Source organism: Suncus etruscus, chromosome 1, assembly GCF_024139225.1.
Source record: "Suncus etruscus isolate mSunEtr1 chromosome 1, mSunEtr1.pri.cur, whole genome shotgun sequence".
Lineage (NCBI taxonomy): Eukaryota > Metazoa > Chordata > Mammalia > Eulipotyphla > Soricidae > Suncus > Suncus etruscus.
Window position 1 is genome coordinate 190694902 of NC_064848.1, and position 122500 is coordinate 190817401.

At 47.3% G+C, this 122500-nt stretch overlaps 2 protein-coding genes across 2 annotated transcripts; one reads left to right on the top strand and one right to left on the bottom strand.

Moving 5' to 3' along the window:
- The first annotated feature begins 33459 nt into the window (after positions 1 to 33459).
- On the top strand, positions 33460 to 77716 carry DHX8 (DEAH-box helicase 8). The gene is given in 27 exon segments (XM_049778960.1): positions 33460 to 33647; positions 36733 to 36818; positions 38690 to 38762; positions 39161 to 39246; positions 39698 to 39807; positions 40387 to 40752; positions 41634 to 41778; positions 41866 to 42069; positions 42635 to 42722; positions 42826 to 42923; positions 43128 to 43275; positions 45880 to 45917; positions 45919 to 46026; positions 46028 to 46063; positions 49119 to 49149; positions 49152 to 49247; positions 49250 to 49311; positions 51804 to 51989; positions 52111 to 52321; positions 53452 to 53633; positions 66219 to 66359; positions 67812 to 67967; positions 72007 to 72144; positions 73948 to 74076; positions 74216 to 74412; positions 74796 to 74975; positions 76638 to 77716. Coding segments are annotated over 27 exon segments (3663 nt in total). The 5' UTR covers positions 33460 to 33499; the 3' UTR covers positions 76858 to 77716.
- Positions 77717 to 80527: 2811 nt separating this feature from the next.
- ETV4 (ETS variant transcription factor 4) lies at positions 80528 to 97883 on the bottom strand. The gene is given in 13 exon segments (XM_049781778.1): positions 80528 to 81341; positions 81618 to 81719; positions 82546 to 82718; positions 82896 to 82964; positions 83107 to 83181; positions 86190 to 86458; positions 86957 to 87121; positions 87719 to 87795; positions 87797 to 87840; positions 89659 to 89712; positions 97195 to 97242; positions 97496 to 97589; positions 97773 to 97883. Coding segments are annotated over 13 exon segments (1455 nt in total). The 5' UTR covers positions 97833 to 97883; the 3' UTR covers positions 80528 to 81116.
- Positions 97884 to 122500: the final 24617 nt, after the last annotated feature.

A 122500-nucleotide genomic window follows, 5' to 3' on the forward strand; every position in this document is an offset into this window, starting at 1 on the left:
CTTCTTGAGTTACAGCTTTTTTTTATTTTTTTTGGTGGTGGGGTGGGGGCACACTCTGTGGTGCTCAGTGAGTTTATTCCTGGCTCTGCACTCAGAAATTTGGCTCCTGGCTAGGGGGACCATATGGGATGCTGGGGAATCCAACCAGTGTCCATCCTGGGTCAGCAGATGCAAGGTAAATACCCTACTGCTGTGCTACCACTCTTACCCCGTCATCTAGAGAGTGAAATGTTTCTCTTAGCTCTGTGAGTCACTCCAGCACATTAATGAGCTAGGAGGGAGTCGAGACAACCTTTGATCAGAAGCAAAGTTGACATCCTGGACTTGGAATTGGAGTGAGCTGTGTAGGTGTGTTTGGTGGAAGTGGGGATGGGGGTGTTGTGAGATCTGACAAGATCTCCAGGTAGGTGTCAGAATGAGGGTTTAATTCTAGGTCACTAGCTAGTGTGAGAGAATTGCTTGGTGATGTGGAAAAATCCCCTTGCCTCTTTTTGTTTTTGTTTTGGTGACAATACCCAGTGGCATTCAGGGATTACTCCTGACTCTGAACTTAGAATTCACTCCTGGAAGGCTGAGATGGGGGGACCATATAGGATACTGGGGGAATCAAACCAGGTTGGCTGCATGCAAGGCAAATGCCCAACCTACTTTGCTATCACTCTGCTCCCAACTTTGCATTTTAACTGGATTCAGAAACCTGGCTGTGAGATCTTTCAGGAGGACTTTGGTTGACCTATAAATATCTTTCTTTTTGTTTGTTTGGTTTTTGGATCCCATCAATTGTGCTGAGGGGCTTTACTTTTTAACTTTATTCATGGTTATTCTAAGGATCTACATCTATTTATTTTATTTTGGTGCCACACCCAGCAATACTCAGGGGTTACTCCTGGCTCTGTGCTCAGAACTTGGCTCCTGGCAGGCTCAGGGAACCATATGGGGATGCCAGGGGGGATTGAATCCGGGTCTGTCTCAGGTCAGCAGCGTGCAGGCAAATGCACTATCCTGCTGTGGCTCCTCAAGGAAATTTTGTTTGTTTGTTTATTTTGGTCACACCCAGCAGTGCTCATGGGTTACTCCCTAGCTCTACACTCAGAAATTGCTCCTGGCAGGCATGGGGAACCATATAGAAATTGCTCCTGGCAGGCTTGGGGGACCATATAGGATGCCAGGATTTTGAACCACCCGTCCTTCTACATGCAAAGAAAATTGCTTTACCTCCATGCTTTCTCGCCGGCCCCTCTAAGGAAAGTTTAAGAGAGCCTTTGTTAGAAACTCTTTGGTCAATGGAAGGGTGGGCCATGCTTGATAGTAAGGGGACCAACTATTAACCTCCGGGGACCACAAAAAGAAACAAAGTTGGGAGAGGGACACAGTTGTTAAACACAGTTGTTAAAGTACTAGGGAAGGGCTGGAGAGATAGCACAGCGGCAGAGCTTTTACCTTGCATGCAACAGATCCAGGAGAGATGTGTGTTCAAATACCAGCATCCCATATGGTCCCTGGTGCCTTCCAGGAGTGACTTCTGAGCACATAGCCAGGAGTAACCCCTGAGTACCACCAGGTGTGACCCCCCAAAAAAAAGTACTAGAGAAAAGAAATCTCAAAATTCAAGTATTTTGGATAAGGGAGAGTTGCATTATTCTATTATAAGTTTTAGATCTTGTAATAAAAAATGATTCAATGTTTTTTTAATTTTTAAGTTTAATTGTTTTCTTGAGAAAGGATAAAGAGGGCAGTGCCAGAGAGATAGTTCAGTGGTAGGGAGGGATGGTAGTTGGAATTCTGGCATCCCATATGGTCCCCTGAGCCTACCAGGGCGATTTCTGAGCGCAGAATCAGGAGTAACCCCTGAGTGTCGCCGGGTGTGACCCAAAGCCCCCCAATAGGGGGAGAGCTTGCCTTTTTTTTTTTTTTTTGACACACCCGATGGTGCTCAGGGTTTATGCCTGAATCTGTACTCAGGAATCATTCCTGGTAGGCTCAGGGGACCATATGAGATACTGGGGGGGAAGAACCCAGGTTGACTGCATGCACAGCATACAGTTGCTGTACTATTGCACTGTCCTCTAAAGGAGCTTTCTTGAGAATGGTTCTGCTCAGCATAATCAATGATAGGTCAGTGATAATATTCATGAATAGTGAAAGAATGTGGATGATTTGATAAAAACTGACTATAATACCAACACTTAGTCATGTAAACTGTGATATCGATAACTAACCTTGAATTTTTATATTTGCACTCAGAGATCACTCCTGACAGGCTTAGGAGACCATATGAGTTACCAGGTATCGAACCCGGGTTGGCTGTATGTAAGGCAAACATCCTACCCAACTGCAACTGTCACTCTGTGCACTTTTATTTTATGTTGGGTAGAATCAAACAATAGCTTTGATATTTCTATTAAAAGGAAAAGTATGTAAGCGAGTCAGCCCAATGGCTGGAGCACACGTAATGTATCCGGGAGCCCAGGTTTGATTCCTGTGTATCTTATAGTTCCCAGAGCACCAAGGTAGGACTAGCCCCAAACCACTCCTGGTGTGGCCTCCTTATCCTCATAAAAGGGGAAGTGTCAAAACAAAATTTTTCTTTAAGAATTCAGTTAGGAGGGGCTGGAGAGATAGCATGGAGGTAAGGCATTTGCCTTTCATGCAGAAGGTCATCTGTGTTGGAATCCCGGCATCCCATATGGTCTCCCAAGCCTGCCAGAGCGATTTTCTGAGCATGGAGTCAGAATAACCCCTGAGCACTGCTAGGTGAGACCCAAAAACCACAACAACAACAACAAAGAATTCAGTTACGGGGCCGGAGAGGTAAGGCATTTGCCTTTCATGCAGAAGGTCATTGGGCTCGAATCCGGCATCCCATATGGTCCCCCGAGCCTGCCAAGAGCAATTTCTGAGTGTGGAGCCAGGAGTAACCCCTGAGTGCTGCTGGGTGGTGACCCCCCCTCAAAAAAAATTCAGTTAGTGGGTTGGGAGAGATAGCATGGAGGTAAGGTGTTTGCCTTGCATGCAGAGAAGGTCGTGATTCGAATACTGGCATCCCATATGGTCCTGCAAGCCTGCCAGGAGCGATTTTCTGAGTGTAGAGCCAGGAGTAACCCCTGAGCACTGCCAGGTATGACCCAAAAACCAAAAACGGAAAAAAAAAAAAAAGAATTTAGTTAGAATGTGTCTTATTTGCAGAGGTCTTATTGTACATTTAGATTTATGCTTTTAAATCACTAATAATAGGTGACAGATGAGTCATGGAGTGACATTTCAGGCATTATTCTGAGTTGTTGACGTTTAGTAACTCATTTACTCTTTCTTTTCTTTGGCAGTTCAGGGACTTAAATCCATTAAGTCAAGTACTCTACCACTTGAGCCTTATCCTGGCCTTCATTACTTCATTATTCCTCCAAATAATGAGACTTTTATACTATTCCCATTCTAAATATGAATAAAAACTGAGGGTTTCAAGAGGTTAATGTGTTTTGTCCCAGTTAACACAGCTAAGTGGTAAGACCTGACCTTGAATTTAATCTCTAAGGATCGTTTACGCATGATGACCAACTTGTCCCGGGTCGTTCAGGACTAGGTGACTTTGGCAAAGAAACTCCCATATTTTGGGAATCTCTGGAGTCTCAGACAATCCTGGATAACTCTGGCCTCTCAAACAAGGTTTTCTGGGTCAGCTGTTTTAGAAATAAAGCTGTAATTACCTCTAGCCCATGTGGTATCCAGTTTGCTGATTGCAACCAAGATAAGGGGAATTGTGGAAATGACCTTGCCAGGTTCTTGCTAGAAAGCAAACTGGGTAACCCCATAGAAGAAAAATCTGTGGAGAGGACGAAAACTAGGAGCCAAGGAAAAGATTTCCAAATCAAAAAAAAAAAAAAAAAAAAAAAAAAGATTTCCAAATCAGTGATAATGGGATTGGTAAGGTGCTGGGCAGGACGCAGTTGGAAATACCAGAAATAATGAAGGTAACTAAGGCAGTGGTAGTTCCAAGCACCAGTATTCAGTGCTGTTTGGTCCTTGTATTAGTGTTAAACCCTGTTTGTTTAGTTTGTTTGTTTGTTGTTGTTTATTTTTGTGTTTTTGGGCCACACACCGGTGAAGCTCAGTGTGTTACTCCTGGGTTATGTGCTCAGAAATTGCTCCTAGCTTGGGGGACCATATGGGACGTGGGGGGATCGAACCTTGGTTCATTCCTAGGTTAGTGTGGGCAAAGGCAGATGCCTTACCTCTAGTGCCACCGCTCCGGCCCCGAGCCCTTTTTATGTTCCTTCCCTTGGAGCTTGTCACTACTTTCTTTGTTTTGGTTTTTGGGTCATACCTGGCAGTGCTCAGGGGTCACTCCTGGCTCTATGCTCAGAAATAGCTCCTGGCAGGCTCAGGGGGCCATATGGGATGCCCGGATTCGAACCACCGTCCTTCTGCATGCAAGGCAAACACCTTACCTCCATGCTATCTCTCCAGTCCTTGTCACTACTCTGTTGATGACAGGGCCATGCACATGTTTGGCTGTGGTGACCACACACTTGTGACTGGATGCTCAACAGAGGTAATATATTTTGGTAGTCATGGCTCTTGCACACAGGTTCGCTGTGGATTCTTGAATAGATGCTGGTAGTGGTGTTTGCTGGGGGTTATTTGGTGCGCAAACAGGACTCCCTGGTGCTTACACATCTCTTTTGCAGTGTCGCCAGCAGTGGCACACTTTAGTTGTGGTACTCACACCATTGGCTGTGCTGCACTGGGAGGTTGTCAACTTTGGCTTTAGGGTCACTCCTGGCAGTGCTTTGGAGTATACCTAGACTCTGCAGATTATGCAGCACTGAGATTTAAACCCAGCCTCCCTTCTACAAAAGAAGGGACACTGCACACTTTGCTGTGGCCCTGAGATTCTCAAACAGCAGAGATGTTGGATGCACTTGGTGCATGTTGGTGACACCAGAGATTAAGCTCAAGGCTGCATGCTTCAAGGGAAAATTCTTTTTGACATGCTTTCATATCTGGGGCCTAATGTTAATAACTCTAAACAAGACTACAAAAGGACGAAGGCTCGACTGTTCTCCAACTGTGGGTGTCAAGTGTTTTGTGTGTGAGTGTGTGTTTGGGACTACCTGGCAATGCTCAGGACTTTCCTTGCTCTGTACTCAGAGATCACTCCTGGTGATACTCAGGGGACCATATGGAGTGCTGGATATTGAACCCAGATTGATTAAATGCAAGTCAAGTGTCTTACCACTGTGTTATAACTTTGCCCCCCCCTCCCTTTTCTGTGCATCTTTGGGCCACACATGTGGGTGCTCAGGACCCAATGCAGTGGCTGGGGGATCAAACCAGGACATTCGGACTTTCCGACAGCATAAGTTCCAGCTGAGGCACTTCTCCCCCCACCCCTTTGCCCCTCTCCCTCTCCTTCCCACTCACCCCTTTCCCTCTGCCATCCTCCTTTTCTCTCCCCCACCCCATCCCTTCCTATCTCCCTCCCCCACTCTCCACACCCTCCCTGAGACATCCCAGTTGTGCTTAGGGGGCTCTTCCAGCACTGAGCACTGTGCTCAGGGAGTGACCCCTGCTGGTTCTTGGGGAACCACATGTTGGGATTTAAATAAACTGCATGAAGCAAGCATCTTACACTCCTTGCTCCACCTCTCAAAACGTTTATGTTTTAGGTTTTTGGGCCATACCTACAGTTGCCCAGTACTTACTCCTGCCTTTAAGTCCAGGGGATCTTTCCTAAGTAGGGTTTTGGGTACCATATTATGGTGCCAGGGACTGAGCCCGGGTCAGCCACATGCCAGACAAATAAATGCCTTACCTGCTGTACTACATGGCTCTGGCCTCTCAAAAGATTTTTTTTAAATGTTTATTATTGGGCTGGAGAGATAGCATGGAGGTAGAGCATTTGCCTTGCATGCAGGAGGACGGTAGTTCGAATCCCAGCATCCCATATGGTCGGTCCCCCGAGCCTGCAAGGAGCGATTCTGAGCGATTCCTGGCTCTATACCAGGAATAACCACTGAGTGCCACAGGGTTGGCTCAAAAACCAAACCAAATAAAGTTTCTTATTATAGGGCCAGAGCCATAGTATAGCAGGTAGGAAGAAGTCTTGTATATATTCAAGAGGAATATGATCCCTGGCATCTCATATTGTCCCTCAAGACTACCTGGTATGATTCCAGGAGTAATCCTTAAGCATTGTCCAAAACAAAAAAATAAATAAAGTTTCTTATTTCAGGGAAAGGGAGACTGTTCAAAGGCCTGGAGCACAGGCATTAAATGCTAGAGCTCTGGGTTTCAGTACACAGCATCACACAAAATTCCCTGAGCATCACGTGGAAGCAACCTTTGAGGCACTGCTGGATATGTCCTAACACAAACAGAAGACTATTTATACAAGTTTCCAGAATCTCTGTGGAAAGAACATTTTTATTGGGGGGGAGGGAGGGGCATACCTGGCTGTGTGCTCAGGGTTTATTCTCCACTCTGTGCTCAGGAATCACTGCTGGCTATGTGCTAAGTTCAGGGACCATCTAGGAGTCAGGTGATCCAAATTGTGTTGGCCACTTTGCAAAGCAAGTGCCCTACCCGCTGTACTGTCTCCCTGACCTCTGGACAGAAAAACTTTTGATCAGACTTGTATCTGCTCAAATTCCAACTAGAAATCGAGAGAGTGATTGATTTATCATTAATCAGTAAGTCATTAATAAGGGCTATTCTGTCCCTTTTATTCTTCCAACAGATTACTGTCCTGTAGAGTAGTCCCACTTGTAATCTGCACGACATTGCCAGAGTGGTTGTCTGAGTTGGCAAAGGTCAGGCATCTCCTCTGTGGCTTGGCCGGACAATAGAGGTTAATGAATGACTGATGAGAATCAGCGACCTGCTGACCGGCTGCTTGGCCGTCTGTGTGTCCTTCTCAGGCCGCACTAGGAAAGTCATTCTTTCCTTTTGCACCGTGGTGTGAGGTCCTCTGCTCCATTCACAGTTACACAGTTCATTTTATTTGTCTGGGTCCATTAGAAGAAGATTGTAAATGGGCTCCTTCCCACTGTTCTCTGCCTAAACCTTTCTTTCTAGAGTTCAGGGAAAGCTCAGTGGCAGAGTGGCTGCCTTGCAACTGTGAGCTGAGAGTTTGAGTTTGATCTTCGGATGCCACGTAGGCACTGAGCAGGATCTTAGTGACTCTATGGTGTGACCTCCACTAACTCCCCCCTTCAAGCAGAAGTATATGAGAGTAGCACGGCTGAAATATGTGACTTCAGAGAGCATTACAATCACATGTGAGCCCTGAAATCAAGTATGTGTGACCCTTGGTCACCACAACAACAGAAAGGGGAGGAGAATTTAAAGCATCCTTTTTAGGGGGGGGAAGAAGTGGTGATAGGTGGGTAACTGGGGAAATTGGCTGCAGAAAATGAACACGGCAGAAGGGATGGGTATTGGAACATTGTATGATTGAAAGTTAACTTCAACAACTTTTTAACTCTATATCTCATGGTGATTTTTTTTTGTTCTGTTCTGTTTTGTTTTTGGGTTACACCTGCGGCGCTCAGGAGTTACTTCTGGCTCTGTGCTCAGAAATCACTTCTGGCAGGCTCAGGGGACCATATGGGATGCCAGGATTCGAACTGCCTTCCATCCTGGATTGGCTGCATGCAAGGCAAACGCCCTACCACAGTGCTATCTCTCTGGCCCCTCTCATAGTAATTTTATAAAAAAAATTAAGTCCTTTTACTTTTTTAAATAAAAAGAGAGAAGGGACTAAAACAGTGGTACAGTGGTACAGTGGTAGGGTGGTTTGCCTTGTATGCAGCTGATCTAGGACAGACCGTGGTTTGATCCCTTGGCATCCCATATGGTCCCCCAAGCCAGGAGTAACCCCTGAGCATCACTGGGTGTGGCCCAAAACAAAACAAAACAAAACAAAACGAGAGAGAAAGAGAGAGGAAAATGTTGCTATAAGACTTTGGCAGAGACTTCAGCTCAAGTCTCCCACATGGGAAACATGTACTTTTTGAGGGGGAACATACCTGGCAGTGCTCAGGGCTTACTCCTCTTCTGTACTCAGGACTTATTTATGGCAGTGCTCGGGGAAATATATGGATGACAGGGGACCATGTGGAATGATCAGTGGTTGTGAGCAAGACAAGTTCTTTACCCACACACTGTACTATCTAACCCCTCCTCCAGTCCTTTGAGCCATTTCCCTGCCCCTGTCCCCCAATCTTTCCTTTTAAAAATAGTGCCCTGCTCTGGAAGAGGAGGTATTGCTGGAAGGAAATAAAATGTTATGCATGAAACCCCATCAATCATAGTATTATAAACAACAGTACCTAAAGGGAAAAAAAAAACATATGCTTGTCATAAAGGCAGGCTGGTGCGTGGGAGGTGAAACAGGACATTGGTGTACGGAATGGACACTTGGTGAAGGGGTTGGTGTTGGAAACACCGAGTGCCTGAAACTCAGTCATGAATAACTTTGCAAAATCTTGTGTGCCAGTCATTAAATTATTATTTAAATTATAAAAATGTAGCTTCATGTCCTAGGTGGTAGTAGACTGGGGCAGATGGTGCAAAAGAATGAAGGGCATGTTTGCAATATACCATGACCTAGTTAATCCCCACGGTCTCCTAACCCCATCATGGTGTGGCTCCGAAACTCTTCTTGGGCAAGGAACACCACTGGGCTGTTGCCTGTCCTAACACACACATACACACATATATAATACACATAATACACGAATGAAAAAAGGGGGTAGGTGACTTTTTGTTTTGCTTTGTTTGGGGGGCCACATCCCCGGTGCTCAGGTCCTACTCCTGGCTCTACACTCCGGGATCACCTTAGTGGGCTCAAGGAACCATGTTGGATGCTGGGGGTTGGGGCTGCAAGCCAGGCAATGCTTACTCACTGTATTATACTCTGGCCCCAAGAACTTTTGTTTTTCCTTCTTTTCTTATTATTAAATATCTCACTGAATTGATGACTGTATGAGTGTGTGATTTTAGCCGAATGAAGTTGATGGCACATAGCTATCTACTGCGCATTTAAAAAAACCTAAAAAATCAAGGACTTGAGAGATAGTACAGGAGATAAGGCACTTTGCTTTTGTAAGCAGCTGACCCAAGTTTCGAATCCCCAGGTGCCACATAGGATCCTCTGAGCACCACCAGGAACCAGAACCCTCCACATTTTGACAAAATGTCCCCAAATGTAGATGAGATCTGCTTAACAATTCTTTTTCTTGGTTTTCGTTTTAGGGTACTCAGGGGCAGGGGTTACTCCTGGCTCAGGGCTCTGCACTCACAAATTGCCCCTGGCAGGCTCAGGGGACCATATTGGGATGTCAGGAATCGAACTTGGTCTGTCCCAGGATGGCAGTGTGGCAAGGCAAATGCCCTACCACTGTGCTATTGCTCCGTCCCCAGCTTAACAATTGTTAAGTTACATTTCTATGACTGTGCATCCATTATTCATCTTTGTAAAATAGACTTTGTTTTCTTTTTTTTTTTTCCTTTTTTCTTTTTGGTTTTTGGGTCCACTACCTGGCTGTGCTCAGGGGTTCCTCTTAGCTCTATGCTCAGAAATCATTCCTGGCAGGCTCAAGGGACCATATGGGATGCAGGGGATTCCAACCACCATTCTTCTTGCATGCAAGGCAAACATCTTACCTCCATGCTATCTCTTCAGGCCCCTAGACTGTATTTTCATTTAACAATAATTTCCAGTTTTACCCACCATTTTTGGGGGCAGATTTGATGCTTTAGGATGGTTAAAAGATGCATGGAAAATGTGGGTGTGGGGGCCAGAGTGATAGTACATGTAAATAGAGTTTGCCTTGGACTCTGTTAACCTGAGTTTGATCCCCCAGCATCCTATATGGTCCCACAAGCACTGCTAAGGGTAATTTCTTTTTTTTTTTTTTTTTTGTTTTTGGGCCACACCCAGTGGTGCTCAGAGGGGTTACTCGTGCTGTCTGCTCAGAAATAGCTCCTGGCAGGGCACGGGGGACCATATGGGACACCGGGATTTCGAACCAACCACCTTTGGTCCTGGATCGGCTGCTTGCAAGGCAAACGCCGCTGTGCTATCTCTCCGGGCCCAAGGGGTAAGTTCCTTAGTGTTAGAGTCAGAAGTAATCCTTTAGTGTCACTGGGTGTTACTCTTACATAATTTTTCACATATTAAAATTTTGTTTTGATTTTTCCTTTTCATTCTCTTATGCTTCTTCCCAGATTAAACAGATATAAAATCACATGTATTCAGTATGTTTGTATCGATCTGATTTCGCTCTTGGTCTTTAAAAAACAATAACGGCCGGTGTGCTGGAGTGAGATAGCATGGAGGTAGGGCGTTTGCCTTGCATGCAGAAGGACATGGTTTGAATCTTGGCATCCATATAGTTCCCCGAGCCTGCAGGGATTTCTGAGCATAGAGCCAAGAGTAACCCCTGAGTGCTGCTGGGTGTGACCTAAAGACTGGGGCGGGGGAAAAAAAAACAAACAATAATGGATCAGAGAGATAATGCAGTGGTAGTGGGTAAGGCTCTTGCCTTATGGTCCCTTGAGCCTTGTCAGGAGTGACCCAGGAGCTCAGAACCAGGATTAAGTCCAGAACACTGTTGGATGTGGCCCCCAAACGAAATAAAACAAAGCAAACGGGGCCAGAGAGATAGCACAGTGATTTGGCGTTTGCCTTGCATGCAGCTGATCCAGGCCAGACAGTTGTTTGAATCCTGGCATCCCATATGGTCTCCGGAGCCAGGAGCTATTTCTTTTTTTTTAATATTTAAATTTTTATTAATTTTTTATTTTTAATTATGAGAACAAAGATACAAAGAAAGAGGACAAGGTAAAGTACACAGTGAAGGACAATCATCCATAAACAGAATTCTCAGTAGTCCCAATGCTGATATCTTAACTTTGAACTTCAGCCAAGGAACATTAAAGAAAAATAAAACAGAACCCATGTACAATTACTTTGTCCCCTCAAGTCCCCGATTGTAGTACATAATATTTCTTAGCAGGCACACAAAGGCAATCTAAAGATATAAAACTTATGTAATTCCGTTAAACATTGAAGGCAAAGTACTTTTTACATTTCCATGCACATGCATATTAGTTTTAAATTAACCCTCAAAAAGTTTAAGTGGGTTAGTTTTTTCTTAAGGATTAGGAGTCAAAAGGAGCACAGTAAAAATGGTGTTAGAGTGGCAATTATTGTTTTGCATAGGCCCACCAAAATATGAGTGGACATGGAAATGGAAAGAGCTTTGGCCTAAATACAAGGAGACCCTAACCCCTGAAGTTTCCTGGCATAAGACCAACTTAGCCTCCAGTCAAACTATTTTGTCCAATCCAGGTCATTGTCTGTAGTGCCAATACACTTTTATTTTTCACACAGTCTCTGTTGTTGGTATCATGTTTTTGCATTAAAGATCCTGGAATCTGCATATCCTACATTGCAGTCAGGATGGTGAGCGTCCTCTCATTTCACCTCACAATTAAAGGGTAGTACAGAGAACCCTGTCCTGTAAGCAGGTCGTTGTTGTTGTCAAGTCTTCTTAGTGTTAAGGGAAGTCTCTTTTGAGCAGGTCGATGTCAGAGCCATGGTAGGGTCTTCCCTGATAAAGGATTGCTTCCAGGTGTTGTTATAAAAAACCTTGGATGTTTCATAGATAGCTTCCCTGGTTCAGGGCTGAATGGAGGTTTCATTCTGAGGCCTGTGCCAGGTCATTTTATCAATGTTCAGGGTGTAAGGTCCCATTGCATTACGAGATTTGTATGTTCTAATCTCTGTTAGATAAGAACTTATTTGTATGTATAGTATTTTCCCATTTCAATGTGCCTATGCAAACAAGGAACAATGCCACGGCGCATATGGGGGCCATAAGAACAAGTCCAACAATCCCCATGACATGGTTCAATCATAAGCATTAAACTGAGGGATGGGGCTGGAGAGATAGCATGGAGATAAGGCATTTGCCTTTCATGCAGGAGGTCATCGGTTCGAATCCCTGCGCCCCATATGGTCCCCCGTGCCTGCCAGGAGCAATTTCTGAGCCTGGAGCCAGGAATAACCCCTGAGCACTGTCGGGTGTGACCCAAAAACCACAAAAAACAAACAAACAAACAAAAAAACCCCCAAAAACAACAACAAAAAAACTGAGGGATTTGTCCACCAATATTCCTTATTGAACAGCTCATAAAGAGAAGACAAGATAAAAAGTGGGTAGAATCATCACGGTAAAAAAATATTTAGAAAGAGTTATAAGGGGCCGGGCGGTGGCACTGGAGGTAAGGTGCCTGCCTTGCCTGCGCTAGCCTAGGACGGACCGTGGTTCGATCCCCCGGCGTCCCATGTGGTCCCCCAAGAAGCCAGGAGCAACTTCTGAGCGCATAGCCAGAAGTAACCCCTGAGCGTCACAGGGTGTGGCCCAAAAAACAAAAAACAAACAAACAAAAATAATAATTATTATGGGGCCGGGCGGTGGCGCTAAAGGTAAGGTGCCTGCCTTGCCTGCGCTAGCCTTGGACGGACCGCGGTTCGATCCCCGGTGTCCCATATGGTCCCCCAAGCCAGGAGCAACTTCTGAGCGCATAGCCAGGAGTAACCCCTGAGCATTACCAGGTGTGGCCCAAAAACCAAAAAAAAAAAAAAAAAAAAAGAAAGAGTTATAGCTGTTAAAGAAAATACACATAAAATATTCAAAAGACGTATGTGTCCATTTTATGTCTTTTGAAACAGTTGGGGGGTTGTTAAATCCAATGCACGACTTTGGTGTGTGATTAGAACTGTGTAGTACTAAAGTTAATGAGCTTTGTAGGGGTGTGCGAAAGGGCAGAATCTGTTGGGGCAACAGGTCGGTCTTGGTGCCTAATAAATTAAAAAAACTGAGGGTAAAGAGGGTTAATTAAGGGGAAGATAACGAATCTGGATTGGGAGATGAGGGAGTAGAAAGGGCTCTGGTGTGGAGGAGGGGAAATATATCAGAGGGGCTATATACATTGTATAGATGAATTGTTTATGGATTAGGCTTGGGTCAGAGAGGACCACTGTATAGGAAGTCACGTCTACATATACTGATTTTAGAGACCTATTTGAATATTATCTTTCAAATCTAGGAAATTCAATTTTTTTTTCTAGAAACAGTTGAGAATTAAGAATATTTTGGGGGGCCCGGAGAGATAGCAAGAGCGGCGTTTGCCTTGCAAGCAGCCGATCCAGGACCAAAAGTGGTTGGTTCGAATCCCAGTGTCCCATACGGTTCCCCATGCCTGCCAGGAGCTATTTCTGAGCAGACAGCCAGGAGTAACCCCTGAGCACCGCCGGGTGTGACCCAAAAACCAAAAAAAAAAAAAAAAAAAGAATATTTTTGGGTGTTGTTAAAAAGTATGTATGTCGGGCCCGGAGAGATAGCACAGCGGTGTTTGCCTTGCAAGCAGCCGATACAGGACTAAAGGTGATTGGTTCGAATCCCGATGTCCCATATTTCCCCCCCCCCCCCCCGTGCCTGCCAGGAGCTATTTCTGAGCAGACAGCCAGGAGTAACCCCTGAGCACCGCCGGGTGTGGCCCAAAAATGAAAAAGAAAGAAAAGAAAGAAAAAAAGAAAGAAAAAGAAAGAAGGAAGAAGGAAGGAAGGAAGGAAGGAAGGAAGGAAGGAAGGAAGGAAGGAAGGAAGGAAGGAAGGAAGGAAGGAAGGAAGGAAGGAAGGAAGAAGAAGAAGAAGAAGAAAGAAAGAAAGAAAGAAAGAAAGAAAGAAAGAAAGAAAAAAGAAAGAAAAAGAAGAAAGAAAGAAAGAAAGAAAGAAAGAAAGAAAGAAGTATATATGTCGCTGGGCAATGCGCCCGTGCTTTTGAAAATGATACTAGGAAGAAAAGAACGGACCGCGGTTCGATCCCCCGGCGTCCCATATGGTCCCCCAAGCCAGGAGCGACTTCTGAGCGCATAGCCAGGAGTAACCCCTGAGCGTTACCGGGTGTGGCCCAAAAACCAAAAAAAAAAAAAAAAAAAAAAAAAAAAAAAAAAAAAAAAAAAAGAAAGAAAGAAAGAAAGAAAGTATATATGTCGCGTGGGCGCAAATGCGCCCCGTGCTTTTGAAAATGAATACTAGGAAGAAAAGAACTCCTGAATGGGGTCCAGTATGCACAGGGGAGGAATTTCTCTCCCCCACCCTCCCCCCAGGCCTGGCATGCCAGATCACTCTGGCATGGGGGGATCTCAGTCCCATGGACTAATTGGTCAGCCCAGGGGGCTATGGCTAGCTGTCCTGCCCAGAGCCCCCAACATACCAGCTGAAGAGACACAGAAGAACTGGCATGTGGAATCTTCTGGGTGCAGCCGCCAGGAGCTATTTCTGAGCACAGAGCCAGGAGTAACCCCTGAGCGCTGCCGGTGTGACCCAAAAACCAAAACACCAACTAACCAAACAAACAAAGAAAAAAAAAACAAAACAAGAAAAACAAACTAAAATCACCACCAATAAAAACCAAAAATCTAAAACCAGGAACTGGAGTAATAGTACAGGAAGACCCTGTACTTTGAGTAATCTTTGAGCACTACTGAATGTGACACCCCCCCACCCCAAAAAACAAAGTACCATCACCACAATGAAATCTTATTATTCTGCCCATTTGCCACTTCCTGGCTGCCTTCTATTCAGTGCAAGGATGGATGGACCATAAACCATTTAAGCACTGCCCTGGTACTGGAGGTCATGTTGTTTGCAGTTACTTGCTGGATTCCGATGAACATCCTTGTGCATTTGAACATGTTTTGCTTGATTACGTACAAAGACTACAGGATAAATTTCTAGAAACAAGACGTGATAATTGGATGGATATTGAATGCTGAAAGATGAAAATTTTTTTTTTTTTTTTAGGTTTTTGGGCCACACCCGGTAACGCTCAGGGGTTACTCCTGGCTATGTGCTCAGAAGTTTGCTCCTGGCTTGGGGGACCATATGGGACACCGGGGGATCGAACCGCGGTCCGTCCAAGGTTAGCGCAGGCAAGGCAGGCACCTTACCTTTAGCGCCACCGCCCGGCCCCGAAAGATGAAAATTTCAGATAACCTTTAGTCCCTTGAGAAGCTGATAAAAGGTCTAGCCAGTGACTCTGGGGACTGGAGAGATTCTCACCAGCACATGGGTTGGTACCAACCAACGCAGGTAGTGTCCGGCGCCAGTGGGATTTCAGGCTGGAGTGCTCCTAGAAGTTTCATCTTCATTCTTTTTTTTTTTTTTTTTTTTTTGGTTTTTGGTTTTTGGGCCACACCCGGCGGTGCTCAGGGGTTACTCCTGGCTGTCTGCCCAGAAATAGCTCCTGGCAGGTACGGGGGACCATATGGGACACCGGGATTCGAACCAACCACCTTTGGTCCTGGATCGGCTGCTTACAAGGCAAACGCCGCTGTGCGTTGACTCTCTGGGCCCTCATCCTCATTCTAAACTGTCAGCAGTATCTTCTGATTTCTTTTTTGATTTCTTTTTTGATTTTTGGGCCACACATGGTAACACTCAGGGGTTACTCCTGGCTCGGCGCTCAGAAATCACTCCTGCTTGGGGATCATATGGGATGCTGGGGGATCGAACCATGGTCCTTCATAGGCTAGGGCGGGCAATGGAAGACGCCTTACCGCTTGCGCCACCGCTCCGGCCCCATCTTCTGATTTCTAAATCAGTTGCTTGATGACTCCGCTGCATATCATTGAATTTCCCAGTGACTGCAGCAATTTAGGGCACCAATATAATATAGACAACCCAGTTTCTCCCTTCACCCAATTCCTGTCCTTTTTCTTGTTGCAACTGTGTTTCATTGATGTGGTACTTGTGTATCCTTGACAATTCGGTTTCTTTCCTTTTCGTAAGGGTCTCAAACGTCCATATTTCTACCCAGGGAAAGTGCAAGGGTTGCTGCAGGAAATAATCCAAACAAAGCTGAGAGTGAAAAATTCATGGCCAAGTAGCAATCTATATCCTCCAGCTGAGAGAGTGAGCTACCCGCCAGACTGCAATTTTTTTTTTTTTTTTTTGGTTTTTGGGCCACACCCTGTGACGCTCAGGGGTTACTCCTGGCTATGCGCTCAGAAGTTGCTCCTGGCTTCTTGGGGGACCATATGGGACGCCGGGGGATCGAACCGCGGTCCGTCCTAGGCTAGCGCAGGCAAGGCAGGCACCTTACCTTCAGCGCCACCACCCGGCCCCCCAGACTGCAATTTTTATTAAGTACAGAGACACCCCCTAGGCAGAGGGATAAGGACAGAAGGCCTATCTTGAGCCAGTCCTGCCCACGTTTGCTTGATACATGCTAAGTAGGAAAATCTCTGTTTTGGATAAAACTAAATTGTAAACAAACAGATAACAGATAGGAAGAAATCAGAATCATTGTTTTGGGTGGAACCAAGTTGTAAATAAACAAAGAAACCAGAGATGATCTTTGTTTTGAGTGGAACCAACTTGTAAATTGTAACACTTTTTTGTTTTGTTTTTTAGGTCACACAAAATAGTGTGTATGGGGGCTGTTCCTACTGCTGTTGTTGGGGTCACTAGCATGCCTGGGGAATCATATGATGCTTGGGATTGAACTCAAAGCTCTTGCAGACAAAGCAAGTACAGCAACCCGCAGAACTCTCTTCACAGTCAAGAGCCTGTTTCTTTTTCACTTGGGATCTTAGGGCTTCATTTGGTGAGGACAGGGCTACTCCTGGGCTCTGTGCTCAGGGATTATTTCTCTTTTGTTTGTTTCTGTTTAGTTTTTTGTTTGTTTGTTTGTTTGTTCATTTTTGGGTCACACCCGGGGTGCCCAGGGGTTACTCCTGACTCTGCTCAGAAATCGCTCCTGGCGGGCTCGGGGGACCATATGGGATGCTGGGATTCGAACCACCATCCATCTGCATACAAGGCAAATGCCCTACTGCTGTGCTAACTCTCTGGCCCCTCTGTTTAGTTTTCTTTCTTTTTTTTCTTTTGCCACACCGACTAATTGCTCCTGGTTCTGTGCTCAGAAATCACTCCTGGCAGGCTGGGGAGACCATATAGGATGCTGGGGATTGAACCTGAGTTCATCCCTGATCAGCAGCATGCAGGGCAAATGCTTTACCACTGTGCTATCACTCTGGCCATCAGGGATCATTTCTGGCAAACTTTGGGGACCTTATAAGTGCTAGGAAACAAATTGGGTCAATCACATGTAAAGCAAATGCCTTACCCCTGTACTATCTCTCCAGCCTAAAATCATGTTTTGTTTTGTTTTTCTCATGATGGCTTACTAGAGATGTGTAAGATCTTTACCGTCATTAAATTAAGAAGCTTAAAATTTGCTTCTGCCTCTTTGAATTTGCTTCACATATCTTTGAGAGAAGCAGAAGAGGCTTAGACTGCATGTCTGGTCCATAAATCATTTACCAGATCTCTGGATAATCATTCTGTTCTTTTCCTTGAGAGCTTTTTGAATCGCCTCTTGCATGAGAAACAAGACCTTTCAAAGCTAGAAAATATTCATTTCTAGGGCTAGGAAGCAGCTGATTCTTTGAAGATCTTTCTGCGGGGAGGCCAGCAGGGCTGGGTCCCTCTCCTGGAGTTAAATAAGGCCTCTGAACTTGCAGTACAGGAAGAATTCCCACTGGGCTGAGAAAGGCTTGTTTTAGTTGCTGAGTTGAGGAAGGCAGAGAGCTCTCTGGCTAAAGGGGATTTTGTGTTAGGGCCCCCACTATGAGCTGTGTCACATTGGAAAAGCCACCACAAGGCTCTGAGCCACATAAGTTCACAGTCACTAAACGATCCCTGGACATCCATAGCATGGAATGAATTAAGGGCTTTATAGAAGATGTGTTTTGCTTCTGGCCCAGTGGTAGGTGTCTTCCAATTTCCTTGATGTAAAATAGAAAACAGCTGTTTTCAGTCACTTCATCGTTGTCATGGGATTCCTCAAAACAAGATAGCATGTGGGAAAGTGCTTAGAGTCAACAAAGCATATAACCATGTGGAGGTCTTTCGTTCAGATTTTTCCGCTTCCTCTGTTCTCACCTCTGAATCTGGAGGAGTCTGGGGTGGGGCTTCCTGAGGCTGATTTCTTACTATGCCACCCAAGTCTAGTGTAGATACATAACTGGGAGTGCAGCATTTCCTCTGAACTCATGCCCTTAAGGACACGTGTCATTTCACAATGGACCATATCAGTGATATCCAGCATCCCCCACACTGCATGAGACTGAGGCTAGTTATGTATGTGCGAATCATGGTTTGGGGGCCTCTGTGGGGCTCACTCCAACACTGTCAGAGACAAGATCTCAGAGATGAGGTGAGTGTGGGCTCTGGCAGTAAAGGGAGTGTATATCCCTGGGCTAGAGTTATAGCACAGGGGTAGGGTGTTCGCCTTGCATATGGCCCACCTGGGACAGGCTCGGGTTTGGTTCATTCCTGGCATCCCATATGGTCCCCTGAGCCTTCGAGGAGCGAGTTCTGAGCACAGAGCCAGGAGTAATCCCTGAGCACTGCTGGGTGTGGCCCAAAAACAAAACAAAAAAAGGGGAGCGTATATTCTGGAGTCAGTCCTACTATTCCAAGTCTCTTTGTTCTGCTACGAGCCCAATTATTCAGCTTGACCTAGTTTAGGTTAAAAGAGGAATCTAGGGGAGCCAGAGCAGTGCCGCAAGTGTTAGGGCATTTACCTAGCATACTCTAATCTAAGATGAACCACGGTTCGCTCTCCTGGTGTCCTATATGATCCCCCAAGCCAGGAGCGATTTCTGCACATAGCCAGGAGTAATCCCTGAGCGTCACTGGGTGTGGCTCAAAAACCAAAAATAAAATAAAATAAAATAAAATAAAATAAAATAAAGTGGGGCCGGAGAGATAGCATGAAGGTAAGGTGTTTGCCTTGCATGAAGAAGGTCAGTGGTTCAAATCCCGGCGTCCCATATGGTCCCCTGAGCCTGCCAGGAGCGATTTCTGAGCATAGAACCAGGAGGAACCCATGAGCACTGCCGGGTGTGACCCAAAAACCAAAAAAAAAAAAAAAAAAAAAAAAAAAACCAATAAAGTGATAGCACAGTGATAGGGAGTTTGCCTTGCATGTGGCTGACCTGGGATGGACCTTGCTATCTCTTCCCATGTTCTTGTACCTTCCTGCCTACTTCCTAAGGTTGTGATGATAATAACTAAAAGTATCCTGCCATGAACCTGAAGCTGGTATTTAACCATTCTCTCTGTTTTTCCTGTAATTAAAATAATCTTTTTTAAAAAGTTGGTTACAAAAACAAGGTTGACTCAAGTCATTCCATTGTAAAACCAGCCACAAGGCTCAGATGTTGACTCGTGGTCCTCTCTGATTTGTTTAAAACTGGCCCAGAGGCCAAAGTGATTTCCAGTTTGGTCTGAGTAAACTTAATTAGCAAACGCTTTCAGTATTCTAAATGCTTCCTGCCTTAGAAAACTATAGCATATTTCAAGATTCACATCTAGTGAATTAAAATATATAAGATGCTTATAGTTTATCTTGCATTACATAGGCACATGGATATAATTATAGCGTACAGTATGCCACAGGGTCAAAATAACAGGACACATTTAAATTGTAGTTTAGAATTTCTCAAATCACTACTTTCCCTCAGAAGTCCAGGTCTCATGACATTGAATTTTTAAAAGTCCAGTTAAAAAAGGCAAGAAATACTGTTTATTACCAGAATGTGCAGCCTCCAACAGAGGGATGACAACATCGAGTCAGCAGTCGTGTGGCTTTGGGCAAACCACTTGCTTGCTACCATTGGAAAAGCATTTTGTGCCTCCCATGCACAAGACTTTGCAATGGAATTTTGGGGATGGTTTCTGAACCATACCCAGAGATGCTCTGGCTCTATGCTCAGAAATTACTCCTGGCAGGTTATTATTATTATTTTTTGGCTTATGATATGCCAGGGATCAAATCTGGGTCATCTGCATGTAAGGCAAGTGCCCTACCCACTGTGCTATCACTCCAGCCCTGCAATGAATATTTTAAGGAATAGGTTCTTTGTTTTTTTTTTTTTTTTTTTTTTTTTTTTGTTTTTGGGCCACACCCAGCGGTGCTCAGGGGTTACTCCTGGCTGTCTGCTCAGAAATAGCTCCTGGCAGGCACGGGGGACCATATGGGACACCGGGATTCGAACCAACCACCTTAGGTCTTGGATTGGCTGCTTGCAAGGCAAACGCCGCTGTGCTATTTCTCCGGGCTCAGGAAGAACTAGATATTTAGATAGCAATGAACTGGATCCAGGTGTCTAAAGGAGAGAGGTGTCATAGCTTTGGAGCATGGGAGCCTTGGAGAAGGAGCTATTTTAAAAGAAGCATTAGGGAAGACAGCCTGTGAAAAAACAAATGAGAAGTCTGGTCTTAAATATACTAAGCTTAAGATCTTGGGCTGTAGCTATAATATAGCAAGTAAGGAGATTGCCTTGCACATGACCTATCTGAGTTTGATCCCTAGCACTTCATACGGTCCACTGAGCTCCACTAGGAGTGATCTGTGAGTACAAGAGTAAATCTTGAGTACTGCTGGTTATGTCCTCCTGTCCCCAAATAATCCTTGTTGTGTATTCAGCTGGGGCTTCCAATAAATAACTGAAACGTGAGATTAGAGCTTGAAATCATTACAGGAGCTGAAGATAACATCTGAGTCTTGCTAGCAAAGGTCCATTTGATTGAATCTGTATTAATTAGGGTGTACATTCAGCTGATACCCAATCACTGTAGATTAAATCAGATGGGAGTGTTCCTTTTTCTCTTACATAATAAGCCAGGGGTAAAGAGTTTGCTACTGGGCTGGTGGCTCTGAGAGGACAAACTTAAACAAAATCCTTCTATATTTGTGCTCCACTAACCCCTAGGCCATGGCTTGTTCATGTGCTCTAAGATGATGCAACACTACCTAATCTGTGTTTCTAGCTAGGAAGGGTGAAAGTGGGGAAAAAGATATGGCTCAAAGGTTTGTCTAGAGGAGGGTGGAAGTCCTAGTATCATGTGACCTCCCCAAGCACAGAAAATGATTTTTTTGTTTGTTTTTGGGTCACATCCGGCAACGCTCAGGGGTTACTCCTGGCTCTATGCTCAGAAATTGCTCCTGGCAGGCTCAGGGGATCATATGGGATGCCGGGATTTGAATCACCATCCTTCTGCATACAAGGCAAACTCCTTACCTCCATACTATCTCTCCGGCCCCAGAGAATGATTTCTAAGCACTCTGCTGGTAATCATCCCTGGGCACCACTGAGTATGACCAACTTCTCTGCAATAAAATGCACCCCAGAGGGGCTGGAGTGATAGCACAGTGGGTAGGGGCATTTGCCTTGCATGTGAACTACCCGGGTTTGATTCCCAGCATCCCATATGGTTCCCCAAGACTGCGAAGAGTGGTTTCTGAGTGCAGAGCCAGGAGTAACCTCTGAACACCACCAGGCCTGGTTCAAAAACAAACACACATAAATGTGCTCTAGGGGCTCAGTGACAAGAAGCATCTGCCTGGCTAGCCTGAGGCAAGTGCCAGCCATTCTACTGTTTGACATTGTGACATTCCATCATCAGGCACTGCAGCCAAGTGTGTACTAGCATCAGAACTAAGAATATGAAAACCAGGAGTGTGATGCCAGGTGACCCATGTGCGCCAGCACTATAGAACCTATGTTCATGTGCAAGCGCCACAATAAGAGAGCTCAACCCCTGGTGAGCCCATGAACAACACCATAACCAAGAGTATGCAACCTCCAGTCACTGCCACATAGCATAGAGAAGGAAAGTGAAACAATGAAAGAAAATTCCTAAGTTCTATAGAGCCAGAGTCTTAGTCTTGCTGCTTGATGGCATTTCTCATGTCCCCTCCAGATGGCCGGCAGGGCATGAGCATCTTCTAGGTCCTCTCTATAAACATGTTTTGATCAGCTTGCCTGGCTTACTGGGTCAGGGAACAGCAATCGTGGTGAAAGGGTATTTAAGGAGAGTCTTCTGCTCCATGACAGGTCAAGGAGGATGAGAACTAAAGTTATTAGGGTAGCACCCCTCAAATGGCCAATTTTCTTTTCTAGAAAACACTCAGAAATCTCCAGGAACATTTTTGGTTGTCAAAACTGGCAAGGGTGAGTCCATTTGGCGTCTAATAGGCATGGGCCAGGAATGCTACTCAGTGCCCTACAAATGCAGGAAAAATGCCTTCAATAGTAAAGGGGCCCAAGAAATGACTCAAATGGTTGAAGTATGTACTTTCATGTGGGAAATCCAGGTTTGATCCTTCACACTATATCAAGGGTCTCAAACTCGCGGCCTGTGGGCCGTTTGCAGCCCTCCGAACATTTTGTGGCCCGCGGTCGGCCTTCAAATATCGCAGTATTTGTGATTATTTGCTTACTGAATAATCACAATAAAAATCACATTAGTTAGAAAAAAATCTCATTAAACATTCGCATACCCCGAACAGTTCCATTCGGGGTATGCAAATGTTTAATGTGATTTTTTTGCGATTTTTTCCTTACTAATGCGATTTTTTATTGCAAATATTCGGTAAGCAAAATCCCTTATGCGGCCCTGCCTCACCCCGACTTTGCCTCCTGTGGCCCCCAGGTAAATTGAGTTTGAGACACCTGCACTATATGGTAACTACATATGGAGCAACCCTAACCACTGCCAGGCATGGACCAAAAACCAAAAAGCCATTCAAATAATATCCATGATTCCAGTTCAGTATGTTAACTGTACTGAGGTTGAGAAATCTTCATTAGGGGTTTAGAGTAGTGATTCCCAATTTTTTTCTATGCAATAGAACCATGGGGAATTTTGAAAGATCCAGACTAGTCACATCTGAGTAGTTCATTCAGAATCTCAGTGGGATCCAGATATCAGTATTAAAATTTTATTTTATTTTATTTATTTGTTTTTTTTTTTGGGGGGGTCACACCTGGCAGTGCTCAGGGGTTTCTCCTGGCTCTAGGCTCAGAAATTGCTCCTGGCAGGCTCGGGGGACCATATGGGATGCCGGGATTTGAACCACTGTCTTTCTGCATGCAAGGCAAACGCCTTACCTACATGCTATCTCTTCGGCCCCTAAACATTTTATTTTCATTGGTTTATTTTTTGTTTGTTTTATTTTTGGACCACACCTGTCAGTACGTAGAGATTACTTCTGGCTCTGTTCTCAGAAATCACTCCTGGCAGGCTCGAGGGATCATATGGGATGCTGGAGATTGAACCTGGGTTGGCTGTGCATAAGGCAAATGCCCTAACCATTGTGCTATAGCTCTAGCCCCTATTTAATTTTTTTTGTTTTTGTTTTGTTTTGGGCCACACCCATTTGATGCTCAGGGGTTACTACTGGCTAAACGCTCAGAAATTGCCCCTGGCTTGGGGGGACCATATGGGACGCCAGGGGATTGAACCGCAGTCCTTCCTTGGCTAGCACTTGCAAGGCAGACACCTTACCTCTAGCGCCACCTCTCCAGCCCCCCTATTTAATTTTTTAAAGGGCCCCCTAAGGCCACAGAGTATATTAAGGAGAAGGAAAGAAATTGAGTAGAGGAAGACAAATACAAATATGAAATGATGATAGATAGGGACCAAGGAGTCTCAGGTGCATTGATGGTGTTAAGAAAGGACAAAAGTGGGCCGGGCGGTGGCGCTGGAGGTAAGGTGCCTGCCTTGCCTGCGCTAACCTAGGACGGACCGCGGTTCGATCCCCCGGTGCCCCATATGGTCCCCCAAGAAGCCAGGAGCAACTTCTGAGCGCATAGCCAGGAGTAACCCCTGAGCGTCACAGGGTGTGGCCCAAAAACCAAAAAAAAAAAAAAAAAAAAGAAAGGACAAAAGTAAATATCTAAACCAGATTCAACAACAATGAAATCATGAGACCCAAACTTTAAAACCAAAAATAAAATGAGTCTGTTATGCTGGCAGACTGGGGCAGGGGGTGGTGGCATGGGAAATACTCTGGCAACACTGGTGGAGGACAGTTGACACTGGTGATGGAATTGGTCCTGAAACATTGTGTGTTTAAAATCCAACTATTAATAACTTTGTAAACAACAATGGTTTAAATAAAAACTAAAAAGAAACAGAAGGGGAGCCGAGAGATAGCATGGAGGTAGGGCATTTGCCTTGCATGCAGAAGGATGGTGGTTTGAATCCTGGCATTTTATATGGTTCCCTGAGCTTGCCAGGAGCGATTTTTTTTTTTTTTTTTTTTTTTTTTTGGTTTTTGGGTCATACCCGGCGGTGCTCAGGGGTGACTCCTGGCTGTCTGCTCAGAAATAGCTCCTGGCAGGCACGGGGGACCATATGGGACACCGGGATTCGAACCAACCACCTTTGGTCCTGGATCGGCTGCTAGCAAGGCAAACGCCACTGTGCTATCTCTGCGGGTCCTCAGGAGCGATTTTTGAATGTACAGCTAGGAGTAACCAATAAGCGCTGCCGGGTGTGACCCGAAACAAACAAACAAACAAACAAACAAAAACAGTAAAAAAAAAGACCCCCCCCAGGGTCAGACATATAGTTCAACCAGTAAGGCATTTGCTTTGCATATTATGTTCAATCCCCAGCATCCTTGATGGTTCTCCAAGCATTGCCATGAACAGTCTCTGAGTGCAGAGCCAGGAGTAAGCCCTGAGCACTGCTGGATGTAGCCCTAAAACCAAAGCAAGGGGTCTAAAAGATGGAATCTGAGTGATCATAAGGTTTGATGATATATAGGGAAATTGGAGAGAGAACTCTGCTCTGGAGCATGTATTTTGCATGTAAGAGGCCCGAGTTTTATCCCAGGTACTTCATGGTTCCCTGAGCACCCTGGGAGCAACTCAAAGCACCAAGTTGGGAGTAGCTTTGAGCACTGCTGAGTGTGACACATCAAATAAAATAAAGAAGTGTTGATGTATTGGAAGAGGAGAGGGTAGATGAAAAATTTAGAGCCAGCATAAAAATTACGAGGGATTATTTCTGAGAATGAATTTGGGAGAATAGAATCACCTCAATGATGATGGAATAACCTACTGCTTAGCTTAAATACCTCCCAACTCTAAAACATGAGATAGAAGAGCCATTGAATATTATGCATAAATCCAAATGTCCAAGTAGCAACAGCATGGCCCCTTTCAATCCATAATAGAAATTTCTTTTTTTTGTTTGTTTGTTTTTTGTTTTTGGGCCACACCCGGTGATGCTCAGGGGATACTCCTGGCTGTCTGCTCAGAAATAGCTCCTGGCAGGCATGGGGGACCATATGGGACACCGGGATTCGAACCAACCACCTTTGGTCCTGGATCGGCTGCTTGCAAGGCAAACGCCGCTGTGCTATCTCTCCAGGCCCAATAGAAATTTCTTGCCCATACTCAGTGAAAAGGTTTGATCATTCAATAATGGATCGCTGGTTGGTATTTGTAAGATTTTGTATATATTCTACTCACAAACATTCTCTGAGAGGAAGCATCAGAGTTGAAAAAATAGAATTAATAAATGTGGGATTCATAAATTGATTGCCTAACCATATATTTGGGTGATAAGAGGTCAACCCTAACCTCCCCTTTGTTCCCAACTAATTTGCAGTAATAGATGGTGAAAAGATGATGTCTTGGAACAAATGGCTTTAAAGGATGAAACCACAGACTGGTGTTAATGGGAGGATTCAGTAGTCAAAGGAGATAGATGCTTATTAGGATTTATAATCCTCACTGAACCAGACACTAGGCAGGAGGGCTCCAGGACCTCTGAACTTTGTCTCTTTCCCTGGACTCCGTGGTGTTTTAATTGCCCCATATGTTGGTTTTATTTGGTGGCTCAGCTGGGTGGAGTGGACTCTAGGAAGAGAGGCATTCATTTTTAGTTACCTCACCAGATTGCTAATTTTCACTCTGGAGGCATAAATCACCATAATTACTATAATTTCTAAACAGAGAGGCAGCTAATTCTGGCGCAAGGGCAGCAGCTACTGGTCCCAGCACCACCACTCTCCTGAGGCAGAGAACGGGATAGCCTCCTGCTCAGAGCAGCAAATTTAGGTTGCAGAGTTTGCTGGGAGTGCATACTTCCTGGGGGCAGAAGTAGAATTCCTGGAGGAACCATTCCTTTTAAATTAGTGGCAAGTGTTCACAGGAAAACAAACCTTTGACCCAACTAACTGGACAACTGTTTACATGCCTGGTTTGCCAACATGTCTGTTCTGTTCTCTCTTGTCCTCAACATAGTTGTTTTTGTTTGTTTGTTTGTTTGGTTTTTTTTTTAGTGTCTTCTAAGAAAAACCTGAAAAATGTCCCTAAAGATTTACCTCAGAGGGGCCCAGAACATACAGCAAGTTGGGCGTTTGCCTTGCATTTGGTTGACCTATGTTCAATTCCCAGCATTGCATTTCCCCAAGCCTGCTAGGAGTAATTTCTGAGCACAGAGCCAGGAGTAACCACTGAGAACCGCCCTCAAAAATATTTTACCTCAGAGTTAAACCAAAGACTATACAAATGGCCTATCCTCTCAGAGGCAGGGGCTAAATATAACCAGAGAAAATAGAAATCCAATGGTGCTTGTCATCTTGTCACCATTGGAATATCGTGGGGGAAAAAATCTTTTTTAGGTAAAATTATCTTAAACTCAGTCTAAGAGACATCAACTCCACTCACATGCTAGGTTACATAAAGCAATACAGCATAAGTAAATACGTGAAAATTCCTTCCTATTCACAGAAGGTGAGGAGGTGGAGAAGGAATACGTTTTCTTAATAAGTTCATATTAGAAGGCTGTCTGATATTTGATTATTTTTTCCCTCTAACATTTTAAAGACAGTTCTTAAAAGGGAGAGAAAAAGGAAGAGAATGGAAGTACAAAAAAGGGGAACAAAGCCTTTTAAGAAAACATATTCTTCTTTGATACTATGAAGGTGAAGGAAACACAAGCCCCATCTTTCCATTGTTACTGATGGTGGGAATAATTAGTCAGGGGCTTTTTGTCAAAAGCAGAGGCCAGGGGAGTGATGGTATAGCCAGTAGAGTTCTTGTTTTACATGTGGCCAACCCAAAAACACAAATCCCACAGATAGGGATAGAATACTGAAAGCATCAGGATCAAAAAGGGTGTTCAGTTTTTGACTCTGCTTCCTGCTTCCCCTCAGCCCCCAAGCTTTTACCCAGTAAAATCTTACCTGGGACAGAGCAGAAATACTGAGGAATTTGTGGTTAGGATTAAATACATATCAGTCTCAGAATCAGTATAAAATCAATGACCTTGATGGGACCAGAGAGACAGCATGGAGGTAAGGCATTTGTCTTGCATGCAGAAGGTCGGTGGTTTGAATCCCGGCATCCTATATGGTCCCCTGAGCCTGCCAGGAGCAATGTCTGAGCACATAGCCAGGAGTAACTCCTGAGCATTGCCGGGTGTAACCCAAAAAACAAAACAAAAAAAATCAATGACCTTGAGCTGGGGTGTGTGTGACAATACATAGGTTAAAGCATTCGCCTTGCACATAGCAGACCCTGCCATTACATATAATTCCCTGAGCATGTCATGAGTGTCAGCATGTCATGATTCCTGAGCACAGAGTGAGGAGTAATCCCTAAGCATTGCCAGCTGTAGTCTCAAAACCTAAACCAAACAGAAAGCATTGTTACAAGGAAGATGATAGGAAATCTTATTTTGTTTGTTTTTACTTTGGAACCACACCTGATGGTACACAAGGCTTACTCCAGGTCTCTCTCTGGGATCACTCCTTGAAGGGCTCAGAGGACTATATGGGGTGATGGGTGTTTATATGAAAATATTTCCATAAGATTATCCTTTGCCTGTTGTCCCACCTTGACCTTCCCGGTGGGGGCGCTGTTGAGAGCCAAATAAATAGCTTGGGTGTCAGGCGTTTAGGGTCTTTTGCCAGAGTTGGCTGGCTGGCTCTAAGTGTGTTTTGGAGCTAGCACCAGGCTGACAAAGGACCCTCTTCGCCCAACCTTTTACCCCTTAACCCTCCTGTCTGTGTGGATTATTTGCTGCGGATAAATATTACCAAGATCTCCCCCGGAAAGGGGACAAGGGGATGGGAATCAATTTCTCATTCTGGGAGCTCTTTGTGGATTCACAAACAACCCAGAAAAACGTAAACAGGACCCAACAAATGGTGCCTGAACAGGAACCTGAACCCTGGGATTGTTGCATTAAGCCCTTTGGATAGGCGTGGATGGAGGTGGATGGTGATGGAGGCCTTTCTCCTCCAGCCCAGGACCACGTGACTCCACCTTCTTCATCAGCTGGTGCGTCTGCAAGTTCAGGTGATCGCAGTGGGTAGAAAACTCATCCACAGACAGGCTTCAGCTTTATTTGCCCTGGCCAATATGTGTGGCCTATAATAACCATTTACTCTGGATTCTTATTCAGCCCTGCATTGTACCTTGGTCCTCAGCCATCTCCTCCTCTTGCTCCCTTCTCCATCCTGCATTCATGCAAATCTCTCTAGCCCCCTAAGGTCAAACCTTTTATAACCTCCCCAAGCCCCCTCCCAGAAGTGGGAAGGTCTTTTTTGTAGATAAGGTTACACAGGAATAATTAGGGGTGGGGTTACATTGGGGATTGAATTTGGATCTGCCATGTGCAAAGCAAGTGTTTTACACACTTCCTATTGCTGCAGCCTGGAAATAATTTCTTTTGGGGTGTGTGTATGTGTGCTTGTAGGTTCCAGAGGTCATTCTCAGTGACTCAGCCTGATCATACTGTGCCTGATGGTGGTAAGGGGGACACCAAGCTATGCCTGACTATCCTAAGGACGGAACTCAGAGTCTGATACGTGCAAGGCATGTATTCCAACCCTTTGAACTGTCCCCCTGGTCCTGGAAAATTTTTTCTTATTCATCATGGGTAGTGATGTAGAGAGTAACTAAGCATAGACCTTTTGGGGGCTATATCCAGTGTTTCTCAGGGGTTACTCCTGTCTCTATACTTAGGAATTATTCCTGGTGAATTTGGGTATCTACACAGGATACCAGGGATTAAATCTGGATCAGCTGTTTTTGCAAGACAAACACCCTAACCTCAGTAGCAGACTATTTTTTTTTTGTGAGTATAAATCATTTGCTGGGAGGATTTGAGAGATATTCCACTGGACCAGAGAACATGATTTACATCCAGGTGGCCTGGGTTCTATTTCTGGCATCACTTGGTCCCCTGGGAACATCCCTTAAGCACCTAACAGGGAGTAGCCTCTGAACATTCCAAATGGTTCCACAAGTCCTGCCAGAAGGGATCTCTGAGTGCAGAGCCAAGAGTAAGCCCTGAGCATCACCAAGTGTAGCCCCAAAATAAAATTAGTGAGGAGTCAGAGAGATAATACAGTGAAATAGGTGCTTGCCTTGCATACAACTGATCTGAGTTGGATCCCTGGTACTTCATATGGTTCTGTAAGCCTGCCAGGAGTGATTTCTGAATGCAGAACCATGATGAGTGTGGACTCCCACAAAAAATAACTTGGAAATATTAGCTATCTGTGCCAGAGATAAACCCAGGGTGCCTTACATGTGAAATATTTTTGGGGGGGTTTTGGGCCACACCCGTTGACGCTCAGGGGTTACTCCTGGCTATGCACTCAGAAGTCACTCCTGGCTTGGGGGACCATATGGGATGCTGGGGATTGAACCGCAGTTCGTTCTAGGTTAGCGCTGGCAAGGCAGACACCTTACCTCTAGCGCCACCATGCCGACCCATGAAACATTTTTTTAATTTTTAATTTTTTATTATTTTAATGCAACTATGCAAAAGAAACGGTGCCATAGGACACTATTTGGGCCTAAGGGGAAGATAATAAACCAAACAAACCCTATCCTGGTTCAATCAAAAGCGCAAAGACTTCATGGGTACTATCTCTACTATCTCCTAAGAATTTCTACTAGCAAATCTAAATCAAAGGGGAAAGCACGTTACATCATAGAGCATATACATGTTAAAGAGATACATGTCAGAAGTGTACAAAGAGGACCCGGAGAGATAGCACAGTGGCGTTTGCCTTGCAAGCAGCCAATCCAGGACCAAAGGTGGTTGGTTCAAATCCCGGTGTCCCATATGGTCCCCCGTGCCTGCCAGGAGCTATTTCTGAGCAGACAGCCAGGAGTAACCCCTGAGCACCACTGGGTGTGGCCCAAAAACCAAAAAAAAAAAAAAAAAAAAAAAAAAAAGAAGTGTAAAAAGTGTACATATCGCCTAAATTTTTTGAGATACTCTGAGGAGAGTAGATAAATCCTGGATCCCAACTTCAGTCTGCAACACAGTCTCTTTTTTTTTTAATTTTTTTTTATTTTTGGGTCACCCCCGGCAGCACTCAGGGGATACTTCTGGCTCTACACTCAGAAATCGCCCTGGCAGGCACAGGGGACCATATGGGATGCTGGGATTCGAACCACGGTCCTTCTGCATGAAAGGCAAACGCCTCACCTCCATGCTATCTCTCCAGCCCCAACAACACAAGTCTTGTGGAGTCTGAATAAATGGCTTGCAGCATAAACAGAGATCTGAGGATCTCTCAAAAGCTGAAACCAGTTGTGAGCAACAGTCTCTGGTGAAATAAAGTGGCAGAAATGGAACACGAAGAACACATCAGCAACAGCGGTGTGTGTGTGTGTGTGTGTGTGTGTGTGTGCCTTCTTTGAGGATGACTTACAGTTCAAAGACTTGAGTAACTCCGATACAGCAGTAGCTAGAGAAATGACTTGTAGGATGAGCCACTGGAGAGGACTATGAGCAGTTCACATGCCAATGGTGCTGCCCGATCCCCACTCTCCATGCAGTGGACTGTCCACAGCAAGTCCAGCTGGGCTGATTTATATTGATCCTTCAAATTTACACCAGAGCAGCCCCATCAGCACCAGTGTGACCTCTGCAGCAGCGATGGCTTCAACTTTTTCCAGTCTGGTGCAGAGTCCCGGTTTGGTTCCCTGTTACAGTTCCAGGTCGAAATCAGGTGATATCTATAGGTGGAGCCCGTGTCTCCAAAAAAAGGATCTTGTGAAACATTATTCTACCACTAATCTACATCACCAATGATTTTGCTAAAAAGACCACAAAGAAACTGCCCAAAGGAAGCCATATAATGATATTGGAAAATTAATTATATCTGCATAATATTAAAGTATCCATCTTTATCCAAAGGGCAATTAGATTGCACTTAATTTGAAAATGAATTTCTCATAAAGAAAGAGTAGAGTATTTGGGTTGAGATTGCCAAATTATCTCAAATTAAATTTTTTCCCTCGCTTCAAAAGATTTTCTTGGGAGGCAGAGTGTTAGCACAGCAGTAGGGCATTTGCCTTGCAAATGTGGCTGACCTAGGAAGGACCTGGGTTCAATCCCTGGTGTCCCATATGGTCCCTAAGCCTGCTGGGAGCAATTTCTGAGCACAGAGCCAGGAGTAATCCCTGAGTGCTGCTGGGTGTGGCCCCAAAAAAAACAAACAAAAAAAGATCTTCTTGGTGTTATAGGAAATATATGTATTGCACAAGCAATCATTATTGAGAATGCACAGCTAATAATGCACATAGATAAAACTTAGTTTTCTATTTATATTTTGGACTTGATACATCCTCAATAACTCCCAAACAATTCAAAAAGTTCCTAGAATATTCACTAGCTACTAACCTGTTATGGTTCCATAGCCCTTTCTGCCACAGAACAAAGTAACTACCTGTTTACTTCCCTTCTAGTTAAATATGGGAGGAAAGTGGAATATAAATAATAATTTTTTTTTAAAAAACAAAGAAGTACAAAGAAAGGAAGTCAAATGGTATCAGCCCTAGCACATAGGATCAAGTGCAGATTTTTCCATTTCGTTCAGGGGAAGAGGGGGAAGTGTGGTGGTGTGGGAAGAATTCAGAGCACAGTAGGGTGCCTTGGGGCCTGAAAACTGCAATTCTTGAGAAGTAGTGAGTATAACTTGAGCTGTCTCAGCCATTCTCTGTCGTGGGTGAGAGGTTGTAATCTCATGTGTAGCTGTGCAGATACCCAGAAAGTAAAGCAGACTCTTGACTTCTTGCCTTTGCATAGATTGCAAGGCCTGTTTTTTATTTATTACAATCATGTGGTAAAAGAAAAGCACCCCCTTAGGGCTGCCACAGAGCAGGAGCTGGGGGTCTTGAGCTCTAGCTATTTTTTTTGGGGGGGGTGATGCTCAGGGGTTACTCCTGGTGCTCAGAAATCGCTCCTGGCTCAGGGGACCATATGGGATGCCAAGAATCAAACCCAGGTCCATCCTGGGTCAGCTGTGTGCAAGGCAAACACCCTACCACTGCACTATCACTCTGGTAAGAGCTCTAATTACTCTATGTTGGAACAAGTTCTGAGAAACCTGAGAGCCTGCATATTGGGAAATTCAGGGGTTAAGAAGTGATTTTCAGGGCCCGGAGAGATAGCACAGCGGCGTTTGCCTTGCAAGCAGCCAATCCAGGACCAAAGGTGGTTGGTCCGAATCCCGGTGTCCCATATGGTCCCCCGTGCCTGCCAGGAGCTATTTCTGAGCAGACAGCCAGGAGTAACCCCTGAGCATCGCCGGGTGTGGCCCAAAAACCAAAAAAAAAAAAAGTGATTTTCAGGAGCCTGAACAATTGTACAACAGGTAGGTTCAATTTTTGGCATCTTATACGGCTCCCTGCACATTGCCAAGAATGATTCCAGAATGCAGAGCCAGGAGTAATTCCTGAGCAGCAGGGTGTGCCCCCTGCATAAACAAAAAAGTGATTTTCACATGAGAGGGTTGGCAAATGGGGCTCTTTAATCACTCAGGCTGAGATCTGTGCTCAGCCGACAGATTATGCAGTGCCTTTGGCCTTGGAATTGGCAATGCCAATTGCAGTGTGTTCGCTCCTTGTAGTAAGCTCCTTCAGTCCTCATTCAAAACCTGTTAGAGTAAAATTATCCCAATTTGAAGAGGAGAAAACCAAGGTCCCAGACGGTGGTTTTTGCTTAAGAAGTCAGTGTCTTCATCAGTAAAATGAATTCCTGACAAGAACAGGAGTCTCCAGGGCCTGCTGGCTTGCTTAAGATAGGACGCCCCTTGGGGCCAGAGAGATGTACAGTGGGTAGGGCATTTACCTTGCACTCAGCAGACAGGGTTCAATCCCCAGCAACCCATATGATCCGTGTCACCCCTCAACCCCCTCCAAGCACTGCCACTGAGCACAGAGCACTGCAGAAGCTTCCTAGGTGCAGGCTCAGAGAGCACCTTTTCCCCTTATAGGCTCCCGGGGCGCCTCTTCTACGAGCTACTATCGCCCTCTGCCGACAAAGCGAGGGATCGCACAGAGGAAACGTCCCGGGGTAGCGAGAGGAACAAGAACCTCCTAGTCCTGTAGAGGGCGCCCACTCACACTGTGGGGCCCTTCTCTAAATTCTTCCTCTCCGATCTCTATGGTTCATCCGGTTTACGTCATTGTCGTAAACAAGAAAAAAGAAAAGCGCGCCAACCCGGAAGTGAAACCCAGAGCAGGGTCCGGGGTAGCACATCTAGGGCTTGGAAGTTCCCGGGTGGGACGCCCCATCGCCATGGCTGTGGCCGTGGCGCTGGCGGCAGCTGGAATGGGGACAGAACTGGGCCCGGCGGAAGAACTCGCCAAACTCGAGTATCTGTCTTTGGTGTCGAAGGTTTGCACCGAGCTGGACAATCATTTGGGGATCAACGACAAAGATCTGGGTGAGCCTGGGGAGGTCCCCGAGGCCTTTGGGTATTGGGGGGGGTAGGAGGTCTTAGAGAAATGGAAGGAGAACAGGGGAGATGAGCCGAGGGTGTGTGTGTGTGTGTGTGTGTGTGTGTGTGTGTGTGTGTGTGTGTGTCTGTCTGTCTGTCTGTCTGTCTGTCTGTCTGTCTGTCAAGCTGTCACTGAAACTGGTCCCCCAAGGCCTGGAGAACTGTCAAATGAGGCCTCCAGATCTTTAAACTACCGTCACAGCAGCTGCTGCAGCTGCTGGAGGACAAATGCCATTTTTTTCTCAGTGACATCGTGCTCACAATGTGACAGAGAGCACTGACAGTTGCTAGATGAAGAAAAACATGTGTGGGCGAAGAGGGGGCAGACCTTGTCCCTGCACTCCCCTAAAAGTGGGGAGAAAAAAGTCGAAAACGAGAGACATCGACATCCCAGCCTACAGGTTCTCATGCATCGTTCCTTGCTTGTCATAAGTAGATGGTGAGAAAGCCTTGAGGTTGGTGCTTGTTCAAAGCTAGAGCTATTCAGTCTGGTATTCAGCCTGATGGTATTTCTATTTCACTTAGGAAAAGGCAGATGTCCATAGTGATTTTTGCCTGCTTTGTAAGAGTTTGTAATGTCACTGTTGCCCTTTTGTGTTTTCGGATGAGACTCCAGGCAGTTGGCAAAGTTGCCTTGTGGAACTCATGCTCAGCTTAGCAAAAAGTTGCTTGTCTTTTGAGTGAGACTTGCATAATAAGTAGTTCTAATATGGGAAACTTAGGAACTCAGTTAAAAATTGGAGGGGCAGCATTGAATGTGCCTTTTTTGTATAATATGTTCTCCTGCGTGTGTTTTGTGTGTGCATATGGATGTGGCCTATATGCTTGGACATTGTCACCTCTAGAGTTAAATGACAATATAGGTAATTAGTGGTGTTATGAGGAGATGAGAGTAAGATGTCAGGGGACTAGGTGATTTTTTTCTTAAATGTACTGAGCCATTTTGTAGTAATATATTTTTCTTTCTGAGATAAAGTTAAAAATTCACTAGCAGCCGTCAGGAAAAATGAAGTCATGAAATTTTCCTATACATGGATCTACATGGAATCTATTATGCTGAGTGAAATAAGTCAGAGGGAGAGAGATAGGCACAGAATAGTATCACTCATCTATGGGTTTTAAGAACAAGTAAAGACATTACTGTAATAAGGCCCAGAGACAATAGAATTAAGGGCTGGAAGGGTTCACAATTTTTTTTTTTTTTTTTTTGGTTTTTGAGTCACACCTGGTGGTGCTCAGGGGTTACTCCTGGCTGTCTGCTCAGAAATAGCTCCTGGCAGGCACGGGGGACCATATGGGACACCGGGATTCGAACCAACCACCTTAGATTCTGGATCGGTTGCTTGCAAGGCAAACACCGCTGTGCTATCTCTCTGGGCCCAGGGTTCACAATTTGAAGCTCACCACAAACAGTGGTGAATGCTGTTAGGGAAATAACTACACTAACAACTATCATGACAATGCTAAAGAATGAGAGAAGTATAATGACTGTTGCGATATTGGAAGGGGTGGGATAAGAGGGGGGCATTGATGGTGTTGCACTAGTGAAGAAGTGATATTCTGTTTAGGATGGAAACCCAACTACGAATATGATTGTAATCATGGTGCTTAAATAAAGATTTAAAAATTTAAAAAAAAGGGGGCCGGAGAGAGAGAGCATGGAGGTGGGGCATTTGCCTTGCATGCAGAAGGACGGTGGTTCGAATCCCGGCATCCCACATGGTCCCTTGAGCCTGCAAGGAGCAATTTCTGAGCATAGAGCCAGGAGTAACTCCTGAGCGCTGCCAGGTGTGACCCCCTCTGCCAAAAACATTCACTAGCACAGGGGCCGGAGCAATAGCACATTGAGTAGGGCAATTTACCTTGCACATGGCTGACCTGGGTTTGATTCTCGGCATCCCTGAGACTGCTAGGAGCAATTTCTGAGCAGAGCCATAAGTAACTTCTTTTTTTTTTTTTTTGGGTTTTTGGTTCACACCCAGCAGCGCTTAGGGGTTACTTCTGGCTCTACACTCAGAAATAGCTCCTGGTTGGGGCCGGGCGGTGGCGCTAAAGGTAAGGTGCCTGCCTTGCCTGCGCTAGCCTTGGACGGACCGTGGTTCGATCCCCCGGTGTCCCATATGGTCCCCCAAGCCAGGAGCAACTTCTGAGCACATAGCCAGGAGTAACCCCTGAGCGTTACCGGGTGTGGCCCAAAAACCAAAAAAAAAAAAAAAAAGAAATAGCTCCTGGCAGGCTTGGGGGCCCACATGGGACGCTGGGATTCAAACCACTGTCCTTCTACATGCAGGGCAAATGCCTTACCTCCATGCTATCTCTCAGGCCCCATAAGTAACTTCTGAGTACCACCGGATGTGGTCCAAAAGCCAAAAGAAAAAAAATTCACTAGCAGATAATGAATAATCTTAGTTGTCTAAATTATTGGGATTTCTTTGTTTGCTTGTTTTGTTTTTGAAGGGGGTGACCTGAGCTATACCACCAATACTCAGGGCTTACTCCTGACTTTGTATTCTGAGATCATTCCTGGACAGCTCATGGACTATATGAAGCACTGGGAATAGAGCTCCACTTTGCTGTATGCAAGACAAGCATCTTACCTACTTTACCATCTCTGCAACCCTAATGGTTTGTGGTTAACAGATTTGAGCCTGGGATGTGGATTGGTGGTAAAGCATGTCCTCACATGTTTCAGTCACAGGCACTGCAAAAACAGAACAAACCAACACATATTTGAAACTGATTTATCAATCGAATTTCTGTTCTTGGTTTGTGTGTTGAGGGTTTTTGGAAGGTTTTCCTTGTGAGCAAGGTTTTCCCAGCAGTGCTCTGATGTTGGGGATTGATTGAACTCAGAGCTTGTTGCATACAGGATGCAAGCCAGTGATGCTTGACTATCATCAGAGTTACACTTAGTGGTGCTAGACTGGCATGAGTGGCTATGCATTGCCAGGGATCAAATGTTAGGTGTATACTCTTAACAATTGACCTCCTTTTTTCCTCTCTGTTCTTTAACTCTTTTTCTGATTTGCAGCCGAATTTGTGATCAGTCTTGCTGAGAAAAACACCACCTTTGACACCTTTAAGTCTTCTCTGGTCAAAAATGGTGCAGAATTTACGGTATGTATATCTGGAGACCCTTTTTTTTTTTTTTTCTTTTTGGGCCATACCCAGTAGCACTCAGGGTTTACTTCTGGCTATGTGTTCAGAAATCGCTCCTGGCTTGGGGGTACCATATGGAATACTGGGATTTGAACCACCGTCTGTCTGCATGCAAGGCAAACGCTTTACCGCTGTGCTATCTCCTCGGCCTCTTGAACTTAAAATTTTGACAGAAATAACATAGGATCTTGATATAGAAAGGTGTACCTCTTGGCCCTTAAATGTGCAATGTTGGGGCCGGGCGGTGGTGCTGGAGGTAAGGTGCCTGCCTTGCCTGCGCTAGCCTAGGACGGACCGCGGTTCGATCCCCCGGCGTCCCATATGGTCCCCCAAGCCAGGAGTGACCTCTGAGCGCATAGCCAGGAGTAACCCCTGAGCGTCACCGGGTGTGGCCCAAAAACCAAAAAAAAAAAAAAAAAAAAAAAAAAGTGCAATGCTATTGTGTCATGAAGCAGTGGTAATACAACCAGGTGTGCCCTGGATAATGGAATAGAAGTTCCATGATTGCCTTAATGGGTCTTCATTTAAAAAAAAACAAAACATTTATTTATTTATTTAGGTTTTTGGACCACACTCAATAGGACTTGAGTTACTTCTGGTTCACTCCTGGCAGGCTTGGGGACCATGTGGGATGCCGAAAATCAAATCCAGGTCCATCCTGGGTCAGCCATGTGCAAAGCAAACACCCTACCACTGAGCTATCTCTCCAGACTCAAATCTTTAGATTCTTTTTTTCTTTTTTTGTTTCTGGGTCCCAGCCAGCAGTACTCAGGGATTATTTCTTTTTTTTTTTTTTTTTTTTTGGTTTTTGGGTCACACCCGGCAGTGCTCCGGGGTTACTCCTGGCTGTCTGCTCAGAAATAGCTCCTGGCAGGCACGGGGGACCATATGGGACACCGGGATTCGAACCAACCACCTTTGGTCCTGGATTGGCTGCTTGCAAGGCAAACACCACTGTGCTATCTCTCCGGGCCCAGGGATTATTTCTGACTGCATTCAGGAATGACTCCTGGAGGTGCTTGGGGGAACCATATAGGATGTAGGGATTGGACCCAGGTCATCTGTGTGCAAAGTTGACACCCTACCTTCTGTAGTATCTCTCCATTCCCTAGATTCTTTTTTTGTGAATCAGAAAGTAGAAAACAAAAACTAGGATTTAGAAACAGTTATAAATCATGGAGAATAAAATAGTTAAAGGGACCAAAATTACATTTGCACATCTCCTGCCCCCAGGGGACAAATATCAGCTTTCTCTGAAATCATGGTACTAGATTTGTTTCACATTGAGTTAGCTAAATCCAGAGCCTAGCCACTATTATTTTTAGGATATTCATTTTTGGCTTTTTTTTTTTTCCTGTGGGGAAGGCATACCCTATATGTAGGGTATATAGAGTAAGCTACCTTCATAGCTTACTTCCTTTTTTTTTTTTTTTTTTTTTTTTTGGTTTTTGGGCCACACCCAGCGGTGCTCAGGGGTTACTCCTGGCTATCTGCTCAGAAATAGCTCCTGGCAGGCACGGGGGACCATATGGGACACCGGGATTCGAACCAACCACCTTTGGTCCTGGATCAGCTGCTTGCGAGGCAAATGCCGCTGTGCTATCTCTCCGGGCCCCATAGCTTACTTCTGACTCTGTGCCTAGGGAATCACTCCTGGCAGGCTTGAGGGGACCATATAGGGTGCTAGGGATAAAACCCTGATTGTCCAGGGTGCAAGGCAAGTACCCTTCCCATTGTTTTATCTGTTTAGTCCCACGGATATCCCTGTTTTGAAGTGGATTTAAGCACTGAATGAGGACCTGATTATTTTCTTCTCTTTTTTTTCAAAGGATTCTCTCATTAGTAATTTATTACGTCTCATTCAAACCATGCGGCCTCCATCAAAGCCTTCCACAAGCAAAGGTGAGCTGAACATCAAGCCGAGCAGAGTCTCCAGAAGGGTTTCAGTCATGAGCATCCTGCAAATTGCAATTGTTTGCCTCTCACAGTTGCCGAGGTCAACATTTTAGTAATGGTATTTCCTCTAACTTATGGAAAAAATACAACTGACATAATGAAATAAATATTGATGCATTTATATGCATGAATATGCCTGGATAGTTTGATGAGGGTTTTGTAATCAGTGTTTTTAGAACATAAAATAGCACTTATAATGAATGGGTGATGGGTGTGTAGGGCTAATATGTAGCAAAACACCTGTTTTAGTTGGATACAAGTCTAATGTTGAAGTTGTTTTTGTAAGTCATTAGAAGTATTAACTATATTTTTCTTTTACTCCTTTATGTTTTCTATGAAACAAGACCCTGTTGTTAAGCCGAAATCTGAGAAAGAAAAGCTGAAGGAACTCTTCCCAGTCCTGTGCCAACCAGACAATCCTTCTGTTCGGGTACTTATAACCATTTTGAAACTGTCAACAATGAGTTGCATGTCTCCTACCCTGCACTTTTCTTTGTATCATAAGTTTGTTGTTTTTTTTTTTGTTTTGTTTTTTTGTTTTTTTTTTGGGTCACACCCGGCAGTGCTCAAGGGTTACTCCTGGCTCTATGCTCAGAAATGGCTCCTGGCAGGCACGGGGGACCATATGGGATGCCGGGATTTGAACCACGGACCTTCTGCCTGAAAGGCAAATGCCTTACCTCCATGCTATCTCTCCGGCCCTGTTTTGTTTATTTTTTTGTTTTGCGGCCACATCCAGTGATGAGTAAGGCTTCTTCCTGGTGGGGCTCGGGGAATCATATGTGATGCCAGGGATCGAACCTAGGTCACCATAGGCAAGGCAAATGTTTTGACATCCCTGAAATACACATTTTTAAATTGGTTGCCTTTTGTACTTGCAGACCATGTTGGATGAAGACGATGTGAAAGTAGCTGTGGATGTTCTGAAAGAACTGGAAGCTTTGATGCCCAGTGCAGCAGGCCAGGAGAAGCCAAGAGACACCGAGCACAGGTATGTCCTTCATGTCATTTGGAAGTTGAAGCGAATTGCTATAGTAGTTGAATCCATTCTCAATATTTTGGACAAGTTTACAGTCCTGGCTGGCCACATACCACATATTCTTGATCCGTCTTCATTGTGCCCTCACACTTGTATTTTGCAGTATAAACTTAAGATGTTATGAAGGGGCTGGAGAGATAGCATGGAGGTAAAGTGTTTGCCTTTCATGCAAGAGGTCATCGGTTCGAATCCCAGCGTCCCATATGGTCCCCTGTGCCTGCCAGGAGCAATTTCTGAGCATGGAGCCAGGAGTAACCCCTGAGCACTGCCGGGTGTGACCCAAAAACCACAAAAAAAAAAAAAAAAAAAAAAAAAAAAAGATGTTATGAAGCAAAAAATTTGGGCTCAGAGGCTGCATGTACACGTGGGTCCATCTGTGGCTGGTCTGCAGCAATATCATTGTGTTTGAAACTCAGTTCAACGCTGCAGGTTACTTCCTGTCGGTGCATAGCACCGTGATGGATGCTCAGGGATGCAAAGATGAAGGTGGGCTGGTTTCTTTTTCCAATCAAACGTCTGTTGCTTTGTTAGGGACAGGACCAAAAAGAAGAAACGGAGCCGGAGCCAAGACCGAGAGAGAGACAGAGAGCGAGATCGTGAGCGTGACCGAGACCGCAGTAGAGACCACAAACGGAGACACCGGTCCCGCTCTCGCTCCCGTTCCCGGACCCGGGAGAGGAATAAAGGAAAGTCTAGATACCGGTCCAGAAGCAGAAGTCAGAGTCCCCTGAAAGACCGGAAGGACCGAGACAAATATGGGGAGAGGAATCTGGACAGGTGGCGGGATAAACATGTGGATCGGCCTCCCCCCGAAGAACCGGCCATCGGGGACATTTACAATGGCAAAGTCACCAGCATTATGCAGTTTGGATGCTTTGTGCAGTTGGAGGGCCTGAGGTAATGACTGATTTCCTTCCTCTCTCCTCCATCGCTCTCTTTTCCTCCCACCCAGTTTGGCTACAAACAAGGCAAGTGCCTTGTCCTTTGTACTGTCTTTGGTCCAACTGATGTTCTTTTCATACCAGAAAAGGGCCATATTTCTTCTCTCTCTTGGAGTTTCGTGTTTGAAACGATATAATGCTGTAAGGGATTAATGATAACTTTCAATAAATGAGTCTTAACAGATTTTTAGAAATTGACTCTTTTTTTTTTTTTTTTTTTGGTTTTTGGGCCACACCCGTTTGACGCTCAGGGTCAAACTCCTGGCTATGCGCTCAGAAGTCGCTCCTGGCTTGGGGGACCATATGGGACACCGGGGGATCGAACCGCGGTCCGGTCCGTCCTAGGCTAGCGCTGGCAAGGCAGACACCTTACCTTTAGCGCCACCGCCCGGCCCCTAGAAATTGACTCTTTAAGGGCCGGAGTGGTAGCACAGCAGTAGGATGTTTGCCTTGCAAGTGACTTACCCAGGATAGACGTGGGTTTGATTCCCAGCATCCCATATCAGCCCCCAAGCCAGGAGTGATTTCTAAGCACAGAGCCAGGAGTAACTCCTGAGCACCACCAGGAAGAAAAGAAAATTGACTCTTTATTTGAGACATCATAGGGACATTTATTCCTTCTCACATTATTCCTCAGGAAATCTGTCCAGCTGAGAGCTTGTCTTCCCCTCTATTTCCCCCCCACCCCCACCCCAACCTCATGTCTTTTTACTGGGAAGTTAATACTCTCTTTTGGTGTTTTCTTGTGATCATTTCTGGGAGGGCAAACAAGAGTGGAAGTTGGGAGGGCACGAAATGTTTGTAGATGTGTTTCAGACATCTCTGGTTCTCCCTCAGGAAACGGTGGGAAGGCCTGGTGCACATCTCAGAGCTCCGGCGAGAGGGCCGCGTGGCCAATGTGGCTGATGTAGTGAGCAAAGGACAGAGAGTCAAGGTCAAAGTGCTGTCCTTCACCGGGACCAAGACCAGTCTGAGCATGAAGGTATAAATTCAGTGTATTTCCACATCTGAAGACCAAGGAGACTAAAGACAACATCAGATGACCTGACTCCCCGTTTTTGTACCTTAGGATGTAGATCAAGAGACTGGAGAAGATCTAAACCCGAACCGACGACGAAATCTTGTTGGGGAGACCAATGAGGAGACCTCGATGCGGAATCCAGACAGACCCACTCACCTCTCCCTTGTCAGCGCCCCAGAAGTAGAGGATGATTCGTTGGAGCGGAAGCGCCTTACCCGAATCTCTGACCCTGAGAAGTGGGAGATCAAACAGGTGGGGGTTGTGTGCTTTTATGAAGGCCCTGGAACATGACAGCCTGGGGTGACATCTGACCAGCTTGTGATCTTGAGCCAAGCAACTCTCCCTTTGTGCCTCAGTGCCTCCTCTATAAAATACGGCATGCGGTGATAAAGTAAGCTAACAGACACAGACCTGTGAAGGCCTGCATTTGGCAGGACTCTTGAGTGTTCATTCTTGCTTCCATCACCAGCATTAGCACCAGCTACTGTGTGCATGGATCTTGGGCTACGAATAGATGTATTCTGCCTCCCACTTTGAACTCAAGTGTAGTGGGATTAACTAATTGTGAGGTTTACATATTACATGGAAAGGAATGCATGGGGTATTGTGGGAATAAGGGAAGGAGAGGCTAATTCTTCCTGGGGTCATACGTACAAGGCCCATTGGCTTTAGGCATTAGGTTGTCAGTGACCTTCACAGATGGGCTGTAGGATCTTGGAGGGTCCACATTTCCTACATGAAACCATTGTCTTAACTCTTTCACCAGGAAGTTTAGGTCCTAGCAGGTTACATACATTCCTTTTTATTCTTTGCCTAGATGATTGCTGCCAATGTTCTTTCCAAAGAAGAGTTCCCAGACTTTGATGAAGAGACTGGCATTCTCCCGAAAGTAGATGATGAAGAAGGTAAGGAGCCTCTGAGATTGAGCAGGGTAATGGATTGGGAGGAAATTTGGCAGGTGGTCAGTTCTCTTGGTTTTATCTAACTCTCTTCTTGGGGGCATTTTAGATGAGGACCTTGAGATTGAACTGGTTGAGGAAGAGCCACCGTTCCTGAGGGGGCACACCAAGCAGAGCATGGACATGAGCCCTATTAAAATTGTTAAGGTAAGAAGTGTTGGGATTCAACCTGGGAAGCTCAGATGGTTTCCTTTCTTTAATGCTTTGGATGTTTAGAAGCTGTTTGATCTGCATAGCCTGGTTAAACTATGGAAGGCAGCTCTGACTGTCCATCAGAAACTAGAGTATTTTAGTTTTATTTTTGTGGTGCACGTGGAGATCCCATTCAGTTGCTTTACTCCATTATCCTAGAACCCTGATGGCTCTCTCTCCCAAGCGGCGATGATGCAGAGCGCCTTGGCCAAGGAGAGGCGGGAGCTCAAGCAGGCCCAGCGGGAAGCAGAGATGGATTCTATTCCCATGGGACTCAACAAGCACTGGGTTGATCCTTTGCCTGATGGTAGGTGCCTATGGGGATCGGTGATGGTGATGGTTATGTGCGCGCGAGCGTGTGTGTGTGTGTGTGTGTGTGTGGTGTGTGTGTGTGTGTGTTGTGTGTGTGTGTTGTGTGTGTAATGTGTGTGCGCTTACCAAAAAAAAAAAATATTCCCCCTTCAAGTACACAGGGAGGTGGCATTGCCAGAGCAGACTGAGGAGCTACCTTAGCTTTGGTTTAAGTATTCTGGGCCTGGGAGATGCACTAATATTATGAGCAATGCTTGGCATGCATAGGGCCTTGGATTTGACCTCTGATACCACCTGGCCTTCTCAGCACTGGTGGGTGTATTTCTGGTGACCCTAGCACTCTGGAGAGGCACCCCTGCCAAATAAGAAAAATATTTGAAGTATTTTGTTTGTTTTATTCTTTTTTTTGTTTGTTTGTTTGTTTGTTTTGGAGGGGGATCACACCTGGCAGCGCTCAGGGATTTCTCCTGGCTCTGTGCTCAGAAATCGCTCCTGGCATCCTCAGGGGACCATATGGGATGCTGGGATCTGAACCACCGTCCTTCTGTATGCAAGGCAAATGCCCTACCTCCATGCCATCTCTTCGGCCCCCTGTGTTATTCTTTCTTTTGACTTTTGAACCACACCCAATAATGCTCAGGGGTTACTCCTGATTCTGCACTCAGGAATCACTCCTGGTTGGGCACAGGAGACCACATGGGATGTCAGGGATTGAACCCTGATTGGTCATACCTGCTGTGCTATCACTTTAGCCCTGATATTTTTTCCCTTCTGAATAAATTAAATTTTTGCATTATAAATCTAACCCAGCTTTCAGGACCAGAACAATAGTAGTACAGTGGGCAGGGTGTTTGCCTTGCACACAGATGATTTGGGTTTTATCTCAGGCATCTCATATGGTTCCCTCAAGCCCACTAGGGGAGATTCCTGAATGCAGAGCCAAGAGTAAGTCCTAAGCACAGCTGGATATAGCTCAAAAACAATGCCAAAAAGATTACTCAGCTTTTAAACCTCCCCTTGCATGTAATTCTTTGTATAGTAAAAACCACTAGGACACTTATAACAAATAATAATAGTTAGGCAGCTGGGGATATGGAAAGAAATTAAGTAGACATTATTGCTACTTTAGGGGGTCTTCAATTAAAGTGGGAAAGGATAGTAATAAAACCATGACCTGAGGGGCCGTAGAGATAGCATGGAGGTAAGTGTTTGCCTTGCATGCAGAAGGACGGTGGTTCGAATCCCGGCGTCTCATATGGTCCCTGTACCTGCCAGGGGCGATTTCTGAGCATAGAGCCAGGAGTAATTCCTGTGCGCTGCTGGGTGTGACCCAAAAACCAAACCAAACCAAACCAAACCAAACCAACAAAAAAAATCATGACCTGGGGCCGGGCGGTGGCGCTAAAGGTAAGGTGCCTGCCTTGCCTGCGCTAGCCTCGGACGGACCGCGGTTCGATTCCCCCGGTGTCCCATATGGTCCCCCAAGCCAGGAGCGACTTCTGAGCGCATAGCCAGGAGTAACCCCTGAGCATTACCGGGTGTGGCCCAAAAACCAAAAAAAAAAAAAAAAAAAAAAAAAAAAAAAAAAAAAAAATCATGACCTGGGCCGGGCGGTGGCGCTAAAGGTAAGGTGCCTGCCTTGCCTGCGCTAGCCTTGGACGGACCGCGGTTCGATCCCCCGGCGTCCCATATGGTCCCCCAAGCCAGGAGTGACTTCTGAGCGCATAGCCAGGAGTAACCCCTGAGCGTCAATGGGTGTGGCCCAAAAAAACCAAAAAAAAAAAAAAAAAAAAAAAAAAAAATCATGACCTGATTAATGGTACACAATCCTAGCTATTATGACTTATTTTTCCAGGAATATTTAGATATAATGGATAATAGAAATTAGTCTGTTAAAGGAGGTAGCTGGGTATTGGGGACTGAGGAATGGGGAAGCAGACCTATGTGGTGGGGAAACAGCCACAGGCAGAGAGAGATGGGGAATAGGCTTTCATGCCAGGACTTTGAAGTGGAATTAAGAATTGGAGCGTACTTCTGAGTGCATCTGGAAACTGCTGAAAATTTTAACAGAGAAGTAGCATCATTGAAATTGCATTTCCTGGGTATACTGAGGATACCCTGCAGAATGGACTGGATAGGATGAGAATAAACATGTGGGATGAATTAGGATGCAATAGTACAGTGGATAGGGCATTTGCCTTGCATGCAGCTGATCTGGCTTCACTCCCATATGCCCCCCCCAACCACCCCCAGGAGTAATTCTTGAGCATCGCAGGTTATTGGGCCCCAAAAACTTAAAAAAACTTAAAAATATCTGAGTGGTGGTTTATTTCCGTAAGCATCACCATTATGTTTTAAATTGTTGTTTTTTTGTTTCTGAGTTCGATGCTCAGATTATTCCTGACTGTATGCCAGGAATCCATTCAGCAGGGTATTTTATAATAACAGTTTGGAGGTGAGCAGTTTGAAGATGGTGGCAGCAAGAGTGGAGGAAAGAGGCTGAAATTCACCAAATCTCAGAAAGGGGCAGAGAAAAGGGGAAAGGGGCAGAGACGTAGTAGTTTAAGTGCAGTTCTGAATTTCCTCTTTTTCCTCCAAGCGGAAGGCCGGCAGATAGCAGCCAACATGAGGGGTATCGGGGATGATGCCCAATGACATTCCGGAGTGGAAGAAGCATGCTTTTTGGGGGCACAAAGCTTCCTATGGAAAAAAGACCCAGATGTCAATCCTCGAGCAGAGAGAGAGCCCTGCCCATCTACAAACTGAAGGAGCAGCTGGTCCAGGTGAGAAGCCCCTTTGGTTTGGTTGTGCTAGGGGCAGGGATTTATCTCCTAAGAGAGAGATGGTGTTTGAAAATTAATGGTGGTGACAGGTATATGAATATTTGAAAGGGGTTTTTTCTGAAAGAGATTAAGAGAAAAAAACCACTGTTTTATATGCATTTTTTCATGATTGAGGGTTTTTTTCGGGGGGGGGGGCGTGGGGCACACCCGAGACGAGACGCTCAGGTGTTATTTCTGCTCTCTGCTCAGAAATTATTCCTGGTGCGGAGAGGTAGCACGGAGGTAAGGTGTTTGCCTTTCATATAGAAGGTCAGTTTGAATCCCGGCATCCCATATGGTCCCCTGAGCCTGCCAGGGAGCGATTTCTGAGCATAGAGCCAGGAGTAACCCCTGAGTGCTGCCGGGTGTGACCCAAAAACCGAAAAAAAAAAAAATTGGGGGCCTGAAAAAAAAAAAAAAGAGAATTGTTCCTGGCAGGTCACAGGGGACCATATGGGATGCCGAGATTTGAACCAACATAGGTCCCTGGTTGGCCCCTTGCAAAGCAAAGCCCTACCACTGTGCTATCTGTGCGGCCCAAAAGATATTTTTCTTTTCATTTTCTTTTTTTAGGCCACATCGTGGCGCTCAGGGGTTTTTCCTGGTCTGCACTCAGAAAATACGCTCCTGGCAGGCTCAGTTGACCATATGGGAAGCCGGGGATCGAACCCGGATTCGTCCCGGGTTGGTTGTATGATAGGCGAACACCTTACCTACTGTGCTATTACTCCAGCCCTGATGAGGGCTGTTTTTTTTTTTTTATATATACTATGAATAATGATTTTTCTTATTCTCCTCCTCTCTTCTCAGTGCCTTTGAATAAAACCATTTTTGCATAAAAAAGTACAGCAGTGGGGCTGGACCAATAGCACAGCAGTAAGGTGTTTGCCTTGCACATGCTGACCCAGATCACCTGGGTTCGATCCCTGGTATCCTATATGTCCCCCAAGCCAGGAGCGATTTCTGAGCGTATAGCCAGGAGAAACTCCTGAATGTCACTGGGTGTGGGCCCCCCCCCCCAAAAAAAAAGTAGCAGCGGGGCCAGAGAGATAGCATGAGGTAAAGCATTTGCCTTGCATGCAGAAGGTCGATGGGTTCGAATCCCAGCATCCCATATGATCCTCAGAGCCTGCCTGGAGCGACTTCTGAGCATAGAACCAGGAGTAACCCCTGAGTGCAGCTGGGTATGACCCAAAAAACCAAAAAAAAAAAAAAAAAAAAAAAAAAAAGGCAGCAACAAACCTTAATTTTTTTTAATCACGTGCATACAGGACTTGAAAAAATGCAAATTTCAATATATTAAACATCTTTGTTTTTGTTTTGGGACCACACCAAGTAGTGTCCAGGGATCACTCTTGGCAGGGCTTGAGGGATCTACTGTGTGCAAGGCAAGCTCCTTACCCAGTGTACTGTCTCTCTAGTCCCATGAACTCTTTTGTTGTTTATTTGTTTGGGGCCATACCTGTTATTGTTCAGGTATCACTCCTGCCTCTGCACTCAGGAATTATTCCTGAAGGTGCTTGGGGGACCAAATGGGACACGAGGAATTAAACCTGGGTCAGCTGTGTGCAAGGCACACAGATATGTTCTACCTGCTCTATTATCTCTCTAACCCCTTCAACTTTTTCTTTTTCTTTTTTTTTTCAACTTTTCTTAATGCTGGGAATGTAGTTCAGTAGTAGAGCACTTACAAAGGAAAGAAAATACAGGGCTAGACATGCTCCAAACTGGGTTCAGTCTCCAGCATTTCATATGGTCCCAAGCCCACCAGAAGTGATTCCCAAGTGCAGAGCCAGGAGTAAACCCTGAACACCACAGTATATAGCAGGGAGAGAGAGAAAGCTCACTAGGAGTAATCCCTGAGTGCACGGCCAGGGTTAAACTCTGAGCACTGCCATGTGTGGCTCCAAAACAACGACAACAAAAATACATAGGCCATGGAGATAATTAAAAGGATTAATCCACATGCTTTGTATGTAGATGGCCCAGGTTTTATCACTAACACCACATGGTCTCTGATCTATGCCTGCAGTAGCCCCTGAGCACTACTGGGTATGTCCTAAACACAACGCAAATAACATAATATATCTCTATATACTTAAAGATTTTTTTTGTTTTTGTTTTTTTGGCCACACCCGTTTTGATGCTCAGAGGTTAATCCTGGCTGAGTGCACAGAAATTGCCCCTGGCTTGGGGGGACCATATGGGACACCGGGGGATCAAACCGCGGTCCTTCCTTGGCTAGCGCTTGCAAGGCAGACACCTTATCTCTAGCGCCACCTCACCGGCCCCTACTTAAAGATTTTTTTTATATACTTAAAGATTTTATTTTATTACTCATGCAGTCAAAATAGGCTGGGCCAAAGAAAAAGTAGTGGAGAAGGCAACTAACTGCTTTGTACATGACTAACGCAAGTTTGATCCCTGGGTATCCCGTACAGTCTTCTGAGCATCAGCAGGTATAGCCCCTCAAACACAAAAAATAGTAAAATAAGAAAGGGCAGGGTCAGAGAGATTGGTGTAAGAGGGAGTGCTCTGGTAAATCACCAGTATCACATCTGGTCCCCTGAACCCTGCCAGGAGTGATCCCAGAGTATTAGTCTGGTCCATTCCCACCCTCTCTCAAACCCCAAAACAAAAGTCTCACCCAACAAAAACATCACCAACGTTTTTTCTTTACATGATAATAGATTGATTGTGGGTTTATTTTGTTTTGTTTTGGGGTTACTTGGGTTACTCCTGGCTCTCTACTCAGGAATCACTCCTGGCTGTGGTTCAGAACCATATAGAATGCTGGAGATCAAGTATGTGTCAGCTGTCTGCAGTGACAGTGCCCTACCCACTATACTATCTTTTCAGGCGCTTAGAAACAATTGTTTAGGTATACTGTCATGTTCCTTGTTTCTCCTTTGTTGACTGCATAAAACATTAATTTTACTGTTGAGTGACGGGAGACAGATAGATTCTAATGACTGTTTTTTTTGTTTGTTTGTTTGTTTTGCTTTGTGATTTTCAGGCTGTGCATGACAATCAGATCCTAATAGTTATCGAGAGACAGGATCTGGGAAGACAACACAGATCACTCAGTACCTGGCAGAAGCGGGCTATACTTCTAGAGGCAAGATTGGGTGTACCCAGCCCAGAAGAGTGCAGCCATGTCAGTGGCGAAAAGAGTGTCTGAAGAGTTTGGTTGTTGCTTAGGACAAGAGGTAAGCAGGAAGCGAAACTGCTTGGGAAATAATGCTCCTATATAATGGTTTTTTTGTTTTGTTTTGTTTTTGTTTTTGGGCCACACCCGGTGGTGCTCAGGGTTTACTCCTGGCCATCTGCTCAGAAATAGCTCCTGGCAGGCACGGGGGACCATATGGGACACCGGGATTCGAACCAACCACCTTAGGTCCTGGATCGGCTGCTTGCAAGGCAAAACACCCCTGTGCTATCTCTGGCCCCGTCTCCTATCTGTTTTAAGGTGTCTCCCAAAGAACTATTCTCATTGTCATAATTGACATCTTCAGAGTCAAGTCCAAGGTAGATTTTGTTATGAGATAATAACCCCCTTGGTGAAACTTTTAGCTATTAAGAATCTGAGTACTCTGAGAGCAGCTTGCATGGAGTTTTGTGCTGTTTCACAGCATTTTACTAGTGCAGCCTACCAAGAGGCCAGAAAGTAGAACTTAATGCTGGACTGTGAATCTGTGAATGAATGCATAGAAGGGTTTGTAAAAGTGTACGAAGAATGAGCATCAATAGCCCCCTCTCTCATGTGTGATATGAGTCAGCTTGATTTTACTGATGATCTGACCAACCTCAGTTGTCCTAATTTACCAAGCTGAGAGCCAGACATATCAGCCTTACAACAAAGACTGGATTAAAGAGATTTACACACTTTTTCTTTGGTAGGCCAAGCAGGCCATGAAATAATTGAGGTGGAAGCATTAGAGGGATAGGGGTTTTTAGGAATACAAGTGTGTACAGCAAACTATAGTGGGTATTTTGTATTCTAATAATCCTGGTTCTATTTGATCCACTCTAGTCTGGATTAAATGTATTGATGAAATATGAGGCTCTTGTTCAATCTAAAAACCTCATTGCCTCCTTCTGCCTTTCTTTCTCTCTCTCTCTCTTTTTTTTTTTTTTGGTTTTTGGGTCACATCTGGCAGCACTCAGGGGTTTGTTACTCCTGGCTCCACACTCAGAAATCGCTCCTGGCAGGCTCGGGGGACTATATGGTTGCCGGGATTTTGAACCAATGACTTTCTGCATGAAAGACAATTGCCTTGGGCCCGGAGAGATAGCACAGCGGTTTGCCTTGCAAACAGCTGATCCAGGACCAAAGGTGGTTGGTTCGAATCCCCGTGTCCCATATGGTCTCCTGTGCCTGTCAGGAGTTATTTCTGAGCAGACAGCCAGGAGTAACCCCTGAGCACTGCCAGGTGTGACCCAAAAACCAAAAACCAAAAAAAAAAAAAAAAAGAAAGACAATTGTCTTACCTCATACTATCTCTCCGCCCTCCCCCCTTTTTTTTTGTATTTTTGAGTTACACCTGGCATTGCTCAGGGATTACTCCTGGCTCTATGCTCAGAAATCGCTCCTGGCAGCCTGAGGGGACCATATGGGATTCAAACCACTATTCTTCTGCATGCAAGGCAAACACCTTACCTCCATGCTATCTCTCTGCCCCGCCCCCCACTTTTTTTTAACAATGTTTTAGACAGAGGTTGTTCTTTGTCAGTTCTTGTTGGTTTCATATCTTCAACTATTCACTTCTGCTCCAATAGTATTCACTATACTAACAATTCTTCAGGATGGTGTGGGGCTGGTCTATATCTCAGTTCAGTTATATCCTCAAGATGAAATCTTGAGACAAATAAAATGTTCTTTAGTTAACAAGAAAGAATATGGGTAATCTGGGCCTGAGTGATAGTATAGTGGGCAGGGTACTTGCCTTGTATACAGTAGACCTGGGTTCGATCCTCAGCATCACATATGCTTCCTCAAGCCCTGCCAGGAGTGGTTCCTGAGAGCAGAGCTAGGAGTAACCCCTGAATACTGTGGGGTGTGGTCCAAAAAAAGAATCACAGGTAATCTGACTAGGCTAAATTTTTTTTTTTAATAATTTTTATTGGGCCGGAGAGATAGCATGGAGGTAAGGTGTTTGCCTTTCATGCAGGAGGTCATCGGTTTGAATCCCGGCGTCCCATATGGTCCCCTGTGCCTGCCAGGAGCAATTTCTGAGCCTGGAGCCAGGAATAACCCCTGAGCACTGCCGGGTGTGACCCAAAAACCACAAAGAAAAAAAAAATTTTTTTATTGTGACCAAAAGTGAATAACAAATCTTTCACAGGAATAATATTTGAGGTACATAGTGACAATGGATCAGGGCCATTCCACCACCGGGGTTGTCCTCCCTCTATTCCTTTTCCCCAGCATGTGTCCCATATCTCCCTCCTTTGCCCCCTGGAGTGCTAGTGTAACTGTTTCCCTCTGTGTATAGCTTGTTGTAGATGGGGTATCGATTCTGTTGTTGTTGACTTTGGGTTTGGTGTTTAAATCTGATCATTTTTTATTTCCATATGAACTCAATGTTCATATGGCTGTTTGGTCCTGGTAGCATTCGTTTTTATTTTCCCCTTCAATTTAGGCTAAAATTTTACCCAGTGATTGCAGAATCATCAGATTTTCGCTTCCATTCTGCTGTAGGTAGGCTACACCATCCGGTTTGAGGACTGCACCAGCCCCGAAACAGTCATCAAATACATGACCGATGGGATGTTGCTCCGAGAGTGCCTGATCGACCCCGACCTCACTCAGTACGCCATCATCATGTTGGATGAGGCGCACGAGAGGACCATTCACACAGACGTGCTCTTTGGTTTGTTGAAAAAGGTGAGGAGTTCCTCTGGTCATCTCTTCTTGTTTGAAACTGAGTTCTGAGAATTGGGGTTTTCGCGCGGGTCCTTTGGTGACTTTTCTAGTAAGTAGTAAGCTACTTTGTGTTCCCTTGTAGACAGTTCAGAAGCGGCAGGACATGAAGCTGATCGTCACGTCAGCCACCTTGGACGCAGTGAAATTCTCCCAATACTTCTATGAGGCTCCCATCTTTACCATCCCAGGTCGAACATATCCAGTGGAAATACTGTACACAAAGGAACCCGAGACAGATTACTTGGATGCTAGCTTGATCACCGTCATGCAGATCCATTTAACAGAACCACCAGGTAAGGAGAAAGAGCACTTTTCCTCATAGGCAAAGTTCTGATATATGGCCCAAGTGATAGAACAGCGGTTAGATCCTTACATGCATCTAACCCGGGTTTCATCCCCAGCATTCCATTTGGTCCCACAAGCATCACCAGCTGTGGCCCCAAAACAAAAAGTTCTGATGCATTTGTCTCTTTTTTTGAGAGGGGAATTCTCCTGGCAGTATTTGGGACTTACTTCTCGCTCTTTCTTTAGGGATCACTCCTTACAAAGTTTAGGGGGTGCCCGGGGATTGAACTGAGGTCAGCCACATCAAGGCAAGCACTTTACTCACTGTATTACATGTCTGGCCCCTTTTTATAATTTTTTGCTCATCTTTTTTAAAAAATGCTTTTAGACGACTAGAGTGATGGTACAAGGGGTAGGTGCTTGCCTTACACATTGCCTTGATTCACTAGGGGTCAGAACATACTTTTTTTGTTTGTGTTTGTTTTGGGGCCAAATCATACAATGCAGGTCAAGCTCCTGGCTTTGTGCTCAGAGCTCACTCCTGAAGGGTCTCAGGAGGCAAATGTTGTGCTGGAGATAGAACTGGGGCCAGTCGCATACAAAACAAGTGCCTTACCTGCTGTACTATTGCTTCATCCCTACGTGTATTATTATTTTTTTTGAGTAGCTTTTATTTTATTTTATTTTATTTTACTTTATTTTATTTTATTTTATTTTTGGCTATTTGTTGCGTCAGTGGGTCACTATCAGCTGTGTTGGGGGTTTCTGCCAGCCCTGTCCTTGAGATTGAACCTGGGCCTCCAGCATGGAAAGCTTGTGCTTAGCCTGTTGAGCCCTAGAGTGTTATTCTGTCTCTCTGGCTTTTGTACAGGACACACGCAGCTAGAAAGTAAACAGATTCTTTTTTTTTTTTTTTTTTTTTTTTTTTTTTTTTTTTTTTTGGTTTTTGGGCCACACCCGTTTGACGCTCAGGGGTTACTCCTGGCTATGAGCTCAGAAATCGCCTCTGGCTTGGGGGGACCATATGGGACGCCGGGGGATCGAACCGCGGTCCGTCCTACGTTAGCGCTTGCAAGGCAGGCACCTTACCTCTAGCGCCACCTTCCCGGCCCCAGTAAACAGATTCTTGTACTTTTAGGTGACATCCTCGTCTTCCTGACTGGTCAAGAAGAGATTGATACTGCTTGTGAGATTCTGTACGAAAGAATGAAATCCCTGGGACCTGATGTGCCAGAGCTGATTATCCTCCCTGTGTACTCTGCTCTGCCCAGTGAGATGCAGACCCGGATCTTCGACCCTGCACCACCTGGCAGCAGAAAGGTAACACTGGGCAGAAATGGCGAGTGTGCTCTGAAGCCATGTACAGCCAGTTTGAGTGGGGATTACTTATGGGTGTGCAAGTCTCACCTTTTACTGTCTCGTTTTTGTTTGGGGGGGCCATCCCTGGTGATCAGCAGGGGTTACTCCTGGCTCTGCACTCAGCAATCACTCCTGGTGGCACTCAGGGAGCCATCTTAGATACTAGGACTCAAATCTGGGTTGGCTGCATGCAAAGCAAGTACCCTACCTTCTGTGCTATCACTCCAGCCTCACTTGTTACCTTTTGATAAGGAATGAAAGTCTTGCTTGTGGCTCCTGCTCCTTTCCCTCTCATCTCCTCCTTGACAGACATTTTGAGTGTCTGCCAGGCTTTGGGGTAGATATCAGCTTTGCAGTCTGAAGTGAGACCTATTTGCCATGGGGCATCCTCCAGTGATCAGTTTTTTGTTTTTTTTTGTTTTTTTTTTGGTTTTTGGGCCACACCCGGTAACGCTCAGGGGTTACTCCTGGCTATGTGCTCAGAAGTTGCTCCTGGCTTGGGGGACCATATGGGACACCGGGGGATCGAACCGCGGTCCGTCCAAGGCTAGCGCAGGCAAGGCAGGCACCTTACCTTTAGCACCACCGCCCGGCCCTGTGATCAGTTTTCTTTTTTTTTTGGTTTTTGGGTCACACCCAGCGGTGCTCAGAGGTTACTCCTGGCTGTCTGCTCAGAAATAGCTCCTGGGAGGCACAGGGGACCATATGGGACACCGGGATTCGAACCAACCACCTTTGGTCCTGGATCGGCTGCTTGCAAGGCAAACACCGCTGTGCTATCTCTCCGGGCCCGAGTGATCAGTTTTCTAACAGGTACTATGAACGTGCTTCTAGATGCTTTGAACGGGTGCTCCCCAGCTTAGTTCTCATAGGAAGTAAGGATCTAAGGTCCTGAGGCATTCAGGAAGGCAGGAAGACACATTCTGAGCTAACAGAACAGTCTAGAGGGGAGAGTTCATGACCGTTTCAAGAGTTGTGGACTTGCTGTAGCAAAAAGGAACATGTAAAGATATCTAAGACAAGGGCAAAGGAGACAGGGAGCTATTTTTCGATTCTGGGGATCAAATCTCAGACCTTATAACTAAGGTAGCCTGTGCTCTACCACCGAGCTATATTTCAGTCTACATTAGGTTTTTAAAAATAGCTTTTTTAGGGGCTGGAGAGATAGCGTGGAATGTAGAAGGACAGTGGTTCAAATCCCAGCATCCCTTATGGTCCCCCAGAGCCTGCCAGGATCGATTTCTGAGCATAGAGCCAGGAGTAACCCCTGAGTGCTGCTGGGTGTGACCCCCCCCCCCAAAAAAAAAACAAAAAAAAACAAAACAAAACAAAAAAATAGCTTTTTTAGAGACAATTCACTCCTTTCAAATATATCATTCAGCAAGTACAATGGGTAGGGCCCTTACCTTGCATGTAGCCAACCCATGTTTGATCCCTGATACCCTATATGGTTCCCCAAGCTCTCCAGGAATGATCCCTGAGTATAGAGCCAGAAGTAAGCCCTGAGCATTGTTAGGTATGACCCCCAAACCCAAAGAATAAATAAATAAAGCATATCACTCAGGACCAGAGAGGTGGGACAGAGGGAAGGGTCCTTAATTTACATGCAACCAACAAAGATTTTATCCCCAGCATCCTATCTGGCCTCTTGATCCTTGAGTGTGGAACCAAGAATAACCCTGAGCACTGTTCAGGTATGGCCCGAAAACCTAAATAAACAAGTGTACCATTCAGTAGTTTTGTATAGTCAGAGAATTTTAGTCATTACAGTTGGTTATTTTTTTGTTTGTTTGGGGTTTTTCTTGCACCATAACCAGCTGTGCTCAAGACATACTCTTTTTTTTTTTTTTTTTTTTATGTTTTTTGGTTTTTGGGTCACACCCGGCGGTGCTCAGGGGTTCCTCCTGGCTGTCTGCTCAGAAATAGCTCCTGGCAGGCACGGGGGACCATATGGGACACCGGGATCCGAACCAACCACCTTTGGTCCTGGATCGGCTGCTTGCAAGGCAAATGCCACTGTGCTATCTCTCCGGGCCCAGGACATACTCTTGTCTCTGCACACAGGGATCACTTCTGACAGATTTGGGTAATGATATAGGGTCTAGGGATTGAACCCAGTCTGCCATGTGCAAGACAAACATCAGTCATAATACTGTCCTGTCTACCAGCCCCCACCATTAATAATTGTTATCAATTCATTAATCACTACAGTTAATTTATTTATTTATTTATTTGTTTATTTATTTATTTATTTATTTGCTTTTTGGGCTACACCCTGTGATGCCCAGGCGTTACTCCTGGCTGTACGCTCAAAAATCGCTCCTGGCTCGGGGGACCATATGGGACACCCGGGATCGAACCAAGGTCCGTCCTGGATTGGCTACATGCAAGGCATACACCCCACCTCTGTGCTATCCCTCTGGTCCCAGTTAATTTTATTTTATTGTTGATATTTTGGTTTTTTGGGCCATACTCAGCAGTGTTCAGGGATACTCCTGGCTCTGCTTGGGGACTATTTGGGATACCAGGGATTGAACCTGTGTCAGCTGCATATAAGGCAAGCCAGTTATCTGCTATACTATTTCTCTGGCCCACTTCAGTTAACTTTAGACCATTGCTCCTAAAAGAAACCTTATATCTTTTTTTGTTGGTGGTGGTTTTTGTTCCACACCTGGCAGTACTCAGCTTATTCCTGGCTATGCACTCAGAAATCACTCCTGGCAGGCTCAGGGAACCATTTGGAATGCCAGGCATCAAACCCGGGTCAGCTAAGTGCAAGACAAACACCCATTTTTCTGTGATATCACTCTGACCCAGAAACCCCATATCTTTTTTTTTTTTTTAATTTTTTTTTTTTTTTTTTTTTGGTTTTTGGGCCACACCCTGTGAGGCTCAGGGGTTACTCCTGGCTATGTGCTCAGAAGTACCTCCTGGCTTCTTGGGGGACCATATGGGACGCCGGGGGATCGAACCGCGGTCCGTCCTAGGTTAGCGCAGGCAAGGCAGGCACCTTACCTCCAGCGCCACCGCCCGGCCCCCCCCATATCTTTTTATAATCACCTCCCTTTCACCCGTCTGCCCTATCCCCTGAAAAAATTTTTTTTTAGTTTTAGGGCCACAGCTGGCAGTGCTCAGGGGTACTCCTGGCTCAGTAATCAGCATTTAGAGATCACTTCTAGGGGGAGTGGGGACTTACTGGGATGCTGGGAATCGAACCTAGGTTGGCTGCATGCAAAGTAAGTGCCCTACCTACTGTATCATCACTCCAGCTCTAAAAACTCTACTTTCTGTATGGATTTGCATTTGAAATGTTCTCTCTCTCTCTCTCTCTCTCTCTCTCTCTCTCTCTCTCTCTCTCTCTCTCTCTCTCTCTCTCTCGGTTTTTGGGCCACACCCAGTGACACTCAGGGGTTACTCCTGGCTATGCCCTCTGAAATCTCTACTGGCTTGGGGGACCATATTGAACACTGGAGGATCAAACCGCAGTCCATTCTAGGTTAGAGCATGCAAGGCAGATGCCCTACCGCATGTGCCACCACTCCAGCCCTTGTTCTCCTTTTTCTTTTTGGTGCAATTTTTGGGAGATGTGCTGAAGGACACACCCAAAAAAGTTCTGTGCTCAGGGTTTACTAGTAGCTTGATGCTCAGGGATGACTCTTGGAGGTTTTCAGATCAAACCTGGGTTGGCTACACGCAAGGCATAACACCCTCTCTGTTGTACTACCGCTCCAGCCCCTTGTGGAGTTCCTTGCTTTGTGCTTGGGAATTGCTCCCTGGGGTGCTTAGGAAACCACATGGTCCTGGGTATTGAACCCAGGACTAAGCATGCAAAAAGCCTGCACTCTGCTTTGATAATCACCCATTGATCATATCTTTGATCTTCTTGTGGAATTTTTTTTTCTTTTTTTGGTCAGCGCCAGGAATTGAATTTAAGACATCACAAGCATAAGGCGTGTGCTCTGCCACTGAGCCACACCCATTACCTGTGGATGACATTCCGAGCATTCTTTGCAAATGGAATCCTGTAACATGTGGTGCTTAGTGATTCAACATTTTTCACTTATTTCCAAAACTTAGCCATGTTGTAACACATATAAAGACTACATTCCTTTTGATTGCTGAATAACAGTCTTTTGTAGAATAGTCCACACCCAAAATTTGAATGTTTCTGATCGTGAAGCATGAGACACTAAGAAAGGAGATGGATAGCTTTTGGGGATTTATTCATTTATCAATTGGTGGACTTTTACTTGGGTTGTCCCATATTTTATCTTTTTTATAATTTTGGGGTCATACCTGGCAGCACTCAGGGGTTACTCCTGGCTCTGCACTCAGAAATCACGCCTGGCAGGTTTGAGAACCATATGGGATGCCGGGAATCGAATCCAGGACCATCCTGAGTTGGCCACACGGAAGGCAAATGCCCTACCGCTGTGCTGTCTCTCCAACCCCTAGTTGTCCCATATTTTAATTCTTTTTTTTTTTTTTTTTTTTTTATCTTTATTTAAACACCGTGATTACAAACATGATTATAGTTGTATGATTACAGTCATGTAAAGAGCACCCCCCCTTCACCGGTGTAACATTCCCACCACCAATTTCCCAGATCTCCCTCCTCCCCACCCCCCTACACCTGTACTCGAGACAGGCTTTCTACTTCCCTCATTCATTCACATTTTATGATAGTTTTCAGTGTAGTCATCTCTGCAACTGCACTCATCACTCTATGTGATGAGCTGCATGTCCTGAGCTGCACCTACCAGCCCTCATCTCTCTTGTCTCTGAGATATTGTTAAAAATGTCCTTCATTTTTCTTAAAGCCCATAGATGAGTGAAACCATTCTGCGTCTTTCTCTCTCCCTCTGACTTACTTCACTCAGCATAATAGATTCCATGTACATCCATGTATTGGAAAATTTCATGACTTCATCTCTCCTGATGGCTGCATAGTATTCCATTGTGTATATGTACCACAGTTTCTTCAGCCACTCATCTGTTGAAGGGCATCTTGGTTGTTTCCAGAGTCTGGCTATTGTAAATAGCGCTGCAATGAATATAGGAGTAAGGAAGGGTTTTTTGTATTGTATTTTTGTGCTTCTTGGGTATATTCCTAGGAGTGGTATAGCTGGATCGTATGGAAGCTCAATTTCCAGTTTGTGAAGGAATCTCCATATCGCTTTCCATAAAGGTTGTACTAGACGGCATTCCCACCAGCAGTGAAAAAGAGTTCCTTTCTCTCCACATCCCCGCCAGCACTGCTTGTTTTCCTTTTTTGTGATGTGTGCCAATCTCAGTGGCGTGAGGTGGTACCTCATAGTAGTTTTGATTTGCATCTCCCTGACGATTAGTGATGTTGAACATCTTTTCATGTGCCTTTTGGCCATTTGCCTTTCTTCTTTTTCAAAGTGTCTGTTCATTTCTTCTCCCCATTTTTTGATGGGGTTAGTTGTTTTTTTCTTGTATAGTTCTGTCAGTACCTTGTAAATTTTGGATATTAGCCCTTTATCTGATGTGTATTGGGTGAATAATTTCTCCCACTCAGTGGGTGGCCTTTGTATTCTGGGCACTATTTCCTTTGAGATGCAGAAGCTTTTCAGCTTAATATAGTCCCATCTGTTTATCTCTGCTTCCACTTGCTTGGAAAGTGCTGTCTCCTCCTTAAAGATGCCTTTAGTCTCAATGTCCTGGAGTGTTTCACCTACATGTTGTTCTATATACCTTATAGTTTCAGTTCTGATATCAAGGTCTTTAATCCATTTGGATTTTACCTTTGTATATGGTGTTAGCTGGGGGTCTGAGTTCGCTTTTTTGCAAGTGGTTAACCAGTTGTGCCAACACCACTTGTTGAATAGGCTTTCCCTGCTCCATTTAGGATTTTTTGCTCCTTTATCAAAAACAAGGTGGTTATATGTCTGAGGAACCTTCTCTGAGTACTCAAGCCTATTCCACTGATCTGAGGGTCTGTTTTTATTCCAATACCATGCTGTTTTTATAACTGTTGCTTTGTAATACAACTTAAAATTGGGGAAAGTAATGCCTCCCATATTCCTTTTCCCAAGGAGTGCTTTAGCTATTCGAGGTTGTTTGTTGTTCCAGATGAATTTCAGAAGTATTTGATCCACTTCTTTGAAAAATGTCATGGGTATCTTTAGAGGAATCGCGTTAAATCTGTACAATGCTTTTGGAAGTATTGCCATTTTAATGATGTTGATCCTGCCAATCCATGAGCATGGTATGTGTTTCCATTTCCGCGTGTCCTCTCTTATTTCTTGGAGCAGTGTTTTGTAGTTTTCTTTGTATAGATCCTTCACATCTTTAGTCAGGTTGACTCCAAGATATTTGAGTTTGTGTGGAACTAATGTGAATGGGATTGTTCTCTTAATGTCCATTTCTTCCCTATCATTATTCGTGTATAAAAAGGCCATTGATTTTTGTGTGTTAATTTTGTATCCTGCCACTTTGCTATACCAATCTATTATTTCTAGAAGCTTTTTGGTAGAGTCTTTAGGGTTTTCTAAGTAGAGTATCATGTCATCTGCAAACAGTGAGAGCTTGACTTCTTCCTTTCCTATCTGAATTCCCTTGATATCTTTTTCTTGCCTAATCGCTATAGCAAGTACTTCCAGTGCTATGTTGAATAGGAGTGGTGAGAGAGGACAGCCTTGTCTTGTACCAGAATTTAGAGGAAAGGATTTTAGTTTTTCTCCATTGAGGATAATATTTGCCACTGGCTTCTGGTAGATGGCTTTGACTATATTGAGAAAGGTTCCTTTTATTCCTATCTTGCTGAGAGTTTTAATCAAGAATGGGTGTTGAACCTTATCAAATGCTTTTTCTGCATCTATTGATATGACCATGTGATTTTTATTTTTGTTGTTGTTTATGTTGTGTATTATATTAATAGATTTACGGATGTTAAACCATCCTTGCATTCCTGGGATGAAACCTACTTGATCAAAGTGAATGATCTTCTTGATGAGGCACTGGATCCTGTTCGCCAGGATTTTGTTGAGGATCTTTGCATCTGTGTTCATCAGGGATATTGGTCTGTAATTTTCTTTTTTGGCAGCATCTCTATCAGGTTTTGGTATTAAGGTGATGTTGGCTTCATAAAAGCTATTTGGAAGTATTCCTGTTTTTTCGATTTCATAAAAGAGCCTGGCCAGAATTGGTAGTAGTTCCTCTTGAAAGGTTTGAAAGAATTCATTCGTGAATCCATCAGGGCCTGGGCTTTTGTTTTTGGGTAAATTTTTGATTACAGTTTTAATTTCCTCAATAGTTATGGGGGTGTTTAGATATGCTACCTCTTCTTTATTCAACCGTGGAAGGTTATATGAGTTCAGAAATTTATCCATTTCTTCCAGGTTCTCATATTTAGTGGCATAGAGTTTCTCAAAGTATTCTCTGAATACCCTTTGAATCTCTGCAGTATCTGTAGTGATCTCCCCCTTCTCATTTCTAATACGCGTTATCAAGTTTCTCTCTTTCTTTTGCTTTGTGAGTTTTGCCAATGGTCTATCAATCTTGTTTATTTTTTCAAAGAACCAACTTCTGCTTTCGTTGATCTTTCGGATTGTTTTTTGGGTTTCCACTTCGTTGATTTCTGCTCTCAGCTTTGTTATTTCCTTCTGTCTCCCTATTTTTGGGTCCTTTTGTTGAGCACTTTCTAGTTCTATTAGCTGTGTCATTAAGCTACTCAGGTAAGCTCCTTCTTCCTTCCTGATGTGTGCTTGCAAAGCTATAAATTTTCCTCTCAGTACTGCTTTTGCTGTGTCCCATAAGTTCTGATAGTTTGTGTCTTTATTGTCATTTGTTTCCAGGAACCTTTTGATTTCCTCCTTGATTTCATCTCGGACCCACTGGTTATTGAGTATGAGGCTGTTTAACTTCCAGGTGTTAAATTTTTTCTTCTGTGTCCCTTTGCAGTTCACATCTAACTTCAGAGCCTTGTGGTCAGCAAAGGCAGCCTGCAAAATGTCTATCTTTTTTATTTTATGGAGGTATGTTTTATGTGCCAGCACATGATCTATCCTGGAGAATGATCCATGTACATTGGAAAAGAATGTGTATCCAGGTTTCTGAGGATAGAGTGCCCTATATATATCTACTAGGCCTCTTTCATCCATTTCTTTTTGCAGGTCTAGTATATTTTTGTTGGGTTTCCATTTGGTTGACCTATCAAGTGTTGACAAGCCTGTGTTGAGGTCTCCCACAATTATTGTGTTATTATTGATATCCTTCTTCAGATTTGTCAACAATTGTATTAAATACTTTGCTGGACCCTCATTCGGTGCGTATATGTTTAGGAGAGTGATTTCTTCTTGCTGTACAAATCCCTTGATTAGTACATAATATCCATCTTTGTCCCTTACAATTTTTCTGAGTATAAAGTTTGTGTCATCTGATATTAGTATGGCCACCCCCGCTTTTTTAAGGGTGTTGTTTGCTTGAATGATTTTCCTCCAGCCTTTGATTTTGAGTCTATGTTTATTCTGACTATTCAGGTGTGTTTCTTGTAGACAGCAGAAGGTTGGCTTCAGTTTTTTGATCCATTTCGCCACTCTGTGCCTCTTAACTGGTGCATTTAGTCCATTGACATTGAGAGAAATAATTGTCATGGGATTTATTGCCATCTTTGTGTAGAAGTTTGGTGTGTTTTTTGTTCTGTCTTGTTTTTAGAGTAGATCTTTCAGTTTTTCTTTTAAGGCTGGTTTTGAGTCTGCAAAGATTTTGAGCTGTTGTTTATCTGTGAAGCCGTGTATACATCCGTCAAACCTGAAACTTAGTTTTGCTGGGTGCAATATTCTTGGCGAAGCATTTATTTCATTGAGTTTTGCCACTACGTCCCACCACTGCCTTCTGGCCTTGAGTGTTTCTGGTGACAGGTCTGCTGTAAATTTCAAGGATGCTCCGTGGAATGTAATTTCCCTTTTCGATCTTGCTGCTTGCAGTATTCTATCTCTATCGGTGGGTTTCATCATGGTGACTAGGATGTGTCTTGGGGTGTTTCTACTGGGGTCTTTTTTAGCTGGTACTCTTCGGGCATGCAGGATTTGGTCACATGTTTTCTTTAGCTCTGGTAGTTTCTCTGTGATGATGTTCTTAACCATTGATTCTTCCTGAAGATTTTCTTCTTGGGTCTCTGGAACTCCAATGATTCTGAAGTTGTTTCTGTTGAGCTTATCAAAGACTTCTATTTTCATCTTCTCATATTCTTTGAGTAAATTTTCCATTGTCTGATCATTTGATTTGAGGTTTTTTTCTAATCTCTTCTGCTGTGTAAAGTTGTTATGCATCTCATCTTCTAAAGCACTAATTCTATCCTCAGCTGCTGTTAACCTGTTGGAAAACTCATCCATTATGTTCTTCAATTCGTCTATTGAGTTTTTCAGACCTGTTATCTGATCTGATATTTCAGTTTGGAGTTTTCTGATTTCTGTCTTCATATTCTCTTGATTTTTATTAGTGCTCTGATTTATACTTTCTTTGATATCTGATAGCAACCTCCATATTTCGTCTCTAAACTCCATTTCTGAAAGACTGCTTAGGTAGTTGGTCGTTGTTGGGTCATCAGAGTTTCCATCTTCATTCTCTATGGTTGAAGTTGGTCTGCGTAGTCTCCCCATTGTCTCGCTTACGCTGTGGGTTTTTCTACGTGTTGTGGTGGTACTCATTGGCGAGGTGGAGTGCGCGGCCGCGAAGCGCAGCGGAGCGGCCGCGCTCCGGCCCCCAAACACTCACCTCAGCCGAGGCAAGCCGTCAGGGGATGCCTGGGGAGGCCCCCAAGTGTCTGCCAAGCAAAGAAACCAGCACAATCCACAACTCCAACAGAAAACTCACAGCCCCAGCGAGACACGCCTTGAAGAGATTAATGCTGAATCAGGTCAAAGTTCCCAGGTTGATGCAGGCTGGGGGAGGTCCCAAAATGTCTGCCGGGCCTAGGGGTCCAGCAGTCAGCCTGATCTGCAACTCCGGCCCCCAAACACTCACCTCAGCCGAGGCAAGCCGTCAGGGGATGCCTGGGGAGGCCCCCAAGTGTCTGCCAAGCAAAGAAACCAGCACAATCCACAACTCCAACAGAAAACTCACAGCCCCAGCGAGACACGCCTTGAAGAGATTAATGCTGAATCAGGTCAAAGTTCCCAGGTTGATGCAGGCTGGGGGAGGTCCCAAAATGTCTGCCGGGCCTAGGGGTCCAGCAGTCAGCCTGATCTGCAACTCCGGCCCCCAAACACTCACCTCAGCCGAGGCAAGCCGTCAGGGGATGCCTGGGGAGGCCCCCAAGTGTCTGCCAAGCAAAGAAACCAGCACAATCCACAACTCCAACAGAAAACTCACAGCCCCAGCGAGACACGCCTTGAAGAGATTAATGCTGAATCAGGTCAAAGTTCCCAGGTTGATGCAGGCTGGGGGAGGTCCCAAAATGTCTGCCGGGCCTAGGGGTCCAGCAGTCAGCCTGATCTGCAACTCCGGCCCCCAAACACTCACCTCAGCCGAGGCAAGCCGTCAGGGGATGCCTGGGGAGGCCCCCAAGTGTCTGCCAAGCAAAGAAACCAGCACAATCCACAACTCCAACAGAAAACTCACAGCCCCAGCGAGACACGCCTTGAAGAGATTAATGCTGAATCAGGTCAAAGTTCCCAGGTTGATGCAGGCTGGGGGAGGTCCCAAAATGTCTGCCGGGCCTAGGGGTCCAGCAGTCAGCCTGATCTGCAACTCCGGCCCCCAAACACTCACCTCAGCCGAGGCAAGCCGTCAGGGGATGCCTGGGGAGGCCCCCAAGTGTCTGCCAAGCAAAGAAACCAGCACAATCCACAACTCCAACAGAAAACTCACAGCCCCAGCGAGACACGCCTTGAAGAGATTAATGCTGAATCAGGTCAAAGTTCCCAGGTTGATGCAGGCTGGGGGAGGTCCCAAAATGTCTGCCGGGCCTAGGGGTCCAGCAGTCAGCCTGATCTGCAACTCCGGCCCCCAAACACTCACCTCAGCCGAGGCAAGCCGTCAGGGGATGCCTGGGGAGGCCCCCAAGTGTCTCCATATTTTAATTCTTATGAATAATGCAGTTGCTTACAAGTTTTTGTGTGGACCTGTGCTTTTATTTTTCTTGTGTATATTCCTGCAAGTGGGAGATGACTTTGAAGGGCAGCTATAACTGTTAACAAGTTCAGATCAGGGGCCGGAGAGATAGCGTAGAGGTAGGGTATTTGCCTTACATGCAGAAGGATGGTGATTTGAATCTCGGCATCCCATATGGTCCCCCATGCCTGCCAGGGCCAACTTCTGAGTGCAGAGCCAGGAGTAACCCCATGAGCGCTCCCGGGTGTGACCCAAAAAACAAACAAACAAAAAAAAATACAAAAAGATAAAACAAGTTAGGATGGACAAGATGTAGTAGGTGGAGGTGGGGGAAGGGTTAGGAATGATTTCCAGGTGGCTGACTTGGGTAACTGGACAGAGGATGGTGTGAAAAGGGGATATGAAAGGGGAATAGGAGGGGGCAGAGATAGTGATTTCTCTTTTTTTTCTCTCTTTACTCTCTCTCTTCTCTCTCCTCTCTTTCCCCCACTCTTTTTCTCTCTCTTCCTCTCCATCTTTCTCTCTTTCCTCCTCTTTCTCCTTCCTTCCCTCCCTTCCTCTCTCTCTCTTTCCCCCCAAAATTCCCCCCTCAAGGTTGGGTTACACCCGGCAGTACTCAGGGCTTACTCCTGACTACGCATTCAGGACTCACTATTTCTGCAGTGCTTGGGTAACCATATGGGATGCCAAGGATTGAACCTGGGTTAGCCATATGTAAGGCCTTACTGCACCAGCCCCTCTTCTTGTTCTTTCTACTTAGCTCTCGGCACCACTACTGATGCTCTGTGGCATGTACAAGCCTTGTGGACCAGTAAGATGCTGGCCTGATGTGAGATGTTCTGGTGCCTTCTAGCAATAATTCTTCCTGGCAGTTGTGTTTTATTAGCTGAACCTCTGGGTAGAGGAACAGTGGCAGTGCCGAGTGGAGACCAATAATCTAGATCACATATCCTTGCTGCACGCACACAAACTGAAATTTCTCTGCCTCCTCCTGGTTCATTTTTACGAGCAGGGGGGAAAAAATCTCTCTCATTCCACATACACAAACAGCCCATTTTGTAATCCTGATGTCCCTGTGGGAGAAGAAAAATCTCATTTTGCACTGGTACATGTAATGCCAGGAAGTCTGCTTTCCCAGGGTGCTAGAAAATTAAAATTGTAACAATCAACATTGGATCTAGAGAATGAGCTATGTAGCTGTTTGTGCCAAATGAAGTTGGCTTTAATTGGCCGTAGCATTTCTCTATCTATTCCAGTCTTCTTCTAGGGAACCACTCACATCTCATTTAGGCCTTCAAATGAGGTCATACCCTACCCCATCCCCCCACCCCCCCATAACCCTTCTGGGACCAAATTGAGTCAAAGTAGTGCTCTCAGATTGTCTAAGGAAGGAGGGAAGAAGGTCTCATTTCATTCCTTAGAGCTGAGCCAGGCCACCCACTCACCCTGGCTCCCTCTTGTTTGCAGGTCGTGATTGCCACCAACATCGCCGAGACTTCGCTGACCATCGACGGCATCTACTACGTGGTGGACCCGGGCTTTGTGAAGCAGAAAGTTTACAATTCCAAAACGGGGATAGATCAGCTGGTGGTGACTCCCATTTCTCAGGTATAGTGGCTTCTGCCCAGAGCTTTCCTGGAAATCCAGCTTGTTACTTCCTCCATTCTCTCTTTGTATTCTGCCATAGTGGCATGTCTGTCCTTATAAATTTGGGGATGAGGAATATCTTCCAGACAGTACTTGGGGGATCTGGTGGTCATCTGGGCTGGATGGTTCAATGCTTGGCCCAAGTGATGCTGGGGACCTCCAGGGCAAACCCTCTGGTGCTCAGCAGGCCTTGTGGTATTGAGAATTGAACTTGGGGCTTCTCACAGTAAGACATTAGTGCTTTGCCTGTTGTTTTGTCTAGTATGTCATTTTATTCTTTTTTGTTCGCTGGTTTCTTCGGTTTTGGGTCATACCTGGCAGTACTCGGGAATCACTCCTGGCTTACTTGTGGAACTATATGGAATGCCGGCAATTGAACTCAGATCAGCCATATGCAAAGCTAGCATCCTATTGCTCTGATTCCCAGTACAATAGTTTTTTTTTTTTTTTTTTTTTTTGTGGTTTTTGGGTCACACCCGGCAGTGCTCAGGGGTTATTCCTGGCTCCAGGCTCAGAAATTGCTCCTGGCAGGCACGGGGGACCATATGGGGCACTGGGATTCGAACCGATGACCTCCTGCATGAAAGGCAAATGCCTTACCTCCATGCTATCTCTCCGGCCCCTACAATAGTTTTTTTGTTATTGTTTTTTGTTTTTGTTTTTTCTGGTCACACCCGGCAGACCTCAGGGGTTACCACTGGTTCTGCGCTCAGAAATTGTTCCTGGCAGGCCCGGAGAGATAGCACAGCGGCATTTGCCTTGCAAGCAGCCGATCCAGAACCAAAGGTGGATGGTTCGAATCCTGGTGTCCCATATGGTTCCCCGTGCCTGCCAGGAGCTATTTCTGAGCAGACAGCCAGGAGTAACCCCTGAGCACCGCTGGGTGTAACCCAAAAACCAAAAAAAGAAAAAAAAGAAATTGTTCCTGGCAGGCTCAGGGAACCGTATGGAATGCCAGGGATCAAACCTGGGTTGTTTGCGTACAAGGCAAACACCCTACATGCAATTCTGTCACTCGATCCTCAGTACCTAATTTTTAAAATTAGGTTTTTAAAACTACAGGGTTGCTATTGATGTGACTAACATCATGCTTATTTCAGGTAATATCAGTGGGGGTAATATTTTGTCTTCTTGTTCTGGGCTTTCTCTTACATTGTGCCACACTAATCTAAAGACATATCTGTGGACTTTATGAGTGGGCCTACTAAACAAACTTTGTTAAAATGCTATGGGTTTGATGGGGTAATGAGCACTGATAGTCTTAGAAATGGTCCTAAAGGAAGTGAAATAAACGACATTTCTGATTTTGATGGTTGCCAAATGTCTCCCTTTTAGCCGATTTCCTGGGCATAGCTGTTCAGCAGTGTTTAAGAGGGATGCAATATATATCCATATATGTACCTTCCCTTCCAGGCTCAGGCAAAGCAGCGTGCTGGCAGAGCTGGGCGAACAGGCCCAGGGAAGTGCTACAGGCTCTATACAGAACGTGCCTACCGGGATGAGATGCTCACCACCAACGTGCCGGAAATCCAGAGAACTAACTTAGCGAGCACGGTGCTCTCCCTCAAGGTAGAAATCACTGTCTTGTTAGAATGGGCTGGTGGGACGGGCCAATCCTCTAGCCTTTGCAAATGGCTCTGGTTTTATGAACCTTGTTAAATACTGCAGTAACCTAAAAACAGTCCCCTGGCAGCTGAGATAACAGCCTCTCCACGACAAGGCCAGGGCTGAGTGGGCATGTCTGCTGTGGACCCACATTTCTTCCCTTACCATAACAACCAGCAGGATATTTGGTTGTAAGAGATTTTAGTCTGGAGTCTTTTTTCTAATAGGATTTGAGAAAAGTCTACCCAGGGCCAAACTGTGGCCCAGATACACTTTCCCTCACCCCAGAACCGCCCCTCTCTTCTCTGAACAGAAGCAGAACTCGCACGCCAAAAACTTTTCAAGAGAGCCCTCAGTCTGGGTTTCAGATAGGCCCTCTGGGGGCCTGGCTCTCATTCTGAATTAGTGCTCTTCCTCTCTCGGTCCCACGAGGACCTTCATTCTCTCTTGGCAGGGGAGCTGCCTGAGTAATTTCCCAGATGAGGGGCCCTTCTCACACCCCGCCCCAATGCCCTGGCACTGAACGGGCATGGAGCACGCTGTTGTGGTTTATTCTTCATTTCCCCATAGGAGAGACTGACACAGAGCTTCAGAGAGAAGCCTGCGCAGGTCTCCGGAGCACAGATGGAAAGGCATCTGGGGCTCATTTCTGCTCAGAGCTGCCTATGCTTCATAGGGGGATCTTGCTCTGAGTCCTCTTCTTGCAAGATCTGTGTATATGTCTGTCTGTGTCTGTTGTGAAGAGGAAGGAGATATGGCAGGTATAGACATGAAGCACTGCACTTCCTGATTGCAAACATAATTCCTTCCAGTTATTATTCATATGACAAACATTTATGGAACTCATGCTGTGTTTATGGGCATGATAGCTTGTGGGAAAGAAGCAGAAAACTGAGGTTAGTCTAATACGTGGATAGTCATCGTTCAGTCATTTCATTTATTCATCAGATGAGCAAACAGATGCTGACAGCTCACTGTGTGCCAGGCGTGCAGATTGCCCTGGGTTGTGGTTTTATATGTTTTACCTTGGTGAACTTTTTTTTTTTTTTTTTTTTGGTTTTTGGGCCACACCCGGTGATGCTCAGGGGTTACTCCTGGCTGTCTGCTCAGAAATAGCTCCTGGCAGGCACAGGGGACCATATGGGACACTGAGATTCGAACCAACCACCTTTGGTCCTGGATTGGCTGCTTGCAAGGCAAACGCTGCTGTGCTATCTCTCCGGGCCCACCTTGGTGAACTCTTAGTCCAGGGGAGTCACCTTTGTCACTTTCGCAATCCTACCCTCTAAGTTAGTACCAAACATGGAAATGATGGACATAAGAGTCACATAAACTAGAACAGTCTCAGCAAATTGTAGTAAGACACAACGTATTGCAGTGATGGCATTAACGTCATTTATTGTGTTGTATAACCTTCATCACTTTCCATTTTCAGAACCTTTTTATCATCCCAAACAGAAACTACCCATCTGTTCATTTAATAACCCTTCCCTTTCTTTCCTATTCTTTTGTTGTTGTTGTTGTTTCTGTGTGCCAGGATTGAACCCAGGTCCTGTGCTCCATGCATGCAAGGCAGGTTCTCTACCAGTGGGCTTCTATGAGCTTCTACCACTGCTTCTATGAATTTTGCCTTTTTTTTTTTTTTCCATTTTGGATTACACCCAACAGTGCTTAGGACTTACTTCCGGCTCTTCACTCAGGAATCACTCCTACTGGGCTCAGAACCACATACGATGCCACAGATCAAACTCAGGTCTGGCATATGTAACTCAAGTACTGTCCATTGTACACTGTACTTACCCTCCTAGCCCCAGAATTTTGCCTGTTTTAAAGGTACTTCTCATCAATGAAATTCTGTGATAGTCTTTGTATCTGGCTTTTTTTTTTTTTTTTGGTTTTTGGGCCACACCCGGCATTGCTCAGGGGTTACTCCTGGCTGTCTGCTCAGAAATAGCTCCTGGCAGGCACGGGGGACCATATGGGACACTGGGATTCGAACCAACCACCTTTGGTCCTGGATTGGTTGCTTGCAAGGCAAACACCGCTGTGCTATCACTCCGGGCCATATCTGGCTTATTTTAAATACAATGTTTATGGTTCATCCATGTTGTAGCATAGGTCAGAATTTCATTTCTTTGGGGGGCTGGAGTGATAGTACAGCAGGTAGAAGGCTTGCTTTATACATGGCCAACCCAAGTTTGATCTTCAGCATGTCCTACAGTCTCCCAACCCCACCAAAAATGATCCCTGAGCACAAATCAGGAGTAAACCCTGAGCAGTGCTGGGTGTGGCAAAAATATTTTATTCCCTTTTAAGAGTGAGTGAGAGTCACTATATATTTCAGATTGTGTGTATCTTGTGTGTTGGTTGATTTATCTATTGATGGACTTTGGGATGGTTTCTACCTGTTGATTACTATGGGTGTGCCACTGTGAATGTTGTTAGCATGCAGTTATCTGTTGGAATTCCTGCTTCCAGTTCCTTGGGATACATACCTACAAGTGAAAATGCTGGATCATATGATAATTCTATGTTTAACATAGTGAAGAATGATAGTTGTTTTCCATCTTGGCTTCAGCATTTTATATTCCCTTCAGCAAATTATAGGGATTCCTTTTTCTCTACTTTCTTGCCAACACTTGTTCTTTCATTTATTTATTTTTTTTAATAGCCATTCCAGTGAGTGGCCCCTCCTGTGTCTTTGATTTGCCTTTCCCTAATTACTAGCAATGTTGAGCATTTTTTCATGTGCTGTTTGGCTATTTTCTTTGAAGAAGCGTCTATTCAAGTCCTTTGCCCATTTTTTTTTTAATTACTTGATTTAAACACTGTGATTACAAGGTTTCTCATAATACAGCTCATTTTGTTTTGTTTTGTTTTTACACTTACAAAGTTGTGATTGCGTTTCAGGCATACAGTGTATAACAATCTTCACTAGTGCACATTTCCCGCCACCATTGTCTCATTTTCCTCCTGCCCTTCCCCTGCCTGCCTCTGTGGCAGACATATTTCTCTCTCTCTCTCTCTCTCTCTCTCTCTCTCTCTCTCTCTCTCTCTCTCTCTCCCCCCTTCTCTTCTTTCCTGTCTCCCTCCCTTTTAGACACTGATTTGCAATTGTGTTACTGAAGGAAGGAGTATATGCATATCACTTTATCTCCTTTCAGCACCCAATTCTTGTCCAACTACCATTGTCATATGGTCCCTTCTCTTCCCTAACTGGTCTCCCACTTTGACCACTTTTTTTGGGGGGAAGGCACACCCGGTGGCACTCAGGGTCTACTGGCTCTGCACTCCGAAATCACTCCTGGCAGGCTCGGGGGACCATATGGGTGCCAGGGATTGAACCCGGGTCAGTCCCGGGTCATCCACATTATCTCTCCGGCCCCTTTGCCCACTTTTAAATGGAATTGTTAGGGGCCGGGCGGTGGTGCTAGAGATAAGGTGCCTGCCTTGCCTGCGCTAGCCTTGGATGGACCGCGGTTCGATCCCCCGGTTTCCCATATGGTCCCCCAAGCCAGGAGCGACTTCTGAGCGCATAGCCAGGAGTAACCCCTGAGCGTCACCGGGTGTGGCCCAAAAAACAAACAAACAAACAAAAAAAATGGAATTGTTGGGTTATTGGTTTTTTTGTTTTGTTTTGTTTTGGGGTCACACCCAGCAGCGCTCAGGGTTACTCCTGGCTCTACACTCAGAAATCGCTCCTGGCAGGCTCTGGGGACCATATGTGGTGCTGGAATTCAAACCACCATCCTTCTGCATGTAAGGCAAATGCCCTACCTCCATGCTATCTCTCTGGCCCAGTTGTTGGTCTTTTTGTTGTTAATTTTGACGCCCCCATTGAGGAAGGGTTTGTTCAAGCTTCTTGAGAAAGTAAATTCTTTCCAAGCTTTGTCCTTGCTCACCTTGCTGATTGTGTTTGAAGTAAGAAGGCCTAAGAAGTCGTCTCTCTCCACTCTAGCACTTGTGGAGCTGCCTCTTAGACACTTGCTCCCTTCTGTTGTAGGCCATGGGCATCAATGACCTGCTGTCCTTCGACTTCATGGATGCACCGCCAATGGAAACATTGATCACAGCCATGGAGCAGCTGTACACGCTGGGGGCCCTGGACGACGAGGGTCTGCTCACTCGCCTGGGCCGCAGGGTAGGAGCCACTCTCCATTCCTGGTACTTTAGGAAGAGTCCCTTTGTGCTGTGCAAAACCAAGCTCAGGGGCCCCTGATAAGCTTTAAGCAGAATTCTAGATGCCTATACTTAACTTCAGTTTGTTACTTTCACTAAAAATTGTTTGGAGTTTCAGCACATGCCTGGAAGTTTGCTCAGGGGCTATTCCCAGCTTTGTGCTTGGAGAGTTGTTCCTGGAAGTGAGTGGGGACCCATGTGCTAGGGGCCCAGACTTGGGCCTTTGGCATGCAAAGCATGTGTCCCAGCTCTTTTTGTTTTGTTTTGTTTTTGGGCCACACTCGGCGGTGCTCAGGGGTTACTCCTGGCTGTCCGCTCAGAAATAGCTCCTGGCAGGCACGGGGGACCATATGGGATACCAGGATTCCAACCAACCACCTTTGGTCCTGGATTGGCTGCTTGCAAGGCAAACACCACTGTGCTATCTCTCCAGGCCCATACTCCAGCTCTTTGAGCCATCTTCCTGACCCTTAATATTGTTTCTTTTTTACCTTAAGATATATCCTAAGGGGAAAAAAAAAAAGATATATCCTAAGGTAAATATATATATATATATATATATATATATATATATATATATATATATATATATATATATATATATATATATATATATATATATATAGGAGCAAGGGGTGTTTTTTTTTTAATTTTTTTATTTTGGGCCATACCTGGTAGTACACAAGGGGTCACTCCTGGCTCTGTACTCAGAAGTCACTTCTGGCAGGCTTGGGACCATATGGGATGCTGAGGATCTAACACAGGTTGGCTGCATGCAAGGCAAATGTGCTATTGCTACAACTCCCAGAATTTTTTCTTGAGACTTATTTTTTGTTGTTGTTCTCTTTTGAAGTCATACCCTGGCAGTGTTCAGGTTACTCCTGGCCTGCACTCAGGAATTACTCCTGGTGGTACATAGGGACCATATGGGTGCCAGGGTTCAAACCCGTGTTGGCCACATGCAGGGCAAGCGCTCCTACATACTGTACTATTACTACAGCCCTGCCTCTTATTTTAATTTAAAAATAAACCCCGCTAGGGCCAGAGAGAGAATACTGCAGAGAGGCAAAGCTTTGCATATGCTCCCACCATTATCATGAGGACCCACTCCTGAGCACAGAGCCAGGAATAACTCCTGAAAACCACTGAGTCTGGGCCCCCACTTCAAAAAAAAAAAAAAAAGAACGTAAACCCTAAGGGTGGTTGTGTTGTATTGTTGGTCACATTTATATGGTTGGGGTCTTTGTTTTGGGGCCACACTTGGTGGTCCTCAAGGTTTATTCCTGGCTCTGAGCTCAGAAGTCACTTCTCAGGCTTGTATCATATGGGATGCTGGGATCGAATGAATCATTTTATGGGATGCCGGGGTTAGCCGCATGGAAGGAAAGGGTCCCAACCACTATGCTATCACTCTAGTCTGGGAAATAACATTTTTAATTTTGGATCTGTTTGTTTTGGAGCCACATCTGGCAATGCTCAGGTTTAACTCCTGGCTCTGCTCTCAGGGAATCACACCTTAGTAGGGCTTGGGAACTATGTGGGACCCTAAGATTGAACCAGCCATGTGCAAAAAAGCAAGTGCCCTATCCACTGTACTATCACTTTAGCCTCTAGTCTAGGCAGCCTTCTTCTATAGAGGCAGCCCACATCGTTCCAGCTGGGGAAACTTCCTGAGGTCAGTTACCCGTTCTGGGAGTTTGGGGGGTGTCTCAAAAAGACCAGGCTTCCACAAAGAATAAGTTGCAATTCCTTCTTCTCCCTCTAGATGGCAGAATTCCCTCTGGAGCCAATGCTGTGCAAAATGCTCATCATGTCGGTGCATCTAGGCTGCAGCGAGGAGATGCTGACCATCGTGTCCATGCTGTCTGTGCAGAATGTCTTCTACAGGCCTAAGGTAAGGGGTTCAGACCCCCATTCAATGAAGGGCACAGTGATATCGCTGCAGCTCCAAAGTAGTCAGAGCCCTGGGTGGCCGCATATGAAGTTGGTAACTGCTGGGTGGAGCATGATCCTCCATCTTTTCTGCTTGGCAGGATAAACAAGCCCTTGCAGACCAGAAGAAGGCCAAATTCCACCAGACTGAAGGGGACCATCTTACTCTGCTGGCCGTGTACAACTCCTGGAAGAACAACAAGTTCTCCAACCCCTGGTGCTACGAGAACTTTATCCAGGCTCGTTCCCTGCGCCGAGCCCAGGACATTCGCAAGCAGATGTTAGGCATCATGGATAGGTAAATGGTGACTTTCTGGTGCTGGGGTTGAACCGCCTCAAATATCTTGTCTTCTCATCTCCTCCTCTATGCACTTGTGAAGCTGGAGGCTCCTTTTCGTTTACCCATTCTTTTACATTCTTCCCTAAGTTAAGTATGGCTGAGAGCCACTTCAGAAAGATCCCCAGGATTAAGGTGGTTTATTAATTATTGGAAAATATCCTTGGTCTATAAGCATCGCGTTGAATCAAGTACCCAGTATTTAGGCCTCCATCTGGATCTCTCTGTACTGCTCTGCTCCAGGCTGTTCTGAGGTCCAGAGACCCCTTCCCCTATGGGCATTCTGGAAGAGAGAACTTTGGGAAGTGTACACATTGTTCCCTCTTTCTTTATTTGCTTGCTAGGCACAAGCTAGACGTGGTCTCCTGTGGCAAGTCCACTGTCCGAGTGCAGAAAGCCATCTGCAGTGGCTTCTTCCGTAACGCCGCCAAGAAGGACCCACAGGAGGGTTACCGGACTCTGATCGACCAGCAGGTGGTCTACATCCACCCTTCCAGTGCACTCTTTAACAGACAGCCTGAGTGGTAGGTGGGCAAGGGGGTTGGGGGCACTCTGGGCAGGGAAGACATGGATTCTTCACCCAACCCAGCATGTCTGTTGTAACTAATTGCCTGTGTTGTTAGAGAGCAGAAGTCTGAGTTAGGTTCAGTATCATGGGCTGTTAAAAAAAAAAAAAAAAATAGCTGGGCCCGGAGAGATAGCACAGCGGTGTCTGCCTTGCAAGCAGCCGATCCAGGACCTAAGGTGGTTGGTTCAAATCCCGGTGTCCCATATGGTCCCCCGTGCCTGCCAGGAGCTATTTCTGAGCAGACAGCCAGGAGTAACCCCTGAGCACCGCCGGGTGTGGCCCAATAACCAAAAAAAAAAAAAAAGCAGTAAGTGTTGAGAAGATGCTTAGAGCTCCTCTAGTGAGCTGATTTAATAGATTTTTGTTTGTTTGGTTTGGGTTTTGGGGGCATACCCAGTGATGCTCAGGGGTTATTCCTGGCTCTGCACTCAGGAGTCACTCCTAGGAGACTTGGTGGCCTGCATGGGATACTGGGGATTGAAACCAGGTCTACTGCATACAAGGCAAGCTCCATAACCGCTGTACTATCACTCTAGCCCCAAGAAGTTTATTTTTTTCAATGCAGTGCTATAGATCAAATTCAGCCCTTACACAGGAATGGTAGGACTCAGCTTTCTACTGCTGAGTCATATCCCTATTTTCCATTCCTAATTTTATTTTGTTTTGGGGGCCATATCCAGCAGCATTCATACCTGATTATTGACTCTGCTTTCAAGACTCATTCCTGGTGGGGCTTGATGGATCAATGTTGTATTAGGGATTGAATCTAGGTCTGCCACATGCAAGGCAAGCATCTTCCTTGTTGTGCTATCTCTCCCACTATCCACCTCATTTTATTTTAAGTGACATTTAAAGAAATTGGAAATTGGAATCCTCAGCAAAGGCTGGAGCATAAATTTGCATGCTAGAGTCCTAGTTTCTGACCCTGGCACTGCCTGGTCCCCTGGGCCTGGCCCCAAAATAAGTCAAAAAGTGGAATCTTAACCTTGATCCTCAATAGAAAATGGATTTCAAACCATGGCCCCACCATGTTGTTAGAGAAGCAGAGCCTCGTCTGCATGACCTCCCTCTCCCATATTTGATGATGTGATAGCCCCTCATACAGGTCCAAATGACCTGTAGAGGTAACCTGGAAACCACCTACCTGTTTCACAGAGCAGGAAATAGGCCAGAGTAGGAATGTGACTGATTTTGTTTTTGTTTTGGGGGGGAGAGGCTTCACCCGGCAGAGCTCCTCCTAGCTCCATTTAGGAATCACTCCTGGCTGAAGATTGTGGTATTGGGGATTGAGCCTGGACCTCCTGTATGCAGAGCATGTACTTAGCTAACTGTTGAACTTTCTTTGGCCGCACTCTCTCTTAACTACTTAGAGGTGGAGTCAGGCCATTGCACTGTCTTGACAGCTTTTCTGAAGTTGGAGGTACACAGGCTCCTTCCTGTTACAGTGTGGTTTTATGAACACGGAGCTGCTCTCCCCTGAGGGGTTAGTAGTAGAGGTGAAAGGGGAAAGAAACTCTAAACTCAGTTGAGCCCCACAGGGGATGGGGAATCAAGGAATCGTTGCACAGACCTAGCTCATGGGCTTGAGACATGCTCCCTCTTATTTCTCTTCACTCAGGGTGGTGTACCACGAGCTAGTGCTCACGACCAAGGAGTACATGCGTGAGGTGACCACTATTGACCCTCGGTGGCTTGTGGAGTTTGCTCCGGCCTTCTTCAAGGTCTCTGACCCGACTAAGTTAAGCAAGCAGAAGAAGCAACAGCGTCTGGAGCCTCTTTATAACCGTTATGAGGAACCCAACGCCTGGAGAATATCCCGGGCCTTCCGGCGGCGCTGAAACTCAAGACTTGTCTGTTTGCCTCACCTGCAGCGCTGGGCCAGGACTTGGCCTCATTGTTCCTGATGAAAAGCTAGTCCTGAGGATACAGACGGCCTGTGCCTACCTGTCGTAACTGGGCACTCTCCAGCTTGACTCCCACAGCTTCTCTGGTGGCAGATAGAAGCAGGGATTTCCTACTGGTTGGACTGAACTCCAAGTTCTCACGCCTGAGGTCACTGGAGCCAGCTGGGGGTCACCGTCAACACAGGGGAACACAGTTTTACCTAAGGGACAACAGCACAGCCCAAGGATGGAACTCCTAGGGCTGTCATAGGCACAAGTCCCCTCCCTCAGATGCCCACCATGAACTGTCTAGAAGGAGCCGGGAAGTTCATTGAAAGTGTTGGCGCCACTTCCTGTCCTTCTTCTCTCCCTGGCCTTTTGCATAACCTCCTCCTGGAAATATTTATTTTCTTAAGGAAACAGAAAAAGGTTTGTTGTGACTTTCTTTTAGCTGAAAGTTGAGGTATTTTGGTCTGGACTCTAGGGAAGACTGAATATGGTTTGGGGGCCCCTTGTGGAGAGTCCCGTGGAATCAGTGCCCAGGGCCTCTGGACTTGGAGATAATATACGAGGAAGGACACACCCAGCTTGGTGGTGTTGCTTGAGCCAGGCTGTTTGTGGGGCCACCAGGGCAGCCTCAGCAAAGCTCAAACTCGGGCCTTGGTTGTGCAAGGCATATGCTCTACCTTTGTCTTCGCAGGCCCTAGCACTCTAGTCTTATCAGGCAGCCACCCATGGCCCATGGCTGACCACATCCACTTTGGCACCAAAGTGCTCACAGATGGGCCTACGGAAAACAAGCTGCTGTCCCGGGCTTACTGCCAGCTGTGATGTGTCTTCTTTCCTTTTGAGGGATACTGCATTGCCACATAGCTTTTCGTTTGTTTTTGTTTTGGGGCTACACCCAACAGTGCTCAGGGATAAGTCCTACTGTCTCCACTCAGGGATTACTTCTGGCAGGCCCAAAGGATGCTGAGGATCGAACCCAGGTGGTCCTATGGAAAGCAAGTATCCTTACCCACTGATTATTGCTCTGACTCGATTTTGTGTTGCTTTTACCTCTACCCCCAGGTCCTTAACAAAGGGGCATTAACAAGGATTTTTGTGGTCAAAGCCCCAACAGAAAACTCAGTTCCTGGGAAGCTCTGTAATGAATCTACCAGTGCAGAGTCTAGAAACCTGTTCTGAATAAGGGACTGCTGAAGAAATCCCTAGATATTGGGCACATCCTGTTGGGATCCACACAGCCTCTCTCATCCCAACATGAGGAGTAAATTCTAAAGTCTGTAACAACTGTAGAACCATGTGCCAGACCCTGAGAGACTAGGCCCACAGGCAGTCGGACAGCCAACAAAGCTGCCTTGAAGACACTCCATTAGAGGAACGGAGGCCTGGGGTCAAACTGACCAAGGACACCTCTAGCTGTGTTTGTTCCTCAAGAAACTCAGTGGGCAGGGATCTTTGCCAACTTAACTTTTAGCTCTTTTTTCCCCCCTTATTTTGGGCAACACTCAGCAGTGCTCAGGAGTTAACTCCTAGCGGTGCTTGGGGGACCATATAGGGTGCCAGAGATCAAATCCAGGTCAGCAGCATACAAGGCATGTGCTCCACCCTCTACAGTCCATACAGCCTCTGACCTTTCAGTTCTTACTGGGAGGTTATTTGCAGGGCTGCACATCCCTGCTCTCCAGTTCTCTGCAGTTGAGGAGCAAACTGGGCTGAGTAGCCTCCTGGCTGAGTGCATTGGTTGATGGAATTGGCTCCACTGAGGGCCCTTTACCCCCCACCCAGGTTGGGTTTTCAAACCTGAGACCACAAACTTGCCAAGGCCAGAAACAACAGGGCTGGTGTCCATCTTCTGGATTAGGAGAAGAGAAAGGCCCAAGCACTGTGGGTGTTCCCCAAACATCTTGCCCAAGAACTGGGGTCACTGCTCTGATAACATGCCCGGGACCTGACCCTTTGACTCTCAGAGGGAAAGCAGCAAAAGCGAGCTCACTTTGGAAGGATTCGCCTGCTGCTCCCACACAATGGGACCCTTGTTTCCCATTGCCAAGATTGAGTGACAGCCCAGGAGAGGATGTGGGTCTCGTGCAGGGAGCTGGACTCTTCTCGGTCATGAAAATAAGCTGCTCATCCCAACTCCGTGGGAGCCCAGCTCCAGTGTTTCCTGCTGCTGTCCTGGTGCTGGGCCAGTGCTCAGCGGTGCATGTAGGGGCGTGTGTAAGTTCTGCCAGGGCAGGCCCCTTGATCTAGGATTGACCTTCATGCAACCAAGAGCTGCTTTGGTCAGGGCTGTCCAAAGCAGCCTTTGGTAGTAGCTGGAACTCCCCAGTGCCCTGTGAGTGGTAGTAAGTGAGCAGATGAGAGAGGACTCACCTAGGGTTCCCTCTTGGTTTGTTTTGTTTTCTTGGTTTTGGTGCCAGAGGCTTACTCTGGCTGTGTTCAAGGCTTACTCTTGGCTGTGTGCTCAGGAATCACTCCAGGTGGGGCTCAGGGGACCATATGGAGTGCCAGGAATAAAACCCAAGTGATTTGTGTGCAAGGCAAGTGCCCTGCCCACTGTACTTTCTCTCCCCTGTCCCACTTGCCACTATTTTTTTAAATTTGCTCCTCACTGATAGCCTGACCTGAATGTGGAATTAAAATCTGTGGTTTCTTATACTGGCATTTTGTTTTTGTGCCACATCCAGCAATGCTCAGGTCTAACACTTTACTACTCAAGAATTACTCCTGGTGGTACTTGGGACCATATGGAATGTGGGATATCAAACCAAGGCCAGTCACGTACAAGACAAGGACCCTATCTGATGTATGAATGCTCAGCACATATATACAGGCATTGAACTTTTTTCTGTTCTTTATTCTTTTATTTGGGGGGTGGGTAAATTGTGTTTTTCTACTTGTCACCTAGTAGAGAGGTAGCCCTGGAGAAGGGCTGTTCCTATGAGAACTGGATAGGCTGCTGGTAGAATTCAGGCCTTGGAGTTGGCCATCACCTGATTGAGAAGTGTGCCCATATACCTGGCTTGGCCCCTGCACAGGTCTAGAAAGGCCCATCTGCTCCTCCTTCCCCTTCAGCTTCCTCAACTGTAGTCACTCAAACTCGTACAGATATTAACTTTCCCAAACTCAGAAAACCTGGCCCTGGGGCCCTCCTTCCCTTCACAATTGGGTAAAGTGGGCGCTAGTCCCCTCTTGCCTGATGGGAGTTCCTTTCTTTCACATCTGGAACCCCAGGCCTATGCCTGCTTCTCCCTGAGCTCTCACACCCAGCAGCCTCTTTTTCATTTTCCAGTCAGTCCCTGGCCCGGCAAACAGCAATCTAGAGCCAGGATTAGATGACACAGCTGGGATATACATGGATAGCAAGGTCATGGAAATGGGAAGCCCTGTGATCACAGAAACCAAGGCCTGAGGTCCTGATCTGAAGCCTGTGGAAGGTCTCAAAGCTCAGAGTTGAGCCTTCCCCACTGAAGATGTAAACTGCCAGGCCCTGGGCCAGGTCACCCCTGGGAGGGATAAAAAGGCAGATCCCCAGAGCTATTCCCAAACTCTGCTCATGTGCCCCAAGGCTCACTCTTAAGTGCCCATTCCCCTAGCAGCAAAGAGGACACACAACAACTGACAGGAAGCAGGAGCCTTTATTGGGGCCCACCAGACAGGCAGAGGGGGGACTTGAATTCCCAGGTCTGGACCCAGAAGACAAAGACCCCGGCGGGGTTCAGAAGCCCTATTTGCCAGCAGCCCCCTGGTGGTCCCACAGTCCTGATCCAGCCTCCTGCTTCTGGCAACACAGAGCACCAAGAACTGACAGGTAGAACCACCCAGGGTCACAGCTTGGAGCAGAGAAGAGGGTTCAGATTCAGGCTCGCTCCCCTGCAATGGGAGATCTGGAGTGCATTGCAGCCCTCACTGCCTGGAGGAAGTGGGAACACCACCCTCCAGAACAGACACACTTGTTCTCCAGTGAGGAGGGTCTTGAAGCAGGACCTAAGAGGGAACCAGAGCCTTAAGCTCCCCACCTCCACCTGTACACTGGCCATGTCCCTATTCCTTCCCAGAGACCAGGGAGCAGCTCAGACAGGCCAGGTAGGATAATGGGACGTGCCCCCAAGACCTCCGTGGGCCACAGAGTGAAAGGTTCCCAATGCCAGATTCATCTCTATGTACACAGGGCAGTGCCCACGATAGCAGGGGGCAGCTGCTAGGGGCTAGTAGGAGTAGCCGCCCTTGGGGCCAAAGGGCTGGGCAGGGCCAGCCATCTCTGGGAGGTAAGCAGGGCTCTCATCTAAGTGTGACAAAGGGACTGTGTCCTCCTCACTGACAGGCCGCTCAAACTCAGCCTTGAGTGCTGGCCGCTGATTGTCCGGGAAAGCCAGGGAGAAGAGGGCCTCGGGCTCACAGACAAACTTGTACACGTAGCGTTCACCTGCCACCTGTGACAGGAAAGGCGACAGGTCATGATGCCAGCCAGGCTCAACCCCAGCATAGATGGGGACAGCCCGCCCTCCAGGAGACCAGCCCACTGGTTCTGCTATGAAGCCAGTCAGCTCCCTTTTGATGCCGCTGTCATCCCGGCCTCTCCAGCCTTTGGACCTTTCCTTCCAGTCATAGCTTGGTCCTCTTGTAGGAGCAGGAAACCTTAAGGTGACCCCCAGACTTGAGACGTGCTTTCCTGCCCCCACCCTCTCATCCCCGGGTCTTTGCCTGACCTTCTGCATGATGCCTTTCTCATAGTAGTATCGGAGTGAGCGACTCAGCTTGTCATAGTTCATAGCGGGCCGGTTCTTCTGGATGCCCCAGAGCCTGGCAACCTGAGCAGAGGAAAAGGAGGTGGGGGGTGGCAATTCTTGGTCAGTAGAGGAGTGGGAGCCAAGTCAAAAAGAACATTTGAGGGGCCAGAGAAATAGCATAGCAGTAGGGTGTTTGCCTTGCACGCAGCCAACCCCCGATGGTTCAATTCCCCGCATCCCATATGGTCTCCTAAGCCTGCCAGGAGCAATTTCTGAACGGAAAGTTGAGTAACCCCTGAGTGCTACCCAGTATGACCCCAAAACCAAAACCAAATAAAATAGTACTTTCTATTAAGAAGAAAAAAAGGAAAGAAAAGAAAGAACACTTGAGGTGCTGGAAATGGGTTAAGGTGCTTGCCTTGCATGTTGATAACACCAGTTCGATCCCCGGCACTGCATATTGTCCCCTGAACACTGTCAGGAGGGATCTCTGGCAGAGCCAGGAGTAGTCGCCTGAGCACTGCTGAATATGGCCCAGCACCCCCCACTCACTATCCCCCCCAAAACATTCGAGATTCATGGCCTGCGATTCAATGACCCAGGCTTGGCCAGAACTTATGTTCCGTAAAGCATAGGCCACCAGTTCCAGGCTCACATCTATTTCCCAGTTCACATGCGCAAACCTCAGAGATATTGGGGGTGTGGGGAACATCTAAAAGGCCCATATAGGGGCTGGAGAGATAGCACAGTGGTAGGGCATTTCTCTTGCACACGGCTGGCCCAGGACGGACCTGGGTTCGATTCCCGGCATCCCATATGGTCCCCCAAGCCAGGAGCGATTTCTGAGCACAGAACCAGAACATCACCGGGTCTGGCACAAAAACCAAACATAAAATAACCGACCCACCTCCTCAGGCTCGATGAGTTTGAACTCCATCCCCCGGCCAGTCCAAGCAATGAAATGGGCGTTGGTGGGGTCATCCAACAGGGCCACCAGAAACTGCCAGAGCTGCAGTGCACCCCGGCGCTGGTAGGGCGGGCCTTCTCGAAATGCCCCAACCCCTTCCTGCTTGATGTCTCCTGGGGACAGAGAAGCAGGAGGGTGGGACGCCTGTGCTTTCTGGATCCCCAAGCAACCTCTTCCCTCTCCTAGGGGGGATCTCCAGGTCCTTCGCCAGGAAATGCAAAGTGACTCCTGGGATATACCAGCAGAAGGAAGAAAGCTAAGATGCGACCCTCTCAGGAAACTTCTCTGACCTTCAAATTTCTCAGGGACGACGCAGACATCATCTGGGAATGGCCTCAGCGGTTTCTCGTAACCATAACCTTAAGGAGGAAATTGGGGGGGGGGGGATCACAGATCTGTGGGTTCACTGGTAAAGACTCCAGAGACGCCTGAACAAGGAGAATCCCACCTCCCCATCAAGGCCTTTTCTACCTTGGAAGGAAGGTGGGGGAAATGTCTTACCCACAGTGCCATCCCCAGGGGAAGGCCCAGAGAAACCCTCAGCGTGGAGGTACACAGAATTACACCCGGGGAAATCTGTGGGAGAGAAAGGGCAAAACGGGGTGACAGTGAGGGTGGGCGCTGTGGGCACATCCAACATCTCCCTCCCAGCCGGGCTTCCGGCTCTTGGCCCAGCTGCCACCCAGGCAGTGATCAGGCCCCTCAGCTTGAGGGCTAGGCCCAAGAGCATGGGTGGCAGCAGCCGAGGGCCGGGCAAAACACTGTTCCACCAGCCAAGATTCCAGGGAGCAGCTGCTTCCTGTGAAATTTAGCGGGGAGAAGGGAGGGGGAGGCGGAACCTGGGGGGGGGTGGGATGAGGGGGAAAAGGGGGTTCAGCGTCTGCCTTTCTTGGAATGGATCAAGATCAAGGTCGGGGCGGGGGGCAGGTCAGGTTCCTAGCAGAGATAGACACAGACAGACAGACAGACAGACAGACAGACAGACAGACAGACAGACAGACACAGACCGTTCTGGGGCGGTGGAACCATGTGCCCGGGAAGAGCCAAGAGACCACATTCCACTCCATCTCTCCACTTCCTTCCTTGGGGGCACCTCTTTCCTCCTCCTCCTCCCTCCACACAGGCCAAGTGCATCCACCCATTGGTCCAGCCGGCCGCCCTCCCTCCCTTTCCACTCCCCACACCCACGGAGGCGACGGTGAAACCCGACACCCCAGAGGGGGTTGGTGGGGGGGGGGCGGGCTCATTCCTGCCTCCATTTTGTGAATGGAATTCCTGACTCCATTCACAGGAAGCCGAGGGAGGCGCCTCGAGCAAGGAGGGAGTTCAAGGGCACCACGTAACTCGAACCCTCCGTCCCGGGGCTCCCCGCAGGCCTTTGAAGGTCAGCGCGCCGCCCTTCCCGAGTCTCCCTGCAGCTCCTCCCGGGCACTGCCCGCGGATGGAGAGGGAAGGCCGGGCGGCCCCCCGTGGGGGCTCAATCCCCCCCAAAAAGACTAACCTAGGCCCCAAGAAAAAGGAAATTTAAAAAGCTCTCGCCAGCTGGGTCCCAGCCCCGTCGAAATCTCTCTGAATGAATGGTCCTAATGCCAAGTTTGCAAACGGATCTGCCCTTATCACAAAGTAGCAGAAGCCAAGCCAGACAGGTTCGAATCCCAGCATAGACTTCTGAGCGCAGAGCCAGGAGTAAACCCCTGAGCGCAGCCGGGTGGGACCCATAAAACAAACAAACAATAACAAAGTAGCAGAAACCTTGGGGATGGGAGATTTGAACTGGATCCATTTAGGACCCTGAGTGCTGTCTCCCCAGGAGGCCAGGAGCTAGAGTGCAGGGAGGGGGGGGTCCCTTAGGGGACTGGAAGGAAGCAACGCAAAAGTGAATGTGTGTTCACGCCTCTGACACTATCGTAACCCCGAAAGAGCAAAACAGTTCAGGACACACTTCTGGCCAGGGCAGCGGACCAGCCGTCAATATTGATGGGGACTCAAAAAGGATGCAGAAACCAGTACTAAGCTCCGAATTGCCAAGGGGGTGGCTAGTTCCGAGGCCCTGTTTGTCCTCATTCAAATCTCTGTATTTAAACTACAGTGTGTGTGGGGGGGTGAAGACCAGGGATTAATCTGGCCATCTCTGTATCTACATACATCTCAGTTCTATATACACAAGCAGCTTTTGATACAGGAGGTTATTAAAATTCAAATGGAAAATGGAGAGTCAGAGAGAGAGAGAGAGAGAGAGAGAGCACAGCGCAGCCACCCCGGGATGGACCTGGGTTTGATCCCCGGCATCCCAAATGGTCCCTGGAGCCTGTCAGGAGTGATTTCTGAGAATAGTGCCAGGAGTAACCCGAGAGCCGCCGGGTATGGCCCCCAAACCAAAAATAAAAAAAGAATCTCATAAGGAAAATGGTGAGATAAGGGGCCCGAAGAGATAGCACAGTGGCGTTTGCCTTGCAAGCAGCCGATCCAGGACCAAAGGTGGTTGGTTCGAATCCCGGTGTCCCATATGGTCCCCCGTGCCTACCAGGAGCTATTTCTGAGCAGACAGCCAGGAGTAACCCCTGAGCACCGCCGGGTGTGGCCCAAAAACCAAAAAAGAAAAAAAAGAAAATGGTGAGATACTATTGGTTGCTGTGTTGCTGTCCTTGCATATAGCCAACCTGGGGTTCGATCTCCAGAATCACAATCTGGTTCCTGACCCACCATCACAAGGCTCCCTTAGCTCCGTCAGGAGTTAGCCCTGATGTACCCAGTGTGTATCCACCCCAGGACATTAAAAAAAAAAAAAATTAGTTCTAAACCATCCCAGATATATGGGTCAACAGTAAAAGCATATGACTTGCTTGCATGAGACCTAGATTCAATCCACTGACCAGAGGGGAGGGGAAGTAAATTTAGGAAAGTGGATTGAGAAGAAAACTCAAAAGCTGGAGCCTGAGCAGGAGTTTATGGGTTCATTCTCTGGTAATACCTAGTCCTTGGGCTTTGGGCTAGAACAGAACCCTAACCATAAGGATGGTGCCCCCCCAAAAAAAATTGATAAAAAGAAATTAGGACCAGGACAGCTGGAAAGGCTGAATGCATGTTTCCCAGGTGGGACGCAGAGTCAATTTCTGGTGTTATTGCTGGGAGCAACCCCTAAGCACAGAGTTGGGAGTAGCCTAAGAGCACTGCTGGGTGTGGCCACACATATAGGACAAAAAGAAAATGGCCATTCTTGAACCATAGTATGGCAAAAGAGTACAGCGCATAGGGTGCTTGCCTTGCATGCAGCCAACCTGGATTTGATCCCCAGCATCCCATATGGTCCTCCGAGCCCACCAGGAGTGATCCCTGAGCACAGAGCCAGGAGTAAGCCCTGTGTACTCTGCACCCCCAAAAAAACGTACACACAAGTGAACACACATACACACAAAAAATAACCAATGTTGTGAACCTATGAAATAAAGAGATTGGAAATGTATGATAGATGAACTGGAATGTACAAAAAAGACTACAGATTTACTCCATTCCATGCTACCAACCCTTCAATCAATGCCGCCCCAAACTCTTCCACCCCCTCCCCAGGAGCAAGCATCTCTTACCTGAGTCATAGGCGAAGTCCGTCTGCTCCTGTTTGATCACCACCCCCACCCCTGGGTACCTGTGCCCAGTGGCCCCACCCTGGCCCACAGGGGGCTGGCCCGCCTGCTCATACAGGGGGTCAAGGTATTCCTGCTTGAAGCTCTGTTGGGGGTAGGGAGGGCAGGGCTCCGACAGCTGGTGCTGGTAAGGGGTTTGGAGGGGGTCCCGGGACCCTCCCTGAGAGGAGGTGAAGGAGTGGCCAATGTCCAGGGGTTGCTGGAAGACGGAGCTAAAGGTTGGATGGAAAAGGAAGAGAAGACAGTATTATTATTATTGTTGTTGTTGTTGTTTTGGTTTTTGGGCCACACACGGCGACATTCAGGGTGTTACTCCTGGCTACGTGCTCAGAAATCACTCTTAGTTTGGGTGACCAGAGATCAAACTGTGGTCCGTCCTGGGTTAGCCGAGTGCAAGGCAAATGCCCTACCGCTTTCGCCACCACTCCAGCCCCGAGAGTACAGTATTAAATAAGTCCCCCACGCCTGCCACTCGAGGGAACACTCAGGGATTGGGGGACCAAGCAAGCACTGGCCCATTGGTCCTAGGGCCTCTTACTTATTCTGTTTTGTTTTGTTTGGTGCTCATGGGTTACTACTCCTGGCTCTGCATTCAGGAATCATTCCTAGAGGTGCTTGGGGGACCATATGGGATGCCGGGGACTGAACCTGGGTCAGCCTCATCCGTATGCACTGTTCTATTTCTCTGGTCCCTCCCGGGGGCTCCTTACCTGTGCTCCCCGAGGTACCCATGGCCAGGGTGGGGCTGGGCGGCACCAGAGGATCTCAGGAAATTCCGTTGTTCTGCCCGGGTGAAAGGCTGCAAGGGTGACTGTCCAGGGGCACCAGGGGCAGGAGACTTGATGGCGATTTGTCTAAGGGGGTCAAAAGCCATGAAGTTGAGGGGAAGTAGAGGAACATCTTTTTTTTTGGGGGGGGGGGGTTTGGGCCACACTCGGTGATGCTCAGGGGTTACTCCTGGCTATGCACTCAAAAAATCACTCTTGGCTTGGGGGACCATATGGGATGTTGGGGGATCGAACTGTGATCTGTCCTGGGTCAGGAGAATGCAAGGCACACGCCCTACGCCCTACCGCTGTGCCACCACTCCGACCCCGGGGGGGTGGGGGGGGGAATCTTTCAACCCTTTATATGGGGGAGAGGGGTGTGAAGTTACAAGGAAGAGCTGGGAAAGGAAATGCATCAGGCCCAGGAACTCTCAGCCATTGTGCAGGGTGAAACTCAAGGGGGGGGGGGGGGGCGAATGTGCTCTACAACTGAACTGCACTTCTGCTCCCCAGCACCTGGCCTTAAAGGGGCAGATTAGGTTCCAACAGCAATACTAAGCTTTGGTCCCCTTTTACAAGCTAGATCGCACCACAAAGGCCAGGAGTGGTCAGGCGCGGGCCCTCCCTGTACCCCACACTCCTAGATCCAGACCTTCCTCCTCCGAAGAGCCTCCCCAAAGCCCTCTGGAACGGGGGCTCCACCTGGAATAAAGGCACTGCTCCCCATGGTAAGGGCGGGGGCAGCTTCTGCTGCAGGGCACAGCTGGCTCTGTGCGGGGACCTCCGGGGCTCCTTCTTGATCCTGGTGGTGGGGCTGTGGAAAGCTACTGCGGGAGGGGGGGCAAGGGAGGGCAGAGCACAGTTCCAACGTGTCCCCAATATGGTCTTAGAAGGCCAGCGAGGGACCCATGACCACGTAAGCCCCTCTCTGTCTTTCTGTTCTAAGATCTGTGGTCAGTGCTTCTAAGAACAGTTGGACTATTAACATGATGCTAGTTTTATGTAGCAAATCAGCGTCCTCTATTAACCAAACTAATTTGGGTTTGTTTTTGGTTTTTGGATTCAAGGCTTAGTTCTGGCTATGAGCTCAGGAGTCATTCCTGGCAGGCTTGGGGGAACCAAACGGAGTGCGGAATAGAACCCTGGGTCAGCTGCATGCAAAGGAAAGTAAACCTACCCTCTGTACTATATCACTCTGGCCCCCTAAAGTTAAACATTTTGGGGGTTTTTTTTTGTTTGTTTGTTTTGTTCTTTTTTTTTTTGGCCACACCCAGTGGCACTCAGGGGTTACTCCTGGCTCTGCATTCAGTAATCACTCCTGGCAGGCTTGGGGGACCATATGGAATGCCATGGATCGAACCTGGGTCTGTCCTAGGCAAGGCAAACGCCCTACCACTGTGCTATCTCTCCAGCCCCAGGAAGACTTTTGTAAGAGTGCATATCTAACCTGGGGCCAGAGGTTTTCTCTGAATGTCCTGGAAAATCCCAAGGGCTAAAGTGATGTTTTAGTGTTTGGGGCTCTAACAAATCTTTCATTTTCTGTCAGCTGAGTAAGAGTAAACACATGCTCCTCGATATCTGAATCATATCTGCTTTTACCTCGGCCCCTGGAAGATCCTCAACTTCAGCTACCAGGCCTAGCGGCTGGAATTCTGCTTACTGCAGAGTCTGAACTGTCCCTTATCTGTTGTTCCGATTACTTGTGTCCTCTTTCATCTCATTGGAGCAGACTGCTGAGAGCAGTGTCTGATAGTAAAGCAAAGTTTCTCAGCAAAATTACTGACATTTGGTCCAGATATCTGTGTGTATATGTGTGTGTGTGTGGGGGGGGGTTGTTTAGCACTTGTGTGTGTGTTTGTGTGTACGCAGGCTTTTAGCAACGTCCAAGCCTCTATCCATAGACCACAACACCCTCTCTACCCCCAGTTGAAACAACCAAAAATGTCCACAAACACTGTCACAAGTCTCCTAACTCAGGTTACATCTGGACCTTGTTTATCCAAACCCCTTATTTCTGAAATAGGAACTGAGGGACTAGAGAAGTGAAGTGTGTATTCTGAGGTCACACAGCTAAGACCGGAAGCCCACATGGTACCACATGGGAACTAAGGTCATTCACTCAGCCAAAGACTGATGCTTTCGGCCCCATTCGAAGAAAGGGGAACCCTGCCATCCACCCCTCCCTCCTTTCCTTTTTTTTTTGGGGGGGGGTTGGGGCCACATCCAGCGGCACTCAGGAGTTACTCCTTGCTGTGTGCTCAGAAGTCACTCCTGGCATGCTCAGAGGACTATATGGGATACCGGAATCAAACCCGGGTCCATTCCGGGTTGGCCACAAGGCAAATACCCTACCACTGTGCTTTCTCTCTGGCCCCCATCTACCTTTTTCTTAGGAAGGAACTTGCTGTTTTCTGGAGAGAGGCTTTTTCTTTTTGTTTTTGGACCACATCAGGCTTACTCCTGGCTCTACGCTCAAGGTATATTCCTGGCAGGCTTTGGGGCCTAGCCAGGTCAGGTAAACGCCATATTCACTATGCTATTTTTGGGCCCCACAAGCTGTTCTACTGTGAGCCTCAATCCAGGGACTCATTTCCGGCCCCTCCCCTGCTTCTCCCCAGTCTTCCTCCCCAGAGCTCCCTACTCACAGTTTTCAGAATGGAAATCAGGAACAAACTGTTCATCACTGTCCGGTACCTGAGCTGTAGAGAGAGGTCAGAGGTGAGTGGGGGCCGGAGCCTTGGGGGCAGCCCGGTAGAAATGTTTATTAGAGCCTGGCAGTGCAGGAGTGAGAGGGGAACCAACTTCCCAGGCCCAAGGCAAGTCCACCCAGGGCTTTGGATTCTCTCTAGGAACCTGTCGGAGCAGATTCCAATGTCCTTCCTCCAGCTTTGTCTAGTTCTCTCAATGAAGCGCAGAAGGCTCAGAGCATCATCTACAAAGTTTCCTGAAAGCTCAGAGCAGCCCTGGGACCTAGCAGGAGTGGGCAGGAAGTCCAACGTGGAGACTATCAAGTCATGAGTCAGATTTATCAAGGATCACGTGTGTGCAGGGGGGACAGGGAGTTTCCCCTCACATTCACAGGGCTTGGGAATCTGTACTTTTATTTTGGTTTGGCTTGGGGACCACACCCAAAAAGCTCATGCTCTGCACTTAAGAATTATTCCCGGGGCCAGAACAATAGCAGTGGCAGGGTGTTTGCCTTGCACAAGGCTGACCTGGGATGGTCCCCCAAGCCTGTCAGGAGCAATTTCTGAGCACAGAGCCAGGGGTAACCCAAGTGCCACCGGGTGTGGCCAGAAAACAAAACAAAACAAAACAAAATTATTATCCTGGCAGGGCTCAGGGACCCATATGGGATGCCAGGAATCATATCTGGGTCAGCCACATTCAAGGCAAGTACCCTACCACCTATACTGTCGCTTTGGCCTGAGAATCTGTATTTTAATCCCCTCCCGGGAAAGTGTTGTAACAGGTGCAGACATTATCAAATGGAGATGGCAGGAGAAAAGAGGGGGGAGTCTAGGAGGTATGAGAGGAGGCTGGGGATACTAATGTAGGGGGCCTCATCTCTTGGAGGGGGCACCTGTAGAGAAACCTGGGGGAATAAAGGGTAGCCCAGGGGCCTGTGTGAGCACAGCTGGGCTTGGGGCTTAGGCAGGAACATTCCAGCAGCATCCCTATCTTCAACCTTTTTTTTTTTTTCTAGGCCATTCCTGGCCTTACTATGTGTTTCCACCCAGTCAGGAACTGAGATGGCATCAGGAAGAGTGTTCGGTAGATTTTGAATTTAAATAGAGGGGAAGGGGAGGGCCCAAAGCCAAGGAGATTGGACTCTTGTTCCCCAGGCTTCTGCTCTCTACCATGGACAGTGGGGAAACTGATGGATAAACGGACGTGGGGGAGGCTGGAGGCCCCTTCTACACCTCAGAACCTGATCAAGCACCCACACACACACATACCACCACCGCACACACACACACTTGGTTCCTTCCCTCCTGGGCCAAGGCACCAGCTTTTCATATTTGGATCCCAGCCACCTCCGGAGCTTAGCTAAACTCCCCTCTCCCACTCTCCCCTCCCACCGTCCATTGTTCTCCACCAAGCTATCAGATCTCCTCATCACTATCTCTCTCTAGCTTAAAAAAGCAGGAGCCTTAAACTGTCTCCAAGGCCGCTAAGTCTCTAGCTCTGCTTCCAACTATAAACCAACCTCCAGAGTTCTGGCCTCTTTCTAGTCTTGAATCTGACCGACTCTGTCCTTCTCACCCCATCTCGGCCAGCCTGTTCTTTCAGGCCACTGAAGTCTTAATTCCCTGGCCTGCCTGCCCAGCGGCCTTCTCTGGCAACGGCATTTGGTCACCTCCTCTAATATTCTGTGCCTCTAATATTCTGTACCTGGGTGGGGCTGACATATTTGTGTTTGCCTGGTTATAGCCCAGCTTCTCCAGCCAGACCCAAAGATCCCCAAATCAAGGGTTTTCACTGTGTGTTTTCCATTCACTGCACCCCCCCAGCTGCCAGAACTGGTCGGGCTCAAAGCAGTCTTTGTCAACGCGGATCACAGTCCCAGCCCTCACAGTTCAATTGTGAGCTTGTGAGCAAGAAGGGAAGAGATGTTGACTCTCTCATATTGAGCCCCCCTCAAGTCAGGCTCCCCACTCAGCCCCAGGTAACATTAGAGGAGGAGGAGGAGGAGTCCAAGGAACAACTTAGAATTGATCAGTCATTGGGCAGGCGGAGTCTTCACCAACTAGTTTTATTTGTTGGTTTTGGGGCCACACCCAGCAGTGTTCAGGGCTTACACCTGACTCTGCTTGGGAGACCATATTGAAATGTTGGGATTGAATTTGGGTTGCTGTGTGCAAGGCACATTAACCACTATACTCTTTCTCTCTGGCCTTTACCCAGTTGTTTTAAATATCAGAGTGCCGAGTGCTTTTTATATAAGTTTGAAGACCATCAACTTGTCAGAGGGAGAGGCAGAAAGGTCGAAGATAATAAGCAGCTAGGGGCAACTACAGAAGTGATGGGAAATCCATGGAAAGCAGTTCTAGGGTTAGGGTTAGGGTGGTGACGCAATGGTAGGGTGTTAGCCTTGCAAGCGGCAGAGCGAGGCTGGACCTCGGTTTAATTCCCCGATGTCCCATATGGTTTTCCAAGCCAGGGGCAATTTCTGAGCCCATAGCCAGGAGTAACTCCTGACTGTCACAGGGTGTGGCCCCCTACACACACACACACACACACACACACACACACACACACACACGGGCAATTTCTGAGCCCATAGCCAGGAGTAACTCCTGACTGTCACAGGGTGTGGCCCCCTACACACACACACACACACACACACACACACACACACACACACACGGGCAATTTCTGAGCCCATAGCCAGAAGTAACTCCTGAGTGTCACAGGGTGTGGCCCCCTACACACACACACACACACACACACACACACATACACACACACACACACACACACACACGCAGTTCTAGAAGCAAGGAAAATAGCTCAAAGGACTGGAGCACATGATTCTGAATATCCTTTCCCTTCCCCACCCAAGTACCACTACTGGGAGTGACCCCTAAGCATTAGGCAGCTGGGAGGAGTCCCTGAGTATTACTTGGTGGTCCCAAACAAAAAAATAAAAAAAAATTCTACAGTGCTCAAATACATCAGCAGAAAAGGAAATTCCTTCGCAGATACAAAAACTCTTAGTCACACACTTGTCAGGAGAGTAAGAAAGTTTAGGAAACCAGCCTGAATCCAGACCCCTAAAGGCTGGTTAAAGACAGGGAGTGGCTCCGAGAGAGTGCACAGTTATTGCAGGTTTAAGTCCTACCTCTGCATGTCCTATCCCTAGCACCACCATGTGTCCTCCATCCCTAACCATGACAAGAGTTTTCTCCCCCCAAAAGTCTTATCCCATAGGCTCCAGCCCTTAGGGTTCATCCCCAACAAGGCAGGCATGGGAGACAACAGATATACATACGAAGGGGATCATCCTGCTCAGCTGCCCACACTTTCCCCTGCTGTGCCCTCCGACCCCCCAACAGTGGCAGGATGGGGGGGGACAGAGCAGGATGAACAAATCTCCCTTCCTTACTACCCAGGCAAGGGAGGGGGTCCCGAGGGCTGAGAAGGTGCAGAACTTGGGGGAGGGCTGACGCACTCTGGGCCCCTCTGGGGCTTCATTAGCTGGACAGTATTCCACTGGAGGTAATGGGCTGGGGGTAACCTCTTACTGGCGTCAGAGGGCAAGGGTCACGTAGATGCCACATGTGCCTCTAAGGGGGGGCTCACATGAGTTCTGTCCTTCCCACCATCAGGCCTAAAAGGTGTCCATATCCCTCCTGGCAGTGGGGGTGAGGGGTCCAACCCCAAGATTCTCAGACTCAGAAGTTCATCTGGGGAATGGCCAACCCCCCCCCTCACTTGCGTGAACTTCTCCCCTGGAACACAGCCACTTCGGGGGGTACAGGCTCGGCCATCGGGGGCATCTGAGACTTGTCCAACAAGGCTGGAAATAGGGGTTCCTGGATAGCGGGAGAATTTCTCACACCGTATGTGTTCAGTCTTGCGTGCGTGCCACTCGCTTCCTTTACTTGTTAACAAGGCTGTGCCATGTGCCAGACTGCCCCCTACTCCATCCTGGCACTAGGGCGGAGCTTATCTGCCCGCAGACATGTGAGATGATGGCGGGTGGGGAGGATGGGGGCTAAGTCAGAGCAGTAGCAGGTCCAGAGAGAATTTTAAGGGCGATTCCCCCAAGATAGGACTCAGGAAAATAAGAGGTTGGGCCCCTCCCTAACTGGGCTTCGGAAGATTCCAGAGATTCAAACATCTAAGATAACCCAGAGTGGGCACCTCCCTGCACCTCCTCTGCCCCCCTTCATCTTCCCATTTAAGGGTGAAGGAACCTCTGATGAAGTGGGGGGCAAAGGGGGCATTCTCCTAGCTTGTGTTCCATTGTCACCCCTGGCCTATCTTTCCATCTTACCCTGCCCCCTCCTGGCAGCCTCTATGCTAGAAGGAACCAGTTGTCTCTCCATGGAGGGGACATTGTCCTCAAGAGCTTTCTTTCTAGAAGGGGAGGAGATAGATGGAGAAGGAAGTATGGTGGCTAAAAATATGGAGGTGAGGGGAGAGATTAAATCCATAACTCCCCCAAAGACAAATCTCTAAGATGACGGTATACCAGACCCACACCTCTAATTCCTTTGAATTCAGGGACCCACTCCCAAGAAACATACCCTCCACTCACAAACAGGGTCTCATTTGGGACCGAAAAATGCAATGAGTTTGAGGGAGGGAGAAAACTAAAAGGCAAGGGGGCTGGAGATACCCAAGAAGATTCTGGAGCGGCAATGCAGATAAAATATTCATATTCCTTTACAAGATCATGTCCCCCAACAATTTTACACACAAAAGCAAAGGCATATTGGTTCTAGGGTGCTGGCAACTACTTTAAGGGCTTCAGGCACCCAGAGAGCCCCCCAGCCTCTTAGAAACATGTTATACACGCAGTCTGTATTCCTTTCTACCAAAGCTCCAAACCCAATGTTTGGAGGATTCCTGAGAGCCCCCCATAAATTCAGAAAGGAACCCCCAGCCGAAAGCAGTGCATCTTTGACCATAACTGGATACCACCTAGGAGCAACCTGCCAAGTCTTTCTCCAGCAACTCAAGCAGAACCCAGGCACCCCCAAATCAGACACACCCTCCTAGCCTAGCTTTGCCCCTCCCCACTATCTAGAAAACCCCCAACCTCCCTTCTGCAAAGCCCACTCACACTCACCCCAAGGATGCCCGGACTCCGGACTTTGGACCCACAACCACATCCGCCCAGATCTGATCCGACCTGGGCATCCCCCCCCAGTTTTTCACAGCTCCACCCACCCAGCCCAGACCCACAGTTTCTCTGCAATTCAGGCCTTTAGGAAGATACCAAGATGAGGGAGAGGGAGCGGCTGGACTTCGGGCCACCCCCACCCCCTTCTTCCTGATGCGCCCCACCTCTGGCATGTTTCCAAAGGAGCTGGTTCCTTCCTCCCACCCCCAGCCACCCCGAAGCTCCCCCTGAGCAGCAGGGGTCACTGACCTGGTGGGAAGAGGCAGGAGAGGAGGCTGGGGTGGTGGTGGGGTGGTGCAGGGGGACAGGGCCCCGGCAGCTGCATCTGTCTCCGCAGAGAGGAGCAGGAGGCCTCAGCATGCCCCCTCAGGCCTGGCCATCCACTGGCAGCCGGGAACCCGAGATGCTCCCTCAGAAGGAAGGAGAGGGAACCAAGGAGATCCCAGAGCACCCCCCCACATCACCTACCCCACCCACTGGATTTAAGTGTCCGGGGAGTCCCAGGACAGCAATAAGACATCGACACGCCTCGCTTGCACACGGACACAGAGAGACACTCGGGCTCTCTCGAGACCCCACTAACCACCACGGGGTGGGGCTGCCAAGATTGAGAAGAGCAAACCCCCCCCCCCACACACACACACCCTACCCTGATGCCTTTCCCCTTCCAAACCTAAACAAATGGACCTGCTACTGCCAGAATGGGCATTCTGCGCCTACACTCCACTCCCCTGAATCATAGCCCTGAAAGCTGCCCACTGCAGGAAGCTCAGGGACCCCTCAGCTGACAGCAAAGGAGCCTGGCGGGCCAGCCAGAAAGCAGGCGTGGGGAAAGGAAGTCTCTGAGCCCCTGGAAAATGACACCTTCTGCTCCAGCCCAGCTCAGCCGGAACCTGGGGAGGAGGATGGGCGCACTGGGCAAAGCTCGCCTGAAACTCAGAGCTGGGTATCCGGGGCTTGCAGAGACAGGGGAGATGGTACAATGCCTCTAGGACCCCCCAGGTCTCTTTCAGCATCAAGGATGGTCAGTCAGCCATAAACTGCACAAAATGTTTTGCTTTCGGTTAGCTACCCTGCAAACGCACCTATTTTTGAATTGTCCCTGTTCCAACTATTAAACAAGGGGCCTTCCCGGCTATCTCAAGCCTTTTTTTTTGTGGTGTGGGGGAGACACACTCAGCAGTGCTCAGGCATTACTCGTCTCTGCATTCAGAAATCATTCCCCGAGGGCTTGGGGACCATATGGAAAGCCAAGGATGGAACCCAGGTGGTCTTGTGCAAGGCAAGTGCCTTACCCGCTGTAGTATTGCTCCAGCCTCCATGTACCCTGAGCTTTCATAAAAGGCTCCAGAAGGGCAGGACTGGAGCTTTCAAAAATGTTTACTAAAGATACCCAAGAGAAATGGGGTCATCAGAGGAAGGAGAAAACCCCTTGATAATAATAGGATAGGGGCTCCTAGTATTACGTCCTCGTCTTGGTTTAAGAGAGTTAAACTGCAGGGGCTCTAAAATGGGGTCATTAACCCTTCTCTGAGGCAGTCCCATCCCAATTGTCTACCTTCCATCAGCAGCCCCACCCTCAGACCCCACCAAAACAAGTGGACCCCCCTCAGAATACACCTTCCCTAATCATTCACACTTAACCCCGCAGCAAGCAAAGGACTTGCTGGGGCTGGATGTAATCAGGAGGGCAGGAGATGGGATTGTTAGCTGCCTTCAGAATTATAATCAAGGCTATTTGGGGGTGCTGCGGGGACAAGGGTTTGGAGGGTGCTGTGCCCTATTGCAGCAAAGTGCGCAAAAAAAAAGAATAAACTTTTGTTTTTCTTTTGGCTCAGACCATAAATTATTTGGCACAGCGTTTGGGAAGAAGAGAAACCACGAGGTTTAAAAAAAAAAATCAGTGTTTTGGCAACTCCTGAAAATAGGTACAAATGAATTGCTTCTCATCCTCAGGTTCCTCTAACCCACACCCCAAAAACACACCTCGGCTGCAGCCCAACAAACTTTGCAAATGAAAATTTCAACCAGGAAAATAGGCCTGGGGCCAAGTTCCATTCAAATAAGCAAATACCCCACACAATGGTCTGATTCATCCCCAGGCCTAGTTACACAAGCCTGGCTCAGGGTAGGGAAAATAAATATCAATATAAGTGTCCACGCTGGGCCCTGGGGAGCGCAGGAGGCAGCGGACTTGGGGAAGGGGGGGCTTAGCGAGTGTGTGTGTGAGGGGGAAGCAAGGACAGAGAAAGAGGTCCAGGCAGTTATCAGCCCTAGAGAGTAACCTCCCAGCCCCAATAGAAAGAAAGGTCACAAAACTACTCACCTTCAGCCAGCCACGTCTCTTGAAAGTGACTGAGATCCTGGAAGAGATCTGAGGGGTGAAGAGCGGAATTGGAGGTGAGGCAAGGGGGATGATGCAAGGAGAAAAAGTCGGGGGGGGGAGGAACCGCAGTACCCCCCCACCTCGAGGGTAGAGGCCTAGAAGAATTGACTCCCTCCCCAAAAGGGTGAGTGTTTTTGAGGGGAAAGGCTCCAGGCCTCCAAAGTATGTGTGTGGCAGGGAGGGTTGGTTAATCCTTCCAGTATATATATATTTTTTTCTTTCCAGTATATTTTTTTTTTACCTTCTGAGTCGGGGGGCGGCAGGGAGCCCGGATCCACGAGCTTCCCCTGGGGGACCATCAGAGCTTCGCGCAAGATTCCATTGCCAGGCGATTTCTGCAGAGAAGGGGGTTGGTTGGAATGCCCAGGGGTCACCCTGGGCCACCTGGTCTGTCTTGGGAGTGGTGGGTGATCCGGAGGTCCCCGGGACTGAGCCTGGGTGGTGGGTCCCCCGCAGGGCTGGCAGTCGGGCCAGTGTCCGTGGGACGGCCCCCCCCGGGGTGCGGGCGTGGAGCTCACGCTGCAGAAGGTGTAGGGCACTTGCTGGTCCAAGTATCCGCCTTTCATCCTCCGCTCCATCCGGCCGCTCCCTCCGGCCGCGCGGCTCGGCTCGTCGGGCCCCCGCGCGGGGGCAGGAACCTGGCAAGGGGGGGGGGCGGGTGGAAAGGGGCCGCGTCCGGGTCCGGGGCCGCGGGCAGTCTTGGGGGGGGCGGGTCAGGGCGGCGCGTGCGGTCCGGAGGTTCGATTCCTCCTAGAGGGCAAAACTTCTGCGACTCACTCACTCCGGCCGCCCACTCGAGGTTTCCTTGCTGCAGCCCAATTTTTTTGGGGGGGTTTCACCCAGGCTCCCCTCCTCTCGTCCCAGGAGACCAGACCCTGTAGGTCCAACCACACCTGCTCCGGGGAGCAAGGTTCGATCCCTTTCTTGCAAAGCCAGCTCAGTTACATAAGACATGTGTGTGCGAGCATGTGCGTGTGCGTGAGCGCTCCAGCTCGCTCGGAGGGTCGTGTCCCATTCGCGCGCCCCGCTCTAGCCCCTAAAATCCGATCCCCGCGCCTCCTACCGACCCCCCACCCGCACCCCAACTCCATCCAGCCTTGGAATCTGCGGAGGCGGCAGTGGAGGGGCGTAGGAGCTAGGTAGGGGGGAGATCCCCTTCCTGCAGCCTCACCTGAGGCCGGAGCGTCAAAGCTGGAACCCCCCGGGGGGAGATTCGGAGCCTATACCCCCGAAGGCGACGGGGTTAGGCCGGAGCGAGGCGGCCCCGGCCCCCCGGGGTCCCCCGCGCACCGGCCGGTTTTCCAGGCGCCGCCGACTGTTGTGAGCAGCCCCGGGGAGCTGCTGATTGGTGCATTTCCTTCGCCTCCTCGGCCTCGACTCTCGGAACACCCCCACTCGCCCGCCCGCACCCCCCTCCCACCACCACCACCACCACCACCACCCCGTTCCCTTTGTTTCATTGACTTTTGTGAATGAAACCCCAGGGCCGGGCACGCCAGCCAATCAGGAGACTCGCCCGACCGGACTAGGGGCGGGGTTTCCCAGCAGCGGGAGCCAATCAGAAGGCAGGGGCGGGCTCTGGGCTTCATTCAAGGCCTGAGCTCCCCATTCATAAAAAAAAAAAAATCACACCGCGCGGCCGGAGTTCATTCATAAAAGAGAGCGGAGTGAAAAGGAGGGAAGCCGCCGATTTGACTCAGGCTGCTCGGCTCGGCTCGGCTCTTCTCTTGCTCGGGGTCTGAGGCGCTTGGAACTCCTCCTGCTTCTTGGCTTTTGCACACGTCTCCTCCTGTGCATCTGCGTGTGCGTGGGAGTTGTGAACATGCCCCCCAGGGGGTGGGGAGCAGGGAAGTTGGGTGCCCAGAGGAACAATATCAACACAGCATTTTATGAAATGCTTTTTTTTTTTTTTGCTCTCATGTGCTCCTTTCTTTCCCAGACCTGGCAAAGTGGTTCTTTTCTTTCTTTCTTTTTTCTTTCTTTCTTTCTTTCTTTCTTTCTTTCTTTCTTTTCTTTCTTTCTTTCTTTTCTTTCTTTCTTTCTTTCTTTCTTTTCTTTCTTTCTTTCTTTCTTTTCTTTCTTCTTTCTTTCTTTCTCTTTCTTTTCTTTCTTTCTTTCTTTCTTTCTTTCTTTCTTCTCTCTTTCTCTTCTTTCTCTCTTTCTCTCTTTCTCTCTTCTTTCTCTCTTTCTCTCTTTCTTTCTCTTTCTCTTTCTTTCTCTCTTCTTCTTTCTTTCTTTCTTTCTTCTTTCTTTCTTTCTTTCTTTTTCTCTTTCTTTCTTTCTTTCTTTCTTTCTTTTTCTCTTTCTTTCTCTCTCTCTCTCTCTCTCTCTCTCTCTCTCTCTCTCTCTCTCTCTCTCTCTCTCTCTCTCTCTCTCTCTTCTTTCCGTGGTTTTTGGGTCACACCCGGCAGTGCTCAGGGATATTCCTGGCTCCATGCTCAGAAATCGCTCCTGGCAGTCACAGGGGGGACCATATGGGACGTCGGGATTCGAACCGATGACCTTCTGCATGAAAGGCAAACGCCTTACCTCCACGCTATCTCTCCGGCCCCTCTTTCTTTCTTTCTTTCTTTTTTTTCCATTGAAAATGAAAACTCAGCTCAGTGATGAAGGCTGGCATTCGGCACCCCTGATTCTGATTCACTCCCTTGCGTTCGTCGTTCAGACCTCAGAGCCCTTTAATAAGACAATCGAGTGAACTGCAGCTCTGTGGCCACAGCTGATATCCAGTAGGCACAAGGAAAGAGTGTAAGCTGGCATGGAATCCAGGCTCCCCCCCAAGGGGCTAAGCTCTTGCACAGCTGTTCTGTGACCCACTTTCCATTGATTGCAGCATCACAGCAAGCAGAAGCGTCAGCTAGACTCGGGAAAGTAAGAGCCTTTCCCTCTCAGCCATCTTTCCTCTTCCCTGAGAGCAAATGTAGGGCATTAGAGACTAAAAAGCCTCCAAGGATTCGGTGATCCTGGCGCACCTGACTTGTTTCTGTTCTAGCTCAGGAGCTAGTCACAGTCTTTCTTTGCTTCCTTCCTTCCTCACCACAGTCCACAGACTTTGTCGCTGGGCGTCAGCACAGTTGTAACCTAATCAGACGCTTGATGGTAATTTAGGTTCTAGTCACAGGGTCACAAAGAACATAATGCCACTCTATTTCTTTTTTTTTTTTTTTTTTGGGGGGGGGGTTCATACCTGATTGTTTTCAGGGCCTGGCTGTGTGCTCAGCGATCACTTCTGGTGAGACCCAGGAGACCTTGTAGAGTGCCCAGGATTGGGTTGGCCACAAATGCTAACATGTTGTACTATCTCTCCAGTCCCCTTTTTTTTTTTTTTTTTTTTGGTTTTTGGGCCACACCCGGTAACGCGCAGGGGTTACTCCTGGCTATGCGCTCAGAAGTCGCTCCGGGCTTGGGGGACCACATGGTACGCCGGGGGATCGAACCGCAGTCCGTCTCCTAGGCTAGCGCAGGTAAGGCAGGCACCTTACCTCCAGTGCCACCGCCCGGCCCCCAGTCCCCTTTTTTTTGTGTTTTTAGGCCACATCTATACTCGGATCTGGTGAATTATTCTTTCAGACTTTTCTCTAGTGTCTCTCTCCTGCTTTGAAGACTTTTGTATACTCTGACTCTATTCCTTAAGAGCCCCATACCAGGAGTTAGAGAGAGAGAGTACAGAAGTTAGGATGCTTACCTTGAGCGTGGCCAACCTGGGTTCAATCCCCACCACCCCCTATGGTCCTCAGAACCTGTCAGGTGTGACCCTGAATACAGAAGTTACCCCTGACCATCTTCCTGAGTATCAGAAAAAAAAGAAAGGGCCCGGAGAGATAGCACAGCGGTGTTTGCCTTGCAAGCAGCTGATCCAGGACTAAAGGTGGTTGGTTTGAATCCCAGTGTCCCATATGGTCCCCCGTGCCTGCCAGGAGCTATTTCTGAGCAGACAGCCAGGAGTAACCCCTGAGCACCACCGGGTGTGGCCCCAAAACCAAAACCAAACCAAACAAAACAAACAAACAAACAAAAAAACCCAATCTCACACCTTATCTCTGAGAGGGCTATCTGTTTTGTTTTGTTTTCTGGCTTCCTGGTATAATCACAGCAGAGTGTGTGAAGAACTCTCTGGGATGGCAAAGAGGAATTCTCATTTGCCCTTAAGATGGCCCTGTCGTTTGTCTTCTTGTGTAGGAGGGTCTCCAGGAAAACTTGTTTAGCAAATACTTACACTAAAGACCAAACTCGAGTTTAGCAGGAACCCTGCCTTAGGAAGGAGAAACAAGCCCCAACAAATCCCAGCTTTGGGCTGCATGGAACCAGTTTAGGGAGGAGCTTATGTCTAGGAGACAGAAGAAGAGCAAGGACAGAGGGCTCTTCTGAAAAAGCCACATGCAAAGTCTCGGAGACGAGTGATTTTCATAAACCTGACTCCCACCAGGGCCCACGGCCTATGTGTTTGAATCCCAACATTTCTCTGAAGGACCTCTGCTTCCGTGGAGAGTGAGTCCTCCCTCCTGTTTCCAGACCCAAACCTGTGCTGAGGGTCCTCTTCTGCAGGCTCTGGCTTGGCACACACACAAGCTATTTTGCTCCCCAGGTCTCTGATTCATGCTCCCGCAGAGCCATGACCTCGCCCAGGAGAGCATCCAAGCTGCTGCCAACACTTCAGAGAGAGAAAGGAATTCAGGAGCTGGGGGGTTCTGTTGGAAATCACACCCCCCATGGCCAATATCTACAAGCATACCTGGTTTGCTTCAAGGCTTCACGGGACTTAACTCCTGTGTATGTTGTCTGGGCGCCATTTTATAAAATGAAGAAACTGAGGCCTTGTAAACACACTCTCCCCTGAGGCCTCCTCTACTCGACAAGACTTCCCAAGATGAATTGGGAAACACCTTTTTGTGTGTATAGCATTTGGTAGTGCTCAGGGCTACTCCCAGCTTGTTGCTCAGGGCACCCTTATATATGACATTTGTAGGCACACACAGCAGGCTGGATGAAGGGTCTAAGGGTGTCCCGGGGTGAGGGACACATATGTACTGTCTCCTCCTGAACACAGCTTCCTGCAGGAGGCTCATAAACTAGCTCTGACACCCCCCCCCCCATACACACACAATACACCTGTGATGGGGGTAGGGCTCAGACCAGTTTCCTAAGAGACCCAGTTGTGAAATGCGAATGTGGGTTTCAGACATGCAAATGTCTCTACAAAGGCAGCCTGGGGCTTGTTCCAAGAGCTGGAATTCTAGGGTTCATCTCAGACAAGATGAATCTGGAGAAAACAGGACTCAGGATTCTGTCCCTCAGGCTTCCCCCTCAGAGAGTGGCTGAGAGCAGGATTCGGTCCTGTGGATTGGATAAGCTAAGGACATTCTGAGTGATCTGTCCAGCCTGACTAAAGGATAGCTCCCACGGTCTGGTTTCCTCTGTGTCTCAGAGCTGAGCATCCTGGAGGCTTTCAAGAGTGGAACTGAAGGGCTGCGGTGGGAGTTCAAAGGGCCCAGTTTAGGCTTTGCATGTGGGAGGTCTAGGTTTGATCCCTGGCACCACTTGGTCCCTCCAGCATTGCTAAGAGGCACCCCCAGCGCCAAACCTGCCCCCCCCTCAAAAGAACAAAATGAAACAAACAAAAAAGAGTCGATTTAAGACGATAAATAGAAAGTCAGAAGCTGGAATAGAATCTGAGCAGTTACACTGTGTTGAAAGAAAAGAAAGGAAGGAAGGAAGGAAGGAAGGAAGGAAGGAAGGAAGGAAGGAAGGAAGGAAGGAAGGAAAGGAAAGGAAGGAAGGAAGGAAGGAAGGAAGGAAGGAAGGAAGGAAAGAGAATCTGAGCAGTTAGATCATAGCTGCTTTGGGGGGAGGGGAAACATCCCAGGCCTTCCCTCTGGTTTTTAGGTCAAGGACCACCCCCATAGTGAAAGTGCTGTTCTGATCTTTTGCTTCTCCCCACTGTTGCTTTGCTTGCTTTGCTGCACACTCTAGTTCATAGATTTGCACCCCTGAATCAAAGGCCAGTACCAGTGTGTAAGGTACCTGAACATTTCTTGAAGGCCACTTCTTAGGGTGGTCGTCTGGGGCCATAAGCTTCTGGGATGGGAGAATGTGGAGCCCAGGATTAAATTCAATGCTGTCTAATAGCTTCACCACTGAGCCATATCCCTGCCCCTCAAATGTGCATTTTGCAGAGCAGAAGACCCATAGTTTTTTTTTTTTATTAAAAAATATATTTTTTGGGGGGTCACACCTGGCAGCACTCAGGGTTTTTCTCCTGGCTCTGCTCAGAAGTCGCTCCTGGCAGGCTTGGGGGACCATATGGGATGCCGAGATTCAAACCGGGTCTGTCCTGTGTTGGCCACATGCAAGGCAAATAAATGCCTTACTGCTGTGCTATTGCTCTGGCTCCCCGCCCCCCCCCCCCAATTTTTTTGAACACATCCAGCAGTGCTTAGGGGTTGGTTTACTCCTGGCTCTACACTCAGGAATCACTCCTAGCAGTGAGGCCATATGAATTGCAGGGATTGAACTCAGGTTGGCTGTATGCAAGGCAAGTACCTTACCTACCACTGTACTCTCCAACCTCTAAAATACAAAGAAAGCTGAATAATTTTGCTCCTCTTTTAGCTAGAATACTGTCCTGGGAGAAAAAATTTGAGTCTAATACTGTCTGGCAGGACAGAGAGACCAAGAGTGCCTTGATGAAAAATCATGTCAATTTTCAGAAGGTGCTGGCGACTTTGGCTTTTTATATTTATTATGTGCTGTAGCTCTGGTCACTCCTCCCTGCACCACATATGCACCTTATATTGAAAGCCTTCTTTACCGGGTTCTGGCTCATTCCTATGCCTTTAGCTTCTAACCCTCTGCTCTTAGACACAGCAACTCCCATTCCTTCACAGGCTTTCTGAGAAAAGCTGCAGGATATCCAATTTATTTTTCTCTTTGGAAGATAATTTTCTCCTTTTCTCTTGAGGAGTGACAAACAGACAAATGTCAGCAGCATGAAGAATGGGAATGGAATTGGTGCCAGTTGGGCAGAGTCCAGGATGCTCCCCTTTTTAATTAAGTGTGGACTTGAATTATGAGGGGCCACAGATCTCTCTGGGTGGGACTCTGCCAAGGGAAGGCAAGTTCTCTCTTTAAAGATTAAAGGCCATTTATTCCACTTAGTTGCTTCTGAGTTCTCTGAGAATGTCTATATTTGTTCATGTCATCAGTAATAATGGACAACCAAGTGAAAGTCCTACATCCAAAGGTGGCAGCAGCAGGAATGCCCCATCATTGGCCCAGTTGCATTTGCAAGGAACAATGAAGTTCTTTCCACCCAAAGAAACTCTGTGTGTGTGTGTGTGTGTGTGTGTGTGTGTGTGTGTGTGTGTGTGACACCTAACAGTACTCATGGCTGACTGAGTCCTCAAGTATCACTCCTGGTAGGCCTCAGGAGACTGACTATGTGTGGTACCAGGATTCAGACCCAGGTCAGCCATATGCAAGACAAGCAGCTTCCTTTCCTTGCTATACTATGGCTCTGGCTCCCTGTGCATCAATTCTGTTGGTGACTCCAGACCAGATTAAGCTGGTTACTTGTAGCCATTGTTAATTCATGTTGTGTGTGTGTGTGTGTGTGTGTGTGTGTGTGTGTGTGTGTGTGTGTGTGTGCACTTGCAGAGCAGGACTTTGGAATCTAAATTCTAGGAAATGATGTTTTCCCTGAGGATCAAGGCTTTTCCTAGTGCCACGCCTGAGTGGAGAAGCCTTGGCAGAAAGCAGGGGTGTGGTGGAACAGTAGTATAGCAGATAGGGCATTTGCCTTGTGTGTAGTTGACATGGGTTCAATCCTCTCACCATCCCATATGACCCCCCAAAACCTGCCTGGAGTTATTACCCTAAGTGCAGAGCCAGAAGTCACCTCTGGGTGTGAACGATATATATATATATATATATATATATATATATAAAGCAGGGGTCATATATAAAGTAGTGCAGCAGTAGGGCTTTTGCTTTGCATGTGGCTGACCCAGGACGGACCTGGGTTCCATCCCTGGCATCCCATTTGGTTCCCCCAAGCCAGTAGCGATTTCTGAGAGCATAGCATAGCCAGGAGTAACCCCTAAGCATCACTGGGTGTGGCCCCCAAACAAACAAACAAACAAACAAAAGAAAGGCAGGGCATAGGGGGCTGCATGCTGAGAGCTTCACAATACCTTACCAGATGTGGACCAGACTTTCTGGATCCCATTTTTGGGTTTGCAAAATATGGTGTCTGCAGTAAGCTTTGCGCTTTATTGTTTCTTTAAGCCACTTCAGATACGTGTTATCTTATTACATTTACCCAGCATGCCTCCAAGGAGGCAGATCTAGCTGCTTCTTGTAGTCGAGCACTCAGAGTTCAAAGAACAATTTCCTTATGTCATCCCTGGGGGCGGAGTTCAGGGGGAGCAGGGACCACCCTCTCTTCCTCCCTTGTCCCGAATCTGTCCACCAACCCTGGGGGTAGCTACTTTTGAGACCTGTGGACCCGAAAAAAGGCAAAGGTTCTTAGCCTACTCTCCTCATATCCCCTGGTATTCTGACCTCCCCTGCCCCGCCCCTCCCAAAGAGATCCTTGTTCCTGCTCTTCCCAGCTAGTAGGCCCAGGTTAAGAAATATCTATTAGGGTGTTAATTGAGGGTCCTCTTAGGGGGCAGCTCAGCATTTTCTGAAATTGCACATCAGACATGATTGCCTCTCACAAAGGGAAAACTGTTGTGGGGGGGGGGAGGAAAGCATTTTGCTTCCTAGAAATTGAGAATGTAAAGTATATTTAATTAAAATGATAAATCTGATTTTTCAGTTTTGTTTTTACTACTGCTGAAGCCAGTCTTCTTTATGCATATTCACAGAAGGCTGCAGCCATCAAAGCAGAATATTAGAGCCTTGAGGCACCTGGAGATCTTTCAGAGTCAAACCCCTTATTTTACTGACAAAGAACCCGAGTTTCAGATGGATAAAGGCCCCCTGAAGTCTTGATGATGTGTGAGTTCTTCCGCAGGTTTCACTTGTTTTTTTTTTTTTTTCTGTTTTGTTGTGCTTGCTTGCTTGGGGAGCCAGCCCTAGCAGTTCTCAGGGATTAGTCATGCTCTGTGTTCAGGGATCACTTGTGGCAGTGCTCAGGGGATCATATGTGGTTCGGAGATGGAACTTAGATTGTCTACAGGCAAGGCAAATAAATGCCTTAAAAGCTGTGCTCTCTCCAGATCTCATTGGTGAGATTTTAATTTTTTGTTTGTTTCTTTTTGGGTCACACCCGGCGGTGCTCAGGGGTTAATCCTGACTGCACTCAGAAGTGACTCCAGGCAGGCTCCAAAGACCCTATGGGATGCTGGGAATTGAACCAGAGTCCATCCGGGATTGGCTATGTGCAAGGCAAATGCTCTACTGCTGTGCTATCGCTCCGGCTCCACTTGGTGAGATTTTAAATTGGTTTTGGTGCTTTATAATTTTCTCCCTGTGTTACTACAAGGTTGTAACTGATCCTTCCTTTTTCTTATTCCAGCTGTATCTGCAGATGAAAGACAGAAGCTGTTTTCCAGAGATGCCATTAGATTTTGTATTTCTTTTGTTTAAAATAGAGTTTTCAGGGACAGGGCTGTGGCTCAGTGGCTGCGCACTTGCCTTGGATGTGTGGCACTCTGCGTTTACTCCTGACAATGCAGGGAAAAAAAAAGAAGGTTGCAAAAGTTTCTAAACATGGGGCCAGAGAGATGGCACAGTGAGAGTAGAATGCTTGCCTTGCACAAGGATGACCTGGATTCAATCTCCCGCACCTCATATGGTCCCCTGAGCCCACCAGGAACAATTCCTGAGCACAGAGCAAGAACTGAGCATGGAGCACCCCCAGGTAAAGCCTAATAATAAAATAAATAAAATTCGGAGAGATAGCACAGCGGCGTCTGCCTTGCAAGCAGCCGATCCAGGACCAAAGGTGGTTGGTTCGAATCCCGGTGTCCCATATGGTCCCCCGTGCCTGCCAGGGGCTATTTCTGAGCAGACAGCCAGGAGTAACCCCTGAGCACCACCGGGTGTGGCCCAAAAACCAAAAAATAAATAAATAAAAATAATAAAATAAAAGTAAAACTTGGAAAAGAAAAAGTAAAAATTTGGGTCTGGTGAGATTGCATAGTGGGTAGAGGACAATTATTGCTTTGCAAATGGCAGGCTCGATTCCTGTCATCTCACATGTTCCCCTGAGTACTGCCAGGTGAAATTTCTTTTTCTTTCCCTTCCTTCCTTCCTTCCTTCCTTCCTTCCTTCCTTCCTTCCTTCCTTCCTTCCTTCCTTCCTTCCTTCCTTCCTTCCTTCCTTCCTTCCTTCCTTCCGTCCTTCCTTCCTTCCTTTTTGGTTTTTGAGTCACCGGGCAATGCTCAGGGGTTACTCCTGTCTCTGCACTCAGAAATCACTCGGGGGACCATATGGGATGTCTGGAATCGAACCCTGGTCTGTCCCAGGTCGGCAGCGTGCAAGGCAAATAAATGCCTTGCTAATGTGCTATAGCTCCAGCCCCCAGGTGTAATTTCTGAGTATAGATCCAGGAGTAAACCCTGAGCATTGCTGGGTGTGGTCCCAAAACAAACAAAAATTTAAAAATACAATTAAATTAAAAAAAAAAAAAGGAGGGGGCCGGAGAGATAGCACAGCAGTAGGGTGTTTGCCTTGCACACAGCCAATCCAGGACAGAGGTGGTTCAATTCTCGGCATCCCATATGGTTTCCCGAACCAGGGGCAATTTTTGAGCACAGAGCCAGGAGTAACTGCTGAGTGGCAACGGGTATGACCCGAAAAGGAAAAGCAAAACAAAACAAAACAAAACGAAAAGAACAACTTTGTTGGGAGGGTGTTTTGGTCACACCCATTTGGTCACACCCAGCTGCGTTCAGGGCGTCCTCCTTGCTCTCTGCTCAGATCACAACGCTCTGGGGACCAAAACTGGGTTGGCCTCATGCAAGGCAACCACTTTAACTTTGTGGTATCTCTCTAGCCCCCTTTAAGCTTTTTTTTGTTTGTTTGTTTTTTTGTTTTGTTTTTGGGTTACTCCTGGCTCCACACTCACAAATCACTCTTGGCAGGCTCCGGGGACCATATGGGATGCCAGGATTCGAACCACAGACCTTCTGCATGAAAGGCAAATGCCCTACCTCCATGCTATCTCTCTGGCCTCCCCTTTAAGTTTTCTTTTTAAACATCTATTCGTTTGTTTGTAGGTAGCATACATACATAGTACAAAATTCAAGTCATATAATGGTCTCCAGGAAATGAATTGTCTGTTTTCCTGGTAACCTATTTTGTCTTCCTATAAATAGCTAAGCCATTCAATTTTTTTTTGTATTTTTGGGGGGCTATACTTGGTGATACTTAGGGGTTATTCCTGGCTATGCACTCAGGAATAACTCCTGGCATGGAACGCTGGGGATCAACCCTGGGTTGCATATCTACAAGGCAATCACACTGCTTGCTGTGCTATTGCTCTGGCCCCCCATTCAACTTCTTATGCATTCTTGGTTAGGCTGACCACGCATATAGTTAGCAAAACAAAACAAAACAAACAAACAAAAAACAAACCAAAAACCTCTGGGCGATAGAGACAGCAGAGTAGGTAGAGTGCTTGCTTACACAATGCCAACCCAGGTTCAATTCTATTCCTGAGTAGTGCCAAGTGTGACCTACAAACAAACAAGCAAAATACAATTCTTATTCTCCTCCTTCCTCCTCCTCCTCCTCCTCCTACTTCTGTTTGCTTTTTGGCCACACCTGATGATGCTCAGGAATTATTCCTGGCAGGTTTGGGGGGCAATATGGTATGCCAAGGATTGAACCCAGGTCAGCAGCATGCAAGGCAAATGCCCTACCCTCTGCACTATCTCTCCAACTCCAAGAATGCCTCTGTTTTGCTGGAACACTAAACACAACCTTAGCCTGATTCTGATTTTATCTGACATGGCTTTTGTATTAGGCACAAGTCTAAGAGATAGCTATGGACTGGGGAGATAGCTCAGTGGAGCACAGGCCTTGCATTTATGTGGTTGAGGGTTAGATATCCAGCAGATCTGCCCAACAGATCCCGGTCATGCTTCCAGTCAGTTTGGTAATCAGTCCGTCAATCATTCTGAGCTATTTCCTCATGTTTATTGTCACTGTTAGATCTACCTGGAGGGGCCTGGGAGATAGCCTAGGGTCCTCCTGTACCTGCACCTGTCTGGCAAGTGTGTGGCTGCTGGTTTGATCCCCAGTGCTGTTACATGGGCTGACCTCAGTCTGTGATCCTTGGCATTGTCAGCAATTTCTGGCCTTTTGTGCCAGTCAGGTGTGTGCAACCTGTGTCTTTTTTTTGGTTTTTGGGTCATACCCGGCAGTGCTCAGGGGTTTTTCCTGGCTCTATACTCAGAAATCTCTCCTGGTAGACTCAGGGGACCATATGGGATACCAGGATTCGAACCACCGACCTGCATGCAAGGCAAACACCTTACCTCCATGCTATCTCTCCAGCCCCATCCTGTGTCTTAAATAAAAGATGCCCCAGGGCCAAGGGAGATGGGTTGGAATGTTGGGGTGCAGGCTCTGCATATGGGAGGCTCCAACTGGAATGACATGAACACTTGAGTACCTTCAGGCACAACCCCCCAACACTGGGCTAGGTGGTGTGACCCTAAAAACAAAACAAAACAAAAGAGAGAGAGAGAGAGAGAGAGAGAGAGAGAGAGAGAGAGAGAGAGAGAGAGAGAGAGAGAGAGAGAGAGAGAGAGAGAGAGAGAGAGAAAGTGTGCAAGTACCACAGCCAGCTAGAGGCACGATTAGCTAAGCAGGTGTGTAGGCACCTTAGTGATTCTCAGTAGACACTGTGACCAAGAGTGGAGCCCCCCAAAATGTGTATGCAGCCCAGCCATGGAACAACAAGGAAGGGTCAGGAAAGAAAGCCATAAAAAATAAAAGTGGCAGAGGGCAGAGTGATAATACTGAGAGTAAGGCTTGTCTTGCACATGGCAGACCCTGGTTACCCATGGCACCCAATAGAGTCCCAGAGCACTGCCAAGAGTGATCCTAAGGGGCCGGAGAGATAGTATAGTGGATAGGGTGCTTACCTTCACATTGCTGACCTGTGTTTTGAACCCCAGCATCCTATATGGTCCCCATGAGTCTGACAGGAGTGATTTTCCTTTTTCGTTGTTGTTTTTGGGCCACACCCAGCAGTGCTTAGGGGCTACTCATGACTTTGCACTCCAAAATTGCTCCTGGCAGGCTCGGGAACTGTATGGGGTGCAAGACAAATGCTCTACCACTGTGCTAGCACTCTGGTCCCTGACAGGAGTAATTTCTGTTAGAACCAGGAATAAGTCTTGAGTGCCACCATGTGTGGCCAAAAACCCAAAATCTAAATAAACACAATAAAGGATGATCCCTGAGAATAGTCAGGAGTTGGCCCAAGGTAAAGCCACAGCCAGATTTGGCCCAAACCTCCAGACTTTTTTTTTTTTTTTTTGGTTTTTGGGTCACACCTAGCTGTGCTCAGGGGTTACTCCTGGCTCTATGCTCAGAAATCGCTCCTTGGGGGACCATATGGGATGCTGGGATTCGAACCACCATCCTTCTGCATGCAAGACAAATACCTTACCTCCATGCTCTCTCTCTGGCCCCCAAACTTTTTTTTTAAAAAGAAGTAAGGATATGGGGGCCAGAGTGATAGAGTGATAGAGCACAGCAGGTAGGATGTTTGCTTTGCATGTGGCCGACCCAGGTTCAATTCCCAGTACCTTTTTTTTTTTATTTTGGTTTTTGGGTCATACCCAGAACGCTCAGGAATTACTCCTGGCTATGCACTCAGAAGTCGCTCCTGGCTTGGGGGACCATATGGGATGCCAGGGGATCGAACCACGGTCTATCCTAGGCTAGCGCTGGCAAGGCAGACACCTTACCTCTAGCGCCACCACGCCGGTCCCCAATTCCCAGTACCTTATATGGTCTAGTCAGGAGTAACTTCTGAGCACAGAGCCTGGGATAACCCTTGAGCACTTTCCAGGTTTGGGCAAAAAACACTCAAAACAGCAATAACAACAACAACAACAACAACAACAACAAAAAGAAGTGAGAACTAGGAAGATACTCAAAGAGTGGACTGAATTCCTTGATGAGTGAGGCTCCAAGTTTAATCCCTTTACTGTGTGCCCCCCCATAGGTATCTTTAAATGAAGCTCTAGTGGCTCCTGATCACTGTCATGTGCGTCTGGTAGCCCCCACCACCCCTGAGTAGCACCCAAACACCTAATCATCAGACCTGCATGGCAGATCTTAGTATCACCAGTTATGGCCCCTAGGCTCCTGAGGGCTCATGGTGAGACCTCCTCAAATAAAAACAAATGCTCCTTCGAGCTGAAGGTTTTATTCATGTTTTGAGTACGGTGTTGTTAGTACTGAACCCAGTTTTGGGGATGGTGTTAAGGGGTGTGGGGTGTGGGGACCCTCAGAAGCCCCGAGATATTTGCCTGGGCAAACTGTTCTTGATTGTCTGGGTTCTGTAACCCAGCCTGAAGTCTAGGCTGCTTGTTCCCAAAGCTGAGAGAGAAAAAGAGCTTCCAGCTGCCATATCCAAGGATGTCCCTCAGGGTGCCAGGAATTTCCCTGAGCAGGGCCTGGCTTTGTCATGCAGAGATGCCAGATCTGCTGGGAGGTGCCATGGAGCATACTATGGAGCCTGGAGACCGCAGGGAAGAAGAAAGGGGACCCCGCTTCCTTTGAAACGTTGCCAGCAAATCGCGAATCCTCACCAGGCAGGGCCCATGGGCTTCTTTCTGGGGTGATAGTGGGGGGTGGAATTATACCTTAGATGAACCATGGCGGCCCAAGTTGGGGGTGAGTTTGGAGATTCAGCAGCGGATACCCAAGAGAATGAATCTTGAGCTTACCCTTTGGGTCCTCGGCATCTCAGCACCTACATCAGTGCTGGAGAAATATTTGTGAATGAAGACAGGACTGTGTGGGCGCTGGGGGAAGAAGGGGTTTGTCCAGGAGGAATAAAACAGGCTCCTACCTGTGGGGCTTCCTCTGCAGCCGGGAGGTGGGCGGGAGTTATGGTAAAAGAATAACAACACTTCTCAAAGTGGAGGCTCCAAAGGCAGTCCAGGCTAGGGAGATATGGGCATGAAGGGAGGCCCTCCAGGAAGGGGAATCCCCCCTTTAGCCTGCAAAGTCTCTGAACTTTTGCCCTATGCAGCAGGGACTTTCCCTATGGGTACTTTGAGAGTCTCCAAAACTCTGGAAACCCAAAAGCGACCCTGCTCTTTTCTGGTGCAACAGGACCGGCAACTACAACCCGGAACTGTGGTTTTGTACTGCGGATCCTCACTGGCATCTCTTCGTAATTGTGCTACAATTTGGGGGTTCAGAGAGGTTAAGAAACTTGTCTCAAGTTTCACAGCTGCAAATGGCAGCTGGAGCCTGGAGCTTCTTTCTGGCCAGCGTTTCTTCCCACTGCATAAATGGACTCAGGAAACCAACACGAGATGTTAGACAGCCCCTGTCCTAGGCACTGTCAGCTCAAGGTGCAGTCCCTTCTGGGGACTCTGGGTTCTAGGGAACAGCAAAGGCTACAGGAGGCAGAGACAGGGAAGGCAGAGAGAGGCACAATAGTGTTGCTGTGTAGCTCTGCCCTCTGCCTGGAGATGGGACCTTGGCCAAAGTGCCCGGCTGTTGGCCACAAGGTCCTTGGCAGCCTTCAGGATACAAGGTGTTTATTTTTATTATTTACTAATTTATTTGGATTTTGGGGTTACACTGGCTCTGTGCTCAGGAATCACTCCTGGTGGATGCTGGAGATCGAACCCAGGTTGGCTGAGTGCAAGGCAAATGCCCTAGCCACTTTACGATTATGTTGGCCTCTAATTTTATTTTTATGAACCACACCTGGTGGTGGTCAGGGCTTACTCTGCTCTAGGAACACTCTTTTTAATTTATTTTTTAGTTCTTGGGTCACACCTGGCAGCATTCAGGAGTTACTTCTGGCTCTACGCTCAAAAATCGCCCCCAGCAGGCTCGGGGGACCATATGGGATGCCGGGATTTGACCCACCATCCTTCTGCATGCAAGACAAATGCCTCACCTCCATGCTATCTCTTCAGTTTCATAGAAACACTCTTGGCAGTGCTCAGGAGATCACATGGGGGTGGTGGCAGGGATCAAACCTTGTTTGTCATGTGAAGGCAAACGCCCTACCCACTCTACTATTGCCCAGACCCCACACTGTGTTAATTTATGTGGGATCCATGAGGCTCTGCCTTCTAGAGGAAATACTGGCTAATGGAACCTGCACTTAAGTGCTAGCAGTATCTGGGCTTCCAAAATTAGATAAATGGTCAGCATTTCTGAGGTGGGTAGGTAAGTCATAATTGTTTCCTTCTCATTTATTGAGCGTTTGCTGCATGTTAGGCACTGTGCTAGGAAATGGGAAGACATTTGTATGTGTGTGGATGTATGTGTGGATAGGGGTGTGTGTGTGTGTGTGAGTTGCTCAGGATTGAATCAAGTCCTTCATCCCTGCCCTCTGGATGGGAATACTTTGTGTGTGTGTGTGTGTGTGTGTGTGTGTGTGTGTGTGTGTGTGTGTGTATGTGTGTGTGTGCCAATTTCATACCCAAATAGGGGGCTTGAGAGATAGCACAGCAGTAGGCTGTTTGCCTTGCACATGGCCAACCCAGGATGAACCAGTGGTTCGATTTCCAGCATCCTATACGGAATCCTGAGCCTGCCAGGGGCGATTTCTGAGCACAGAGCCAGGAGTAACCCTTGAGCGCCGCTGGGTGTGACTCAAAAACAAAACAAAACAATTTTATACCCAAATAATAGCAAATTTGTCTTTCAATTCTTCCTGACACTTATCTAAAAATTTTCACTCGAGTTACTAACTCAGGTATCCGCATCAAACACAGGTAGGGCTCAGAGGAGCTAAGTTACTTTTGTTAAGTCCTGAGGGAGAGATCTGAGTACGCTCAGTCCAGTGAAGCTATCAGTGGGATGGAGTTTCCCCCTGGGGTGCTCAGAACTGGAAGATCTGATCAAGGGAGCTCTGCTTGGGACAATGCAGAGGAAACAGTTGAGCCTGATTTGGTACAATGGTTGAGATTCCATCCCTAGGGGAGGGGAAAGTTCCAGAAGCAGCATTTGCAAAGGTGCCAAGGTCCAAATGGAATGAGTTTTGGCATGGGGACAAATTTGGGGATTGAAGGGTTTGGAGCTTGTGAGAGAGGGCATCCTGGGAGCTTGCTTATATCCTTTCAATGATGTGGAGTTACAGTGAAGAGAGGACTTGGGCTGGGCATGAGAGTAGGTATGAGTCCTCTTGGGCAAAGAGATGGGAGATTGTTCTTAGCCTTCCTGAAGAGCTCTGGATCATATTCCAGGCCTGTACCTCCACCCTCTATCTTTGATCCAGACAGATGGGGAGGACATTGCCTCTGACCAGTCCAAGCACTAATACTCCCAATACTAATTCTAATATTTCTTGCTCTGCCACCAAAAAGTGAGGCAATACCGGAGCAAGTTAATCTCTTTGCCTCAGTTTCTTCATCTGTAAAATAGTGACCATAGAGCCGGAAGCTTGGGGATGGACCCCCCCCCCCCCAGAAACCCTGGGTGTAGCCCCAGTAACTCCAGTAAGGTACGATCTACTCCAAGCACAATCATCAAGACCACATTGATAGGCCAAATATTTCTATGAGTGGATTCCCCCTCCTTCACTTAGTCTCCCCTAAGAACTACTAGGGATGCCCCCAAAATATTAAGAAAAATAGTAGGTGTTTGAGAGTTGAAATAAAATGAATTTGTTTTGTTTTATTTAAAAATTTTGGGCCACCCCCAAAACCCAGGAGGTGCTCCTGATTCTGCGCTCAGAAATTACTTCTGGGGGGGCCGGAGAGATAGCATGGAGGTAAGGCATTTGCCTTGTATGCAGAAGGACGATGGTTCAAATCCTGGCATCCCATATGGTCCCCCAAGCCTGCCAGGAGCGATTTCTGAGCGTAGAGCCAGTAGTAAAGCCTGAGCACTGCTGGGTGTGACCCCAAAAACCAAAAATAAAAAGAAAAAAAAAGAATTACTTCTGGCAGCCTCAGGCGACCATATGAGATACTAAGGATCAAACCTGGGTGGGCTGTGTGCAAGGCAAACGCCCTACCCTCTGTGCTATTGCTCCGCTCTTGAGATGAGGTGTTTTGGGGGGAGCACAGCAACAGGCATCAGTGAAGAGTTTGATAAATGCTGTTTTTCCTAGCAGAGATCTCCCCACGCCTTGTCTGATCTAAACCCCCCCCTTCCACAAAGGACCCCAACTGCTCCTTCCGGGGACCCCATGCTCTACGTTTAGTGCTCCCGGACTTCATCCTCCCCTCTAATCTCAGCTCCTTCTCTTCTCCCTTCCCCTATGATTATCCTAAAGCCCCTTGAGCAGCTCACAGCAGGCTTGGCTGGGCCCCGAATCCCTTTGAAGTCCGCAGCCAGGTTCCCGGTCCCACACACTGACTTCTGAGAAAGCTGCTTCCCATCAAATCCTGCCGCCAAAAAGACTCCTCGTTTTGGTATTCCTGCCAACTCCGTTTTATAATCTCTGCGCAGGGGAGGGGAGGCAGGACAGGCACTTTGTGCGCAGGAAGGAAGCAATTAAATTATTAGCACTTTGAGAAATTAAACGACATAACTTACGGTGGAATAAGTTTAGCACACACACACACACACACACACACACACACAAACCCTCATAATGTGAGAAAACAATTAAAAAGAATTATATAAGGTTGGGCTCACTCCTTTATTGCAATAGAGTTAGCAGTTCATTGATTATCGTCTTGTTATAATGCAGCAGGATGGCGCGAGCTGCTGCGGAGCCAGCGACATTCAGGAAGCGAAGCGTTTAGCTGGGTCCCCGCAAGAGGACACCGAGGAGGAGCAGAAAGGTTTTCCTGGAGGGGAATTGGGGGGTGGGAGAATGGGGTCAAAGGAGGAGCAAGGAGCTCCTTTTTCTCCTGGTTCCCCGCTGGGGTAGACCTGGAAGAGAGCTAGTCAGTGTCAGCTAGCTGTGACACCCACTCCCCCCAAATTTTCCTTCTTGGAGGTGACCCAGCAAGATGCTTACATAGCTTCTTAAGGGCATCTGGGTGAGGGTGATCGCCCAGGCTCCTGGTTGAGTGTCCCTTGAATGGAAAAGTAAAATGGGGTACCAGAGCACGGAGCAGCAGGCGAAGCTGCAGACTGGCGTTCCACAGAGCCATGAGGCTGGATCTTTTGAACTAGTCACAGAGAAATTAAAAAAGAGCAACCCCAGGGATCAGAGTGATTGCACAGCAGACAGGGCGTTTGTTTTCTACGTGGCCAATCCAGGTTTGTTCCCTAGCATCTCATATGGTTCTTTGAGCCTGCCAGGAGTAATTTCTGAGAGCAGAGCCAGGAGTAACCCCTCAATGGAGCTGCCCACACTCCCCAGAACAAATGGAGTGAAAGAAACAAGACCTGAAAAGAAATCACTGTAGGGTTTCCTTTCAATTAAGTTCAAGGATAAACTGGGGGGGGGGGGCTTGCATTATAGATAAACTCGAATAATGAAAGGAGGAAGGAATAATTTATGGACTGAGAAAAAGGACAACTTTCAGGGGTGCTGGAATTTGATCTAGGTGATGGTTACATAGGGGTCTCTACAGACAAGAAATTGAATGTTTCTGTAGGGTTTTTTATTTTTTGGTCACATCTGGCATTGCTCAGGGGTTACTCCCAGTTCTGTGCTCAGGAAAAATTTCCGATGTGCTGGGGTGGGAGGGACATATTGGTTGTCAGGCATCAAACCTGGGTTGGCTGTGTGCAAAGCAAGTACCCTATCCAATCTCTCTGGCACCTCGAGGTTGATCCGTAAGTTTGGTGCACAATATCCATCTCACTATAGGGGTGCAGCCCCTGAGTAGGGGAGTCAGACACAGAAAGCATTGCCCGAGGGGACTTGAAGGAAGCATGATAATGCAGTGTGTGCAAGTAAGAGAAAATACCGCATGTGTATCAAGGAATACTTCTCCATATGCAAGAACTCTGCCGACAAAACAATGATCATATATGAACAACATAGGTGATGCGTGGAGGTTGAACTGCCTGGCAGTCTTGCAGACATGAATAACGAGGCACTGAAGAGACAGTAGAGTAGGCAAGGTGCTTACCCTATACCTCAATCCTTAGTACCACCTGTAATCAGTCTCTCAAGCACCACCAGAAGTGGTCTCTGAGCACAGAGGTAGGAATAAGCCCCGAGCACTGCTGGATGTGGCCTTCAGACTAAACCCAAACAAACTAAACCCAAACAACCACCACCACCCAAAAGACAATTAATTGTGAGATCGTGCCAGGAATGGGGGTGGGAGGAGAGTACCCTTTAGCTCAGTACTCAGTCTTAGAGGCAGAAGTTTATAGAAAATTATGAGTTTGGGGGCCAGAGAGATAACACAGTGGTAGGGCATTTGCGTTGCACGTGGTCAACCCAGGACAGACTGTGGTTCAATTCCCAGTATCCCATATGGTCCCCCACTCCCTGAGCCTGCCAGGGGAGATTTTTGAGCACAGAGCCAGGAGTAACCACTGTGCACTGCTGGGTGTGACCCAACCGCCTTCCTCCCCAAGAAAAAAGAAAGAAAGAAAATCATGAGTTTGGTAATCTGCAGGTCTATGGAGGCATTTAACTGTGAGGGTGAGTGGAGATGCTGGAGGTTGGGGAGACACAGGTTTAGCAGCCAAGACACAGGTCTGCAGCCTTCTCTCCAGGCTGCAAAGTGATGCCCACATTTCCTGCTGCCTCCTTGGAGCCCTGTGCCCCTGCCCTTAACCCTGACCGCTTCCTCCCTATGGGCACCCGGCCAGTCCCAGCTTTGTCAGCTCTTTGACCTCAGCTTTCTTATCTGTCACAGGGGGGCGACAAAAGCGCATCGCGTGTGAGGTGGTTTGGAGCTAGAGTTGGCCGGCTGGGGATGTGGGTCAGAACTAGAGCACTTGTCTTGTGTGTGGGAGGCCCTGGGTTCCATCCCTGGCACTGCCAAAAAATAAAGAAAAAAAGATCTAGCTCAGGGATTGGCAAACCTTACATACAAAAGGCTGGACAGTAAACATTTTAGGGTTAGTCATATGATTTTTTTCAGATGAATTTCTTTGCACAGTTTTGAAGCAGCCATAGATGCTAATGTTTGCACATTAGTTTTTCTTCCCCATTAAATTGTATTTATTTTTTTTGTTTTCGGGAAACGCCCAGGAGTGCTCAGGGTTTATTCTGGGTTTTGTGCTCAGGGACCATTCTTTTTTTTTTTTTTTTGGTTTTTGGGCCACACCGGGTAACGCTCAGGGGTTACTCCTGGCTATGTGCTCAGAAGTTGCTCCTGGCTTGGGGGACCATATGGGACACCGGGGGATCGAACCGTGGACCGTCCAAGGCTAGCGCAGGCAAGGCAGGCACCTTACCTTTAGCGCCACCGCCTAGCCCCTCAGGGACCATTCTTGGTGGGCTTGAGGATCCAGATGTGTTGTTGGCTACATGCAAGGCAGAGATTTTTTTTTTTTTTTTTTTTTTTGGTTTTTGGGTCACACCCAGCAGCGCTCAGGGGTTACTCCTGGCTCTATGCTCAGAAACCGCTCCTGGCAGGTTCAGGGGACCATATGGGATGCTGGAATTCGAACCACCTTCCTTCTGCATGCAAGGCAAACACCTTAAATCCATGTTATCTTTCCAGCCCCGCTAGGCAGAGTTATTACCTGCTGTACTATTTCTCTGGTTCCATGAGTGGGAGAGTTTAAAAACTTTGTCTAATAGAATCTGTACAGAAACCAGGATCTCTAACTACAGAAACTTGACAGCAACCTGAGAGCTTATACTGGAACCACAGAGAAAGACTTTGAGGTTGGACAACCTGATATGCCTGGAGCCTGGAATTGGTCTTAAGCCAGAATACTTCATGGGTAAGGTCTCCCTGTTTTTAGGCCAAAGGTTTTTCCTTTTTTTTTTTGTATTTTGTATTTTGTTTTTGGGTCACAGCAGTGTTTAGGGATTACTCCTGGCTCCACGCTCAGAAATCACTCCTGGCAGGCTTAGGGGACCATATGGGATGCCGGGATTTGAACCACCGTCCTTCTGCATGAAAGGCAAATTCTTTTTTTTTTTTTTTTTTTGGTTTTTTGGGCCACACCCGGTGACGCTCAGGGGTTACTCCTGGCTATGCGCTCAGAAGTCGCTCCTGGCTTGGGGGACCATATGGGACGCCGGGGGATCGAACCGCGGTCCGTCTCCTAGGTTAGCGCAGGTAAGGCAGGCACCTTACCTCCAGCGCCACCGCCCGGCCCGAAAGGCAAATTCTTACCTCCATGCTATCTTCCGGCCCCAACGTTTTTCCTTTCTATTTCTCCCATATTTTGCTGTGCCTATGCAAACAACAACAATTGCCTTACACATACCTTTTTTTTTTTTTTTTTTTTTTTTGGTTTTTGGGTCACACCCGGCAGTGCTCAGGGGTTATTCCTGGCTCCAGGCTCAGAAATTGCTCCTGGCAGGCACAGGGGACCATATGGGGCGCCGGGATTCGAACCGATGACCTCCTGCATGAAAGGCAAACGCCTTACCTCCATGCTATTTCTCCGGCCCCACACATACCTTTTTATTGTATTTTTATGTCTTATCCTTTATTATTATTATTATTATTATTATTATTATTATTATTTTAAATTTTGGGTCACACCCGGCAGTACTCAGGGGTTCCTCCTGGCTCTACACTCAGAAATCGCTCCTGGCAGGCTCGGGGACCATATGGGATGCTGGGATTTGAACCACCATTCTTTTGCATGCAAAGCAAACACCCTGCCTCCATGTTATCTCTTTGGCCTCCCCCCACTTTTCTTTAAAAATAACTTTGCTTTCTGTCATTTTGAAAATATGCTCAGTTATGCCAACTATGTGATGCATTTTCTTTTTTTTTTTTTTTTTGGTTTTTGGGGCCACACCCGGCGTTGCTCAGGGGTTACTCCTGGCTGTCTGCTCAGAAATAGCTCCTGGCAGGCACGGGGGACCATATGGGACACCGGGATTCGAACCAACCACCTTTGGTCCTGGATTGGCTGCTTGCAAGGCAAACACCGCTGTGCTATCTCTCCGGGCCCATGATGCATTTTCTTTAAATAAAAAATATAAATAAATAAAAACCTTATCTGAGTGGGTTTCTTTTTTTTGGGGGGGGTCACACTCGGCAGCACTCAGGGGTTACTTCTGACTCTATGCTCAGAAATTGCTCCTCAGGGCTCAGGGGACCATATGGGAAACCGGGATTTGAACCACTGACCTTCTGCATGTGAGGCAAATGCCCTACTTCCATGCTATCTCTCTGGCCCCCCTGAGTGAGTTTCTTAGACCTCTTTATACCTGCAGGCTGGTCTAGTTCTCAGCTGGTGATGGAAGACTGTCTAGGAGGTCAATGAGTCGGAGCAGCACAGGGCACAAGCGCTGAAGCTCCAGAAAGTCTGTTCTCACACTGCCACAGGGTGAGAGCCCCAGGGAGAGATAAAGCAGAGGTGCAGAGAGGTGAAAGAACTCAATTAGGTCACTGGGGAGCTGGTGCAGAGTCTGAACTTTGAGGCACTTCTCCTGGGTCCGCATGCTCAGTGCACAGTTTTGAGGGAAAGACTTAGTGGACCGCAGTCTCCTTTTCCAGATCTGACAGCAAGAAGTCAGGCTTCTCTCTTGGCTACCAGCGCTGAGTTCACCAGATCAGAGAGAGCCGCTGCCTCTGCTGTGTCCCCAATTTCTCCACGCCCTGCGGCACCCTGGGAACTCCCCTTTCCCAGTCTTTTGTTCTACAGCATCTGTGATGAATTTCTGGATGTAGATGTATGTCATTGTGGGTGTTAGAGTGAACTTTCCTCCCCTTCACTTCATTTTTTTGGGGAGGTGGCCCACACCCGTTGATGCTCAGGGGTTACTCCTGGCTATGTGCTCAGAAGTCACTTCTGGCTTGGGGGGACCATATGAGACGCTGGGCGATCCAACCCTGGTCCGTCCTAGGCTAGCACTTGCAAAGCAGACGCCTTATCTCTAGCGCCACCACTCAGCCCCACTTCGTTGTTTTTGAGATGAGGGGATGGGGGCAAGCAGAGGGCTGTCCCCACACTTAGCTCTAGTGATTATACACTTACTTATAGCAGGGCACCTGGGATCTCAAATCACAGGGCTGCTAGACTTGTGGATGGGGAAGACTGGGGTTCCAACTTCTCTTCCTTTTGACTGCAAGGCAGGCAGCCTACCACTGAGCTATTTATGAGCCCCAAAGTGAAATCTCCCTCTTTTTTTTTATTGTTTTGGGGCCATACCCCATGGCACTCAGGAGTTACTCCTGGCTCTGCACTCAGAAATCGCTCCTGAAAGGCTTGGGGGACCATATGGGATGCCAGGGATAGAACCCAGGTCTGCCCCTAGATCAGCAGTGTGCAAGGCAAACACCCTACTGCTGTGCTATCGATTAACCCCCCCCCCCATGTGTGTGTGTGTGTGTGTGTGTGTGTGTGCGCACGCGCCACACTCAGTGGTGCTCAGAGCTTTTTTCTGGCTCTGCACTCAGGGATCATTCAGGGATCATTCCTGATGGCACTTCAGGAACCATGCATGTGTGGTGCTGGGGATTGAACCTGGGTCAGTTACATGTAAAGGCAAGTGCCCAACCATTGTACTATGCTGTTCCAAGTCTGGAGTGTGTTTATCCCTGGAATGAGGTAGCTGGAACCTCTGGTGTTCTCTCTCTCTCTCTCTCTCTCTCTCTCTCTATATATATATATATATATATACACACATATATATATACATATATATACACATATGTGTGTGTCTATCTGTCTCTCTCTCTCTCTGTTTCTATCTTTCTCTGTGAACATCTGGCAATGTTCAGGGTTTACTCCTGGCTCTGTACTCAGGATTACTACAAGGATCAAACCCATGTTGGCTGTGTGCAAGACAAGCACATCTGTACTTATGCAAGGGTCTTCAGGGCTACTCCAGGCTTAGTGCTTGGAGACTCATGAGGTCCTGGGGATTGAACCTGGCCTTGTAGCATGCATTTCAGCCCATTGAGTCATCTGCCCAGTCTGTTTCTGTCCCTTGATCTGAATGATCTTTGTGAAGAGTTCTGGGACCTACACTAGTGATCTGTGGATGCTTTTGTGCAGCTGTTCTACTCCAATAAACTAT